The 141,644-nt window shown below is 42.1% G+C and overlaps 1 protein-coding gene across 1 annotated transcript; it reads left to right on the plus strand.

Annotated features, from left to right (window-relative positions):
• Positions 1-19,759: 19,759 nt before the first annotated feature.
• LOC311099464 (pro-neuregulin-1, membrane-bound isoform-like) lies at positions 19,760-108,114 on the plus strand (the record flags this gene model as incomplete). The annotated part of the gene is made up of 9 exons (XM_084140148.1): positions 19,760-20,486; positions 69,372-69,510; positions 75,620-75,678; positions 96,166-96,189; positions 97,825-97,927; positions 98,162-98,288; positions 99,622-99,752; positions 104,602-104,802; positions 107,442-108,114. The coding sequence occupies 9 exons, from the start codon at positions 19,760-19,762 to the stop codon at positions 108,112-108,114; spliced, it is 2,184 nt and encodes a 727-aa protein (XP_083996274.1).
• Positions 108,115-141,644: the final 33,530 nt, after the last annotated feature.

Consider the following 141,644-nt stretch of genomic DNA (forward strand, 5'->3'; position numbering starts at 1 on the left):
CAGCCTTGCGAGGGTTAACGCGCTTAATTGTCTTACTCACGTCGGTCACGGAGAACAAGAGCCCACAGTCCATGGGAGCGGGCTGCATCGGTGACACTGTGTTATCCTCAAAGCGGGCGAAGAAGGTGTTTAGCTGTCGGTGTCCGCGACGTGGCTGGTTTTCCCTTTGTAATCCGTGATTGTCTGTAGACCCTGCCACATACGTCTCATGTCTGAGCCGTTGAATTGCGACTCCACTTTGTCTCTGTACTGACGTTTTGCCTGTTTGATTGCCTTACAAAGGAATAACTACACTGTTTGTATTCTACCATATTCCCAGTCACTTTGCCATGGTTAAATGTGATGGATCGCGCTTTCAGTTTTGCGAAAATGCTGCCATCTATCCACAGTTTCTGATTTGGGTAGGTTTTAAAAGTCACCATGGGAACAACATCCCCTATACACTTCCTGATGAACTCAGTCACCATATCCGTGTAAGTGTCAATGTTATTCTCAGAGGCTACCCAGAACATATCCCAGTCCGCGTGATCAAAACAATCTTGAAGCATGGATTCCAATTGGTCAGACCAGAGTTGAAAAGACCTTAGCACGGGTACTTCCTTTTTGAGTTTCTGCCTATGTGAAGGGAGGAGCAAAATGGAGTCGTGATCTGATTTGCCAAAGGGAGGGCGGGGGAGGGCCTTCTAGGCATCTCGAAAAGGCGAGTAGCAGTGATCTAGTGTTTTTCTTAAGCGAGTACTACAGTCAATTTGTTGATAGAACTTCGGTAGCGTTTTCCTCAAATTTGCTTTGTTAAAATCCCCAGCTATAATAAATGCGGCCTCAGGGTATGTGGTTTCCAGTTTGCATAATGTCCAGTGTAGTTCCGTGAGGGCCATCGTGGTATCGACTTGAGGGGGAATATACACGACTGTGACAATAACCGAAGATAATTATCTTGAGAGGTAATACGGTCTGCGTTTGATTGTGAAGTATTCTAGGTTGGGTGAACAAAAATACTTACATGTCTGTATGTTATCACAATCACACCATGAGTAGTTAAACATGAAGGATACACCCCTGCCTTTCTTCTTCCCGGAGAGTTCTTTATTCCTGTCTGCGCGATGAACTGAGAACCCAGCTGGCTGCATGGACAGGGACAGTATATCCCGAGAGAGCCATGATTCCGTGAAACAGAGTATGTTACAGTCCCTGATGTCTCTCTGGAAGGAAATCCTTGCCCTGAGCTTGTCTACTTTATTGTCCAGAGACATTTAGTGAGTAATATACTCAGAAGCGGTGGATGGTGTGCCCGCCTCCTGAGTCGGATTAGATGTCCACTCCAAATACCTCTTCTCCGCCGGCGGCGAGTTGGAGCAGCCTTAGTGAGAAGTTCAATTGACCCGGGGGGTACAAACAAAGGATCCAATTCGGGAAAATCGTATTCCTGGTCGTAATGCTGGTGAGTTACCGCCGCTCTGATATCCAAAAGTTATTTCCGGCTGTATGTAATATCACAAAAAACGTTCTGGGCTATTTTATTTTTATTTTTAGATTTGAGTCATTTAGCAGACGCTCTTATCCAGAGCGACTTACAATTAGTGAGTGCATACATTTTCCATACTGGCCCCCTGTGGGAATCGAACCCACAACCCTGGCGTTGCAAAAAAATAAAAATAAAAATAAACTTCAAAGTTGTTTAGGAGCTAGAAGCAGAGCTGCAACGTCTGTCGGCACCATCTTGCCAATCATTGGATTATGAAGATTTCAGATAAACGTGGGGGGACAAAAACTTAAATTGTCCCACCCCTAATCTTATAGTGGTACATGCTCAGGCTGATTTGATTTGATTTTTAGTATTATTTCTACACTTCATTGTGAGTGATTTCTGGTCCGATGCTGTATGTGTTATTTGACACATTATTTAGATTTAAATGGGTCCAAGAAAATATGGCCCTTAATAATATACTGCCCTTAAATAATCTGTTTTAAACATTCACAAAATGTATGGCTATTGATTTAAGTTAACCTTTTAATCTGGTCAGAAGGTTGGAAGGGGTGGAGAAGGAAAATGGGCTCACTGTTATATAGTCGTGAGCGAGCTGACATTGCAGTTGGTGTGAAATGGATGGCTCCCGGCTTCATATGCTTGGATTTCGCTAGCAGAACTAAACCATTACACAGATCATAAGCCCTCTACATTTGCATATTTAGGACTCATTGGAGATTTGAACAGTCTCAGCACTCATCAGATGCTACTGTACTTCTTCTCTTGAAGTATGTTCTATGAACAGGTCACACTGATTCTGCTGACTAACAGTATAACAGTGCATTCGGAAAGTATTCAGACCCATTCCCTTTTACTACATTTTGTTACGTTACAACCTTATTCTAAAATGGATTCAATACATTTTGTCCCTCATCAATCGGCACACAATACCCCATAATGACAAAGTGAAAACAGGTTTTTATATATTTTAGCAAATGTACCTTATTTACATACACTACCGTTCAAAAGTTTGGGGTCACTTAGAAATGTCCTTGTTTTTGAAAGAAAAGCAATTTTTTGTCCATTAAAATAACATCAAATTGATCAGAAATACAGTGTAGACATTGTTAATGTTGTGAATGGCTATTTTTAATGGAATATCTATGTAGGCGTACAGAGGCCCATTATCAGCAACCATCAGTCCTGTGTTCCAATGGCACGTTGTGTTTGCTAATCCAAGTTTATCATTTTAAAAGGCTAATTGATCATTAGAAAAAACATTTTGCAATTATGTTAGTACAGCTGAAAACTGTTGTGCTGATTAAAGAAGCAATAAAACTGGCCTTCTTGAGTAGTTGAGTTTCTGGAGCATCAGCAATTGTGATTTCGATTACAGGTCCTCAACTGGCAGCTTCATTAAATAGTACCCGCAAAACACCAGTCTCAACCTCAACAGTGAAGAGGCGACTCCGGGATGCTGACCTTCTAGGCAGTCTGAGATATGGCTTTTTCTTTGCAACTCCGCCTAGAAGGTCAGCATCCCGGAGTCGCCTCTTCACTGTTGACGTTGACACTGGTGTTTTGCAGGTACTATTTAATGAAGCTGCCAGTTGAGGACCTGTGAGGCGTCTGTTTCTCAAACTAAACACTCTAATGTATTTGTCCTCTTGCTCAGTTGTGCACCGGGGCCTCCAACTCCTCTTTCTATTCTGGTTAGAGCCAGTTTGCGCTGTTCTGTGAAGGGAGTAGTACACAGCATTGTACGAGATCTTCAGTTTCTTGGCAATTTCTCGCATGGAATAGCCTTCATTTCTCAGAACAAGTATAGACTGACGAGTTTCAGAAGAAAGTTATTTGTTTCTGGCCATTTTGAGCCTGTAATTGAACCAACAATTGCTGATGCTCCAGATACTCAACTATTGCTTCTTTAATCAGCACAACAGTTTTCAGCTGTGCTAACATAATTGCAAAAGGGTTTTCTAATGATCAATTAGCCTTTTAAAATGATAAACTTGGATTAGCAAACACAACGTGCCATTGGAACACAGGACTGATGGTTGCTGATAATGGGCCTCTGTACGCCTATGTAGATATTCCAATAAAAATCAGCCGTTTCCAGCTACAATAGCCATTTACAACATGAACAATGTCTACACTGTATTTCTGATCAATTTGATGTTATTTTAATGGACAAAAAAAGTGCTTTTCTTTCGAAAACAAGGACATTTCTAAGTGACCCCAAACCTTTGAACGGTTGTGTATATAAATATGTTATGGGATATATAGACATTATGGACAGTATGTGGATAGAATATGTAGTATATCTGAAGAATATTTAGGATAGAGTAGTATATGTACAGCAATAGTTGAATAGGATGACCTTGACTAGAATTCAGTGTATATATATACAATGCGGACAACAAGTATTTGATACACTGCCGATTTTGCAGGTTTTCCTACTTACAAAGCATGTAGAGGTCTGTAATTTTTATCATAGGTACACTTCAACTGTGAGAGACCGAATTTAAAACAAAAATCCAGAAAATCACATTGTATGATTTTTAAGTAATTAATTTGCATTTTATTGCATGACATAAGTATTTGATACATCAGAAAAGCAGAACTTAATATTTGGTACAGAAACCTTTGTTTGCAATTACAGAGATCATACGTTTCCTGTAGGTCTTGACCAGGTTAGCACACACTGCAGCAGGGATTTTGGCCCACTCCTCCATACAGACCTTCTCCAGATCCTTCAGGTTTAATCCATGACGGCGTAGTGTGTTACTAATGGTTTTCTTATAGACTGTGGTCCCAGCTCTCTTCAGGTCATTGACCAGGTCCTGCCGTGTAGTTCTGGGCTGATCCCTCACCTTCCTCATGATCATTGATGCCCCACGAGGTGAGATCTTGCATGGAGCCCCAGACCGAGGGTGATTGACCGTCGTCTTGAACTTCTTCCATTTTCTAATAATTGCGCCAACAGTTGTTGCCTTCACACCAAGCTGCTTGCCTATTGTCCTGTAGCCCATCCCAGCCTTGTGCAGGTCTAGAATTTTATCCCTGATGTCCTTACACAGCTCTCTGGTCTTGGCCATTGTGGAGAGGTTGGAGTCTGTTTGATTGAGTGTGTGGACAGGTGTCTTTAATACAGGTAACGAGTTCAAACAGGTGCAGTTAATACAGGTAATGAGTGAAGAACAGGAGGGCTTCTTAAAGAAAAACTAACAGGTCTGTGAGAGCCGGAATTCTTACTGGTTGGTAGGTGATCAAATACTTACAGTGGGGAAAAAAAGTATTTAGTCAGCCACCAATTGTGCAAGTTCTCCCACTTAAAAAGATGAGAGAGGCCTGTAATTTTCATCATAGGTACACGTCAACTATGACAGACAAAATGAGAAAAAAAAATCCAGAAAATCACATTGTAGGATTTTTAATGAATTTATTGGCATATGATGGTGGAAAATAAGTATTTGGTCAATAACAAAAGTTTCTCAATACTTTGTTATATACCCTTTGTTGGCAATGACACAGGTCAAACGTTTTCTGTAAGTCTTCACAAGGTTTTCACACACTGTTGCTGGTATTTTGGCCCATTCCTCCATGCAGATCTCCTCTAGAGCAGTGATGTTTTGGGGCTGTCGCTGGGCAACACAGACTTTCAACTCCCTCCAAAGATTTTCTATGGGGTTGAGATCTGGAGACTGGCTAGGCCACTCCAGGACCATGAAATGCTTCTTACGAAGCCACTCCTTCGTTGCCCGGGCAGTGTGTTTGGGATCATTGTCATGCTGAAAGACCCAGCCACGTTTCATCTTCAATGCCCTTGCTGATGGAAGGAGGGTTTCACTCAAAATCTCACGATACATGGCCCCATTCATTCTTTCCTTTACACGGATCAGTCGTCCTGGTCCCTTTGCAGAAAAACAGCCCCAAAGCATGATGTTTCCAACCCCATGCTTCACAGTAGGTATGGTGTTCTTTGGATGCAACTCAGCATTCTTTGTCCTCCAAACATGACGAGTTGAGTTTTTACCAAAAAGTTATATTTTGGTTTCATCTGACCATATGACATTCTCCCAATCCTCTTCTGGATCATCCAAATGCACTTCAGACGGGCCTGGACATGTACTGGCTTAAGCAGGGGGACACGTCTCGCACTGCAGGATTTGAGTCCCTGGCGGCGTAGTGTGTTACTGATGGTTGGCTTTGTTACTTTGGTCCCAGCTCTCTGCAGGTCATTCACTAGGTCCCCCCGTGTGGTTCTGGGATTTTTGCTCACCGTTCTTGTGATCATTTTGACCCCACGGGGTGAGATCTTGCGTGGAGCCCCAGATCAAGGGAGATTATCAGTGGTCTTGTATGTCTTCCATTTCCTAATAATTGCTCCCACAGTTGATTTCTTCAAACCAAGCTGCTTACCTATTGCAGATTCAGTCTTCCCAGCCTGGTGCAGGTCTACAATTTTGTTTTTGGTGTCCTTTGACAGCTCTTTGGTCTTGGCCATTGTGAAGTTTGGAGTGTGACTGTTTGAGGTTGTGGACAGGTGTCTTTTATACTGATAATAAGTTCAAACAGGTGCCATTAATACAGGTAACGAGTGGAGGACAGAGGAGCCTCTTAAAGAAGAAGTTACAGGTCTGTGAGAGCCAGAAATCTTGCTTGTTTGTAGGTGACCAAATACTTATTTTCCACCATAATTTGCAAATAAATTCATTAAAAATCCTACAATGGGATTTTCTGGATTTTTTTTTCTCAATTTGATTGTCATAGTTGACGTGTACCTATGATGAAAATTACAGGCCTCTCTCATCTTTTTAAGTGGTAGAACTTGCACAATTGGTGGCTGACTAAATACTTTTTTTCCCCACTGTATGTCATGCAATAAAATGCAAATGAATTACTTAAAAATCATACAATGTGATTTTCTGGATTTTTGTTTTAGATTCCGTCTCTCACAGTTGAAGTGTACCAATGATAAAACTTACAGACCTTTACATGCTTTGTAAGTAGGAAAACCTGCAAAATCGGCAGTGTATCAAATACTTGTTCTCCCCACTGTATATGAAATTGGTAAAACAGTATGTAAACATGATTAAAGTCACCAGTGTTCCATTATTAAATCAAATCAAATCAAATTTTATTGGTCACATGCGCCGAATACAACAGGTGCAGACATTACAGTGAAATGCTTACTTACAGCCCTTAACCAACAGTGCATTTATTTTTAACAAAAAATGTAAAAATAAAACAACAAAAAAAGTGTTGAGAAAAAAAGAGCAGAAGTAAAATAAAATAAATGACCAGTGTTCCACTATGTACATACGGCAGCAGCCTCTAAGGTGCAGGGTTGAGTAACCGGGTGGTAGCATGCTAGTGATAGTGCCTAATTTGAGGGTAGGGTACTTGGTGGTGGCCAGCTTTTGATGGCTATTTAACAGTCTGATTGCCTTGAGATATATAAGCTGTCTTTCAGTCTCTCAGTCCCAGCTTTGATGCACCTGCACTGACTTCGCCTTCTGGATGAGGGCGGGGTGATTAGGCCGTGGCTCGATTGGGTTAGGTCCTTGATGATCTTCTTGGCCTTCCTGTGACACTGGAAGGCAGGCAGTGTGCCCCCGGTGATGCGTTGGGCAGACTGCACCACCCTCTGGAGAGCCCTGCGGTTGCGGGCGGTGCAATTGTACAGCCTGACAGGATGCTCTCAATGGTGCATCTGTAAAAGTTTGTGATGGTGGTAGGGGCCAAGACACATTTCTTCAGCTTTCTGAGGTTTAAGAGGCGCTGTTGCGCCTTCTTCACCACATTGCCTGTGTGGGTGAAGCATTTCAGACTGTCAGTGATGTGTATGCCGAGGAACTTGAAGCTTTTCACCTTCTCCACTGCGGCCCTGTCTATGTGGATGGGGGGCGTGCTCCCTCTGCTGTCTGCTGTCTGCTGTCTCCTGAAGTCCACGTTCAGCTCATTCCTTTTGTTGAGGTGGAGGCTATTTTCCTGGCACCACTCCGCCAGGGCCCTCACCTCCTCCCAGTAGGCTGTCTCGTCATTGTTGGTAATCGGCCTACCACAATTGTGTTTTCTGCAAACTTGATGATTGAGTTGGAGGCGTGCATGGCCACGCAGTCATGGGTGAACAGGGAGTACAGGAGGGGGCTGAGCACGCACACTTGTGGGGCCCCTTTGTTGAGGATCCGTGTAGTGGAGGTGTTGTTGCCTACCTTCACCACCTGGGGGCAGCCCGTGAGGAAGTCCAGGACCCAGTTGCACAGGGCAGGGTTCAGGCCCAGGGCCCCGAGCTTAATGGTGAGCTTGGAGGGTACTATGGTGTTGAAGGCTGAGCTGTAGCAGCATTCTTACATAGGTATTCCTCTTGTCCAGATGGGATAGGGAAGTGTGCAGTACGATGGTGATTGCATCATCCGTGGATCTATTGGGGCGTTATGCAAATTGGAGTGGGTCTAGGGTGTCGGGTAAGGTGGAGGTCATATGATCCTTAAGTAGCCTCTCAAAGCACTTAATGATAACAGAAGTGTGTGCTATTGGTCGATAGTCATTTAGTTAAATTACCTTCACTTTCTTGGGTACAGGAACAATGGTGGACACCTTGAAGCAATTGGGGACTGCAGACTGTGTCACTGTGTCATGTCAGACAACATGTTGGTATTTTGACATTACTGCATTTTGCTAGATATACGCCCATTGTTCATAAAGAATGTTTCCGAAGCCTTTGTCACACACATCTCCATTCAAGCATGGTTGCTGCTCTTTTAAACTCATCTCAATATGGTGAGGGATTCTTGTTTCTGAGATCAGGAACATGACCATCTGTGTTGGTCAGGGCATCAGAATCTAAGGTTAGCGCGTTAATGCTACAAGACATGTCTGGAGCACATGGACCTCCACTAAGCAGATGTTGGGACATGCGGAGAGATAGTATGTCAAATAAACCCATGTCAGTCGCCCCAGGATAAGGCCTTTCTGCGAAGCAAACGTACAATGTCATATCAATGGCATTTAGACATTACTCCATTAACAAAAATACCATAGACATGTCATGTTGTTTTCATAAGCTGCTAAAAACATCTAGACATCCATGACTGTTGGCTGGTGGATATTGAGTTCATCCCATTGGAGTGACTGGCCGGTTGTGGTCAGGGGAACTTCCCGGTGACATAATTATTTTCCTGTAATTCTGCCTTGCTAGGACCAATGTAAATGTTTCTGGGTGCGTTACGTTTGACAGGAGTTATGAGGTTAATCTCTTAAATTTGTAATCCATTCGATTACACTTAACAGGAAAAAATTTATATGATTCAGAGTAGAAGAGGCTTCCATTCAACATATGGTTTGAATAGGCCCAAATGAGTGGAGGTTAACTTGGTCAGGGAAAGGAGGCTCTAGTGGGATCTCTACGTAGGCACACTATTAGTCTTGTGCTCTTTGCCAAGTTCCTGTTCAGTGTTGTCAGAGGGGTTTGTCTGCTCTTGGGAATGTTATGTCTCTCTGCTGGTGCTCGGTTGTGCAGCATGGGAGCTGAAGAGGGAGACTGCTCCTTTAAGCCCATAGATCTAGATGGAACAAAGGCGCTGAGTAGAGTGTGTTTGGCTTTCTTGTTTTGATCTATTTTCCCCATCAGTGCCTGCATATTCACCATGGGGAGGAAGGCTTTGAAGTTTAACAATCCCACTAGCACTCCTCTGCATCTCATCCTCTGTTCATTTGTTCTGATGAGTTATGTATAGCAGCTGTTCTTCCGACTTATCTTTCGGGCCCTTTTCCACCCATTAACGCACAATTGCGTAGTCAAAGTGGGTGAATTTCTATTTTTCTGCATTTCTCACTGAATTAGTAGGCTTTTGCAGATACCCAATGCAGTGTCAAAATGTATATAAAGACCGAAAGTAAATTGTGATGGGGTTTGTTTCGTCTCTGATGGGAGAGTTTTTCCTTGACGCACTGAACCGCCTTCATGACAGATTGTACAATCCTATCTTTCATCAAGGATTCCATAATCTGTGTTGAGCCACTAATTTCTCATCTGTTGAGGGGATTGTTGCTTTGCTTCCTTTGGAAGATATATACATATAGACACACAGAGAAAAGACGTGACGAAAGCAAAGGCAGCTACTTTTATAAGGAATGCCTGCTCCATGACATTTCAGTATGGTGAACTAACTGTGACCGACCGGCTCGATTCGGGCTTATGTAGCAAAATTGGAATTTTTGTTTTTTACATTTGATAAAAGTTGAGATTCAGAGCTAGAAAAATGTATATCATACACAACAGTTGAGGAACAATGGTAGAGGAATTCTGCTTTGAAAGTTGATAACTTTTGAGAAAATGGCCCTTGAATGTTTCGGTACACGTACTGGAAAGCTCTTCTTTGTCTACACCCATCTGTTCACACACTCTTAAGCCTTAGCCCCACCCATTTCTTTAAGGATTATCATGCATGTCATCAGCAGCCTGGTGGTCCAAAATAGCATAACTGATACATTTTAACACCAATAAACCCCTCCATTTAAAAAATGAATGTAGTATTTGTCAATCTAGCAAACCAGGCAACTAAAAGCAACTTTCTAAACAATGTTTTTGTTCATTCCTAGCTTGTTAGCTAGCTAGCTAACATTAAGTAGCCAGTTCAAATAATGACCACATCTTATAGCTGACAACATCTTAACTTTAGCTAATTTGTTTTCATTATTACAGGGAAATAAACTCACAACAAGATCATTATTTACAAGTTAATGGCAAGCTAATTACAGAAAATAGCTGAGTGGGACCAAATATTAGCAGGGTATTCTACCGGAGAATTTTAGAACTTGGACACTGTCTCGTTGGCCTAACGTTATATCCTAATTTGACTTTGGTGCAGGTCATGTTGTTCTTCACATTACCGTCTCTGGTAAACACACACTATATCAAATCAAACCAAAGTGTATTTGTCACATACACAGGATACAGAAGGTGTAAACGGTACAGTGAAATGATACCTTGCATAGTGGAGTCTTTTATTTAGACATGTAGCTAGCTAGTTAGCTAAACAATGAACCATAATCCCAACTCATAACATTACTACCATGCATGAATCTGCAGTTGGCTAGGTAGCTAACATTAGTCTATAACTAGCAATGCAAATGGCTCTGAGATACAAATAATATTACTACACAGATCATACACGTAATGTTAGCTAGCTAGTTAATAGTACGCTTTAACTTGATGAAAACTACTTTCTGACAATATTAGAAACGCATAATATCTGAAAATGTAGCTAGCTAGACTCTCTTACCCTTATACAAGGATGAATGCATCTCCCTCTCTGTCACGGATGCCATGGTTGCCCTTAGTTTGAAGATGTAATCCGGAAACAGGTATTTTATACAACAGCCTTCTGTTTGTTCTCTTTTCGACTCCCTCCGCATATTTGTAATCAAACGCCAGAATTTTTTACATCACCTTAGCTATCATACTCTGCTTCCACCGGGCATTCCACTGATTTCAAAACTCTGTCCTCCAGAAAGTGTAGAGCAACACTTTTGCAGTTATTCATGATCTATGTATATTTCAAAAAAGCCGCGTTAGAAAGGATTACCTACACATACTGAGCAGCCCTTTGTTATAGACAGAAGCATGCTACATGGCAGACCAATCCGAACTCATCTCTCGGCATGTCCAGCCCATCCATTATCTCAGACAATCATGGCTAGCGGGAAGGTTCCTGTCTTTTTCCGTGGCTAAACCAACTAGGCTCGTAATTTAACAGTTTTATTCGTATTTACAGATGGCATACAAGTTTGTTATTAAGGCACATTGAAGTTCACATGTTCCAGAAGGCATTTCTGTCGAAAACGTATTTTGATTAATAAATGTCTCTCCTGTGAAGTAGTGATGCACGACATACGCCTAGTTTCCTGAAACGAGTCACAACTATCATTGTGAACAGAGTAGGCCTACTCAGCCCTGCTATAGTGTTTGTTTTCCTCTCTTTGGCTGTTGACACACTCCAGTTTGACAGACCAAGATGACCGAACACAGCCCCATTTTGAGAATGTGACAAAATGACAAAGCCACAGAGATTAACAGTATCAGCACTGTCACCAACCGTGGCTTAAGAGCAGGTGTAATCACCAAGCATCTGCAGTCTCAGTCACGTCAACTCGCCAAGTGCCTCCCATTCAATTTGGGAAAGGGGCTCTGAACGAGAATTACTTTACTGTACCTCCCAACATTGCATAATGAATTAAATACTGCTGCTGCAGCCCTGCAGTTCTCGCCTGCACACTTCTCTCTCCTGATCTCACTTCGCAGAAAGCTGACATTTGTGAGAATGGCAAACATTTTAAACAAAATTGAATTTCCTCACAGCGTTTGCTCAAAGTTTGTCTTTCATGATATGAGCATGATTGATGGCACAAGTATCTTTTGCTTTTAACTTCCACAAAACGGCAGCTCACTCCCAAATTCTCTGTAGTCAGTTATTCATTCGAGAAGTTTATTTCCTCTCGAACTGTATAATGCAAAGTGATTCCTCCCTTGTTTTTCTGGGAGTAGAGATGGTTATTTGCATTTTTATTCAAATTTAATTTGACGCGTTGCCTCTCTGGGTTGTCGTTTGTATTTTGTATCATTTAGATGACGGTGTCTCTTCTGTCACCACTGTAGTTCATTTGAATTCTGATGTTTGAGAATCAGAAAGAAAAACAGCACATTTTGCTATTTTCTCACAGATCAGTCAAGAAACCGTGTAAGCAATAGAAAAAACCTTTGTGGCTTTTGAGTTTCTATCTCTTTGTTTGCTTCAGTTGTTGCTCTCAATGTCTCCTTAAGGACCACCGTAAATAATGATACACCGTGCATGTAGCACTAATGATAATGGAGCTCCCTCCCTCTCCCTCTCCTCCATTGAATGACTGACTTCCTGCCCGTAGCTCCATTACAGGCACTAGTGGGATGGGGCGGAGTGTGTGCATGTGTCAGGCGGTCGCACGACGAATGAGCCTTTACCTCTGGCACCAGGCTGGTGGACAGGGGGAGGCGAGGACAGAGAGCCAGGGCACTAACGCACACCCAGCTTCTCCTTAATTCTATCCCCTGTAAATGACTCAATTGCCCCTTTTATGTCACATCAAAGCCAGGGCACGGAGCCGGGGCTGGGACTATCCAGTGGCCATTCTTTAAATTTTTAAGCCCCCTCCATATATTCCACCCTTAATGACTAGACATACATTGGGAGCTTAGCTACAGCATGCCCTCCATGTTGTCTTGGCCCTGCCAATGATACAGCGCTCTGGCGGGATGAAAATGGGCCTCTGTTTCTTTAAACCTCACTAGTTTCCATTAACTTGCCCAGTGATTTTTTTGTCGACATTTAGAAGGTTCAAGTAGAAACTAAATGCGACAATTACCTGCTAGACGAGTTTCCATTTAACCATTTTGTGTCGATAAAAACAACTGGACGTAATCATGTCACACCCCCCAAAACAAAATACAGTGTCAAATAAAAATGTAGTGGTTGAAGTGTTTCCATTACCCATTTATTGCGCATTAATAAATTGGTGACAACCTGTATGCCCTCCCACATATGTTTAATGGACTGTATCGGGTAGCACACAAAAGACAGCATGGATAGAATGCAATAATTGACTAATATTTGTCATATTCTAATCATTCTCATGTGCCAATGTATCGCCAAGGTCCGTGCCAAATAAACCTAGGTCAATTGAAACCTGCCTACTGTTGGAGCGTCAGCAAAGATGTGCGCATTATTGACTTCTAGTCTGACTCCTCCTAGACCTTATTTGTTAATAAAAGTTATGCTTGGCTGTTTTTGCCAAGAAAGAGCCTTATCTCCTAATGCACTGGTAACCTTCTTCCTGCCAATAGGCAGATAATCTGTCTTGCTTTCAAATCTACGCTGGGATGTTTGTAGGTCAGGTCCATCTGTCTCCTATCCTCTACCATAAATAATGGATTGAACTTCCTGTAAATGACTGCATGTAAAAGGAAATAAATGTATTCCCATTTAGCTGGAGGAATAATTACCACAGGCGAGGGTGTCCTTTTTCATCTTATAGCACATTGCCGATTTTCTGCTTTTATTGGAAGAAAGAACATCTCTTGATAGTTGTAGCAGAAATGATTACTTCTTGGATGAGAATTTTGGATCCAAGCGTTATATAAACCAATATTCATTAGGATACTTCAAAGTTTGGTGATGAAACACTCCACAGGATGTTACAAATATACACTGAACAAAAATATAAATGCAACATGCAACAATTCCAAAGATGTTACTGAGTTACAGTTCACATAAGGAAATCAGTCAATTAAAATAAATAAATTAGGCCCTAATCTATGGATTTTACATGGCTGGGAATACAGATATATATATGTTGGTCACATATACTGTACCTTAAAAAAAGGTAGAGTGGATCAGAAAGCAGTCAGTATCTGGTGTGACCACCATTTGCCTTCGCCAGTGGTGTAAAGTACTTAAGTAAAAATACTTTCAAGTACTACTTAAGTAGTTTTTGGGGGTATCTGTACTTTACTTTACTATTTCTATTTTTAACTACTTTTACTTTTACTTCACTACATTCCTAAAGAAAAGTATGTACTTTTTACTCCATACATTTTCCCTGACACCCAAAGTTACTCATTACATTTTGAATGGTCCAATTCACACACTTATCAAGAGAACATCCCTGGTCATCCCTACTGCCTCTGATCTGGCGGACTCACGAAACACAAGTGCTTTGTTTGTAAATTATTTCTGAGTGTTGGAGTGTGACCCTGGCTATCCGTAAATAAATAAAAAACAAGAAAATGATGCCTCCAGCGTGCCAGTGGCCATCGAAGGTGAGCATTTGCCCATTAAAGTCGGTTACGACTCTTAACTGCAGTCAGGTAAAGACCCTGGTGAGGATGACGAGCATGCACATTCTTTGGTTATGCAAACCCACAGTTTCATCAGCTGTCCAGGTGGTTGGTCTCAGACGATCCCGCAGGTGAAGAAGCCGGATGTGGAGGTCCTGGGCTGGCGTGGTTACACGTACAGCACAAGTGCCCTGTGTAATGATCATGCTGTTTAATCAGCTTCTTGATATGCCACACCTGTTAGGTGGATGGATTATCTTGGCAAAGGATAAATGCTCACTAACAGGGATGTAAACATATTTGTGCACAAAATTTGAGAGAAATACCCTTTTTTTGCATATGGAAAAATATTTTATTTCTGCTCATGAAACATGGGACGAACACTTTACATGTTGCGTTTATATTTCTGTTCAGTGTACCTTTTGGCCTTTGATCAAGTTCAGAAACAATATATTAATATTAATTGCTTTCTGATCAACAGTGGATTATTAAAAAATGTGTTGTCCCTAACATTGTTGGATATGTCGACCATGACCAAAAATTGTTATACCCAATGATTTATATACACTACCGTTCAAAAGTTTGGGGTCACTTAGAAATGTCCTTGTTTTCCAAAGAAAAGCAAATTTTTTGTCCTTTAAAATAACATCAAATTGATTGGAAATGGCTATTGTAGTTGGAAATGGCTGATTTTTAATGGTATATCTGCATAGGCGTACAGAGGCCCATTATCAGCAACCATCAGTCCTGTGTTCCAATGGCACGTTGTGTTTGCTAATCCAAGTTTATCATTTTAAAAGGCTAATTGATCATTAGAAAACCCTTTTGCAATTATGTTAGCACAGCTGAAAACTGTTGTGCTGATTAAAGTAGCAATAAAACTGGCCTTCTTGAGACTAGTTGAGTATCTGGAGCATCAGCAATTGTGGGTTTGATTACAGGCTCAAAATGGCCAGAAACAAATAACTTTATTCTGAAACTCGTCAGTCTATTCTTGTTCTGAGAAATTAAGGCTATTCCATGCGAGAAATTGCCAAGAAACTGAAGATCTCGTACAACGCTGTGTACTACTCCCTTCACAGAACAGCGCAAACTGGCTCTAACCAGAATAGAAAGAGGAGTGGGAGGCCCCGGTGCACAACTGAGCAAGAGGACAAATACAGTAGAGTGTGTAGTTTGAGAAACAGACGCCTCACAAGTCCTCAACTGGCAGCTTCATTAAATAGTACCTGCAAAACACCAGTCTCAACGTCAACAGTGAAGAGGCGACTCCGGGATGCTGACCTTCTAGGCAGAATTGCAAAGAAAAAGCTGTATCTCAGACTGGACAATAAAAATAAAAGATTAAGATGGGCAAAATAACAGTCACTGGACGGTTGAAGATTGGAAAAAAAGTGTTATGGACAGATGAATAGAAGTTTGAGGTGTTCGGATCACAAAGAAGAACATTTGTGAGATGCAGACCAAATGAAAAGATGCTGGAGGAGTGCTTGATGCCATCTGTCAAACATGGTGGAGGCAATGTGATGGTCTGGGGGTGCTTTGGTCATGGTAAAGTGGGAGACTTGTACAGGGTAAAAGGGATCTTGACGAAGGAAGGCTATCACTCCATTTTGTTACGCCATGCCATACCCTGTGGACGGCGCTTGATTGGATCGAATTTCCTCCTACAACAGGACAATGACCCAAAGCACAGCTCCAAACTATGCAAGAACTATTTAGGGAAGAAGCAGTCAGCTGGTATTCTGTCTGAAATGGAGTGGCCAGCACTGTCATCGGATCTAAACCCTATTGAGCTGTTGTGGGAGCAGCTTGGCCCATCAAGCCAATCCAACTTGTGGGAGGTGCTTCAGGAAGTATGGGGTGAAATCTCTTCAGATTACCTCAACAAATAGACAACTAGAATGCCAAAGGTCTGCAAGGCTGTAACTGCTCCAAATGGAGGATTATTTGACGAAAGCAAAGTTTGAAGGACACAATTATTATTTCAATTAAAAATCATTATTTTTTAACATTGTCAATGACTACATTTCCTATTCATTCTGCTATATTTCCTATTTAAACTCATTTCATGTATGTTTTCATGGAAAACAAGGACATTTCTAAGTGACCCCAAACTTTTGAACGGTAGTGTATACCCTAGATGACTGACAGGGGGTGCTGTTTTGAAGCAACCATGCCTCCATCTTGGCACATTTACATTTTAGTCATTTAGCAGACGCTCTTATCCAGAGCGACTTACAGTTAGTGAATACATTTTTTTTTTTTTTCTACTGGCCCCCCGTGGGAATCAAACCCACAACCCTGGCGTTGCAAACGCCATGTTCTATCAACTGAGCTACATCCCTGCCGGCCATTCCCTCCCCTACCCTGGATGACGCTGGGCCAATTGTGCGCCACCCATGAGTCTCCCGGTCGCTGCCGGCTGCGACAGAGCCTGGATTCGAACCAGGATCTCTAGTGGCACAGTTAGCACTGCGATGCAGTGCCTTAGACCACTGCGCCACTCAGGAGGCACTATTCCACCATTGTAAAAAATATATTTTGGAAGCTATAGAAATGCATTTATAAATGTCTACATTTGTTTTTGTCATGCTTCTTCTACCTTAATGCATACTTTGAAATTATATTATGTAAACTAAACATACAAATAGTAAATAAATAAAAACATTTTCCTTAAAGTATAATTTTTTGAAAGTACTAATATTAATGCCCCCACTACAACAACAAAATACTTAAATACATGTACATTTGTCCTTGAAACATTTAAATGAAATATTGTAGAATTCCATTCATTCCTATGGAGGACTGCTTTTCTGAGGAGTACCAATATGGCTGTTTGGTTCTAGGCATGAGGTGCTATCAAATAAAAGATACCTCTTTTGATCAAACCTCTCTTTTAAATGGCGTAAATGTACTGTATAGTATATCAATATACAGACACCCTGATCCAGAGGATGAGAATAGCCACTTGACAGGTATTAATTCCTCTTGATGAATGAAGAGGGTCATTTGTGTGTCAATGGGAAGTATGGTGTGGACATGACCTTCTGACCGTGGTCAGCCTCCTGGTTAAATTCCCCCCTCGCTCGCGCTCTCAGACAGCAGTCTTTGGATTGTCCTCCCAGCCTATTAGCACCGGGGTGAAGAGCTTAACAGCTCACCAGGGGGATTTCTCCCCGTCTATGTAGTGCTGCTCAGGATCGTTAGGAGATTGTGCTTAAAGCCATTCATGAAAAGTGTGGATTTTGTGACCAGTAATAATCCCGGCTCCTCTTGCATTGTGGCAGACGCGATTCGAAAAGCAAATACGCCTGGGCCGTGTGACAAACAAGACAGGGATTTTCTGCAGAGGTGTAGTAAATAGCAGTGGAGGCTGCTGAGGGGAGGATGGCTCATAATAATGGCTGGAACGGAGCAAATGGAATGGCATCAAACACATGGAATCCATTTGATACCATTTCACTGATTCCGCTCTAGCCATTACCACGAGCCCGTCTTCCCCAATTAAAGTGGCACTAACCTCCTGTGGTAAATAGAGCATTTATTGTGCATTTCTGAGCTGTGCTTCTGAATGGTGAGAAGTTGAGCTGGTTCTGTGTCCCATGGATTAGCGAGATACTGTGCTCGCTATTACTATTCAGCCTGTCCCATACTGTTTCTTAACTTAAAGTAAGGTATATATAACTTAAAGTAAAGTATATGAAGATATGGCCTTTGAATAACTTGGTGTAGTAACACATGTATGAAGTAAAGTAGTTCCCTAAAGAATAGTCTTATGGAAATTAGTGGTCTGATCTCGTAGCTAGCTGTCACGTCTAATGAGTTTTATCCATCTGAAGGTAAGGAGTCCCTGTGGGAAGAGACTCTTTTAGTGCTAATACATTTCAATTTAATCCCACTCCCTTTTTTGTTTTGACTGAATTGTCCAAATGTCAGAAGTCTAACCTTTTATTTCCACACAGACATGCTCGAAAGCTCAAAACATGCATATGTGTTATCTTGAATTTAGAGTAAAAAAGAACATCATGCCAGCTCTGAAATTGGCTTCTGTAATATGAACAATTAAGCATGTTAAACTATGACAAAATTGTATTGTGTATTGATAATGAGTGATAGTGATGGCACCGCGACTCCCTATTGGGTTATTTTAATGGAAAGTTCCTTATTGGGTTATTTTAATGGAAATATTACTTCACTGATTTGTCCTTTTATTGTCATTGACTCCAAATGAAGGAAGATATCTGAGAGGAGCCAATCCCCTTGGGACGGATCATATGTCTATTTCTATGGCTCCCACCCCTTGACAAAAAAACACACCCTTTTGTATTAGCATAATAAATGGTCTGGTGAGAGACAGAGACAGAGACAGAGACAGAGACAGAGAGAGAGACAGAGAGAGAGAGAGAGAGAGAGAGAGAGAGAGAGAGAGAGAGAGAGAGAGAGAGAGAGAGAGAGAGAGAGAGAGAGAGAGAGACCAGAGCCGTCTGTTTGCCTGTGATTCCTTGCCATTCCCCATAATTTAATCAAGTACGAACTTGCTTATCTGTATGCTTTGTGTTCAGACTGGGAGCAGCCTGGGAAGAGTGCGTGGAAATACCAAACAGAGAGAAATCGAGTGAGTGGGAGAGAGAGAAAGAAAAAGAGAGAGAGAGAGAGAGAGGCTAAAAGGGAGAGGAGGGGTGTGGGAGGAAGAAAAGGGGAGTATCCTGACTTGGCCATCCTTCCGCATTGTGCGAGCGCTTCTCTCTCTCTCTCCACTAATGATCTCTTTCTCTGGCGCTGCATAGAGGGCACCTGCTGCTCCCCGATGATTCAGCCCCTCTCGGCTGCTGCTTGAGCACCACAGACAGACAGCATGTCACTCCTGCCACTGCAGTGCCTGCTCACTCTGTCGCAGCCGCTAGAGTCGCATCCTGCCCATAGCATTTACACAGCAGCTGGCTCCACTCTTCAAGTCCTCAGTTGAGTGAGCGCACTACTGATTCCACCCAGCGAACTGCACTGAACTCAACTGGATCATGCACGAGATCTAAGGGGGAAAAAAACGATTCTGTCTTCTGGACTACCTTTGTTGTGTGTCTGAGCTGAGCTGAATCTGATGGTTTTATTTCGGGACTTGTTTTGTGAACGCATTTCCCGTGAGAATGCCACGAGAGTGAACCTGCGAAGAACTCTTTCTCTCCGTCACGCAAGTGTTGTTGGTTTATTTACCAGACGTTAACAAGGTTACCCTACACGGCCGTGAAAAGCATCCTCCTTCTTCATCTTCCACCCAACTCCCACCATGGCGATCTGATAATGGACAACACACTTTACAGCACCTGCCGCAGCCTGCTGCTGTGTGCTTTGAGTTGAGTCCAGGTGTCCAGAGATCCTCCTGTCTGAGAGAGAGAGAGAGAGATAGAGGGAGGATGACGGAGGGAGTGGAGGCGGAGGACTCTTCCGCTGGCCTGGTTGTCCCTCCCGGATCAGCGTCCCCCACCCACTCCTGCACCGATCCCGGACGAGCCCCCGAGGAGGCGCCGGAGGAGTCTGCGGCAGGTGGAGAGGGAGGGGAGGAGGGTGCCGAGGGAGGCAGTGACGATGGCGATGGAGGGCGAGCCGGGCCCCTGGGATTCTTGGGCTTGGCAGGGACTTGCTGTGTGTGCATAGAGATGGAACAGGTGCGCAGTTGCCTGCGCTCTGAGAAGATCTGCATCCTCCCCATCCTGGCCTGCCTGCTCAGCCTGGCCTTCTGCACTGCCGGCCTCAAGTGGGTCTTTGTGGACAAAATCTTTGAGTATGAGCCGCCCACCCACCGGGACCCTGATCGCATGGAACAAAACCCCTTCATCGTCATTGCTGACCCCACATGGGATCTGCCAGTGTCATTTCCCCACCCCTCCCCTGTCCCAATGCCGACGACCACCAGCACAGGACAACCTGAGGTCATAGTAGAGGGGAAACCCACCGGAGGACCCTTTGTACCCCAGTCCCCCAGAGTGACTCAGTACACCCCTACCTCTGCATTGACGTACCGCACAGACCCGCCCATGCAACCTGGACCCCCTATCACCCCAAAACCAGTGAACAAGGGAACACCAACCCCCTACCCACAAACTACTGTGGAATCGAATGACATTTTTGTCCCTACATTCTGTAAGTACGCCACACTTTGTATTTCCAATGAAACCATGTGTTATTTTAATTTGCTCTCAGTTTTAGTTTACTCTCATGTTGAGTAAATACGTTCAGTTATATTAGCCTTGGAAGTTTAGACAAGAAAGGATTCTGAGGTTTTATGTCAGATTAAGACAAAAACTCACAAATATTCACTACAGTAAGAATGTTTATTTTAAGGGAGCCAGATAATGTAGTCAGATGGAGGAAATCAACTGTCAGTTGATGTTGAAATCAAACATCAGCATACTGGGTACAGACATGCAGAAAGGAGATCTCCATGTGATACTATTCAGTGAAATAGTTTGTATACAATCCTCCAGTGTACAAACTTTCCCTACTGCAATAGGCAGCCTAAAAGGCCATTACTTGTACATGTAAAAAAAAAAAAAAAAAGCTTTTACAACTAGATTTTTTCCTATTATGCAACTCTATACTGAGAATAATAGTGCTGAGCACTCTGTCTGAAAGCAGAAATGCTGTGACTTGCATTGTAGCGCAAGTGGCCATGACTGTAAGTCGCTCTGGATAAGAGCATCTGCTAAATGACTAAAATGTAAATGTAAGCCTCGGAAGAATTAGCACCACAGGTTGTTACTGCTAAACAACTAACTATAAAGTAAACAACTAGCTACTACTGCATAAACATGCCCTTACTGTCCCACACACCACATCCGATGCAGTTAATCACAAGCCTGTTAATACCATGCTGTTATGTTAATTTCACTCAGCATGTCACCAAAACATGTTCTCATCTGCATATTTGAAATAAGCACAAGGGCCCCCAATGCTAGCCGCGCATTATTTCCATTCATATGAAAATATGAAAAATCAATAGCTGATGATGCACGACTTCCTAAAACTAAATGCTGTGGTGCCGGAGAGACTTCCTCCTGCCAGGCCGAAGCTCTATTTCAAGGTCAGAGCCTGCTGGAGGCTAATTGATTCCCCCTCCATCTCTGAGCCACAGAGAAAGACAATCCCAGTAATGCTATCTACCATGACTTTGAGAGCCGCCAGAGTTATAACTGTTGGAAATCTGCCAAACTCTACCGGCACTTTTGTCCTTTTGCAGCTTTATTCCCCGTTCCCTGCGAGATTTCATATATGTTTTTCTCATCTGTCCTCATTTTAGTGAGGTGGATGATGGCCATACAGATGTGAGATCTTAATTTGACCTGTATTGTCTCAGCAAAATAAACTTGCAGCAACAGGATATTAACTTTTAGTCCATAATGTTCTCAGCAACAAAAGTGATCAAATTAAATTCCTACATCTGTATTTGACCCTTGTGGTGTAGCTGTGGGTTTTTGTGGCTGCCTGCCCTTGATGCATTTCCTCATGCAAATGAGTCTTTCAGATTAATTAATTCACACTTGACAATTGCATGTTGGAGATGTGATGAGTAGATTATAGATCTACATCTGTTCGAAAGGCAGGATATTTGGTTCATAAGCCTGCACTCTGATAGCTGATGTGTGTGCTTGGTTTAGTGAGCTGAGAGATGGGAAGGTTTCCTTGTGTTTTTGACACACCCCCTGACGAAACAAAAGCATTGGCATTGAAATCTGCCAATCATCAGCACTGATGAAAGTTTAGTACTGTATGTGCAGCTCCGCTCAGAAACGATGAATGCCTCACATCGATCAAGTCGATCACTGTTGTGCTTGAGATCTAGGCTCAATGTGCAGTGTTACTTCCTAAGACAGCAAAGGTCACCATACACGGTTGGCCAAATCCCTAACATGAGAAATATACACCTAACTTGACGTTTTTCGTAACTCATGCATTGATGACATTATATAAGTTATTGGCTTGTTCCACCACAGCAGAGGCACATTTGAAAAATTGAAAGACAAAGGTGGTGTGTCAGCTTCATATGCACTCATTAGTCAAATCAAGGGCTGCTGTGAGGCAAGATACTCACCCCTTTTAAGCTGCATGATCAATGTTCGGTTTTTAAATTGGAAATGTGATCGGCTGCTTTGGTAATCTCAGACCAAATCAATACACAGAGAGCAGGTCAGCTGTCCAACCAGGAAGCACAGTGAAAGTGATAGTGATTTGTCGCATCCTCTGACACATTGAGCAAATTAGAAAATGGGAAGGAAGCTAACGAATACGCCAATACGGATGCCATGTCAATATGGGTAGAGGTGTATCAAAGTTGTCTGTCAGACATTCCTATGACGGCATGTGTGTATGAGACAGTTGGTGTTGTAGGCCACCTACAACACACCTGCAATTGTTCTGCAAAACATTTCACTGAAAAAACTAAGATATTTTCCATCAACAATAACTCAATGTTGCAAGTACATGGCATGCTCGGCTGGTTGACTGTAACATTACAATAATACAATTGGTGCACCCTCTTTATCACATGTTCAGATTGGGTTGAACTGAACATTTTTAATTCCATTTTGGTTTACCCACATGAAAAAATATTACAATTTACTATAGAATATTACAGTAATTACTATAGAATTCTGTAATAGACTGTGGTATACTGTAGAATACTATACTACACACTGTAGTATCCCTTGAACATGTGTTTTACTTACTATAGAATGTTGTAATATACTGTAGAATACTATAGTAAATACTACAGTATTATCCTCAAAACAACACTGTAGTAAATACCACAGTAATGTCCGCAAAAACACTACGGTCCGCAAAAATACTACACTTTTCTAACTATAGTAAATACTACAGTATCGAATTTGTTCTGAACTATCTGGTCAGACCCCTGTCCTACCTACAGGTTATGGAAAAGGTGCTCTTTTAGTATTTCTCCAGTAGGTTTCTTCAAGGAGAAAGCCTCCACTTCTATGTCAAAGATACCATAGTATCACCATAGTATACTGTAGAATTATTTCATGTGCGTAGCCGCATTAAGTTTAATTCACTTCTTCACTCGAGGGAACTTCCGGTAGAGGGCAGGTATACAAGATGGCGTATTGAATACACAGCGGTACAAATCACCTTAACATAAAAACATAATATTCAATATCAGTAAGTTAGACTAAATATTAACATTTCATATATTCGAGGGTAATAACATTCAATCTGGATAATAACACAAAACAAATTATAAGGCTAGAGAAATGTATCGACAAATATTACAACACGCAACACCCAAACATGACGGAAGATAAACGAGGAGAATCATTCTCCAAGAGAAAACGCGACTCCTCGACTGATACAGATGATTTATGCTTTTCACCACTGGGACTGGTAAGTGTGGAAAGCGACCTGTTGAAGTTGATAAATGACAAACTGGGCATACTAGAGTTGGTCAGTAATGATGTAAAAGAGTTGATGGCGAGTCTTGAAATGAGTGACGAAAAAGCTGCGATAATGGAGAGCGATACAAAAAAACTAAAAGGGGCAGTCACTAGGATGGAAACGGACGTTAAGGAACTTAAAAAGGAGACATACAAACTAGATCGATGAGAGAAAATCTAGTACTTACGGGTATCCAGGAATAAGAGGGAGAGATTACAGAAAAAATTGTGAAGGACTTCTTTCTGACAGCGCTTTAAATTCCACTCGAGGCTGTCGACAAAATCCAACTTGAACGTGTACACTGTTTATGACAAAGAGGACAGAGATATGAGCGTCCAATCATTGCCAAATTTGGCAGGGTTTGTCCTACAAAGCCAGAGCCCCCTGATGGGAGAGCATAATATACAAGGAAATTCTCAAAGCTGCTAATGAGAACCTTGACGACCTTGTACCTAGCCGGTGGGGATTTCGGTAGGGTACCCCCACCCAGGTAGTGGCAGTGCTGGCAACACTGGCTGCAGTAACCCATGGGGAGGGGGTCACACTCGGACAATCAGAGAGAGGGCTTATCATTGTGGCCCAGGTGGCACAAAATAATCAAAGGTCTGACTGCACGGAAATGCTTGGGAAAAATGGTTACAACGGGGGACCAGAGTGTTTGTGTCTCAGGTGAAGAGGGTGGATCTGATCTCCATCACCTAGGACTTGACATAGATTTATCAAATCTCACATTGTTTTGCTCAATCTTGCATGCTTTCTCAAACAGCTGTAACTGTATATGCATTCGTATATGCATTCATAAATCAGGTCCTTTCTTGAGTTGGGCTCTGGGATGTAACAACCGTTGAGCATCTGATTTTATGGTTGATTGTGGAGGAAAGGGGTTGAGTGTGTTAGAGTATGTGCGTGTGTGTTTATCCCACATCTGTTGCAAGGGGGTAAGGATGTTAGGGAGAATATAGGATGAACCACAATAATTGTTTGCTAAAATAAGAATTGCTTATCAAAAATGTAATACAATGGCAATCTGGGTTATAGGTTAAAATCCTACACATGAACTGCCAACAGTATTACCGTATTAATTGATAATGATGGAAAATATGATATGAAAGATATTTGAATAGATAGATATTTTTAAATAGCTACAGTATATATATACAGTGGGGGAAAAAAGTATTTAGTCAGCCACCAATTGTGCAAGTTCTCCCACTTAAAAAGATGAGAGAGGCCTGTAATTTTCATCATAGGTACACGTCAACTATGACAGACAAAATGAGAAAAAAAAATCCAGAAAATCACATTGTAGGATTTTTAATGAATTTATTTGCAAATTATGGTGGAAAATAAGTATTTGGTCAATAACAAAAGTTTCTCAATACTTTGTTATATACCCTTTGTTGGCAATGACACAGGTCAAACGTTTTCTGTAAGTCTTCACAAGGTTTTCACACACTGTTGCTGGTATTTTGGCCCATTCCTCCATGCAGATCTCCTCTTGAGCAGTGATGTTTTGGGGCTGTCGCTGGGCAACACGGACTTTCAACTCCCTCCAAAGATGTTCTATGGGGTTGAGATCTGGAGACTGGCTAGGCCACTCCAGGACCTTGAAATCCTTCTTACGAAGCCACTCCTTCGTTGCCCGGCGGTGTGTTTGGGATCATTGTCATGCTGAGAGACCCAGCCACGTTTCATCTTCAATGCCCTTGCTGATGGAAGGAGGTTTTCACTCAAATTCTAAAGATACATGGCCCCATTCATTCTTTCTTTTACACGGATCAGTCGTCCTGGTCCCTTTGCAGAAAAACAGCCCCAAAGCATGATGTTTCCACCCCCATGCTTCACAGTAGGTATGGTGTCCTTTGGATGCAACTCAGCATTCTTTGTCCTCCAAAAACGACGAGTTGAGTTTTTACCAAAAAGTTCTATTTTGGTTTCATCTGACCATATGGCATTCTCCCAATCCTCTTCTGGATCATCCAAATGCACTCTAGCAAACTTCAGACGGGCCTGGACATGTACTGGCTTAAGCAGGGGGACACTTCTGCACTGCAGGATTTGAGTCCCTGGCGGCGTAGTGTGTTACTGATGGTAGGCTTTGTTACTTTGATCCCAGCTCTCTGCAGGTCATTCACTATGTCCCCCCGTGTGGTTCTGGGATTTTTGCTCACCGTTCTTGTGATCATTCTGACCCCACGGGGTGAGATCTTGCGTGGAGCCCCAGATCGAGGGAGATTATCAGTGGTCTTGTATGTCTTCCATTTCCTAATAATTGCTCCCACAGTTGATTTCTTCAAACCAAGCTGCTTACCTATTGCAGATTCAGTCTTCCCAGCCTGGTGCAGGTCTACAATTTTGTTTCTGGTGTCCTTTGACAGCTCTTTGGTCTTGGCCATAGTGGCGTTTGGAGTGTGACTGTTTGAGGTTGTGGACAGGTGTCTTTTATACTGATAACAAGTTCAAACAGGTGCCATTAATACAGGTAACGAGTGGAGGACAGAGGAGCCTCTTAAAGAAGAAGTTACAGGTCTGTGAGAGCCAGAAATCTTGCTTGTTTGTAGGTGACCAAATACTTATTTTCCACCATAATTTGCAAATAAATTCATTAAAAATCCTACAATGTGATTTTCTGGAATTTTTTTCCTCAATTTGTCTGTCATAGTTGACGTGTACCTATGATGAAAATTACAGGCCTCTCTCATCTTTTTAAGTGGGAGAACTTGCACAATTGGTGGCTGACTAAAAACTTTTTTCCCCACTGTATATGGAGGCTTAAATATCCTGATCTAGTGAGACATACACGGCGGAGACTCAATCAAGCCAGTTGTCTTGACTTCTTTCTTATGTCATTCTCGTTGGCACCAAAAGTGTTGATAGGGGACAGAATGCAGTCGGACCATCATATAATTGGCATATACATTACTCTTACTGAATTTCCTTGTGGGCGAGGATATTGGAAATTGAATCAAAGCCTATTGGATGATAACTTGTTTTTAACTAGGACAGAGGAATTTATAACTGTTTTTTTCCGACATAACATAGGTACAGCAAATCCCCTTATTGTATGGGACACCTTTAAATGTGCCTTTAGAGGCCATGCAATTCAGTACTCATCTCGAAAACAAAAGCAATTTAGGTCAAAAGAGTCCATAGTAACAAAGGAAATAGAAGGTCTGACAGAACAGATATATAGCAATAAAAACTGTAACATAGAGGCTCAGAATAAATTAGAGGAAAAACAAAAAGAAATGGAGAAACTTATTCAAGAAAGATCAAGTGTAATATATTATAAAAATAAAGCAAACTGGATGGAATATGGTGAAAAAATGCACCAAAATCTTTTTTCATCTTCAACATAGGAATGCTACCAAAAATAATTTACTGAAACTGGTTACAAATGATGGAGTCACCCATGATTCACCAAATTATATTTTGAAGGAGGAAACAAAAACACTTCTTCACTCGAGTTCTGTATAATTTAGAGTTTGATATTCCTATTAAATATTACCTTGTCTCAGCAACACTACTTTGGAGTGTATTCACAGAACAGAGGGGCCTCTGCCTCGGTTTGACAGATAACACACATAAACACTCAATGGTCTTTCGCTGTTCTGTTTAGAAAGTCTTTACTTGGGTAAATAACCCCTTCAACTATCTTCTCAACACATTCTCTTCAGGAAACAGCACATTTACAGCAGCAGCACAGCAGAAAATTAATTTCAAGGTAATCCAATTAGTTATTCCCAATAGAGGCCGGAACTGAATAAAGGCAGTAGGTATAGGAAGCCATCTTGTTGTGAGATATCCAAATATGGACATTCGGGGTAAGCATTTTCTGTTCCCATTTACAAATATTAATCCCTGTGGCTCATAGAAAATACCTGATATAGCATGATGCACCCCTACATGATCACACTGCTTAGAGATTAACAGGTTTCTATAGTGTTCACCCAGCAAACATGCCCTCATTGGCACGATGTGGACCCAATGGGGGCTAAAATATTGGCCCCATGCAGGCTGCCCACATTGGGCCAATGCACCTTTCTGCAGAGTTGTATAATTTTTTCATTACAATGCATAAATTGTATCACTTTAAGCTTGAAAGATATTCAGTTAATGTGTTATATTGTATCAGAAAGACAACCAAGTTGTTGCTATCAAACATACAGTATATTTTTACAAAATAAACTGTTCAGTTTCTCATATGTCACATGCACTTGTTTAAGTCTTTTTAAATACTTCATCATTGGCAGTGTACAAGATTGAAAATAATTGGCATCACACAACAGAACACTTAGGGCTCGATTCAATCAGATCTGCTTTAGCCAACATCCGTGTAGCTGTTGTTTTGGCGGTGTCGAAGGTGGAACTGTGTTAGAGCTGTCAAATCCACTCCCGGCATAAAGCAGACATTGCCATTGGCTGCACAAAGTCACATTAACAGAAATTCCATGCAGCCTTGTTTACAAGTTTGAACACTGGAATGTGAGATGTAATCTACACCTCAATTAGGATTATAGAAATCTTCATTATTTAGTTGAATAACTTTTCAATTTGAGCGTAATTATTTCTATATAGCCTACACTTTCTCGTTTTGAACTTCTAACGAGAGTGGGGCTTCATGACAATGCTGCTCACCGCAATTCAACCTCCGACACGCCAAAGCAGTTCCACCTCCGACACCACCAAAACATTAATGTGGGCTAGCCTGAGATGGGTTAGCCCGTGTTGTGCTGGTGTGGGCTTGGTGTGGGCTAGCCCGTGCCCACCTTGCCCACAGAATACTCACATTGGGCCAATGGGGTCATGATAGCTGGGCAGTTTTAGATACACACTGCCCTTTGGGTTGTTGTATCTCACTGATGCTAAATAGGCATGGTTACATTAACATTAATTATATTACGTATTGCTATGACAAGAAGCAGTCGTTGCTGAAGTGAAAGAAATGGAAGAGGGAGAGCGGAGAAGAAGTGGGTCTAATAAAATTACCACTGTGGGATTTATTTTCATAATTCAATGGCCTCCTTCAGTGAACTATCCTTGACAATGCACCTGGGCATTAGTTTGTTTTCACTGAGCTAGCTCATACATTGGCCTAAGCCCAGCTCTATAACAAGAAAGAAGCTTCATAACTTTATATTCTTCTTTCCAAAGCTTCAAAATACAAATTAGTTTTACTGCATGAAAATTTAACCTAGATCAAGTTTCTCTCGATGTAAAATAATTGTGGGTGCTGGCCTCCTGCCAACATTGATCTTCAGTATTTCTGTCTTTGTGTTCTCTATGACCCTGAGATATGATTGATTGTCTTGAATTGGTAGTATTCTTCTTCCTTAACCTAGGCAGTGATTTAATGGTACCTTCCACTTGACTTAAAATTGGATATCAATAACAACACTTAGTTTAATATTTTCTCTCACATTGTCTTGTAAAGATCGATAATAAACCAGTCGAGGTGATGTAGCTACCACCTGACAGCACCTTAAATCAGTACACACATATTTGCCTTTGTGGTTTCATTTTGCGTAAGAATACAGCTTCACCAAATAATGCAGCGTTTCCCGAACTCGGTCCTCGGGACCCCACATTTTGGTTTTTGCCCTAACACTACACAGCTGATTCAAATGAGCAAAGCTTGATGATTAGTTGATTATTTGAATCAGCTGTGTAGTGCTAGGGCAAAAACCAAAATGTGCACCCCTTGGGGTCCCGAGGACGAGTTTGGGAAACCCTGAAATAATGTATATACAAATTCACATAGCTTCATGCTCATCGTTGCATTGATTTAGGCAATGCTTCAGCCTCACAATAGAATTTGAGTTTGCTATCATGAATTGATTCATGCACAAAGTTTTCCATTCCCATTGCCAATGTTACTCCACATATCACTTTTAGAAAAACATAATCCTTATTTTGACACTCCCATTTCTTGTAGATTTCAACACTGCTCTCTGACTGACAAAGACTTGTACTTGAACACAAATGTGCCTATAGCACTTGCTACAATATTATATTTTATGTTGGTCAGTCCTTCTTTCAGTCATGGTATAATCCAAATGCTCTGTAGTGGTATTAGAGATTACCAGTGCGACTGGCAGCTTGCAAGGACAACAGATTGCTATCATTATATCCTAACATGGCAATTAGAATGAGTTGTAACAGCTTTCATTCAGTAGGAAATCGAGATGTCCCATTTTAGATCTTAATGGGCTCTTCCCACCACTTTAGAATCCATACACTACAGTCCCCATTGTGTCTGACTGACACGTAAGGTGTTTATTTCTCTTTTTTATCCTCCTTTTTGATGAATAAATGATCTTAGAGAGGTTCCATGTGCTCCCATCAATGTTTCATTCAGCCATCAGCCTTCCCTCTTCACATTGCTCTCTCCACTGTCTGCTTTGCTATTCTCTGATAATTACAGTAGGAGGTCATGTCAATCTTTAGCAAAGTCCCTCTTTCATCTCAATTTGGATACTCATCATTATCTAAAGTTGAGGTACTGTGCATAAATACTCAGTTTCGTCAGCTGTCCGGGTGGCTGGTCTCAGATGATCCTGCAGGTGAAGAAGCCGGATGTGGAGGTCCTGGGTTGGCGTGGTTATACGTGGTCTGCGGTTGTAAGGCTGGTTGGACGTACAGCCAAATTTTCTAAAATGACGTTGTATGCCGCTTATGGTAGAGAAATGAACATACAATTATCTGGCAACAGCTCTGGTGGACATTCCTGCAGTCAGCATGCCAATTGCACGCTTCATCAAAACTTGAGACATCTGCAGCATTGTGTTGTGAGACAAAACTGCACATTTTAAATTTGCCTTTTATTGTCCCCAGCACAAGGTGCACCTGTGTAATAATCATGCTGTTTAATCAGCTTCTTGATATGCCACACCTGTCAGGTGGATTGAATATCTTGGCAAAGGATAAATGCTCACTAACAGGGATGTAAACAAATTTGTGCACAACATTTGACAGAAATACTATTTTTGTGCATATGGAAAATTTCTGGGATCTTTTATTTCAGCTCATGAAACATGGGACCAACACTTAATATATTGCTTTTATATTTTTGTTCAGTATAATTATATGTCATGGCCAGGATGTATAATGTATTGTGGGATGAAATGGAATGCATTAGAAAGAAATGCATGTAGCCACGGACACAATCCCTCTGTCCCTTCGGCCGGATGCCGCCATGACATCACAGGCTGAAGGTGTGATAAATCCTCCCATGTTTTTGACAGCTGGCAGTTTTGCCATCGATTAAGGTACCGCCGCCATTTTATTTTTCCATTCAAAATGGATTACTGTAATGGCTTTTTGTGCGTTCCTTTGTTCCCATTTAGCGACTCAGCAAATTTGAAAACAGTATGTCTTCCAAGTCCTTCTTATTGAAATGCCTCACCTCTTCTGTGTCTGGCCATTTATGAACCTTCAGGTTTGGCTGACGTCGGTACATTTTATCTCCTATTTCTGAATTACAGAATTCTACTTCAGAAAATTTGTAGATTCTGTATTTTTTCCCCAACCTATTTACGATCATTCATATGTCAACAGAAGCCAGAATACAGTGCAGAATTTGAGAATTATCCACTTAAAACATTGGTTCCTTTTGGTGATTAATACACTTCGTTGCTGACGAAAGTGCATCCATTGTGTTGTTTATCAAACAAGGTCCATTACCTAATGATGAGCCATCAGGTTGGCCCCTGCGCTGAACCTGAGGTATCCCCATAAATACCTATCCTCAAACCTGAGTGCCTTTTTAGCTACCAGATAGAAAAGTTTTTCTCGATCTCGCTCTGAGGTGTTGTTAGAATCTCCGGTTTGAAAAAAATGCGGTGTCTGCCCTAAATAAATAATACAGAGAACAGCTAGAAGAGGGTTTAAAACCAACTGTGTCTGGCTGGGAGAAATTGTATTTAGGACAGATCTGTTCAAAGTGCTCCCCAAATGGATATTTTTAGGGTTCACCTGTCATGTAACTGTTCACCAAACCCTTTTTCTCTCTGAGGTAGGTGAAGTTCATGATAAAGAAGCTGTTAAAGCTAATTAAATGGGTAAGAATTTGAGGTCCTTAGCCAATCCTTACTACTTATCTAACCTATCAATCATTAGATGAACCCATGGTAAAACAAGGGCTTGGATGGGCATCCACAATCAATGGTCTTCCAATGTACTCAATGTCATAGCTTCTGAAGGAATTTCGATTGGCACAGAGTGGAACATGGTCCTGGTATGTTTGTTATCACCAAAGCCTTGACCAGAAGATATAGGCTCTATCAGCTATTCAACAAAAAGACAATGGAAAACCTACATCACTGTACCTTTGTCATAACCTTTCATAACCTTTGTTTCAGACTATAGTACTTGTATTTCCACCTTCAGTGTAGCCAGTATGAGACAATGGCTCAGTTGTGGAGTGCCACCGTAAGGGATGGATCGACATTTATAGAAAGGTACCTGGAGGGAAATGGGGGAGGGTCATGCTTTTTCAATTTTAGTCAAGGGGAGGGTTTAGTATTTTTTTATGTAGTCCAGGGGAGTGTCATGTAATTGATGAAATGTCAATATTGTTTTAGAATTATTTGCTTATTAGGCTATATAATGATGTGTGCCCGATGCCGCCCCTCATCTATGATTCTCTGCTGGGCGCACAATATCAAGTGTGCCTATAGGCTATTTAGTGTGGTCTCAATAAAATTATCCATAGCCTATAGGCTGCAAAGTGTATGCTCGGAGAAGCACAGAGGAAAGTTATATTTCTACGAAAATGTACTTCCTAGTCTTTTGCGCTGATAGGATGGTGTAAATAAAACTAGGCTGCATTACACACTGCAATGGATATTCAAACCCTGAGCCCCAGCCTGCTCTGCTCTTGCTGATTAAAACCTTTTTTTGTGCTGCCTAACCAATAATGTGCTGTGTAGGCCTACAGAGGCAGTTCAGGATGAGAGTCCAATAATTATCAGATTTTGGGGGGGATTAGGCCTATTCCAAAAATGCAATATCTTGCGCGCAGACTAGCCTATAGCCTATGTTCTGTTCAGTTTGAAGAGGAGAGCGCGAAGATGAGAAGGAGGAACTGAGGTCAACTTTGCTACTACTATAATTGATTTCTTGCCCACAATGTATTTCTCAGAGTTATTGACCTCACAATAAGACAGATTTACAGTGAGGGAAGAAAGTATTTGATCCCCTGCTGATTTTGTACGTTTGCCCACTGACAAAGAAATGATCAGTCTATAATTTTTATGGTAGGTTTACTTGAACAGTGAGAGACAGAATAACAACAACAACATCCAGAAAAACGCATGTCAAAAATGTTATAAATTGATTTGCATTTTAATGAGGGAAATAAGTATTTGACCCCTCTGCAAAACATGACTTATTACTTGGTGGCAAAACCCTTGTTGGCAATCACAGAGGTCAGACGTTTCTTGTAGTTGGCCACCAGGTTTGCACACATCTCAGGAGGGATTTTGTCACACTCCTCTTTGCAGATCTTCTCCAAGTCATTAAGGTTTCGAGGCTGATGTTCGGCAACTCGAACCTTCAGCTCCCTCCACAGATTTTCTATGGGATTAAGGTCTGGAGACTGGCTAGGCCACTCCAGGACCTTAATGTGCTTCTTCTTGAGCCACTCCTTTGTTGCCTTGGCCATGTGTGTTTTGGGTCATTGTCATGCTGGAATACCCATCCACCCATCCATTTTCAATGCCCTGGCTGAGGGAAGGAGGTTCTCACCCAAGATTTGATGGTACATGGCCCCGTTCATCGTCCCTTTGATGCGGTGAAGTTGTCCTGTCCCCTTAGCAGAAAAACACCCCCAAAGCATAATGTTTCCACCTCCATGTTTTTGATGGTGGGAATGGTGTTCTTGGGGTCATAGGCAGAATTCCTCCGAGTTGATTTGAATCATTCAGATGTTCATTGGCAAACTTCAGCCGGGCCTGTATATGTGCTTTCTTGAGCAGGGGGACCTTGCGGGCGCTGCAGGATTTCAGTCCTTCACAGCGTAGTGTATTACCAATTGTTTTCTTGGTGACTATGATCCCAGCTGCCTTGAGATCATTGACAAGATCCTCCCGTGTAGTTCTGGGCTGATTCCTCACCGTTCTCATGATCATTGCAACTCCACGAGGTGAGATCTTGCATACAGCCCCAGGCCAAGGGAGATTGACAGTTATTTTGTGTTTCTTCCATTTACGAATAATCGCAACAACTGTTGTCACCTTCTCACCAAGCTGCTTGGCGATGGTCTTGTAGCCCATTCCAGCCTTGTGTAGGTCTACAATCTTGTCCCTGACATCCTTGGAGAGCTCTTCGGTCTTGGCCATGGTGGAGAGATTGGAATCTGATTGATTGATTGCTTCTGGGGACAGGTGTCTTTTATACAGGTAACAAGTTGAGATTAGGAGCACTCCCTTTAAGAGTGTGCTCCTAATCTCAGCTCGTTACCTGTACAAATGACACCTGGGAGCCAGAAATCTTTCTGATTGAGAGGGGGTCAAATACTTATTTCCCTCATTAAAATGCAAATCAATTTATAACATTTTTGACATGCGTTTTTCTGGATTTTTTTGTTGTTATTCTGTCTCTCACTGTTCAAATAAACCTACCATTAAAATTATTGACTGATCATTTCTTTGTCCGTGGGCAAACGTACAAAATCAGCAGGGGATCAAATACTTTTTTCCCTCACTGTAAGTAACTTAAAGAAAATATTGTTTTTTGTGAAACAAACAAGAAATAAGACCAAAACACAAATAAATTGAGCGTGCGTAACTATTAACACCCCCCCAAAGTCAATACTTTGTAGAGCCACCTTTTGCAGCAATTACAGCTGCAAGTCTCTTGGGGTATGTCTCTACAAGCTTGGCACATCTAGCCACTGGGATTTTTGCCCATTCTTCAAGGCAAAACTGCTCCAGCTCCTTCAAGTTGGATGGGTTCCGCTGGTGTACAGTAATCTTTAAGTTATACCACAGATTCTAAATTTGATTGAGGTCTCGGCTTTGACTAGGCCATTCCAAGACATTTCCCCTTAAACCACTCAAGTGTTGATTTAGCAGTATGCCTAGAGTCATTGTCCTCCCTGTATTTAGCGCCATCTATCATTCCTTCAATTCTGACCAGTTCCCCAGTCCCTGCCGATGAAAAACATCCCCACAGCATGATGCTGCCACCATCATGCTTCACTGTGGGGATGGTGTTCTCGGGGTGATGAGAGGTGTTGGATTTGCGCAAGACATAGCATTTTCCTTGATGGCCAAAAAGCTCAATTTTAGTCTCATCTGACCAGAGTACCTTCTTCCATATGTTTGGGGAGTCTCCCACATGGCTTTTGGCAAACACCAAACGTGTTTGCTTATTTCTTTCTTTAAGCAATGGCTTTTTTCTGGCCACTCTTCCGTAAAGCCCAGCTCTGTGGAGTGTACGGCTTAAAGTGGTCCTATGGACAGATACTCCAATCTCCGCTGTGGAGCTTTGCAGCTCCTTCAGGGTTATCTTTGGTCTCTTTGTTGCCTCTCTGATTAATGCCCTCCTTGCCCGGTCCGTGAGTTTTGGTGGGCGGCCCTCTCTTGGCAGGTTTGTTGTGGTGCCATATTCTTTCAATTTTTTAAAATAATGGATTCAATGGTGCTCCGTGGGATGTTCAAAGTTTAGGATATTTTTTTATAACCCAACCCTGATCTGTACTTCTCCACAGCTTTGTCCCTGACCTGTTTGGAGAGCTCCTTGGTCTTCATGGTGCCGCTTACTTGGCGGTGCCCCTTGCTTAGTGGTGTTGCAGACTCTGGGGCCTTTCAGAACAGGTGTATATATACGGAGATCATGTGACATTTAGATTGATCACAGGTGGACTTTATTTAATTAATTATGTGACTTCTGAAAGTAATTGGTTGTACCATATCTTATTTAGGGTCTTCATAGCAAAGGGGGTGAATACATATGCACGCACCACTTTTCCGTTATTTATTTTGTAGATTTTTTGAAAAATGTGATTTTTTTCATTTCACTTCACCAAATTGGACTATTTTGTTTATGTCCATTACATGAAATCCAAATAAAAATCTATTTAAATTACAGGTTGTAACGCAAACAAAATAGGAAAAACCCGAAGGGGGATGAATACTTTTGCAAGGCCCTGCAATTCATTTTCATTAGACTTTACTAACAACAAGAGGACTTTGTGTTGGAGCCTATTTCTTCCTATTTAAGAAATAAGAGGTAGGCCTACCTGATTAACAGATGAAATTAGGCTATAGAGTGCTATATCCATAGATTTGTTGGCCAATTCTTACACCCACCACTCTTTAAATAGCCTACCTCTGTGTCAGTGAAGGGCTGTTAAGTTAAAACCAGGACTCTAATTTAACGGGTATGAGAGGGTATGCCATAGGACTACCTTTTAAAAAAGAAAACGGCAAAAAGCACTGACCTACCCATTGTTAGCTTAAGATTTTGAAGAAATTAAAACATCAGATCAGACAAATTCAGAAAAAAAAATCAGAAAATCACATTGTAGGATTTTTTATGAATTTATTTGCAAATTATGGTGGAAAATAAAGTATTTGGTCACCTACAAACAAGCAAGATTTCTGGCTCTCACAGACCTGTAACTTCTTCTTTAAGAGGCTCCTCTGTCCTCCACTCGTTACCTGTATTAATGGCACCTGTTTGAACTTGTTATCAGTATAAAAGACACCTGTCCACAACCTCAAACAGTCACACTCCAAACTCCACTATGGCCAAGACCAAAGAGCTGTCAAAGGACACCAGAAACAAAATTGTAGGTCTGCACCAGGCTGGGAAGACTGAATCTGCAATAGGTAAGCAGCTTGGTTTGAAGAAATCAACTGTGGGAGCAATTATTAGGAAATGGAAGACATACAAGACCACTGATAATCTCCCTCGATCTGGGGCTCCACGCAAGATCTCACCCCGTGGGGTCAAAATGATCACAAGAACGGTGAGCAAAAATCCCAGAACCACACGGGGGGACCTAGTGAATGACCTGCAGAGAGCTGGGACCAAAGTAACAAAGCCTACCATCAGTAACACACTACGCCGCCAGGGACTCAAATACTGCAGTGCCAGACGTGTCCCCCTGCTTAAGCCAGTACATGTCCAGGCCCGTCTGAAGTTTGCTAGAGTGCATTTGGATGATCCAGAAGAGGATTGGGAGAATGTCATATGGTCAGATGAAACCAAAATATAACTTTTTGGTAAAAACTCAACTCGTCGTGTTTGGAGGACAAAGAATGATGAGTTGCATCCAAAGAACACCATACCTACTGTGAAGCATGGGGGTGGAAACATCATGCTTTGGGGCTGTTTTTCTGCAAAGGGACCAGGACGACTGATCCGTGTAAAGGAAAGAATGAATGGGGCCATGTATCTTTAGATTTTGAGTGAAAACCTCCTTCCATCAGCAAGGGCATTGAAGATGAAACGTGGCTGGGTCTTTCAGCATGACAATGATCCCAAACACACCGCCCGGGCAACGAAGGAGTGGCTTCGTAAGAAGCATTTCAAGGTCCTGGAGTGGCCTAGCCAGTCTCCAGATCTCAACCCCATAGAACATCTTTGGAGGGAGTTGAAAGTCCGTGTTGCCCAGCGACAGCCCCAAAACATCACTGCTCTAGAGGAGATCTGCATGGAGGAATGGGCCAAAATACCAGCAACAGTGTGTGAAAACCTTGTGAAGACTTACAGAAAACGTTTGACCTGTGTCATTGCCAACAAAGGGTATATAACAAAGTATTGAGAAACTTTTGTTATTGACCAAATACTTATTTTCCACCATAATTTGCAAATAAATTCATTAAAAATCCTACAATGTGATTTTCTGGATTTTTTCTTCTCATTTTGTCTGTCATAGTTGACGTGTACCTATGATGAAAATTACAGGCCTCTCTCATCTTTTTAAGTGGGAGAACTTGCACAATTGGTGGCTGACTAAATACTTTTTTTCCCCACTGTATAACAGCCCTTGGGTCCACAATGCTTTATGCTAGAACCAAGCTGTAAAATACCCGGGAAAGATGTGACTCCGGAGCTTAGGGGGATATCATTGTTTTGTTTCTTTGACATTCATTTGCTGAGCTACAACCTTCTATGGCCGAGGACACAAAGAATGGACTTTGCTTGGGAAGTAGTCTAATTCTGTTTTTCACTTTCTGTATAATAGAAGATGTTTAAACCCAGACAGCTTTTAGGAAAATACTTGTGACCTTCTCACGTTGGGTTAAGCCATGGAAGCAGAGTAACCAGGAGTTAAAGCTCACATTTTTCTGGTTCAGTAGGCCTACTCTGTGTCTGGGGTGGAAAGGTAGGTCTAACTTTTGAAAGTACCATGCTCAGATTCCTAATGTGTAAGATTTAATTATTTGCTAACAGGGACAGTTTCATTGCAAACAACAAAACACTGATTTGGCATTGGAGAAATATGATAAGATGAACACAGGCCTATCTCTCTGTCCAATCTTAGCCTGTAATTTCGGTAATTTGTGTGGTATAAAAAAATATTCTGCTAATATGTAGAATTGCATGACATTTTTATAAAAGGCAATTTTTTCTCGGACCAGCAAATACGATGATAGATTCATGCAATGCTTTTACTATAAAGGAGTTGTTTCCACCCCTACTCTTGTCCACGGTGGACTGTGAACCCACAACCTTCTAGCTCGCAGCCCTGTGCACTATCAAAATTCCTGCGTTGCCATGTAATTCTTACAGGACAAAGAACAGTTTCTAAAACGACATATCTAAGGCTCTGTTCTGTCCAAGAAGTGAGGGGAAACGGTAGGCATGTTCTCTGCTATGCACTTCATGTTTTCATTATTATTTTGGGTATAGGGGATGGTCGCTTGTTTTTTTCAAGTGTTCAGGGAGGGTTTAGGTAAAACATTATTTTGCTGAAGGGAGGGCCATCCATTTTAATTTCAGAAAGGTCCGATTTTCTCCATGTAACCCTTATTATAAATAACGTTCACTCCCTAATCAATCTGTTTTGGATCCCACCCTGTGCCGGACTGTCCTCTGGGTTCGGGCTGTATTGGCTCCACTAGGTGTGGTCCTGTCACTAAGACCGATGGCCACAAGTTGTTTTTCCCTGTTTCATTCTCAGGCCATTTGCTGTATTGGACACTGGCCAACAGTCAGTTTCATTACTGCCTCATATGCCAATTTGAACATGTCCCTTCCTACAAAGTCTCCCTGCCCATCCCGTACCTTGATACAGTTCTTACATGACTGCTGTGCTACTCCACACAATATTGAAGTGTTTTGGCAATCATAATACAGCCAGCTAGGGAATAGACGTATCTATTCTACTGTACCATAAAGTCTCACCGGGGGCCTGTATGAAATGCACTCTCTGACAAAAAGATGGCAAAATATCGATGTGTTTGCATCCGCTGCAGCACCACCATAAAGAATAAGACATTAAAATGCCAATAAATGTGGTCGGCCATGAGAAGTAACATTATCAGTGATTATGGTGAGACAGTAAAAAACACTAGGGTAGGCAATGTTTTACCAATTTTCCAGTGTCCAGTTCCTTAGCCCACTGCAACTGCAGTTTTTTGCTGAAATAAGTGGATCTCTGTAAAGCAACGCATGGATTGCTGTAATACCTTGTCCATAGACTGCTTACAGGGTAAGGAAACTAAAATGGCATTTGGTAATTTGGGTGAACTATCCCTTTAACCAAGTCATTAAACTGGGGTGCTGCTTGGAAAATGATTCTCATTATTCTACATGAGGAAATAACAAGAGCACTTATTAAAAGCACCCATAATGGACGTTGCTGTATTCAATACATTTGTGTGGTTGTGCTTTTGCTATTTATCCATATGCTTAATTCAGTTGCTATTACGAATGGGTAAGGGAACTGTTCAAAGCCAACAAGAGTAACCTTTGACTTGATCACCAGAAATGAATGTATGGATATCGCTTTTACTTTTCAAGGAGAATTATGATAAGATGTACCCTTTCAGGTTTGTGATAATAAAATATGAACCCTTTGGAAGGTTTTTGAACAGATACCCTGCATGCGTAGTTTTATTGCTACATGGTCAAGCAGTCCTGAAATGGTATACTGCTATTGTCTGAATCGCTTTCATCAAACATTGCCTCTTAAATTAAGTCCCCTGTCACTCCGTTTCCGCAATCCCCTCATGGTTCTGCCTCGATTTACCCTTGTGTTTTTCAAGTGAGAGTAAGTACTTGAAAAGTGCATCATTAAAATCAAAGCTCCTTGAAACAATAGTGTTACATATGTATATATATTTTTTTACACTTTGATTAACTTATTAGTGCATCCATCCTAGGCTTCCGATCGGCTCATTCAGCCCCTCAACCGCCCCCCAATGCAAATCTTCCCCAGGTCATTGCTGTAAATGAGAATGTGTTCTCAATCAGCTTACTTGGTTAAATAAGAGTAGATCATGATTTTAATGATGAAGAGCTAGGTCAATGACCATAGACCATTAATTTCCGTGAAATCCGATTACTCCAGTTTCTTTGTAAATTACAAATAACGTGAAATGAAAATCCTCTTCACTATTTAACAGTGACCCTATATATTGAGAATGTAATGAGAGTGCCCCTGTTGCCACATGACCATATGCTAGTGCCTCCTCAGCCTTGAAGGGATGGAAGAGAGTGACAGTGGGTGTCAGTCAGACTGTGGATGAGAGTCTCCTGGAAGAGAACAAATCCAGTTTAGCCAGGCCCGTAGATCAGGCGGGATTTAAACCTAATCCAGGGACGGTGAAGAATGATGGGGCTGCCAAGGTTCCCATATCCACAGCATGTGTTCTCAAAATCCCCCATTGTTGTAGATGTGCATGTCAATGCAAAGCTTGGAGTGGGAGAGGCTAGAGTCCTGATGCTTCAGCGTTATGCAACAAGGGGTAACTGGACAACCTCTTTAGCCAGTGCATGATTCACAGGGATTCATTCAAACAATACCACAGAAAATCCAAAACCAAGCTTAACATGGTCTTCGAACCCAATATATTATTTTGAGTTTGTAACTGAATCCTCTCATTTTCTCATTTTCTGCCTACAAGCAGAGAGATGAAAGATGTAAGTGGGCAGTGGAGATGCCCCAGCCATATTGTAAGATTTCTCTTCAGCCCTGAGACATGTTTGCGCAGTGAGAACATGTCTCCCGAGTGGCGCAGTGGTCTAAGGCACTGCATCGCAGTGCTAGCTGTGCCACTAGAGATCCTGGTTCGTATCCAGGCTCTGTCGTAGCCGGCTGCGACCGGGAGTCCCATGGGGCGGTGCACAATTGGCCCAGGGAATGGGAGGGAATGGCCGGCAGGGATGTAGCTCAGTTGGTAGAGCATGGCGTTTGCAATGCCAGGGTTGTGGGTTCAATTCTCACGGGGGGCCAGTATGAAAGTAAGTCGCTCTGGATAAGAGTGTCTGCTAAATTACTAAAATGTAAATTGCCATTAAAGATCTTCCTGTAATAGGCATTTTTTACTTTGGAGCCAGGGTTGATTTATACCTACTGCAAAGTTGGCCAGTGACATTAATATTTAAAGGCAAATTGATACCCCTCCAATGCTTTGCCTCTTCAAGGCTCAGCTAGTCTCTAATTACCATAAACATATCTTCAACGTGTCTCTTTCTCTCTCAGGGCTTTGGAAGTGACAACATGCATTGTTTTAAGGATACACGGTAGAGCAAATCTCACCGCTATCCACTGTTCATCTTTGACAGTTTCGGGTTGGATCTGAGAATGGTCACTCCCATCCCATCTAGGGTTGCACAATTCTGGAACCTTTCAAGTTGAATGATGCTCTTCCTGCTTATTCCTTAATGATTCTGTGAATCGTCCAACCGGGATTTCAGAAAAACCTGGGAATTTGGGAAAATGTTGCAACCCGACAAATCTAGTTGTAAAATGGTGATGGTCAGTTATGTTTATTTTCATCCTTCACAGCCTTTCGTCCATTTCCAGCCATTGCTGAGTCTACACGCTACAGTGGATACAAAAGCCCCAAGTAGAGTACCCAGCGAAACCTGCTCCTCTTCCCAATGCCTTCCTCTGGGCTTGCCCCCAGCTGACTCTCCATAGACTCCCGTTGGTTTTTCAGAGCCATCCTCTTGTTCAAATCTGTCAAGTCAGGGAGGCCTCAGTATGTCTGAGCAGGAACGAGCACTGCTGAAAGCCCCGGCGCTAGAATAAAGAGAGCAATCAGGTTGGCTGGTCTCACTAATGACTCAACACCTTGCTGGGAGAAGAGCAGCCCCAGAGGCCTCCACACACTGGGAGTACTGCTGCGGTTTTGCCAAGGCATCCATTCATCTCTCACTCAACCAGCACATCCACAGCACATGCAGGGTTTATAGACCTGAGATGAGGTTGTTATCTTCATTAGCCAGACTAGAGAGGACCATGTGGAAAGTCTGTTGCATTCCAAGAGATGTCTATCGAGTGGCTGTTGGTGTTCATTCTCGTACTTATTTATGATAAATTGGGAGATTTGTATCAGTGTTCCCGTACTTGTTTTACGATTAATTTAAAGATTTTACACCAATAAATATATTTATCAGAATGTTCACATTGGTAAGTCGATCATAACTGAGACAAATAAATGAGTTACAATGGGCATACCTATCTGCAATAGATAGCAATGTCATATTCTGTATGGTCTTAATATTAGCAATTGGAACACAAAATCGTAGTTGCCAGTATTTCTTATTTTATCAGGAAATTTTTTGATCATCAGGTGAGGCAAAAGTACAACATTTCTAAGGTGTGGGAGAACACAAACCAATTCCTTGTCAACAGCTGTGATATGATGAGGCGCCTCATCCCTGTGCACAAAACCCTGACCGAAAATAAACAGAAGACAGCATGAGAGTAATTAGCCAATCATATGACACTGCTGATTAAAACAGATGATCCCCATGTCTGGTAGCCCTGAACTGTTAACCTATAGCCTGGAGTAGCCTCGCACTCACAGGAAGTGGTCGGAGACAATGTGCTTCCTCCCTACTCTTTAACAGAGCAGATAAGCAGATAATTTGGTGCTGAGATCCCCAAGGGATGTGGGTTGTGGATAGGATACTCTATCTGCGAGCATTTCAGTGTTTTCTGGATGTTGAAGCGATGGCGAGTTGGCTAGAGATTAAATAGTTATTCCATAACCTCCTAGCTGCTGCTAGCGACACTGGTTTATTAATTCAAACCAGCGTTTCTGAGTCTCAGGTCCCAGAAAAATGAACAGGCTATTAACTCCTGAGCCTGCTAATGTTTTCCAATTTAATCTATAAGAAGGCTACATGGTGTTTGTCTCTATAATGCCCAGTTATTAATCACTTACATAATTGTACTCTAGTTTATCAGATGACAATAACATCCACTTATCTTCACATGCACTCGTCTAGTTAATTATACCTGCCACTACCACTAGTGTGAAATGTGGCACAGAAGTGTTTCATTACTCGCAACCAATGTACTGTACCCTCACTGACCTTGGCATGTGGTGTCACACACAGTTAATATAGTTATCATACACTTACTATTTCTGAATTAAATCAATACAAATATATAGAGGAAATAATATGGGTGGCTACTATGCCCAAAAGGATACCTCATTTAGCTTGTGAAAGTTGGAGCAAAGTCTATAAACTCATAAATTATTCACTAATTAATTCTACTCTAACTGTAATCTCGCCTCGTTAGTTGGGCCCTCTGAAGAGGAGCCCTTTAAAGTCTTTACCGAATAAGAGGAGACATCTGCTCAAAAATAGTCCTCCGCCCAGACACAGCATCTCCATGGTGTGTCTATTAGATTATCCATCAGCTCAAGTTGTAGCCCCAGAAGCAGACAGCAAAGCCAACCCAAGGGGATGAGGGGGGTGGTTATGATTATAACCCACTCCATTGGTCGGAGAAATCCAATTGGGCTCTTGACTAAACAGACACCAGGGGGTCGAAAGCAGTCTGTCAACAGCCATTGGAATGTGGGAAGAAAACACTTTTCTTTTTCTATCCAATCCCTTTTTTCTTTCACTATCATTAGTTACGGTGCGAAATGGAAAGAATAGGTGTAGATTAACTCAGAAAACGATATTTTTTTACTTAATCAGAATGCTGCCCCTGGGTGTGTTTTTTCTGACTGCACAGTCACTTGAATTCACAGCTACATTAACAATGCAAGCCAGCCCAGCATTTTAAACACAAAACTTGAACTCATTGAACTGGAAGACGTTCACCTCAAGGCTTCATCCCTGAATCTAACCTCAAGGATTTGAATCTAACCTCCCCATCCGCAAGCCAATGTGGTGCCCTCAGCTCAGTGAACTCATATTCCTGCAGTCACTGCACATGTGTATGCCATTTAGCAGATGCTTTTATCCAAAGTGACTTACAGTAGTAAGTGCATCCGGGTGTCCCCAGCGGGAATAGAACCCATGATCCGGGACATTTCCAGCACCATGCTCTACCAGCTGAGCCACACAAGACCACATCAACATATTGGTCCCGGTGATGTTTAGGTTGTAGAGTGGCATCCATCATCGTCAGCGACGTAGTTGTAAAAAAATAAGTGGGTAAACTATAAACACCAATGGGTGATTGAGATAAAACGAACAATCAACGATATAAACCAAAACATATGACATTTTTGGAACTGTATTGTTTGATTGCATTTTCATGTAGTTAAAAATGACACAAAATGCACATCAGGATGTGGAGATGTTTATATTGAAATGTGTTATGTTTTTAATCACGTTCATGTTCTTAGTATCTCATGTGAGCTGCACTGCAATTCAGTTTTCTGTATTGTAAACTGCTAAAGTGCACCAGTGTAAAATGTGCTTAGTTGACTCTAAAATTTTGATAAGATTACATATTCTCTCTCGGGACCCCATTTAAATGTCATGGGACCCCAAATGGGTCCCTGACCCCAAGTTTGGGAACCACTGTACTACTAACCTCTCTCTCTGCTTGCTGCATTGCAACCTGCCTCATCTTCAACACTGTCTGCCTCAGCACTCTCTGTCTCACTACTCTCTGTAAAGCAGTTAAAAAATATATATTTTGATATACATGAGAATAACATTAAATTGTCTTTATATTTCACTCCATTTTAAGTCCCAAATCAAATCAAAGTTTATTGGTCGCGTACACAATGTAGCAGATGTTATAGTGGGTGCAGCGAAATGCTTATGTCACTAGCACCTAACAATGCAGTTGTGTCGCTGCCACAAGTGTGAGGTGATAGGCACATAGACATATAATTATGTCTGGTTTAAAGTTTTAAAAACCTTGCAAGGTTAAACCTCTATGTGTATTTTAATGCTGCTACAGTATATTATGTATTTGCCAGTTCTGACTGCGTTATTTACACTGGCAAAGCTAAGATGACCACCATGTTTGCACTCACTAACTGTAAGTCGCTCTGGATAAAAGCGTCTGCTAAATGACTAAAATGTAAATGTAAATGTAATTGTCATTTTTTTGGGACTATCCCTTTAAGGGGGGTGTTTGGTGTGTACCTGGCTGAGGTTCTATTTGTTTGGAAAACCTTTTAAGATTTAACCATTCAAGATGATAATTGTTGCTCATTCTTGTGGATTGTTAACCTCAACGATATGTTGTTCATTTTGGAGCATAAACATTGAGCTGATGTAAGGAAATCTCCACCAGGCTGGATTTCCCTCTTCCTCAACAATTCGGTGAAATTGATCCTGTTGACTGTATTTTTTTGTGTCTATTGGATTACTTGTATTTTTGGATTTTGAAGGGGGATTGCTCATTTTTGGTTTTTGATTAACTTGGGGACAATTTTATTGTTGGGATTCTATTTGGACATTCTGAACATTATTCTGGGTCTATTTGAATTGGTTTTGTGGATATGACAATATATCCCTCTTTTGCTCACTTGCTCACATTTCACTCTCATAGGAACACAGTATTTCTTTGAACTTTTAATTGTAGCATGGTTTGAGATTCAAGCTGATTGCTACACAGTAAAATATCAAACATGTACACGAATAATAAACATTAAAATAAATAATGTATCATGAAATGTCAGAACCAAATAGCACTGTAACAGTAATCAAAATGCAATCTATATATACAGTACACTATGTATATACACTGTACCAGTAAAAAGTTTGGACACACCTAATCATTGGAATCATGTAGTAACCCAAAAAGTGTTAAATATATATATTTTAGATTCTTCAAAGTAGCCACCCTTTGCCTTCATGACAGCTTTGCACACTCTTGGCATTCTCTCAACCAGATTCATGAGGAATGTTTTTCCAACAGTCTTGAAGTAGTTACGACATATGCTGAGCACTTGTTGACTGCTTTTCCTTCACTCTGCAGTCCAACTCATCCCAAACCAATTGGGTTGATGTTGGGTGATTGTGGAGGCAGTGTCACAAGCAAAACACCCCCACACCATCACAACTCCTCCTCCATGCTTCATTGTGGGAACCACACATGCAGAGATAATCCGTTCACCTTCTCTGCATCTCACAAAGACACGGCGGTTGGAACCAAAAATCTTAAATTTGGACTCATCAGACCAAAAGGACAGATGTCAACCGGTCTAATGTCCATTGTTCGTGTTTCTTGGCCCAAGCAAGTCTCTTCTTCTTATTGGTGTCCTTTAGTAGTGGTTTTATTTCAGCAATTCAACCATGAAGGCCCTGTGTAGCTCAGTTGGTAGAGCATGGCGCTTGCAACGCCAGGGTTGTGGGTTTGTTTCCCACGGGGGGCCAGTATGAAAAAAATGTATGCACTCACTAACTGTAAGTTGCTCTGGATAAGAGTGTCTGCTAAAATGACTAAAATGTAAAAAATGAAGGCCTGATTCACGCAGTCTCCTTTGAACAGTTGATGTTGAGATGTGTCTGTTACTTGAACTCTGTGAAGCATTTATTTAGGCTGCAATCTGAGGTGCAGTTAACTCTAATGAACATATCCTCTGCAGCAGAGATGTCTCTGGGTCTTCCTTTCCTGTGGCGGTCCTCATGAGAGCCAGTTTCATCATTGCGCTTTATGGTTTTTGCGACTGCACTTTAAGAAACTTTCAAAGTTCTTGAAATTTTCCGGATTGACTGACCTTCATGTCTTAAAGTAATGATGGACTGGCATTTCTCTTTGGAAATTTGAGCTGTTCTTTCCATAGTATGGACTTGGTCTTTTACCAAACAGGGATATCTTCTGTATACCCCCTCTACACAAACACAACTGATTGGCTCAAACGCATTAAGAAGGAAATAAATTCCACAAATTATGTTTTAAGACGGCACACCTGTTAATTGAAATGCATTCCAGGTGACTACCTCATGAAGCTGGTTGAGAGAATGCCAAGAGTGTGCAAAGCTGTCATCAAGTCAAAGGGTGGCTATTTGAAGAATCTCAAATATATTTTGATTTGTTAAACACTTTTATGGTTACTACATGATTCCATATGTGTTATTTCATAGTTTTGATGTCTTCACTATTATTCTACAATGTAAAAATTTTAAAAAATAAAGAAAAACCCTTGAATGAGTAGGTTTGTCCAATCTTTTGACTGGTAGTGTATATATATATATATATATATATATATATATATATATATATATATATATATAAATACATTTATTTTTAAATCAGTATAAAGTAGGAAATGTTGCTTACAGTGCCTTGCAAAAGTATTCATCCCCCTTGGGTTTTTTCCTATTTTGTTGCATTACAACCAGGAATTTAAATGGATTTTTATTTGGATTTCATGTAATGGACATAAACAAAATAGTCCAAATTGGTGAAGTGAAATGAAAAAAATCACATTTTTCAAAAAATCTACAAAATAAATAATTGAAAAGGGGTGCGTGCATATGTATTCACCCCCTTTGCTATGAAGACCCTAAATAAGATCTGGTGCAACCAATTACCTTTGGCAGTCACATAATTAGTTAAATAAAGTCCACCTGTGAGCAATCTAAATGTCACATGATCTGTCACATGATCTCAGTACGGAAGAGTGGCCAGAAAAAAGCCATTGCTTAAAGAAAAAAATAAGCAAACACGTTTGACCAAAAGCCATGTGGGAGACTCCCCAAACATATGGAAGAAGGTACTCTGGTCAGATGAGACAAAAATTGAGCTTTTTGGCCATCAAGGAAAATACTATGTCTGGCGCAAATCCAACACCTCTCATCACCCCAAGAACACCATCCCCAAAGTGAAGCATGGTGGTGGCAGCATCATGCTGTGGGGATGTTTTTCATCGGCAGGGACTGGGGAACTGGTCAGAATTGAAGGAATGATGGATGGCGCTAAATACAGGGAAATTCTTTAGGGAAACTTGTTTCAGTCTTCCAGAGATTTGAGACTGGGACGGAGGTTCACCTTCCAGCAGGACTTTGACCCTAAGCATATTGCTAAAGCAAAACTTGAGTGGTTTAAGGGGAAACATTTAAATGTCTTGGAATGACCTAGTCAAAGCCCAGACCTCAATCCAATTGAGAATCTGTGGTATGACTTAAAGATTGCTGTACACCAGCGGAACCCATCCAACTTGAAGGAGCTGGAGCAGTTTTGCCTAGAAGATGGACAAAAATCCCAGTGGCTAGATGTGCCAAGCTTATAGAGACATACCTCAAGAGACTTGCAGCTGTAATTGCTGCAAAAGGTGGCTCTACAAAGTATTGACTTTGGGGGGGGTGAATAGTTATGCACGCTCAAGTTTTCTGTTTTTTGGTCTTATTTCTTGTTTGTTTCACAATAAAAAATATTTTGCATCTTCAAAGTGGTAGGCATGTTGTGTAAATCAAATGATACAAACCCCCCAAAAATCTGTTTTAATTCCAGGTTGTAAGGCAACAAAATAGGAAAAATGCCAAGGGGGGGTGAATACTTTCGCAAGCCACTGTACTTTGTTTGCTGGTTCAGTAGGGGCCCCCAGAGACAACTGCAGGTCTTGACAGGTGGTCTTGCATTCAGCAATGATCTTCTGGTAGACAGACTGCTCACTCTGAACAAGCAGGAGATGCTCCTCTTGCTTCTTCAGCTTGGCTGATTTAACAGCTTCTGGCAGATTGGCAGATCTGAAGACCTGATAGTTGTAATCACCCTCAGACACACCTGGCTAACTTGATGGGTCGTCAGCTAGCTAGCTAGCTAACAGTAAGCTTTAACTTGGGGTATTTTGTTTAGACATGTAGCTAGCTAAACAATGAACCATTATCCCAATCCATAGAGTACTAGCAATACAAACTGATTGTCATAGCTAGCTAAAGTTAACCAAATAGGTTCAATGTTAGCTAGTTACAGTGAGAGAAAAAAAGTATTTGATCCCCTGCTGATTTTGTACGTTTGCCCACTGACAAAGAAAAGATCAGTCTATAATTTTAATGGTAGGTTTATTTGAACAGTGAGAGACAGAATAACAACAAAAAAATTCTGAAAAACGCATGTCACAAATGTTATAAATTGATTTGCATTTTAATGAGGGAAATAAGTATTTGACCCCCTCTCAATCAGAAAGATTTCTGGCTCCCTGGTGTCTTTTGTACAGGTAACGAGCTGAGATTAGGAGCACACTCTTAAAGGGAGTGCTCCTAATCTCAGCTTGTTACCTGTATAAAAAAACACCTGTCCACAGAACCAATCAATCAATCAGATTCCAAACTCTCCACCATGGCCAAGACCAAAGAGCGCTCCAAGGATGTCAGGGACAAGATTGTAGACCTACACAAGGCTGGAATGGGCTACAAGACCATCGCCAAGCAGCTTGGTGAGAAGGTTACAACAGTTGGTGCGTTTATTCGCAAATGGAAGGAACACAAATGAACTGTCAGTCTCCCTCGGCCTGGGGCTCCATGCAAGATCTCACCTCGTGGAGTTGCAATGATCATGAGAACGGTGAGGAATCAGCCCAGAACTCCACGGTAGGATCTTGTCAATGATCTCAAGGCAGCTGGGACCATAGTCACCAAGAAAACAATTGGTAACACACTACGCCGTAAATGACTGAAATCCTGCAGCGCCCGCAAGGTCCCCCTGCTGACGAAAGCACATATAAAGGGCCGTCTGAAGTTTGCCGATGAACATCTGAATGATTCAGAGGAGAACTGGGTGAAAGTGTTGTGGTCCAAAATCGAGCTATTTGGCATCAACTCAACTCGCTGTGTTTGGATGAGGAATGCTGCCTATGACCCCAAGAACACCATCCCCACCGTCAAACATGGAGGTGGAAACATTATGCTTTGGGGGTGTTTTTCTGCTAAGGGGACAGGACAACTTCCCCGCATCAAAGGGACGATGGACGGGGCCATGTACCGTCAAATCTTGGGTGAGAACCTCCTTCCTTCAGCCAGGGCATTGAAAATGGGTCGTGGATGTGTATTCCAGCATGACAATGACCCAAAACACACGGCCAAGGCAACAAAGGAATGGCTCAAGAAGAAGCACATTAAGGTCCTGGAGTGGCCTAGCCAGTCTCCAGACCTTAATCCCATAGAAAATCTGTGGAGGGAGCTGAAGGTTCGAGTTGTCAAACGTCAGCCTCGAAACCTTAATGACTTGGAGAAGATCTGCAAAGAGGAGTGGAACAAAATCCCTCCTGAGTTGTGTGCAAACCTGGTGGCCAACTACAAGAAACATCTGACCTCTGTGATTGCCAACAAGGGTTTTGCCACCAAGTACTAAGTCATGTTTTGCAGAGGGGTCAAATACTTATTTCCCTCAGTGGTCCTCTGTAGCTCAGCTGGTAGAGCACGGCGCTTGTAACGCCAAGGTAGTGGGTTCGATCCCCGGGACCACCCATACACAAAAATGTATGCATGCATGACTGTAAGTCGCTTTGGATAAAAGCGTCTGCTAAATGGCATATTATTATTATTATTAAAATGCAAATCAATTTATAAAATTTTTGACATGCGTTTTTCTGGATTTTTTTGTTGTTATTCTGTCTCTCACTGTTCAAATAAACCTACCATTAAAATCATAGACTGACCATGTCTTTGTCAGTGGGCAAATGTACAAAATCAACAGGGGATCAAATACTTTTTTCCCTCACTGTAGTTAGCTAACATTAGGCTATAACTAGCAATGTGAAATGGCATTCTGAGATAACATCACTACACACAGATCACACATGTAATGTTAGCTAGCAAGCCAGCCATCTAATGTCAGCTAGCTATAACTAGCAATGTAAAATGGCATAATATCTGAAACTGTAGCTAGACTCTTACCCGTATACATGGATGAACGCTTCACGGCAGACTGCACCCCCTTTCATTAAATAAGACATCCTGAGTCGTTTCCATTTCATTTGTACAGCTTGCTTAGCCCGTTGTGTCAAGTCACTTTCCAGACATTCCACTGATTTCAAAACTCGGTCAAATTCTTCCGTGACAACAACACTGTGAATCGCCGTTTCTTCCCCATCACTGTCATCAGAAGACTCTATAATATCTTCTTCAATGAAAATGTTTTTACCTAAATCAGGGATTTCCTCATCGTCTGATTCATTTTCAGAGTCAGAGAGAGTCAGCATGGCACGATCGTCCTCCAGATAGTAGTCCATCACAACTTTTTCCCACTGACCTTTGTCGATAGCGGCTGATAAATTCAGGGCAGCAATGTTATTGAGCGCGGTAGCAACATATTTGCAGTTCTCCATGGCTAACGTTATGGCTAACGTTATATCTTTCGAAAAAATTTGCAGTAGAAAGGAGTATCTACGCATAACGAGCAGCTCATTTTATAGACACAAGATGCTACACCGGAGACCAATCTGAAACTAATCTCTCGGCATGTCCAGCCCACTCATTATCTCAGCCAATCATGGCTAGCGGGAAGGTTCCTGTCTATTTCTGTGGCTAAACCGACTAGGCTCGTAATTAAACAACTTTATTCGTTTTTACAGATGGCATACGTAAAAGTGATCATTTGAAACAGGTCCTATACTGTAGATTTTGAGTTATTTAGAAAATGTTGTTGTGAATGATTCAAACCTTAGAATGTCTTAGAAATCAAAACATATATGGGCTGCATGATCCAACTATCAGTTATTGACTATTTTTTGTAAAACTTGCGCTCTGTTCCTTGCCTCAGGCTGCACACCCTGTTCTCTCAAGTGATCATATTTTCACCCATCAGACTTCTCAATTCAATCTTGTCTTTACTAATATATAACATTTGTTTCGTTTTGGTGGGAACAGGGGCAGGAGAAAAAAGACATGTCATCCGCATGCAAATAGCAAATAGAGGCGGCTTTCCCGCAGTTTAAATCATGCCGAAACCGGAGCAGCTGAGAAATAGGCCTAAATATACACTTGAGTGTACAAAACATTAGGAACACCTTCCTAATATTGAGTTGCACCCCCTTTTGCCCTCAGAACAGCCTCAATTCATCTGGGAATGGACTCTACAAGGTGTAGAAAGCGTTTCCACAGGGATGCTGGCCCATGTTGACTCCAAAGCTTCCCACAGTTGTGTCAAGTTGGCTGGATGTCCTTTGGGTGGTGGACCATTCTTGATACACATGGAAAACTGTTGAGTGTGAAAAACCCAGCAGTGTTGTAGGCAATTATGTACCAAAGACATCTTAAATCTTAATTTTTTAAAAATGTTTTTCTGCCATGTGTAATATGTGGTAGGCTATTAGGCTTTGTATTGTATGACTGCACAATCATTATTTTAATTCATGTTTTTTGCGGGGGGCTTGGGCTCATATATTGACATAAGCAATGCATAAGCTCTAATATGTGTATGGGTGTTTACATGCAACGTCTTAAATGCTTTGAATTAATCATCACCTTAGAAAGCGTTGTCCATTTTGTGATGTTTGGCTTTGAAATAACATCCACAACAACCATGTTTTCCACTCAGTTTCAACCTGTTGTTGAACTTCTTTCTTTAAATTGATCATCACTGTGAGGTGAGTTTTAAAAGCATGACACGGTTTTGATTATGTTTAAGTGATTTTTGATTGCATTTGCATTGATGTCAGTGGTTAGAGGGACAATAGCACATTGAGTACCAGGCCATTAGCGAGTTGGGTAATACCAACGCATATCCAGAGTGCATAAGAGGAAATTACCGTGAGTCAACGGTCACGTGGAATTTGACTGCGGTCATGACTCATGACTGCCAGTGTGGCGGTAATATGGTCACTGCAACAGCCCTATCCATACCCATTCGAAGAGAAACAAGTTATTCATGTGTTTGATAAGATTAAAGATGTTCCGATCAGACAGTCACTGGAGGAAAAAGGAATCAAGTCTCAAATCTGATTCCTGGCAAAACTGTGGGTATGGAAGGGAACACAGAGAATGGAGTTCACGAGCACCGATTAAACCCTGAACAGGCTGCAGGAAACCTTTCCAGTTGAAAGAGAGCCCAGTGCCCTGAGCAGAGGCAGAAGCGGAAAAAAATTAAATGCACACTAGGCTACATACAGTGATGCCAAAGACCAGCTTATCGTTAATTGAGACAATATTCCTTCCCCCTCCCCTTAATACAATGTCGACTTAATTGTCCCCAAGTAACTGTTCTTCTCTAGGAAGTAACGATAGAATTAGCTGATACCAATGAGATACATGGACACTGAAAGGAAAATATAAGAGGAAATATAGCATGTAAGTCAGTAATTGTTCTATGGAGATGTGTGTGTGTGGGCGAGAGGGTGTGAGTGGGTATATGTGTGGGTATGTGTCTGTGCATATGAATGGGAGAGTGAGGGAGGGTGAATGTGGATTTGTGCGTGAGGACGGGAGAGAGTGGGTGTGCCGTATGTTGTGTGTGTGAATGGATGAGTGGGTGGATGTATAAGAGGGGTGTAGATGTATATGAGAAGTGGGGAGATGGGAAAAGATGGAGGTTGGGATAAACTGGGGGGCAAGGAGGGGAGGTGGTGATAAACCTGGCTTGGGGGGCAAGGGTGGGTAAGGATGTGAGGTTGGGACAAGCTTGGCTTGGTGGGGCAAGGGTGGGTAAGGTTGGGACAAGCTTGGCTTGGGGGGGCAAGGGTGGGTAAGGTTGGGATAAGCTTGTCTTGGGGGGGAAAGGGTGGGTAAGGTTGGGATAAGTGTGGCTTGGGTGGGCAATGGTGGGTAAGGTTGGGATTAGTGTGGCTTGGGGGGGGCAAGGGTGGGTAAGGTTGGGATAAGTGTGGCTTGGGTGGGATAAAGGGGGGAGAATAGGGAGGGGTGGTGGAGAGAGATGGATTTGGTTTAGGAGAGATAGAAGGAATAACTTTTTTTTTTTTAGGAGAGATAGAAGGAATAACTAATTTTTTTTAACCTTTATTTAACCAGGTAACCCAGTTGAGAACAAGTTCTCATTTACAACTGCGACCTGGCCAAGATAAAGCAAAGCAGTGCGATAAAAACAACAACACAGAGTTACATATGGGGTAAAACAAAACATAAAGTCAAAAATACAACAGAAAATATATATACAGTGTGTGCAAATGTAGCAAGTTATGGAGGTAAGGCAATAAATAGGCTATAGTGCAAAATAATTACAATTAATATTAACACTGGAATGATAGATGTGCAAGATATGATGTGCAAATAGAGTCAAGGAGTCAATCGCCGAAGTCAAGGATCAGTAGGATAGTCAGTTTTACGGTAGGATACTACAATTTAATTGTATTTCTATTAATTGATTACGTTTTATGACTTGTAAACCTGTGGTAAAATGAATAAGGGTTCTGCACAGATTAGGAAAGGATGTTGAACCATTATTATTCCTGTCACGCCCTGACTCAGGGGACTCTTATATGTTGAGTCAGGGTATGAATATTCTATGTTGTGTATTTCTATGTTGCTTTCTAGGATTGTATGTCTATGTTTGGCCGGGTGTGATTCCCAATCAGCGACAGCTGTCGCTCGTTGTCTCTGATTGGGGATCATACTTAGGCAGCCTATTAGCACTCGTTAGTTGTGGGATCTTGTTCCGTGAGTAGGCTTGTTTTATGTGTAGCCTTAGGACTTCACGTTTCGTTGTTTTGTCGTGTGTTTATTATTTAAATAAACATGTACACATTTCACGCTGCACCTTGGTCTGACCCGTCCTTAAACGAACGTGACAATTCCTTGTTTGTCATAACAATTCAGATTTAATGGTGGTTATTGTTGAGAATGGAGATGGGCTATATCCGGGGGATTGGGATGGGGTGCTGGGAGGGCATCAGACACTTTTCTGAGGTGTGCGTGGGGCCTCCACTTATCCCATCGCAGTCTCTCTGAGGACCCACTCACCCCAAGTAGACCTCCACCAGCCACTATACTTTAATTTAATTTATAAGGTAAAATAAACAAACCACAGTATTTAAGGGGCAGTCTTTCGTCAAAAGTATGTATGTACAATGTACCAGTCTTTTTTGGGGGACATTAACAGAGGAGTCCGATCTAAAAAGGCATATTGCCTCCAATACAGACGTACTTTGCTTTATGTTTTTTTGTAAAATGTCTGTTTGCCAACATGCCAACACGCTCTATATACAGTGGGGAGAACAAGTATTTGATACACTGCCGATTTTGCAGGTTTTCCTACTTACAAAGCATGTAGAGGTCTGTAATTTTTATCAAAAATCCAGAAAATCACATTGTATGATTTTTAAGTAATTAATTTGCATTTTATTGCATGACATAAGTATTTGATCACCTACCAACCAGTAAGAATTCCGTCTCTCACAGACCTGTTAGTTTTTCTTTAAGAAGCCCTCCTGTTCTCCACTCATTACCTGTATTAACTGCACCTGTTTGAACTCGTTACCTGTATAAAAGACACCTGTCCACACACTCAATCAAACAGACTCCAACCTCTCCACAATGGCCGAGACCAGAGGGATGTGTAAGGACATCAGGGTTAAAATTGTAGACCTGCACAAGGCTGGGATGGGCTACAGGACAATAGGCAAGCAGCTTGGTGAGAATGCAACAACTGTTGGCGCAATTATTAGAAAATTGAAGAAGTTCAAGATGACGGTCAATCACCCTCGGTCTGGGGCTCCATGCAAGATCTCACCTCGTGGGGCATCAATGATCATACGTCTGCTAAATGGCATATTATTATTATTATATTATCATGAAGAAGGTGAGGGATCAGCCCAGAACTACACGGCCGGACCTGGTCAATGACCTGAAGAGAGCTGGGACCACAGTCTCAAAGAAAACCATTGGTAACACACTACGCCGTCATGGATTAAAATCCTGCAGCGCACGCAAGGTCCCCCTGCTCAAGTCAGCGCATGTCCAGGCCCGTCTGAAGTTTGCCAATGACCATCTGGATGATCCAGAGGAGGAATGGGAGAAGGTCATGTGGTCTGATGAGATTCCGTCTCTCACAGTTGAAGTGTACATATGATACAAATTACAGACCTCTACATGCTTTGTAAGTAGGAAAACCTGCAAAATCGGCAGTGTATCAAATACTTGTTCTCCCCACTGTATGTAATGTATAAAATAACTATGTATTTATACTATGATCCTCCCATTCTATGGAATGCCGACTGCCCTCATATGCCATGTCTGTTCAAATGTTTTACTTGGTTCTTCAATGATAAGATGGAACAGAAAAGGTTAACATTCAACTTATCACTTGGAATGTCCACAGGCTCCATGATGGGGGGAAAAAAAGCATGTGGTTTTCGAACACCTAAAGATATTGTCACTAGATGTATTTTTTTTGTTGCAAGAGTTACATATAAAAAAATTAGAAATTTAACATTTAAAGAGGAGCTGGGTTGGAATTCAAGCTATATTCGATAAAATCCAGACAGGAACTATTATTTTAGCAGGTGACCTAGATCATACATTTGATAAGATTGACAGATGTAGTAATAAAAAAGGCAAATTTAGGGAGTCTCCAAAGAGGCTGAACAATTTAATCTCTACAAATGATTTACAGTACACCTGGAGATTACTATTCCCAACTACAAAAGAATACTCATTTTTTTCTCAAAGTAAGATAAGCTATTCAAGAATTGACTACATTTTTATTTCCAAAAATGCACTCAACAATTTACTGGATTCAAAAAGTCATGATATAATGATATCGGATCATTCACCGGTATCATCCGTAACTACACCAATAGAAAATGCATTTAGTGACAGGATTTGTAGAAAGAACAGAGCGCATCTTCTGGACTCAAATTGTATTAAATATGTTAACAAAAATAAAATAAACTTTACCATTACAAATGTAGACATTGAGGACAGAGAAAAGCCGACCCCCGATATAATTTGGGATGTCTTTAAGGTGTACGTTAGGGGAATGATAATCTCATACTAAAGTTGAATCTGATTTACAAATTAAAATGAAAGAAAAATACATCGCTATTTTAAGAAAAAGCCCATAAAAAATCTTTACAGGGTAAAGAAGAAAATACAATTTCTGAACTTATGCAGGAATACGGTCTTTTACTTCTGAAGAGAACACACAACTACAGGTTAAACTCAAATAAAGCATACTACTAAATGGCAAATATACCTGGTAAATACCTTACAGCTCTCACAAAACATATACATGCTAAACCAGTTATAATGTTTTAAGATAAAGATACAAAAGCTGTAATTAGGAACAACAATGTGATTAATGACCATTTTAAAAGTTATATGGAAATGTTTATAAATCAGAATTAAACAACAGTGCGATGGCTCCTATAGCCTTCTTAGACTCAACAACTCTGAAGCAATTGTCAGCAGACATTTTCTTTTTTTTAAACAGAGATCACCCAAGAATAAATATTAGATACTGTTAAACATTTGCACGGAGAAAAGAACCAGAAATGGATGGCTTTCCAATAGAATTCTATTCAACATTTTGGGAAAAGTAGCCCCCCTATTTACAGAAATAACAACACACATCACCTAATTCAGTACTTCCTAGTTCCATGTATCAAACAGTTTTTTCAGTTAATTTAAAACAAGGAAAATCTGGAGAGTCCCTTGGTGACTATAGACCCATAAATGTAATACATTGTGACAATAACATAATAACAAAGCTTATAAGCAATAGAATGGCAAAAGTCTTACTAGACTTGATACATATCAATCAATCAGGGTTTATTAAAAATAGACACTTACAAAGAAATACAAGAACATGTTTCAGTTTAATACAATACGCCAAAAAACAAGATATAGATTTATCAATAATTGCTGTTGATGCCGAAAAGGCTTTTGATCGTCTTGAATGGCCTTTTCTATTCAACTTTGGAAGCTTTCAACTTTCCAGCTGAAATCATAAATGGAATACAAATATTGTATAAATGTCCTAAAGCAAAAATATACACGAATAATTCATTATCTGATTAAATTGCTTTATTATAAATTGCTTTAGAAAGAGGCACAAGACAGGGATGTCCCCTTTTCCCCTCCTGTTTGCACTGGCAATTAAACCGCATGCAGAAAGGATTAACCAGGGCCCAAACGTAACATGTATCAGTATTGGTAAACATGAATATAAACTAAACTTATTTGCAGATGATCTCCTGATATACCTGACCAATATTGAATACTCAATGCCCCCTTTGATAAAAACATTTTCAGAATACTCAAAAATCTCAGGTTATAAAATGAACGTGGAAAAAAACGAAATAATGGCAAGAAGAAATTGAATAACTCACGATCTACAGCAATCCTTTAACCCTTTGACGCGTACAATCACATATTTGTGATCATTATTGAGTGGTCCCTGTAGCGTACCATCGCAAATATGTGATTGGAACAGTAGCAAAAAAATGTACGATGCAACAAAACGTGTCTAAACAGCATTGTGATCCGAAAAGCATCTAAACAATGTTTTGTACTGATGGAAATTAAAGGTCTTCACAACTTTATTTCTCAATTTCACCTTTTATTGTAAAAGATAAATGCAAACTTCATCATCCAAGCATCACAAGGAACACATCCACAGCCAAACTCATTCCATAAACCAATCTAAATAACAGGTTGCGCTGACAAAAAAAACTACATAAATTAGCGACCTAACAGCTAGACTTGTTTACAATGTACCACATCTCTGATGAGCACAAGAAATAAATGTAATATTGTTTAGAATAGAGATGCGTATCAGCTGAGCTAACAGCAGCTAAATTCCTTATGATGGCAGCAATGTTTATTTGTTTGTTTGTTTGACAAGCGAAAACTCCCTAATCCCAGAATGCCATTCACTATAAGATGCAAATAAACAAAGTCAAAGTCAAAAATGGCTGCTCCCATTGCTTGAAAAATATGAACTTAGTTTGGCCACTTTTCAGCATATTACAAACCTTCGATGTACTTGTTACAGTGTATACAAGAACTGGAGCACATGACTTGACAAGTCGTTTACTGTTTTTGACAAATTACAAAGCAAATCAAATGTTATCACCTCACAGATCATCACCCCAAATACAAGCTCACTGCCTAGCCTAACAGTAGCGCGAAAGCTAAACAGGGTTTCCAGATTTGGAGGACACCATTTTACGGGGTTTGTGGGGGGTTCATTTAATTTGTGGGGGGTTTTCAAGTAGAGGAGGGGGGTAGGAATGGGGGACGGTATCATGGGGGGATATGATGCAGGAAATATTACTACAATGGGGGATTTATCCGTAAATGGGGGGCAAACACAGGAGAAGTTTATAAGCTAAATAAAAATAAAAGCCCTGGAATGGGGGTCTGAGCTGGCAACCCTGAGGTACCATAGTTACAATCTGATGCAGCTTTGAAAACAACTGGAAATTGGAACTGGGAACTCAGAAATCTCCGACTTCTGACTTCAGTGTGTTGAAGACAACGGGAAACGAGCTCCGACTGGGTAAAATAATTTTGAATGGTCATCCAAGTCGGAATTCCAACTCAGGAACTCGGGCCTCTTTCTAGAGCTCAGACTTTCCGACCTGAAGATCACTGAAGTCATGATTTGACCTTGTATTTTTACGAGTTCCCAGTTGTCTTGAAAGTCAGTCGAGTGAACCATCCCTTCACCTCGTTTTGTTATAACATCTTTGGTCTGACAGACGCTTACGTGACAACCAGCATGCATTGTATAATGTCAACAAACATGGCGCCACACAAAGCTGGCAAATAGCTTAGTATTAGCTCATCATAATCCGTACAATCTTCAAAAGTATTTTACACACATCATATTACATTACAATCTATGCAAGAATCACACATACATACAGTCCACACATACATACAGTATGCTACAGTAGAAACAACAACACGATATACAGTAAATAAGGCTTAGATAGTTACATTTGCAATAATTTATAAAAACCGGCTTTTGCTTTGTCATTATGGGATATTGTGTGTAGATTGATTAGGGGAAAAAAGCATTTAATCCATTTTAGAATAAGGCTGTAATGTAACAAAATGTGGAAAAAGTCAAGGGGTCTGAATACTTTCCGAAGGCACTGTACTACCATACCACGTTGAAAGGCACTTCAATCTTTTGTCTTGCCCATTCACCCTCTAAATGGCACACATACACAATCCATGTCTCAAGGCTTAAAAATCCTTCTGTAACCGGTCTTCATCTACTGATTGAAGTGGATTTAACAAGTGACATCAATGACAGATATTAGCTTTCACCTGGTCAGTCTGTCATTGAAAGAGCACATGTCCTTAATGTTTTGTACACTCCATAAATTTTTTTAACTGGTACTGGGCTACCTTCAGACGAGGCTTGTGGGCGTCGTAGGGCAAAACAACTGACATGGCTGTGTTCGTGAGAGTCTCACTTTCCGATGGTGGGCTCATATTAGTATGTAGCCCAAACTGTTCGGACGCTACAGACAGAAGTTGGTAGATTGGCAGTACCGACTTACATTTACATTTGAGTCATTTAGCAGACGCTCTTATCCAGAGCGACTTACAGTTTAGTGAGTGCATAAATTTTTCATACTGGCCCCCCATGTGAATCGAACCCACAACCCTGGCGTTGCAAGCGCCATACTCTACCAACTGAGCTACAGGAGGCACAGGACTTCAGATGAGTCCCGTGACGCTTGTGTGGGTCGTAGAGCAAAACAGAGAACAACATCGTGTTCGCAAGAGGGGTCGTATTAGTTTGTAGACCAAACCGTTCGGACCCTACAGACGTTTTTGTGAGAAGACCAATTTTCGGGATGACTTCTGGTCTGACAAACAGATGCGGAAGGACTACATCGGCGGATGCGGTGGATTGAGGGGACACATACAAAGGGATTTCTGTAGCAGGTTAGGAGAGCATTTTCCCTAATCCTAACCCTTTTCCTAACCTTAACCTCAGTCTCCTAACCTGCTATGTTAATGATGCTAACTTGCTGAGTAAGTTCTCCTAACCTGCTACAAAACAGTCACTTCGGTATCGAAGAGGCGTGAAAAGAGTGTTTCCCATGGATTGAGACGCAGCCCTGCAAAATACATATCCCTAGCTTAAACAGGCGGATTTTGATGGGAATTTATTTATTATGCTAATTAGATTTCCACAGGGGAGCGGACATCAACTCTAGGGGGTTTAATGTCGGCTGCAATGTTGAACGCGCCCTGTGTCTACTTTGCCTCCTGCATTGCAGCCTGCATCACCACTGTCTCACTACTCTGTTTAAAGCAAAGTTATTTTGTTATGAGAACTTATATTAGCCTATCTTTTGCTAAGATTATAGCGAGCTTAATGTCAGTCAACTGCTCCTGCTGAGGTCATGTTCCGTTTAATGTTAGCTTTTAACTTCATCCTTCTAGCCAGCTAGTTATAGCTAGCTATCTGGCCAGAGCCCTTGAGTGGGCTAGGTAGCTATATGACTGAAATATCAGCGACTATTTACCAGTTGTACACTCATTCTCAGAGCATCTGTTTTTTGGGGGGGTTTGGGGGATGTCTGTTGACACAGCAGGAGTCGAGGTACGTTAAAAAAATTGCCTTATGTCAGGCATTTCGCAAGGCCACTGTCAGCGGCGTCTCTCTCTACTTGCCACTTTTCACCTTTGATCTGGACTGAGGTTGTTTGTTTCACGTCTCGGCCTGGGCCGTGGGCGGAGTTTGCCGTTAGACAGAGTGGTGAATGAATGTGCTGCTAACAAGGCAAATCCGGGGGGAGCAGGCGAACCTAACGAGCATACCTGAATCATGATTCCACTTGTGTGCAGAGAGGCAGGCGCGATTAGAACAATATTTTTTGCGTTCTGAGCATTGATCAACCTTGGGAACGCATTAATAAGTGGGTAAATGATAATTAACTAAATAAAATGGGGAGTAAACGGTATCGTCATGTAGTCCCATGTAGAACTTGGTCTAGCCGTGGTGATATTAATCATCTGACAGCCCAGGCTACACACACACGCACACACACACACACATGCATATGCACACACAGAGGCACACTTGGCCTGCTGGCCATCCGTCCTCATCAGATGCCACACACTGCCAAACACACACCCCTACGGTAGCACAGGGGACTGGCCCACCAGGGGAGAGGAGAGAGTGACCTTGCTGCCCAAACAGAGACAGTGTTGTGTGTATTTGTGCTGTGTTTGTGTGTGTGCGCATGTGTTCCACCCAAAGGACTCCCTTGAAACAAACCGGAATTGATCAGTGATGATCACGACATGAACATTGTTGTGAGCGCCGATGATTCAGGCAGTGTCTTTCGTAGCCATTTTAGACAGGACACTCAACAAAGCGTTGTCAAAACATCACTGATGGTGCCTCATAAAAAGTTTGATGCAGTAGTTCTGTGCACTCTGTTTCCCATAATGGCCTGTCACACTATTATTTATGTCACATAATAATTCCCGAATGGCACCCTATTCCCTAATATAGTGCACTACCTTTGACCAGAGCTGTGGCAACAAAAGTTGCAGAGAAGATATTACTAATTCATTCAGGTCATTAAAGTAACTGCCCAGTGTTTCATTTACATTTACGTCATTTAGCAGACGCTCTTATCCAGAGTGACTTACAGTTAGTGAATAAATATATATATATTTTTTTATACTGGTCCCCCGTGGGAATTGAACCCACAACCCTGGCGTTGCAAACGCCATGCTCTATCAACTGAGCTACATCCCTGCCGGCCATTCCCTCCCCTACCCTGGGCCAATTGTGCACCGCCCCATGGGTCTCCCGGTCGCGGCCGGCTGCGACAGAGCCTGGATTCGAACCAGGATCTCTAGTGGCACAGTTAGCACTGCGATGCAGTGCCTTAGACCACTGCGCCACTCAGGAGTACCACTCAGGAGTTTCCAGATTTCTATGAAGTAAGACCTATAATTACTTACGATATGAGTGAAGTTTCCCTTCCAAAAATGTTTAATTAATTATGTTGATAAGCAGCTTTTCTGTGTGTGTGTTGGAATGGTGTGGCCGTACCCCAACAACAGAATGATGTGGGCGTATAACGATGATAAAAATTATTCACGTAAGTAGACCGCTGATTGGCCAGCTCGTCCTCCTCTAGACCGCTGATTGGCCATCTCATCCTCCTCAGGGAGGTGACATCATGTTCTATGAGAAAATAGCAATCATTTTTTAAACGGTCTGTTTGAGATATAAGTTTGAGTTGGGGTTTTTTATGATTTTCTTCTCTCCAAATTATGCTTTGGCCACAAATAGGAGTATAGGACGAGTCAACAACATTATTTGGATATGAGTTAACAGAATACGATTTTTTAAAAGTGAGATTTTAACTGGGCAGTTACTTTAATAGTCTTGATAACTCAACATTTATTAGATTATGTGATAACAAATATGATTTAGATATCAGTGGGGGTGGTTGTGTAAAATAGCAGTCGATATACAGGTAACTGCCAAAATAAAGGAAACACCAACATAGTGTCTTAATAGGGCTGGGTCTCCCAAACTCGGTCCTCGGGACCCCAAGGGGTGCACGTTTTGTTTTTTGCCATAGCACTACACAGCTGATTCAAATAATCAACTAATCATCAAGCTTGGGTTGAGATCTGGTGAATGAGACACATACACACACCCTTTAAACCCCCTATACTCCTTTGAGACCACTCTGTCAAAGTCACTGAGATCTCTTCTTCTAGCCATGGTAGCCTAAATAATGGGCAACTGGGTATTTTTATACATGACCCTAAGCTTGATGGGAAGGTAATTGTTTAATTAACTCAGGAACCACACCTGTGTGAATACACCGGCTTTCAATATACTTTGTGTCCATCATTTACTCAAGTGTTTCCTTTATTTTGGCAGTGTTTCCTTAATTTTGGCGCCTGTGTCATTTGATGGTAATAATTTTGCAGTCAGACTCAAAGCACACGAATAATGATCGATCTATGCAGGAGGAAGCATCCTTGATATGAGAAAAAGGAATAGATAAAAAATAAATGAATGCCATTAATTTGGAAACAAGATTGTGTTGCTTTAACATTTAGCTTTTTCAGCCTTCTAGGTAAAAAATAAATGTCCATGCAAAAATAACTTATTTTCATCAAGTATTTGTCTTAAGGTTTTGGGGTTTCTTAATGTCCAAAACCCAGCCTTGATTTGAACAATCTACTACATGTTCCTGCATCATTGTAAACAGCAATTTCCAGTGGTACTCTGCACTGCCACCATACTTCTATTTACTAAAAACACTCTTGTCAAACTAAGATCCATGATGCCGTTGGGATGCTCTCATATACATGACAAAACATAGCCTACATGATCATCTTTTATTCTGGTCCAGTTTGTGTATGTGTAAAGATATGACGTCTATTACATATGTTACAGCTCATGTTAAGTATTGCGTAATGTTATAGCCCATGTTCAGTGTTTCCCAATAAACAGAGATGAGATCTTACATACTGTATAGTAGGCAAGAGTAATGTCCAATAAGTTGCCCATGGACCATGTTGTATTATGTTCTATGCACGTATCTCGGCGACTGAGTTGACCAGGTTTTAACCTCTGGTCGCAGCTCTGTGGTGATGAGTCGTGATGAGACAGAGGTCCACTGGCACATTGCATTACGGTCTGCCCTTGACCACACTTAAGGCTCCCGCAGACTAGGTTCTTACTGCTCCTAGCAGGATTTGGCTAAGCTAAAGCGAACGTCTGCGCTTGCATAGTCCCTTTTAGCTATAAAAAAAAAAAGAGAAAAAAGCTGCAATATTACTGTTTGTCCCTCTTGAGACACCGTAGCAACAACATAGCCAATAACACTTTCTCAAAATAGTCCAAATGAATCTAAGATAAATCAAGAAATCTGTAATTAATTTTGACGTTTTTGCCAAGGAGGTCTTAGTTGTGCAACTAAGATGTTTGGTGCAGCATTTCTTAAGTGAAAACATTTGCATGAAAACTAGTCGTCGCACTTCAATGAAGGATCCTGTCCATAGTTCCCACTCCAACTAGGGGTAATACTGTTGACCAATCACCGACGAAGGGACGTAGACTTCGACTACTGAACTTAGACTTGCCTCAAGAAAACATTTTGTGTGAACGAACTGCTGAAAGAAGACCAAAACAAACAAAAAGTCAAAATGTTTTGTCATAATACACTACATGACACCTGCTTGTCGAACATCTCATTCCAAAATCATGGGCTTTAATATGGAGTTAGTCCCCCCTTTGCTGATATAACAGCTTCCACTCTTCTGGGAAGGGTTTCCACTAGATATTGGAACATTGCTGCGGGGACTTGCTTCCATTCAGCCACAAGAGCATTAGTGAGGTCGGGCACTGATGTTGGGCGATTAGGCCTGGCTCACAGTCGGCGTTCCAATTCATCCCAAAGGTGTTCAATGGGGTTGAGGTCAGGGCTCTGTGCAGGCCAGTCAAGTTCTTCCACACCGATCTCGACAAACCACCTCTGTATGGATCTCGCTTTGTACACAGGGGCATTGTCATGCTGAAACAAGAAAGGGCCTTCCCCAAACTGTTGCCACAAAGTTGGAAGCACAGAATCGTCTAGAATGTCATTGTATGCTGTAGCATTAAAATTTCCCTTCACTGGAACTAAGGAGCCTAGCCCGAACCAAGAAAAACAGCCCCAGACCATTATTCCTCCTCCACCAAACGTTACAGTTGGCACTATGCATTCGGGCAGGTAGCGTTCTCCTGGCATCCGCCAAACCCAGATTCTTCCGTCGGACTGCCAGATGGTGAAGCGTGATTCGTCACTCCAGAGAACGCGTTTCCACTGCTCCAGAGTCCAATGGCGGCGAGCTTTACACCACTCCAGCCGACGCTTGGCATTGCGCATGGTGATCTTAAGCTTGTGTGCAAGTGCTCAGCCATGGAAACCCATTTCATGAAGCTCCCAACGAACAGTTCTTGTGCTGACGTTGCTTCCAGACGCAGTTTGGAACTCGGTAGTGAGTGTTGCAACCGAGGACAGAGGATTTTTACGCGCTTCAGCACTCGGCGGTCCCATTCTGTGAGCTTGAATGGCCTAGCACTTCGCAGCTGTGCCGTTGTTGCTCCTAGATGTTTCCTCTTCACAATAACAGCACTTACAGTTGACCAGGGCAGAAATTTGACGAACTGACTTGTTGGAAAGGTGGCATATTAAAACAGTGCCATGTTGAAAGTCACTGAGCTCTTCATTAAGGCCATTCTACCGCCAATGTTTGTCTATGGAGATAGCATGGCTGTGTGCTCGACTTTATACACCTGTCAGCTACTGGTGTGGCTGAAATAGCCGAATCCACTAATTTGAAAGGGTATCCACATACTTTATACAGTATATATATAGTGTATATGCGTGAACTGTTTCGACTGGGAAGCATACGGTAAGCTGCATTGGACTGCAGGGTCTGCAAAAATCCACCACCAGCCCGCCATTGGCCCAAAGGGCCAGTGCAGGAGAAGGACGAGACATTCCCTCATGCAGTGTCTCCGCTCCCCGGTTTTGGGTTTCTGAAATACCACCCACATTTTTTTTTTATAGAGCTGAATCTATCTCTTCCACTGCATGCTTCCATCAGACAAAATGGGGAAAAAACATGCAGCTTAAGCTCTGCAGCATTCTTAAATATAGCCCTCATGACCCTCGCTCTCTTCTCTCATTAAGCTTCTGCTGCAAGACTAACAATATTTCAAACCATATTTCTCGCTGTTTTGATACTGGATTAACAACAAGACTGTACAAGGAAGTATGGTGTGTAGTGACTGATTTTGTACTGATCGTTTACCTTTGCCAGTTCTAATGCATACAGTACAATGCTGACTTTTGCTGATTGAATCAATGTCAGTAATGGGGTTTGTATCAGTAGCTGGTTGACATTTTGAAAGGTCCCAAATAAAAGCTGAAAAGGTCAGTAATGGCAATCAGATTTTTTTTTTTTCATTGGGCAATTACCCTTATCTAACAGAGATATCTTAGGTAGGTCCAGTTGCCAGTCTTGTAGTTGCAGTGCTGAAAAGGCTCAAACCTTCTGATAGATAAACCACCCTACAATTTAGCCCCTGAAAGTTGGTGGATTTGAAAAAGTGAATGGTTGGTATTCATGATTAGTTGAGTGTGTCATACCTTAAACTTGTCGCTTATTTAATCCCTAATGTAATTGTATTGGTGTCTGTGAGGAGAGATTATTTATCATATTAGCTAGTCTATCTGTATGCAGAGGTGAGCATACATTTGTTTTTTAGAATGAAGAGTAGGATGCAGACTTTTGATTGATTTTCTGCTCCCATTGCTGCATGCAGTAGATTTAATGGTGGCATAGCAAGTAATTAGATTTGAGGAAAATAAGCAATCTGTTGCGTGGTCAATTATTCAACCAGTGTTGGTTGTTTACTGGGAAACAAGGATATGGCCCCTAGAGATTGAATTGCATTTAGTCGAAAGGTAATGTCTCTATGTACAAAATGTAACCTGATGGGGTCTGTGACCTATGATATCATTGCGTCATCTCAATAATAATCTATGAGTTAACTCAATTGTCTGTCAGGAAGGAGACACTGGCACGGCACTACGCCGGAATCGAACGGAATCACCAATGGGGCCTAAACCAGTCACATTGGCATCCGGGTCACGATCCTCTTACCATTGCAAATGGGGAATGAGGTAGTAAAAGACATCAGGGTGGGGAGGGTTTTTAAAAAGGAGGAAAAGATGCAGCAATGCTCACCTCGTCCGGCTGGAATTAGCCAGGACCAAAAAGTGGTCATTAAGCCAATAATTTGTATGTGAAGGTATATTCCTCCTGCCCTTGTGGTGCTCTGAGCCGGAGATGGTCCGGCGGGTGATTCACGGCACGAGACGGGACGTTTTTTTGCCCTAATCACTGTCAGACCGATTAGAGCGTTCATCTATGCCAGTAAGTATGTCTGTTTGTCAAAACACGATCTCGCTCTGGCAGGTGTCTTGATTACTCTTTGCATATTTGTTTTGCAAGAGAACTCATTCAACCCCCTAGTCATCGAGCTCTGACGTCTTTTCGGCCGGCAATTGCATCCGTTGCATTTCCGATGCTTAAAGACTTCTGATGCCAGAAGTGACGTCCGGACGAAATAGAGGGTTAAGGGAGGAAAAGTGCTTATTTAAAATGTTTATGGGCTTTCACACAGTGCAGACTGGGGAGGACAGGTAGTGGGGAGAGGCATTAGAGACCTCCAGCAGACAGAGTGCTTAGAGCTACAGCCTATTGATCCACTGGGACGGCACTGGCCTGAGCTGCTCCGATGGGCAGAAAAGGGGAAATGCGTCTCCACGTCTCGAGACTTTTCAGAAACATCACAGGTGAGCTCAGGGACTCTAATTCCAATGCTGGTTCATTGAAGATAAGATAACCATTCTTAAATGCATTTAGAACTATTGGAAATTATAGGTGAATGGCGTTTGAGATGGAGATTTTAGGTTTGAAGTAATTAGATAGAGAGCAAGTAGTGCAATCTTGTGGTAGGCTTTTTCTCTTGATAGCATTTAGTCATAAATGTTTTATTCATATTTGTGTTATATCACTGCTCTTAATGTCTCTCAGTGCTGTTTTATTGTAGCATTTTTCAATTTTAAAGCAAGTGTATGCTAGGATGTAATGTCTTTCATCATTGTTTCAGGACTTCTCTCACACAATTGGGCTCTGGAATAGCACATTCATATTTGAGTTGTTGAAATGATCGCTCTACCGCAAGAGGTGTCTTTTATTTCTTGTCAAGATATATGTACAACTTTATGTTGTAAAGGCATATGTGCGGTGAAGCATTTTACCGATATATTTACTGTCAAGGATAGCTGTAATCAATAATCAAATCATTGAACCGTGTGCTTTGTCGGTTTGTTTACTATATCTCTTGCCATTTTCTTCCCATTCATTTTGTGTTCCGCCATTTTGTGGTCCTCTGTAGCTCAGCTGGTAGAGCACGGCGCTTGTAACGCCAAGGTAGTGGGTTCGATCCCTGGGACCACCCATACACAAAAATGTATGCACGTATGACTGTAAGTCGCTTTGGATAAAAGCGTCTGCTAAATGGCATATTATTATTATTATTATTATTATTATTATTATAACAAAGGGCACGGGTATAAATCATGGATGTACACTGAGCACACAGAGAGGCCAATGTAGCTTTGTGCTAAGCGCTAGTGTTCAGCTGAACACTCCCCAGGGGTCTACTGGGATGACTGGATCCATTTCCTCTCCAGCTAATTGCCCCCTGGTATCTTCCTGCAGCTGCCACCAGCACCACTGCTGTGGTGAAGACCTCCAGCCACATGACGCGCTGCAGTGACAGCCAGAAGAACTACTGCGTAAACGGAGGGGAGTGCTTCACCCTGGACATCACCCCTGGCAGGTCCAAGTTCCTCTGCAGGTAGGAAATGATGAAACACAACACCATCCACACCACACACTGCATACTATGCTGACTATGTTTGACTTGATGACTAATACAATTCCTGATGGCTTATAGCTGCTATTTCTTCTTATTTTACTGTGCTCCCACATGATGTATCATTATAGAAGTTTGCCGATGCCGACTTCAGAACACTACTTTGCTATTTTATACATGTCAAAAAGTAACACACGTTGTTACAGTAGATGCTGTCATAACATCTATCATGTTTGAAGTGATGATCTGTTAGAATGCTGTGTTGTCAAGCCCCATTTATGCCTGCTATATTAGGCACCATAGCTTTTAAGGCCCATACTGTGCCAATATTAATTTTAGAGCTCTCCCACCAGTTCTGTGGGGAAAACGGAGCACTGCCTCACTTCACTGGGAAATCAGAGGAAAGCGCAGTCTTTTTACAGTAAAGCATAGGTGTCAGCTGAATGTTTTGGAGTAAATCATTAAACAATCCAACGACCTGAGCAGAGATTATAGAAGGAGTGCACAAGACATCACAGAGGTGTACAAATGTACTGCTTCTGCACTTTGATAGGGCTTTTTGGGCAGCTGGATGGATGTTCTAACGGATGCTTAGCGTGACACTAACTGGGCTGAGAGTTTGGAGAGCGGAGCAGGTGGAGGTCCCTATCCACAGGCTTCTCTGCATCCCTACATTATTAATGCCGGCTCCTCTCATCGCCACAGCCCAACCGCTGCGCTCCATTTCAGAAAAACAAACCCCAAATCTGGGGCTATGTTGAATTGATGAGATTTTCTTTCTGTCTTCTTCCCCATTTCCTTGTCCTCATTGGAACCCTAGAGCTGGGTCATGTTCATTAGGCACCAAATGTAACTAAACGGACTCTAACAGGGAGGGACTACCTGGACTTGTCCATTAAGAAACACTAAATTCATACTTTTGTTGCGAATTTTTTAAAAATGTTTTCCATCACGTAGCCTCCTGAACATGACCCTGTGCTGACATGGTGCTGGTGTCAGGATCAGCCGTGTTCATTGATTTATTCTCCAGCATAGCGCTCTTGTTGTCAAGGGTGTACAGTGCCTTGCAAAAGTATTCAACCCCCTTGGCGTTTTTCCTATTTTGTTTCATTACAACCTGTAATTTAAATTGATATTTATTTGGATTTCATGTAATGGACATACACAAAATAGTCCAAATTGGTGAAGTAAAATGAAAAAAATCACTTGTTTCAAAAACGTCTAAAAAATTAATAACGGAAAAGTGGTGCGTGCATATGTATTCACCCCTTTGCTATGAAGCCCCTAAATAAGATCTGGTGCAACCAATTACCTTCAGAAGTCACAAAATGTGTTAAATAAAGTCCACCTGTGTGCAATCTAAGTGTCACATGATCTCACTATATATACACACTTGTTCTGAAAGGCCCCAGAGTCTGCAACACCACCAAGCAAGGGGCACCACCAAGCAAGCGGCACCATGAAGACCAAGGATCTCTCCAAACAGGTCAGGGACAAAGTTGTGGAGAAGTACAGATCAGGGTTGGGTTATGAAAAAATATCAGAAAACTTTGAACATCCCAGGGAGCACCATTAAATCCATTATTAAAAAATGGAAAGAATATGGCACCACAACAAACCTGCCAAGAGAGGGACGCCCACCAAAACTCACGGACTAGGCAAGGAGGGCATTAATCAGAGGCAACAAAGAGACCATAGATAACCCTGAAGGAGCTGCAAAGCTCCACAGCGGAGATTGGAGTATCTGCCCATAGGACCACTTTAAGCCGTACACTCCACAGAGCTGGGCTTTACGGAAGAGTGGCCAGAAAAAAGCCATTGCTTAAAGAAAAAAATAAGCAAACACGTTTGGTGTTCGCCAAAAGGCATGTGGAAGAAGGTAATCTGGTCAGATGAGACTAAAAGTGAGCTTTTTGGCCATCAAGGAAAACACTATGTCTGGCGCAAAACCAACACCTCTCATCACCCCGAGAACACCCTCCCCACAGTGAAGCATGGTGGTGGCAGCATCATGCTGTGGGGATGTTTTTAATCGGCAGGGACTGGGAAACTGGTCAGAATTGAAGGAATGATGGATGGCGCTAAATACAGGGAAATTCTTTAGGGAAACCTGTTTCAGTCTTCCAGAGATTTGAGACTGGGACAGAGGTTCACCTTCCAGCAGGACAATGTCCCTAGGCATACTGCTAAAGCAAGGGGAAACATTGAAATGTCTTGGAATGGCCTAGTCAAAGCCCAGACCTCAATCCAATTGAGAATCTGTGGTATGACTTAAAGATTGCTGTACACCAGCGGAACCCATCCAACTTGAAGGAGCTGGATCAGTTTTGCCTTGAAGAATGGGCAAAAATCTCAGTGGCTAGATGTGCCAAGCTTATAGAGACATACCCCAAGAGACTTGCAGCTGTAATTGCTGCAAAAGGTGGCTCTACAAAGTATTGACTTTGGGAGGGTGAATAGTTATGCACGCTCAAGTTCTGTTTTTTTGTCTTGTTTCTTGTTTGTTTCACAATAAAAAATATTTTATATCTTCAAAGTGGTAGGCATTGTGTGTTAATCATATGATACAAACCCCCAAAAAATCCATTATAATTCCAGGTTTAAACAATCAAAATAGGAAAAATGCCAAGGTGAGTGAATACTTTCGCAAGCCACTGTATTTCAGCCCTGATCCAAGCGATAGAGCCGATGAGCGCCTGAGGCAGGACGGGGCTTGATGTGCTTTCCCAGTGCTAGAAGACAAACCCCCATGTCGCTTGAGCCTCTATGACTCTCAGTCTCTGAGAGCTTCAGTGCTCAGCTCAAGGCAAATGAGTAGGCGAATCATCCCGAGCAGCAAACAAGCTGGCATGCACTTTACATGCTCCGTATGAGAGTCAACATCATATATCGCTGACATCTGTATTTGACAAGAGAACCACCTCTCTGTGGTCCTGTCCACATTCTACATCACCGTCATTCACATAAAATCTTTCTGAGGTAAAATGTTATATTATCCAGACCAATTGACCAAAGGCATTGAAGTACACTGTGGTCTGAAGTCAGTTACTGTATAGCAAAGTGGATTGACCCTTTAGAAACACTACAGCATCTCCAATTTGTATATTACATCTTTACATCTGTGGTTAGAACATCCAGTAGTTTTCAAAAGACATGGTGAGGTGGTGATACCTCATGGTTTTATTGCGTCCCTTGCAGCAGCAAATGCGTGACAAGAAAGATCACTGCAGTTCACTGCAGCTCCTCCCTCTTTGTGCCTGACACAAGGCTTGACATAGCCAAGGATACACTTTGGGTCTGGGCCATCCAATACATACATAAGACAGACTCTTACCGTCCACCGACAGATTGAGGTTCGAATTAAATACTTCAGTGACTAAGCACAAAAATGCTGCTGTCTCTGGGGGCTGTTATTTCCTTTCAGTAAATGATGCAGCATGCCATCACTGGAGGGGAGGGAGGGGAAAAAAATAACCTGTCGGTCTTCCTCAGAAATAACTATCTACGAAAATAATCTGTCTGCCAGGGGTCCCCATGTGGAGCCCGATTCGCTGAAGCCTGAACAGTCGGAGCAGGGATTCTCTAACAGGTACACAACATGGAATGGACAGAACATCATGGAAGCGATGCTTTACATCCTGACCCATGGGGTTATTTGAAACGGCAGTACATTCGAATAACTTCCTCATGTTGCCGTCGTCATGGGCCGGCCTTGTCAAAATCTCTCAACATTATTGAAGTAGATTTCCGCCGGGGAGACAATGATTACAGTGAGGGAAAAAAGTATTTGATCCCCTGCTGATTTTGTACATTTGCCCACTGACAAAGAAATGATCATTCTATAATTTTAATGGTAGGTTTATTTGAACAGTGAGAGACAGAATAACAACAAAAAAATCCAGAAAAACGCATGTCACAAATGTTATAAATTGATTTGCATTTTAATGAGGGAAATAAGTATTTGACCCCCTCTCAATCAGAAAGATTTCTGGCTCCCAGGTGTCTTTTATACAGGTAACGAGCTGAGATTAGGAGCACACTCTTAAAGGGAGTGCTCCTAATCTCAGTTTGTTACCTGTATAAAAGACACCTGTCCACAGAAGCAATCAATCAATCAGATTCCAAACTCTCCACCATGGCCAAGACCAAAGAGCTCTCCAAGGATGTCAGGGACAAGATTGTAGACCTACATAAGGCTGGAATGGGCTACAAGACCATCGCCAAGCAGCTTGGTGAGAAGGTGACAACAGTTGGTGCGATTATTCGCAAATGGAAGAAACACAAAAGAACTGTCAATCTCCCTCTGCCTGGGGCTCCATGCAAGATCTCACCTCGTGGAGTTGCAATGATCATGAGAACGGTGAGGAATCAGCCCAGAACTACACGGGAGGATCTTGTCAATGATCTCAAGGCAGCTGGGACCATAGTCACCAATAAAACAATTGGTAAAATACTACGCCGTGAAGGACTGAAATCCTGCAGCGCCCGCAAGGTCCCCCTGCTCAAGAAAGCACATATACAGGCCCGTCTGAAGTTTGCCAACATCTGAATGATTCAGAGGAGAACTGGGTGATTGAGTGTTGTGGTCAGATAAGACCAAAATCGAGCTCTTTGGCATCAACTCAACTCGCTGTATTTGGAGGAGGAGGAATGCTGCCTATGACCCCAAGAACACCATCCCCACCGTCAAACATGGAGGTGGAAACATTATGCTTTGGGGGTGTTTTTCTGCTAAGGGGACAGGACAACTTCACCGCATCAATGGGACGATGGCCGGGGCCATGTACCATCAAATCTTGGGTGAGAACCTCCTTCCCTCAGCCAGGGCATTGAAAATGGGTAGTGGATGGGTATTCCAGCATGACAATGACCCAAAACACACGGCCAAGGCAACAAAGGAGTGGCTCAAGAAGAAGCACATTAAGGTCTTGGAGTGGCCTAGCCAGTCTCCAGACCTTAATCCCATAGAAAATCTGTAGAGGGAGCTGAAGGTTTGAGTTGCCAAACGTCAGCCTCGAAACCTTAATGACTTGGAGAAGATCTGCAAAGAGGAGTGGGACAAAATCCCTCCTGGAAGTGATGCAGACAATTACATTGATGGAAGTTACAATCTATCTGCAATATTAAAGCTGATCTACCCCCTAAAAAAAACAAAAAAAGAAAACACCATTGAGGTAATTACAAAGGGTAAATCTGAACCACTGAATAACTATGGCTACTATGTTTTGCAACAAATGCACTCTACAGGCAAAAGTTGACAAAATATGAAGAGGTACAGTAAGTCAATGGAAGTGCTGGACAATAACTTTTAATCACCTGGATTCCATACATTTGTGTTACCATGTTTTTGTGCGTGCGTGTGTGTTCGTGGGTGCGTGCGTACGTGCTTGTTATCTGTTACATCTGTGTACTGTGTCAGTGCTGTGTTGTGCGTCTCACTCCCTCTCTGCCCCCCCCCAGGTGCTTAACGGGATACACAGGGAAGCGATGTCAAACCACTGTGCCTGTGAGAGTCATAAACCCAAAACGTATGTGCATTCAAGTGAACCCAGCCATACGTGTCCTCTCTGGTGTTTCATACCTTTTCCAAAGTTTCAATCACTGTCTCTCCCAGAGCCAAACGGCCAATCCGTCCACACAATTTGTTGTGAGTGTGAGTGTGAGTGTGTTTTTGTGTGTGTGTGTGTGTGTGTATGGAGTGGAGTAGAACGGCCTCCAAATGACTAATAGACACACACACACACACTCATTCTGACTCAATTTCCTTTCCTTTCCTTGATCAATAGAGGTTGATAATCAGACAATTATTCGGGCATGGTGTCCACTGCTTATTCTAATCAATTAAATCTCCCTGGAATCAGAATGCATGAGCCAAATATTTGCTGAAATTCAAGGCCTGTTGAATAAGACATTGATTGAGACTTTTCTCTGGAATACGTATGTTTTCGCAAACATGACCGGCGATGTTTGCAAGACATATCGGTCTTCTTGACAACACCAGCGATGCACGTGGGTCTTCAGTAGATCTGGTGTAAACTCATCTTCTCTACTTTCTTCTCTTCTGTCTGTGTCTCTTTTGTTTCCCTCTCAGGTGTCCAAATGAATTTACTGGTGATCGCTGCCAAAACTACGTAATGGCCAGCTTCTACAGTACGTCTATTTCCTCTTTCTGTCTGTGCTTGTGATTGGAGCATGCTCAATCAGCGCTACTTCCTGTTGCTTCGTTTTTTAAATGTTGTATGTATCCCATACCTGATTCTCGCATGTTACGTTTTTTGCTTGTTTTGTTGAGTTGGATGAAATTTAAAGCAGTTCATTATAGTTAACTGATGTTGTGTTATTTATATCGCGATTGAATGGAACAATAACAGAAGAAAGATGGTGAAATGAACGCTCAAACTTACACTACCGTTCAAAAGTTTGGGGTCACTTAGAAATGTCCTTGTTTTCGAAAGAAAACAACATTATTATCAGAAATACAGTGTAGACATTGTTAATTTTGTAAATGGATATTGTAGTTGGAAACTGATGATTTTTTATGGAATATCTACAGTTGAAGTCGTAAGTTTATATACACTTGGGTTGGAGTCATTAAAACTTGTTTTTCAACCACTCCACAAATGTCTTGTTAACAAACTATCGTTTTGGCAAGTCGGTTAGGACGTCTACTTTGTGCATGACACAAGTAATTTTTCCAACAATTGTTTACAGACAGATTATTTCACTTATAATTCACTATATCACAATTCCAGTGGGTCAGAAGTTGACATTCACTAAGTTGACTGTGCCTTTAAACAGCTTGGAAAATTCCAGAAAATGATGTCATGGCTTTAGAAGCTTCTGATAGGCTAATTGACATCATTTCAGTCAATTGGAGGTGTACCTGTGGATGTATTTCAAGGCCTACCTTCAAACTCAGTGCCTCTTTGCTTGACATCATGGGGAAATCAAAAGAAATCAGCCAAGACCTCAGAAATGGTAGACGTCCACATGTCTGGTTCATCCTTGAGAGCAATTTCCAAACGCCTGAAGGTACCACGTTCATCTGTACAAACAATAGTACGCAAGTATAAACACCATGGGACCACGCAGCCGTCATACCGCTCAGGAAGGAGACGCGTTCTGTCTCCTAGAGATGAACGTACTTTGGTGCGAAAAGTGCAAATCAATCCCAGAACAACAGCAAAGGACCTTGTGAAGATGCTGGAGGAAACAGGTACAAAAGTATCTATATCCACAGTAAAAACAAGTCCTGAAAGGCCGCTCAGCAAGGAAGAAGCCACTGCTCCAAAACCGCTATAAAAAAGCCAGACTATGGTTTGCAACTGCACATGGGGACAAAGATCATACTTTTTAGAGAAATGTCCTCTGGTCTGATGAAACTAAAATAGAACTGTTTGGCCATAATGGAAAAAGGGGGCCGCTTACAAGCCGAAAAACACCATCCCAACTGTGAAGCACAGGGGTGGCAGCATTATGTTGTGGGGGTGCTTTGCTGCAGGAGGGACTGGTGCACTTCACAAAATAGATTGCATCATGAGAAAGGAAGATTATGTGGATATATTGAAGCAACATCTCAAGACATCAGTCAGGAAGTTAAAGCTTGGTCGCAAATGGGTCTTCCAAATTGACAATGACCCCAAGCATACTTCCAAAGTTGTGACAAAATGGCTTAAGGACAACAATGTCAAGGTATTGGAGTGGCCATCACAAAGCCCTGACCTCAATCCTATAGAAAATGTGTGGGCTGTTACGATCGTTAACGGAAGATACGGACCAAGGCGCAGCGTGATAAGCGTACATTTTTATTAAGTACTTAACACGACACAAAACAACAAACAAACGATACGGGAAGTCCTAGGTTACACAAAACAAACCTTTACGGAACAAGATCCCACACCGACTAGTGCCAAACAGGCTGCCTAAGTATGGGCCCCAATCAGAGACAACGAGATACAGCTGCCTCTGATTGGGAACCACCCTGGCCAACAAAGATCTAAACGATCTAGCACATCAACATAGAAAATATAACACAGAAACTACACACCCTGGCTCAACATTTCAGAGTCCCCAGAGCCAGGGCGTGACATGGGCAGAACTGAAAAAGTGTGTGTGACCATGGAGGCCTACAAACCTGACTCAGTTACACCAGCTCTGTCAGGAGGAATGGGCCAAAATTACCCCAACGTATTGTGGGAAGCTTGCGGAAGGCTACCCGAAACGTGTGACCCAAGTTAAACAATTTAAAGGAAATGCTACCAAATACTAATTGAGTGTATGTAAACTTCTGACCCACTGGGAATGTGATGAAAGAAATAAAAGCTGAAATAAATAATTCTCTCTACTATTATTCTGACATTTCACATTCTTAAAATAAAGTGGTGATCCTAACTGACCTAAGACAGGTAATCTTTACTAGGATTAAATGTCAGGAATTGTGAAAAACGGAGTTTAAATGTATTTTGCTAAGGTGTATGTAAACTTCCCATTTCAACTCTACATGGGCATACAGAGGCCCATTATCAGCAACCATCAGTCCTGTGTTCCAATGGCACGTTGTGTTTGCGAATCCAAGTTTATCATTTTAAAAGGCTAATTAATCATTAGAAAACCCTTTTGCAATTATGTTAGCACAGCTGAAAACTGTTGTGCTGATTAAAGAAGCAATAAAACTGGCCTTCTTGAGACTAGTTGAGTATCTGGAGCATCAGCAATTGTGGGTTCGATTACAGGCTCAAAATGGCCAGAAACAAATAACTTTCTTCTGAAACTCGTCAGACTATTCTTGTTCTGAGAAATGAAGGCTATTCCATACGAGAAATTGCCAAGAAACTGAAGATCTCGTACAACGCTGTGTACTACTCTGTCAGGATATCAGTGTGATGCGGTAGGACGAAGTCAGGCGCAGGACACAGAGCTAATTGAAAACGTACTTTACTCGTAGGTAACGTAAATAACATAACCTCCACGCAGGGAGGAAACAAACCCGCTCACCAGACGACAACCAAACATGAACAAACAAGCACAACATACAGTGGGAACCAGAGGGTTAAATAGGGAAGTAATCAATACCTAATGGGAACAAATGTGAACAATAAAGATAAGACAAGTAGAACACAGAAACATAGATCGGCAGCAGCTAGTACTCCAGTGACGAACGCCGAAGCCTGCCTGAGCAAGGAGAAGGAGCAGCCTTGGCTGAATCCGTGACAGTACCCCCCCTTGACGTGCGGCTCCAGCCTTGCGCCGACACCGGCCTCGGGGACGGCCAGGAGGACACGACGCAGGGCGAGTCGGATGACGACGGTGGAAATCCCTCAACATGGAGGGATCGAGGATGTCCCTCCTAGGGACCCAGCACCGTTCCTCCGGACCGTACCCCTCCCACTCCACGAGATACTGCAGGCCCCCCACCCGACGCCTCGAATCCAGGATGGAACGGACCGAGTACGCCGGTGCCCCCTCGATGTCCAGTGGGGGCGGAGGAACCTCCCATACCTCAGACTCCTGGAGTGGACCAGCTACCACCGGCCTGAGGAGAGACACATGGAACGAGGGGTTAATACGGTAATTCAGAGGAAGCTGTAACCTATAACAAACCTTGTTCAATCTCCTCAGGACTTTAAATGGCCCCACAAACCGCTGACCCAGTTTCCGGCAGGGCAGGCGAAGGGGCAGATTTCGGGTCGAGAGCCAGACCCGGTCCCCCGGTGCATACACCGGGGCCTCACTGCGGTGACGGTCGGCGCTCGCCTTTTGTTGCCTGATGGCCCGCTGCAGGCGTACATGGGCAGCGTTCCAGGTCTCTTCTGAGCACCGAAACCACTCATCCACCGCAGGAGCCTCGATCTGGCTCTGATGCCAAGGTGCCAGGACCGGCTGATAACCTAACACACACTGAAAGGGAGAAAGGTTAGTGGATGAGTGGCGGAGTGAGTTTTGGGCCATCTCTGGGGATTGTATCGGATCGGGGTCCCCAGGGGATAAAACCCGATCACTCCTCCGGCCGGTCCTGGCAATAGGACCGCAGAAACCTACCCACATTCTGGCTAACTCTCTCCACCTGTCCATTACTCTCGGGGTGAAAACCTGAGGTCAGGCTGATCGAGACCCCCAGACGTTCCATGAATGCCCTCCAGACCTTTGAGGTGAACTGGGGACCCTGATCCGATACAATATCCTCAGGCACCCCGTAGTGCCGGAAGACGTGTGTAAATAGGGCCTCAGCAGTTTGTAGGGCCGTAGGGAGACCTGGCATAGGAATGAGACGGCAGGACGTAGAAAACCGATCCACAACGACCAGGATCGTGGGATTCCCTTGTGAGGGGGGAAGGTCCGTAACAAAATCCACTGATAGATGGGACCACAGCCGTTGTGGAACGTGTAGGGGTTGTAATTTCCCTCTTGGCAGGTGTCTAGGTGCCTTACACTGGGCGCACACCGAGCAGGAGGAAACATAAACCCTCACGTCCTTGGCTAAAGTGGGCCTCCAGTACTTCCCACTAAGACAGTGCACTGTCCGACCGATGCCAGGATGACCAGAGGAGGGTGATGTGTGAGCCCAATAGATCAATCGATCGCGAACCTCAAGCGGCACGTACATACGACCCTCTGGACACTGGGGGGGAGTGGGCTCGGTACGTAACGTCCGCTCGATGTCCGCGTCAACCTCCCACACCACCGGTGCCACCAGATACGACGCCGGAAGTATGGGAGTGGGCTCAATGGACCTCTCCTCTGTGTCATACAGTCGGGACAGGGCGTTTGCCTTAGCGTTCTGGGAACCTGGTCTGTAAGTAAGAGTAAACACAAAACGAGTGAAGACCATGGCCCACCTTGCCTGGCGAGGGTTCAATCCCCTCGCCGCCCGGATGTACTCCAGATTGCGATGGTCAGTCAAAATGAGGAAAGGGTGTTTAGCCCCCTCAAGCCAATGCCTCCACACTTTCAGAGCCTTAACCACAGCTAACAGCTCCCGGTCCCCCACATCATAGTTGCGCTCCGCCGGACTGAGCTTCTTAGAAAAGAAAGCACAGGGGCGGAGCTTTGGTGGCATACCCTAGCGCTGAGACAGTACAGCTCCTATCCCAGCCTCGGACGTGCCCACCTCAACCTGGAATGCTAAGGAGGGATCCGGATGAGCCAGCACTGGAGCCGAGGTAAACAGGTCCTTCAGATGACCAAAAGCCCTGTCCGCCTCAGCTGACCACTGCAGTCGCACCGGTCCCCCCTTCAGCAAGGAGGTAATGGGAGCCGCTACCTGACCAAAGCCCCGGATAAACCTCCGGTAGTAGTTGGCAAAACCCAAGAATCGCTGCACCTCCTTCACCGTGGTTGGAGTCGGCCAATTACGCACGGCCGAAATGAGGTCAATGTCCATCTCCACCCCTGACGCGGACAGGCGGTGCCCTAGGAAGGAGATGGACTCTTGGAAGAACAGACATTTCTCCGCCTTCACATACAGGTCATGCTCTAACAGTCGACCAAGCACTTGACGCACCAGGGACACATGCTCGACCCGTGTAGCGGAGTATATGAGAATGTCATCAATATACACCACTACACCCTGTCCGTGCAGGTCCCTGAAAATCTCATCAACAAAGGATTGGAAGACTGATGGAGCATTCATCAACCCGTATGGCATGATGAGGTACTCATAGTGCCCAGAGGTTGTACTGACTGCTGTCTTCCACTCATGTCCCTCCCGGATACGCACCAGGTTGTACGAGCTCCTGAGATCCAATTTTGTGAAGAAGCGCGCCCCGTGCAATGACTCCGTCATACTAGCAATGAGCGGTAGTGGATAACTGTACTTGAGAGTGATCTGATTGAGACCCCGGTAGTCAATGCACGGGAGTAAACCTCCATCCTTCTTCTTCACAAAAAAGAAACTCGAGGAAACAGGTGAAGTGGATGGCCGAATGTATCCCTGCCCCAGAGATTCGGAGACATATGTCTCCATAGCCGCCGTCTCTTCCTGTGACAGGGGATACACATGACTCCGGGGAAGTGCAGCGCCTACCTGGAGATTTATCGCACAATCCCCGTGTCGATGGGGTAGTAATTGAGTCGCCTTCTTTTTACAGAAGGCGAGAGACAAATCGGCATATTCGGGGGGAATGTGCATGGTGGAGACCTGGTTTGGACTTTCCACCATAGTTGCCCCTATGGAAACACCTACACACCTCCCCTAGCACTGACTTGAAGATCCCTTGAGAGTCCTCTGTTGCCATGAAATCGTGGGGTCAAAAAAAGTTAACCAGGGAAGCCCCAACACCACTGGAAACGCAGGAGAATCAATCAGATAAAGACACATTTTCTCCTCATGACCCTCCTGCGTTTTCATCCAGAGTAGAGCTGTGACCTCCCTAATCAGGCCTGACCCTAAAGGGCGACTATCTAAGGCGTGTAGAGGGAAGGGCACATCAACAGGAACAATAGGAATCCCTAAACTACGGGAAAACTGACGATCAATAAAGTTCCCAGCTGCGCCTGAATCTACGAACACCTTATGCTGGGAATGAGGGGAAACTCTGGAAATACAATATCAATACACATACTGTATGCGCAACAGAGAGCTCTGGGTGAGTCGGGTGCCTACTCACCTGAGACGGTCCACCAGTGCTCTGCCTACCGCCTCGACTCCTGAAAGACCCTCCCCAGCACCGACCAGCAGTGTGTCCTCCTCGGCCACAGTTGGTGCAGGAGATGGCCCTCCTTCCGGTCTCCCTAAGTGCAGCACCTCCGAGCTCCATAGGAGTAGAGTCGAAGGTGCTGGGGGATGGAATGGACGGCCCATGATCTGGACGTCCTAGGGTTGCCAACAGGTTATCCAGCCTTATCGACATGTCCACCAGTTGGTCCAGGTTAATGGTGGTGTCCCTGCACCGACAAACATCCTCCCAGAGGCTGCATCGGTAGTGGTCGATCAGGGCCCTCTCATTCCACCCTGCGCTGGCAGCCAGAGTCCTGAAATCCAGTGCAAAGTCCTGTGCGCTCCTCCTCCCTTGTCTGAGGTGGAATAGACGTTCCCCCGCCGCTCTCCCCTCCGGTGGATGATCGAATACCGCCCGAAAGCGGCGGGTGAAATCCTCATAGCGTACTGACGCTGCGTATATTCTTCCCCACTCGCCGTTGGCCCACTCGAGCGCTCTTCCAGACAGACAGGAGATGAGGGCGGACACGCTCTCGTATCCTAAGGGAGCCGGGTGGATGGTAGACAGGTAGAGCTAATCGAAAACGTACTTTACTCGTAGGTAACGTAAATAACATAACCTCCACGCAGGGAGGAAACAAACCCGCTCACCAGACGACAACCAAACATGAACAAACACGCACAACATACAGTGGGAGCCAGAGGATTAAATAGGGAAGTAATCAATACCTAATGGGAACCAGGTGTGAACAATAAAGACAAGACAAGTAGAACACAGAAACATAGATCGGCAGCAGCTAGTATTCCGGTGACGACGAACGCCGAAGCCTGCCCGAGCAAGGAGGAGGAGCAGCCTCGGCTGAATCCGTGACATAATCCCTTCACAGAACAGTGCAAACTGGCTCTAACCAGTTTGCAAGAGGACAAATACATTAGAGTGTCTAGTTTGAGAAACAGACGCCTCGCAGGTCCTCAACTGGCAGCTTCATTAAATAGTACCCGCAAAACACCAGTCTCAACGTCAACAGTGAAGAGGCGACTTCGGGATGCTGACCTTCTAGGCAGAGTTGAAAGAAAAAGCCATATCTCAGACTGGCCAATAAAAAGAAAATATTAAGATGGGCAAAAGAACCCAGACACTGCACAGATGAAGATTGGAAAAAAGTGTTATGGACAGACGAATCGAAGTTTGAGGTGTTCGGATCACAAAGAACAACATTTGTGAGACGAAGACCAAATGAAAAGATGCTGGAGGAGTGCTTGATGCCATCTGTCAAGCATGGTGGGGGCAATGTGATGGTCTGGGGGTGCTTTGGTGGTGGTAAAGTGGAAGATTTGTACAGGGTAAAAGGGATCTTGAAGAACGAAGGCTATCACTCCATTTTGCAACGCCATGCCATACCCTGTGGATGGCGCTTGATTGGAGCCAATTTCCTCCTACAACAGGACAATGACCCAAAGCACAGATCCAAACTATGCAAGAACTATTTAGGGAAGAAGAAGTCAGCTGGTATTCTGTCTATAATGGAGTGGCCAGCACAGTTACCGGATCTCAACGCTATTGAGCTGTTGTGGGAGCAGCTTGACCGTATGGTACGCAAGAAGTGCCCATCAAGCAAATCCAACTTGTGGGAGGTGCTTCAGGAAGCATGGGGTGAAATCTCTTCAGATTACCTCAACAAATTGACAACTAGAATGCCAAAGGTCTGCAAGGCTGTAATTGCTGCACATGGAGGATTCTTTAACAAAAGCAAAGTTTGAAGGACACAATTATTATTTATATAAAAAATCATTATTTCTAACCTTGTCAATGACTACATTTCCTATGCATTTTGCTATATTTCCTATTCAAACTCATTTCATGTATGTTTTCATGGAAAACAAGGACATTTCTAAGTGACCCCAAACTTTTGAACGGTAGTGTATGTATATTCAACTTTCCAAACTTGAACCTTCAAATAGGAGGCAGGGGAAAGTGTGGTTATATCGATGCTTACCGCCTTTGACAGGGACCAACCTAAACCGGCAATATCTTTTATTATCTGAAGAGCAATTACACTTATTGGAGGTGGGTGGGGGACTTTGTTGATCATGGAGGCACTGTAAAAAACCTGAACAGACCCTGTTAAAGAGACGTCTTTGATGTCATGAAGAGGCAAGAGAGGGAGATGAATGGCAGCCGCCCAGGCACCGGGCCCCAGTGCACTTTATCACTATGACACACCTTACAGTCCAATTACCTCAATTACCATAGGTTACCTGGCAACAGTTGCTGTGCGTGTGTAAAATCACTGAGGAAGCCAAGCCAAGCCAGTAAAAAAGCCATATTACAACCTATGTTGTGATAATTGCGTTGTTTGCTCTATAAAGGATGGTTTATACTTCGTCTATTGACATGTCTGTAGACAGTTGTCGCAGTGACATCATGAACATTCTATTGTCGTCCGACATCCAACTTGTTGACTTTATGAAAAAGTATAAACACAAAAACAGCAGCCTGGTGATCCAAAATAGCATAACTGGGGTATTTTAACACCAATAAACCCATCAGTTTAAAAATGAATGTAGTATAAGTCAATCTAGCAAACCAGGCAACTAAAAACAACTTTCTTAACAATGTTTTGGTTTGCTTCTAGCTTGTTAGCTAGCTAACTAACGTTAGCTGGCTAGCTAGTTCAAATAATGACCATATCATATCTGACAACATCTTAACTTTAGCTAATTTTTATTCATTATTACAGTAAAATAGACTCATTCTTTATAAGTTAATGGTGAGCTAATTAAAGAAAATAGCTTACAGTTGTGTGACGAAATAAAAGCAGGGCATTCTACCGGAGAATTGTAGAAATTGAGCATTGTCTCATTGCTGGCTCAGTCAGGTAACTATGACAACGAACGCAGCGACAGGGTCAAAGTTTAACTTTTTTCATCTGTCTGCAACAAGGAAACCGACAGTCGCAGCGACGGTCTACATACATTCTACCAGAGTATAAATTAAATGTCATTTTGACCAGTGACACTTTTCACATTATAATTGTCTACAGACATGTCGATAGACAAAGTATAAACCAGCTTTAACCCATTCGTTCATACACCACCGTGATATACAATAAGGCCGTGACAACAAAAATACAACATTCACACACATGGCTGTAACGGTGACCGTATTACTGCTACACCGGCGGTCACGAGTCATGAAGGCAGTCAAATTCCATGTGACCGTTTAGTCACGGTAATTAGGCTTCTCCAAGCTCTGATGCTGCCGATGGTCATTAGTAGCCTACCAAACTTGCAAACTGCCTGGTACTCAGCACTCTATTGTCCCTCTAACCACTCTGACATCAATGCAAATATGATCGAATATCTAATCAAACACTTCATGAGAGCCCATGAGCTCATGTTGCGCAGCATTACCATAGGCTATGCAATTGCGTGAGAAAACAGCGTGATGGCTTCTATGAAAAAGAGGAGGATCCCATCAGTTTTCTATAGGCTAGGCCTACTATATTTATTTCTCAACTTTCCTAAGGTTAAGCACATTGCTTCTCTTTACAACAAGAGTATAGCCTAGCTGGCTGGCATGAAAATGAACCACAGGAAAAGCGTCCTCCATTCGCTGATGACATGTATATTTTCCTCTGCCCCTGTTTCAAGACAGGTGCATGATAATGGTCCATTCTAAATCAAAACAAATTTCACACATATCATATTTAGTATATGTAAAGACAAGATGAAATCAAGAATAGTCAGATCAAATCAAATTGTATTTGTCACATGCGCCGAATACAACAGGTGTGTAGACCTTACCGTGAAATGATTACTTACAAGCCCTTAACCAACAATGCAGTTCAAGAAATAAAATAACAATAAAAAAGTAACAATAAAATAACAATAACGAGGCTATACAGGGGGTACCAGTACCGAGCCAATGTGCGGGGGTACAGGTTAGTGGAGGTAATGGGTGACAATATTAGCCTACCACTTGTGAATTATATATTATCACTTGTTAATGATACCCAGTGTAAGGCAAGAAACAATGCCTTTTCTTTGCAACTTTTTCTAATCATAGTCGCACACCTCATGTAGCCTAGCCCATGGGCCTATATGTTTTGACAAGGTTTGTATCACAACTAAAGTGGCCAAATAACTTTTAAAAATTATGCACATTAATCCGCTTTACATGGGGTATAGAGCCTAACTGGCATACATAAGCAGCGAGTGAGTTTCAAGTTTGGGGAAGATCGTTATCAACATAAAAATGCACCTTCATAATACAAGCATTACATGCATAATCGCATTTATGGTCACTTTTGATAATGGTGTTTTCCCGCTAATGGAACATTTGCGCTTATAGCCTACTGCCGTATGCGCATTGCTGCGCTTATAATGTGAAGAAATAGCCTAATAGTTTATCAACATTGCGTAAAAAAGGGTTTTTGATGCTAGTGGTTGTATTAATTTGGGGTCTATCGCATCCCACAACTGTCCCAGACTATGTTTGGAACTTTTCTTTCTCACACAAAATAGGTCAACTTTTGTACTATGGGGGATAGTAGATTGACATAGGCTTGTGCTTTTGCTGTTCGTTAGGTCTACTCATCTTATTAGCTGACGAAAAGTAAATGTGGGCAGTTCTTCAATATACACCTTGGAATTGTGCGCAGTTGCGTCCCAGATGTGTCTGTCTTTACTTGTATCCTGTGAGAATGACTTGATCACGTGATGGAGAGCCATGTAAGTGAGAGGTGCTTCGGAGCACACAGCACTCAGGGAAAAGGGAATTATAATTATTATATTTAGTCCAAGGGCACAACGGCCACGGGCCGCAAAAGGCATGGATTGCTTTAGGGGGCATTACGGCCACACAAAGGGGATGCCGCAGGGAAATTCGAGGCATTATCAAGTGTTTGTCAAATTGTGAATGAGAGACTGATTAAGTGTGTGCAGAGCTCATTCCTTTCATGAGACTTTTTTCAAGTCATCATTAGAGTCGCATCAAGCAGCCTTACAATGTATTAAAAATCAAAACAACATTTGTAGAACAACTAAATAGTTACATTAATAACTCTAAATTAAGCATATAGGAGTATCTATTTCTTTGTTAACCATTCAACACAGAATAGCCGCATGTGCACACTCCCTCATATCGTTTGGAGAAAATATCCTTTCTATTTTATTCAGATTTGTTCAATTGTATTCTTCATACTATAAAATAATATAAAATAATGCCACAGAATTCTAAGAAAATCTTGTCTGCTAAATGAACTAGTGTAGCCCACAGCCATATGGCATAGCCAGATCAGGACCTAACATAAGGACAACTCAGAGTATGCTATCTGATCTTCTGAAATAGACTACATTTTCTTCATATAATTTTTCTTTAGACCTGTCTAAAATAAATTATGGATTTATTGTGAAGGTGTAGGCTATATTACATGGATTTATTATACTTTTTTAAATGTAGATGTTCCAAAGCTCTGCATCAGTGGCTTGCAGGCTATGTGTGGAAGCCAGGAGATGCTAAATGCGTTTATGTAAATTGCAGTCAATTACTGTGAGACCGGCAGTTATTTGCTTGACAATCACCGGCTGACGAAATTTAGTGACCGCCACAGCCCTAGTCACACAGTGGCGGAATAAATTCAACTACACATACAGTATGTTTGTTTCATCACAAAACCGAATAGCAACATCTGTCCGGTGAAGGCCACAAAGCAAATATTGCGTGTAACAAACAGTTATATCACCTGCAGCATGGTCAAGCAAGTTCATGTTTTCAACAGTTTACTAAACAACTACTGATTTAGAACCACGGAGTAACCGCAAGTGAGCAAAAAGACAACAGGAGCACTGCCTCCGCTATTCCAGCACCATTTCAACTTAAACATCATCAAATCAACAAGGCTATATATTTTTAGTTTAATAGACTGAAAACAAACTTAAAGATACCAAAAACAATTTAGTCCAATCAATGTTGCTAAATATCATGATACTGATTTCTGTGTGTGTGTGTGCATGTAAAATCCTTTTTCTTTGACTCACCGTTGTAGAGCAGTTGAACGCCAATGCCATCCTTCTCTCTTTCGTGTTGGCTAAATGGTCTATGGCTCTGTCATACAGTACACTTTTTGTTTTTGTTGTCATAGGCTACCTACTGTAGCTAAAACGCTTGCTAGCCTAACTTCCTCGCAAGGGCAACAATGAACCAGCTAAGTTAGCTAGCTAGTTAACGTGAGCCTAATAGGCTACGTCTAGGCTACATGTTGAACTTCAATCGTCTCAGCACAGTGGCACAACATATTAATTTATGGTAAGATCAGAATCGCAATCATAATCATTGGCCTATACAGAGAATTAAGTAAAAACCACAAGTCCAAATCCCCATCTCCATCCATGGCTTAGGAAAGGGCCGATTTAGCAGGCTAGCTACTGCAGGACATTTACATTTACATTTTAGTCATTTAGCAGACGCTCTTATCCAGAGCGACTTACAGTTAGCACATATATTATTTTTTATCGAACCCACAACCCTGGCGTTGCAAACGCCATGCTCTACCAACTGAGCTACATCCCTGCCGGCCATTCCCTCCCCTACCCTGGACGACGCTGGGCCAATTGTGCGCCGCCCCATGGGTCTCCCGGTCACGGCCGGCTACGACAGAGCCTGGATTCGAACCAGGATCTCTAGTGGCACAGCTAGCACTGCGATGCAGTGCCTTAGACCACTGCGCCACTCGGGAGACAAGGACATCAACACAAGCAGACCAGAAACAGACATGTTTTTCTGAAAATTACGTTTTGCTTAGGAAGTGGTTTGATTGGTGTGAAGCCAAATCCAAACTGGCCTCCCTTGGGGGGCATTTTGCTACACCAGGACAACACAGAGTTGAGCTCAGCTCAACGCTGATTGGCAAAACATTTTATCAAGGGAGGCCAAACGCTTGCTGGCATCAATCAATCAAATGCTACGGCGGCAACATGTTATACTCTTTTGTTAAAGACAGCATCAGATACATGGGCTACAAATCAAATCGAATTTTATTGGTCACATACACATATTTAGCAGATGTTATTGCTGGTCTAGCGAAATGCTTGTGTTCCTAGCTCCAACAGTGCAGTAGTATCTAACAATTCACAACATTACACACAAATCTAAAAGTAAAATAATGGAATATAGGAATATATAAATATTAGGATGAACAATGTTGGAGTGTCATTAACTAAAATACAGTAGAATACAGTATATACATATGAAATGAGTAAAGCAGTATGTAAACATTATTAAAGTTACTAGTGTTCCATTATTAAAGTGACCAGTGATTCCATGTCTATGTACATAGGGCAGCAGCCTCTAAGGTGCCGGGTTGAGTAACCGGGTGGTAGCCGGCTAGTGATGGCTTTTTAACATTCTGATGGCCTTGAGATAGAAGCTGTTTTTCAGTCTCTTGGTCTCAGCTTTGATGCGCCTGTACTGACCTTGCCTTCTGGATGATAGTGGGGTGAACAGGCCGTGGCTCGGGTGGATGATGTCTTTCATGATCTTTTTGGCCTTCCTGTGACATCGAGTGCTGCAGGTGTCCTGGAGGGCAGGCAGTGTGTCCCCGGTGATGCATTGGGCAGACCGCACCACCCTCTGGAGAGCCCTGCGGTTGCGGGTGGTGCAGTTGCCATACCAGGCGGTGATACAGCCTGACAGGAGAGTGGAGAGTGGGGAGAGGTTTACGGATATGGATGTTAACTTCTTGAAATCCATCAATGAAAGGCTTGGCCAAACTTGATATCTTGGATATACTATGAGAGGACATCAATGCATTATGTGCTAGTCAAGAATTCAGCCTACAGTGAGGGAAAAAAGTATTTGATCCCCTGCTGATTTTGTACGTTTGCCCACTGACAAAGAAATGATCAGTCTATAATTTTAATGGTAGGTTTATTTGAACAGTGAGAGACAGAATAACAACAAAAAAATCTAGAAAACGCATGTCAAAAATGTTATAAATTGATTTGCATTTTAATGAGGGAAATAAGTATTTGACCCCCTCTCAATCAGAAAGATTTCTGGCTCCCAGGTGTCTTTTATACAGGTAACGAGCTGAGATTAGGAGCACACTCTTAAAGGGAGTGCTCCTAATCTTAGCTTGTTACCTGTATAAAAGACACCTGTCCACAGAAGCAATCAATCAATCAGATTCCAAACTCTCCAACATTGCCAAGACCAAAGAGCTCTCCGAGGATGTCAGGGACAAGATTGTAGACCTACACAAGGAATGGAATGGGCTACAAGACCATCGCCAAGCAGCTTGGTGAGAAGGTGACAACAGTTGGTGCGATTATTCGCAAATGGAAGAAACACAAAATAACTGTCAATCTCCCTCGGCCTGGGCCTCCAGCATCTTCACAAGGTCCTTTGCTGTTGTTCTGGGATTTATTTGCACTTTTCGCACCAAAATACGTTCATCTCTAGGAGACAGAACGCGTCTCCTTCCTGAGTGGTATGACGGCTGCGTGGTCCCATGGTGTTTAGACTTGCATACTATTGTATGTACAGATGAACGTGGTACCTTCAGGCATTTGGAAATTGCTCCCAAGGATGAACCATACTTGTGGAGGTCTACCATTTTTTTTCTGAGGTCTTGGCTGATTTCTTTTGAGTTTCCCATGATGTCAAGCAATGAGGCACTGAGTTTGAAGGTAGGCCTTGAAATACATCCACAGGTACACCTCCAATTGACTCAAATGATGTCAATTAGCCTATCAGAAGCTTCTAAAGCCATGACATCATTTTCTGGAATTTTCCAAGCTGTTTAAAGGCACAATCAACTTAGTGTATGTAAACTTCTGACCCACTGGAATTGCGACACAGTGAATAATAAGTGAAATAATCTGCCTGTAAACAATTGTTGGAAAAATTACTTGTGTCATGCACAAAGTAGATGTCCTAACCGACTTGCCAAAACTATAGTTTGTTAACAAGAAATCTGTGGAGTGGTTGAAAAACGAGTTATAATGACTTCAACCTAAGTGTATGTAAACGTCCGACTTCAACTGTAGTCTACTTAGAAGGGATAGGAATGGTGGGGGTGTAGCACTGTACATTCAGAATCATATACCTTTTAAGAGGAGGGATGACGTTAATGTATGTCAAATTCAGGCATTATGGGCTCAAGTACATCTGCCTCACCAGGCACCCATATTGGTAGGATGTGTGTATAGACCTCCTAGCTCTAAGGTGTCCTATCTGGATGACTTATGCACTGGGTTTGACCAGGCCACAGATAGTAACAGAGATGTATTTATCTTGGGTGATTTTAATATAAATTGGAAGGATCATAATAATTCAAATATAACTAAATTAATGAGATATGCAGAGAGCTGTGGTTTGAAACAAATCGTTAATTATACTACTAGATCATCAACTAAGTTAGGTCACCGTTCAGACACGTGCATTGATCTGATCTTCTGTAATATATCATTGCAATGCTTAAAAGCCAGATCAACGCTAGTGGGCTGGACAGACCATAATATTGTGACCATAACCATGAACACCAAGGTTCCAAAGAAACCCCCAACCTCTTGTGGTCAAGAGAAATTTAAAAATATTTAATCATGTGATTTCAAATCAAAATGATTTGGCTGCTGTACCCTTGGAGCTGATTTATCTAGAGGATGATTTAAATCACATTACAGAATGTTTTATTGATTTGCTCACTGAGGTAATGGACCATCATGCCCCAGTAAGAAAGAGTACAGTTGGGGCTCGTCCATCTCCATGGATTGATGAACTGGGTGAGGCATTTTCTCAAAGAAATATGGCAAAAGTCTTAGCAGCCAAATCTAAACTAGAAATTGATTAACAGAATTATAGAACACTACGCAATTATGCAGTTAAATTATATCATAAGAAAAATATATATATACAGTGGGGGAAAAAAGTATTTAGTCAGCCACCAATTGTGCAAGTTCTCCCACTTAAAAAGATGAGAGAGTCCTGTAATTTTCATCATTGGTACACGTCAACTATGACAGACAAAATGAGGAAAAAAAATCCAGAAAATCACATTGTAGGATTTTTTATCAATTTATTTGCAAATTATGGTGGAAAATAAGTATTTGGTCAATAACAAAAGTTTCTCAATACTTTGTTATATACCCCTTGTTGGCAATGACACAGGTCAAACGTTTTCTGTAAGTCTTCACAAGGTTTTCACACACTGTTGCTGGTATTTTGGCCCATTCCTCCATGCAGATCTCCTCTAGAGCAGTGATGTTTTGGGGCTGTCGCTGGGCAACACGGACTTTCAACTCCCTCCAAAGATGTTCTATGGGGTTGAGATCTGGAGACTGGCTAGGCCACTCCAGGACCTTGAAATGCTTCTTACGAAGCCACTCCTTCGTTGCCCGGGAGGTGTGTTTGGGATCATTGTCATGCTAAAAGCCCCAGCCACGTTTCATCTTCAATGCCCTTGCTGATGGAAGGAGGTTTTCACTCAAAATCTCACGATACATGGCCCCATTCATTCTTTCCTTTACATGGATCAGTCGTCCTGGTCCCTTTGCAGAAAAACAGCCCCAAAGCATGAAGTTTCCATCCCCATGCTTCACAGTAGGTATGGTGTTCTTTGGATGCAACTCAGCATTCTTTGACCTCCAAACACGATGAGTTGAGTTTTTACCAAAAAGTTATATTTTGGTTTCATCTGACCATATGAAATTCTCCCAATCCTCTTCTGGATCATCCAAATGCACTCTAGCAAACTTCAGACGGGCCTGGACATGTACTGGCTTAAGCAGGGGGACACGTCTAGCAATGCAGGATTTGAGTCCCTGGCGGAGTAGTGTGTTACTGATGGTAGGCTTTGTTACTTTCGTCCCAGCTCTCTGCAGGTAATTCACTAGGTCCCCCCGTGTGGTTCTGGGATTTTTGCTCACCGTTCTTGTGATCATTTTGACCCCACGGGGTGAGATCTTGCGTGGAGCCCCAGATCGAGGGAGATTATCAGTGGTCTTGTATGTCTTCCATTTCCTAATAATTGCTCCCACAGTTGATTTCTTCAAACCAAGCTGCTTACCTATTGCAGATTCAGTCTTCCCAGACTGGTGCAGGTCTACAATTTTGTTTCTGGTGTCCTTTGACAGCTCTTTGGTCTTGACCATAGTGGAGTTTGGAGTGTGACTGTTTGAGGTTGTGGACAGGTGTCTTTTATACTGATAACAAGTTCAAACAGGTGCCATTAATACAGGTAACGAGTGGAGGACAGAGGAGCCTCTTAAAGAAGAAGTTACAGGTCTGTGAGAGCCAGAAATCTTGCTTGTTTGTAGGTGACCAAATACTTATTTTCCACCATAATTTGCAAATAAATTCATAAAAAATCCTACAATGTGATTTTCTGGATTTTTTTTCCTCAATTTGTCTGTCATAGTTGACGTGTACCTATGATGAAAATGACAGGCCTCTCTCATCTTTTTAAGTGGGAGAACTTGCACAATTGGTGGCTGACTAAATACTTTTTTCCCCCACTGTATATATTTTATAAAAATGCTTTTATTGATTACAAAAATTATTCAGAAAAGGAATGGAATACAGTTAAGGGCTTACTTGGTACATCTATCTCATCATGCCCATCTAGTGTGGAGGTTGATGAGAACAATAACAAAACCAGCTGATATTGCCAATCATTTTGCAGATTTTTTTTACAAAGACAATTAATTTACTGAGCGATAATGTAAACACCCATTCTTCCAAACAAGCTATTGTCCAATGGATTGATGATCATATTATGAGCAAAAAAACTGTTATTTTAGTCTACAAATGGTGTCAGTAGTGGAGGTGTTAAACCTATTGAAGTCATTACTCAATGGTACATCTACAGGTTATGATCTTATGGACAATATTGTACTTCGCTATGATGCTCCCCAGACTCCACTGAAATACATATTGAATTGGTCACTGGAAAAGGGGACATTTCCAAATGTATGGAAGCATGCTGAACTGTGTCCAATCCCAAAAGACAGCAAAAAACCCATTCCTCCTGCCAATAGTCGACCAATCAGTCTACTCCCTTCACTCAGTAAGATATTAGAGGGTATTGTAAGGAGGCAAAATGGGAGTACATGGAAAATAATGATCTGATCACAGCCAATCAGCATGCTTATCGCAAAAACCATTCCACTACCACTGCATTGGTTGACATGACTGACCAGTGGCTCAATGCTATGGATAATGGCAGGTTTGTGGGTGTACTATTTTTAGATTTCAGTGCAGTATTTGATTTAGTGTATCATGAAATAATTTTGACAAAATTATTATTATGGGTTTACGGAGGCAGCATTGAATTGGGTACAGTCATATCTAACTGACAGGAAACAGTCCACCTATATCAATGCTTTAAACTGTGGAATACCGCAGGGCAGTTGCCTTGGGCCACTTCTTTGTTTAATATATACCAACAACCTTACTTATGCCTTATCTGAAACTCAAGCTACTATATTTGCAGATGATACAATTTATACAGCAAGACAATCGGTCCAACAGGTACAGCAAGCTCTACAGGTAGATCTGGGAAATATCGGGGAGTGGGTTTGCCGGAACAAACTTGTATTGAACACCAAGAAAACCAGATGATTTCTCTGGTGAGATTCAGCCACTTGTGAATTAACAGAAAATTGTGAAAACACAGAGAGACGAAAGATACATTATTTTGTCATTTAAAATGTTTTATTGATCAAATATTTGGATAAGCCTAGCTTCCCTTGGCATCCATGAATACACACCACTGCCTGGCAAAACAGCAGCAAACAACCATGCTTTATCTACGAGGTGGAACAAAAAAAGATGCCTATTGAGATGTAATGAGTGTGGAGGAAGCAAAGGAACAGAGGGAGTTGTATTTTGTGTCTCCCTGAGATGTCAGCTAGTGTATTGGAGGAGCTAATCAAAAGGAATGCTGCTGTTGCTATCTGTTCCATGCAGACCAGCCATGTGTTTATGTTTTGCATAATTTTTAAGGACAAACAAGATATTTGAATATTAGTCAGATTTACTCAAGGAAAGATATGCCTTCTGTTCCTATACTACCTCATTGCGTCAGTTTATACAACTTTATAATGACATTAGAGCTCCTTCAATGACACAGCTATTAACCAAAATAACAGTATGATAATTGTAGCCTATTGTCAAAGAAAGAATAGGAAGTACATCACAGTACGTAACAGTGTCATTGGAATTTAATCCATTTTAGAATAAGGCAATGGGAATGTTGGGAATGGAAATAGTGCATGATCCTCACACAGCATGAGAGGTGTAGGACATGCCGTAGTGTTTAAAATTGAACTGCTAATGGCCTAACTAGTGCCCCTAAACCTGCCTGAATGACCGTATAGTGACATTACCATTGGTAAAGCAAGCAAAGTGATGTTTGCATGCGCATGCCACTGTACTGAGAAAGTTCCTCTCATGGTAGCGATTATCGGATGGATACATTTTAATGCATTTTTGATTAACTCATGTATTCGATGGGTTTAGGTCTTTTATTACTTTCCCTTGTTGTGGTAAAATCATCTTAGCACTTAGTTAGCTGTTAGACTATAATAGAGTGGATATTCACAAATAAGCTATTTGAAATACACAGTATGTACTGTACACTTAAGCCTTTTCTCCTTATTATTATCATTCTGTGTTTCATCTATTACAGGGTTTCCCAAACTTGGTCCTGGGGCCTCCGAGTGGTGCATGTTTTGTTCAGCTGTGTAGTGCTAGGGCAAACAACAAAACATGCACCTATGGTAGGCCCCAGGACCAAGTTTGGGAAACCCTCTTCTAGAATGATTATAGAATTATTCTATAAGGTGAAAGAGTCAGTTATAATGCATCATTCCATTCTCTGTAGAAACACTGAGTAGACATTTTGTGAGCAATATAGTTCTAAATAACACCTCATCTGAAAAATACCTATTTTCTTTTTGTCACCTTTCTGCATTGGCAGAACATCTTGGGATTGAATTTATGGGTATGGATAGTTCCTTTCTCTTTAGTTTGCAGATGTAGGATTAGAAGCTTGAGCCTGCCCCTTCAACTCCAGCCAGTTTCCTTGTGCCAATGAAGGGATCATACAGCCATAACATACCATATTTGTAATAGAATAATAAACATACATTTAGTTCAAATATGCTGCCAATCTACCAAGCCTTTATGCTGTTATTCTGGCAGCATGGCCAAAAATGGCAATGTGATTAAAGTCATATTGTTTCACTCAAGTTCGAAGCCGCATGGTGCAGCCAGCATCTACAATGCTTGGTAATGACACCTTCAATTATACATTTTTGGAAAACCTCAATGTGTTAGCGTATAGTCAAATTAACCTGCACACATACAAACAAACAAAGAGTAGGTCCTCAAATCACCACCATAAACTCACATTAGACTCATTCAAACTTTTGAGCTACAGTAGACTGTATCTCTTGTTGTTCTGTCAGACACACATTAGACAGAGTAGGTGCCCATAGAGACTGCAGTGTGGTTATGCTGTATGTTCAGATCCCTTCAGCTCATGCTTTTGCCTTTCCCTTGCATCTCCCCTGATCCCTCCTCTGGTCCAACCAGTATTTAGTATGTCATGCCAAATACGTTGACAGCGTCCTCCCTTGCTGCCCATTCATTTCAGCTCCTTCTTTCCTGTCTTCCTATTTCCTACTGTACCGTGTGGATGTGTGTGTGTATATGTGTCCATCCCCCAACAGTATCCCCTTTGTTCTCCTGTCATCTCATGGTTCCTCCCCTTGTCTCATCGGAGTGATGTCTGTTTTTGCTGTGGGTCTTTTAAGTGATGTTGATGTTAACTGAACAATTTACCAAAGAATTGTTCTTCATTTCAAAAAGTGATTGTTTGTAGCATCATTTGTTCACAGGACACGTAATACTGAGGTGAACCGACCAATTTTTTTAAAGGGAGTAGAGTACGAACTAGGTGCGATAACTGAACAGTTCATATAATTATACATTTCACTTGATCCCCTAATCTGGTGACTTGTAATCTGTGAAAATATTCCATAATTCCAAGCGCTGGGTCCTGTGAACAAACAATGTTGCACTGTTTGCAGTATTAGAATATTAACATTACACAAAGGAGTGATTTTAATTGTCTTGATGAATAACAATATTTTATATAAAGTATGCATCTGTTGTATTAGTAACACCTGGGCTGGTTAGAATGCATTGTGGAGAATGCATTTTCTGTGGTTTGCCTAGTCATGATTACGGAGCCCGACCTTGAACTAACACTTCCTCGCATTCCAACTGGATTTAGCAGAACTGCCTCCTCAGATCAATCTATTCGATTTCCTCCGTCTCGGTTAACAGCCAACACCCACTAATACGATGTTACATCTGGGCCATGTTCAGTAGCCAAACATTGTTGAACATTGCAGATAGAAATGACATGAATAAAGCCAACGTGATTCCTCTAAAACGTTGCGTCCTGCTGAATGTGCCCCGGTTTGATTGTTTCTGTGAATGTATAACCATAATACATAAAACTAAAACACGTTTGTTCGTTTCCCTTGGGATTTCTGAGTAGAGTTTGGTTTGTGTGACAGTTAGGCCTGCATGTTGTGGAGTTTTAAGAATGCATTGTCCTCTTTTCCAGAAGCTGAGGAGCTGTATCAGAAACGTGTATTAACAATAACAGGAATCTGCATTGCACTCCTAGTGGTTGGAATCATGTGTGTGGTTGCCTACTGCAAAACAAAGTAATTCACGTCACATTTTTACGCAAAACTCAAAATCAGTATTTACTAGTATCCTTATTACATATTTTGTAGTTTTCTCTGAGGTAATAGCCTACAGATTTGAACATTTTAAATGTTTTATTGACGATCACAACATCTGATGTCAACCTTTGACAAAATCTGTCATCCCTCTGATTTTTGCAAAGGCTAAATGGCTGGTCAGTCTCACAATGCAGTTTGTCTTTACATGCACAGAAAGCAGAGGAAAAAGCTCCATGATCGTCTGAGGCAGAGCCTACGAAATGAGAGAAACAGCATGGCTAGTATGGCTAATGGACGTACGACTTATAACCCTTCCCTTGAAAACGTCCAGCTTGTCAATGTAAGTCACTCACGTAGCTAATTTATGTCTAATTTATGTCTTTATGTCTAGTGACTAGGCCAACTCTTATGCTAACGTTCAAATATACATTGCCTTAAGAAAGTATTCACACCCCTTGACTTTTTCCACACTTTGTTGTGTTACAAGTTGGGATTAAAATGAGTTTGTCTTTTCTTTTTTTTATGAACTACACAAAATACCCTGTCAAAGTGTAAGAAAAATTCTAACATTTAAATTAAAAAAATACACTAATATATCTTGATTACATAGGTATTCAACCCCTTGAGTCAATACATGTTAGAATAAACTTTGGAAGCGATTACAGCTGTGAAATTTTCTGGGTAAGTCTCTAAGAGCTTTGCACACTTGGATTGTACAATATTTGCACATTATTTTTTTATTTATTATTCAAGCTCTGTCAAGTTGGTTGTTGATTATTGCTAGATATCCATTTTCAAGTATTGCCATAGATTTAAGTCAAAATTGTAATTAGGCCACTCAGGAACATTCAATGTCATCTTGGTAAGCAACTCCAGTGTATATTTGGCCTTGTGTTTTAGGTTATTGTCCTACTGAAAGATGAATTTGTCTCCCAGTATCTGTTGGACAGCAGACTGAACCAGGTTTTCCTCTATAATTTTGCATGTGCTTAGTTCTATTCCGTTTCTTTTTATCCTAAAAATGTCACTAGTCCTTGCTGATGACAAGCATACCCATAACATGATGCAGCCACCACCATGATTGAAAATATGAAGAGTGGTACTCAGTGATGTGTTGTGTTGGAGTTGCCCTAAACATAATGCTTTGTATTCAAGACATAAAGTTAATTTCTATTCCACAACTTTTGCAGTTTTACTTTAGTGCCTTATTGCAAACAGGTTTTAGAACATATGCTGTACAGGTTTCCTTTTCATCCTGCCATTTAGGTTAATATTGTGGAGTAACTACAATGTTGTTGATCCATCCTCAGTTCTCTCCTATCACGGCCATTAAACTCTAACTGTTTTAAAGTCACCATTGGCCTCATGGTGAAATCCCTGAGCGGTTTCCTTCCTTTCGAAAAACATAATTCCACGTTGACATTATGGGCTATTGTGTGTGTAGGCCAGTGACACAAAATCTCAATTTAATCCATTTGAAATTCAGGCTGTAAAACAACAACATGTGGAAAAGGTCAAGGGGTGTGAATACTTTAAGGCACTGAATATATTTTTGTTGATTTGTTTCAGAGTAAATAGAGCTACAGTATCTGCACATTTCATAATCACATGACGTGATTTCACGGCCATATTATTGATGCTTCATTTGATTGTTTACGTTTCCCTTCTTATAGCAATTTATGTCTAAAAATGCATTGCCCACACAGCATCTACTCGTGAAGGAAACGGAAACGTCCTTCTCCACGAGCCAGTACACATCATCAGCGCATCAATCCACAACGGTCACCCACACCTCCAGTCAAAGGTAACCCTATACACGACAGCTTTCCTTCTTCCTTTCCTCCCATTTGTAAAAGTTGTCTGCTTTTAGAAAGAGGTGAACTATAGCGCTGGCTTTAAGAAGATACTGTAATAATGTGTCTAAGATAAAGTCCTATTATAGAATGTGTTCTTTTTATCTCCTTCAGTGTGTCATAACTGTCAGAATGCGTTACCGCGTTACCGCCCTACGCAAGTCCTTCTCATTTCCCCCCACCCACCCCCGCTTTTCCTCCTTTCCTATTTTCCTCTTTTCCCTCCGTTAATGTCAGGGGTTTGAAAAGCAATTAATTCACGTTGGGGGGGAATTCCGACCCGAGTTAAGGCACGTAAATTGAACGTAATTCCCTTTTTATGCACTTTTTTCTCTATGTGTATTCTGACCTTGAATTTAAGCATGAGAATAGCGTGTTATTCACCTGCTATCCGTTTGGGGTGGAGATCGAATAAAGGAAGTGTGTCTACAGATACGCCGTATTCTGACCTTGATTTACTGCCCTTATAATTCCACCACCTTTACAGGCGAGGAAACCATGAATAAGGTCTAGCGAACCTACCGGTTCCAAGTGGAAATAGCATCTACTTTATTATTTCCGATATAAATAACACCATTCTCCATGCACTGTAATTTACAACTTGATAAGAGCTATTGATAAGAGCTAGGTAAATGAGTAATCCGTTTGGATAAGGGAATTGTAAATATAAATGACACTTGTTTGAGATCTATTTTACGTTATAATTGCTGGAGAATGTGAAACCAGTCATATGGTAGCAAACTGAAGCATATCAACTTTCCCACAGTAAAGTTTATGAAATGCTGTGCCATTATGCAGAATTTAAACTGTACAGCCTTTTAACTTGCAGGGATGGGCACTCTCGAATATCTTAATCATAGGCTACCCCACCTTTCTGTTTCCTATTTCTATCATGTTAAATATTAACCTCTATCAGCAGACCCGGTGCCAAGGGGCAGTTTATATCGGTGAGGGGGCTACGTTTTTTGGGGTTCATGGTTGGAATTATATTGAATTCTGCACATATTGTGCTATATACCACAATAAACATAGTGTTCAAATGCAGAGACTCCGAGATCATTGAGTGCTTTTGAAGTGACAGGTTGGCGCGAAATCTGTAGCCTTTCTCCCCTGCACTGTATCAACGCAGAATAGGGGCCTTCTAGCAGTGTTTGCCACACACCCCTCCCCTTATTCTGGTCTCAACATTTTAAAATTATGCTCGAGACACATTCCTCACACATAAGTAGTAACCTCAAACATTGCCAGGACGTATCAGTGGTCATTTTCCCTTCAACCGAAATCATTACGGTTCAGTATTTTCCAACCACCCTCCGTAAACGCACACACTACCCAAACTAATGGACATGTGAACACTTTGCCCAGGCCTTGAACACTGTCCTCTAACTTTTTGGCGATGCGAGGGCACAAACTTCCTCGCATGGGCCTTTGTTGAAGCAGGTAAGGGAGTGTTCTCTCCCGAACGATACACAGTGGACCCTGGAGTTGTCTCCAGACCCCCCAGCAGTGACATATCTTCCATTCCAAACCAATAAACATTTTGCAGCGCAGTCATTTCATCTCCAAGCTTGGGGAAAGGGTCAGAGCACACCCTCTCCTCTCCAGGCTCTGGAGAGAGCTCGTTCATAATCAATTCAGTGTCAGTCAATGTCGGGATGAAAACCTCACACCCTATCATATGGCCCCCTATAAGAACAGCAGAGGAGCAGGAAAGAGACAGTTCGGCCTCCAACACGGTGTCCTCACCAGGGCCTGACTGGTAAACTTGACCCCGCCCTTATAAATCTAAATCAAATATTACAGGCAGAGAAGACACATATCACATTATTCACTTAGCCTACCACAGAGAAGAGAAGTGTTTTTTCCCGCTTTTTATGAAAACGCAATGGAGTCATACCTAACCGCCCCAGTGGCTTTCCATAGCCTCCCTACACACACCACTGCGCGCTCTGTCCATTGTGCTGACAGCGCAGCAGAGTATACAGATTTATTTGGCGCCAACCTGTCACTCAATTTTTTATTTTTTTTATTTCACCTTTATTTAACCAGGTAAGCCAGTTGAGAACAGGTTCTCATTTACAACTGCGACCTGGCCAAGATAAAGCAAAGTAGTGCAATAAAAACAACAGAGTTACATATGGGGTAAAAAACATAAAGTCAGAAATACAACAGAAAATATATATACAGTGTGTGCAAATGTAGCAAGTTATGGAGGTAAGGCAATAAATAGGCTATAGTGCAGAATAATTACAATAGTATGAACACTGGAATGCTAGATGTGCAAGAGATTATGTGAAAATAGAGATACTGGGGTGCAAAATAGCAAAATAAATAACAATATAGGGATGAGGTAGTTGGGTGGGCTAATTTCAGATGGGCTGTGTACAGGTGCAGTGATCGGTAAGGTGCTCTGACAACTGATGCTTAAAGTTATTGAGGGAGATAAGAGTCTCCAGCTTCAGAGATTTTTGCAATTCGTTCCAGTCATTGGCAGCAGAGAACTGGAAGGAATGGCGGCCAAAGGAGGTGTTGGCTTTGGGAATGACCAGTGAGATATACCTGCTGGAGCGCAGACTACGGGTGGGTGCTGCTATGGTGACCAATGAGCTAAGATAAGGCGGGGATTTGCCTAGCAGTGATTTATAGATGGCCTGGAGCCAGTGGGTTTGACGACGAACATGTAGTGAGGACCAGCCAACAAGAGCGTACAGGTCACAGTGGTGGGTAGTGTATGGGGCTTTGGAGACAAAACGGATGGCACTGTGATAGACTACATCCAATTTGCTGAGTAGAGTGTTGGAGGCTATTTTGTAAATGACATCGCCGAAGTCAAGGATCGGTAGGATAGTCAGTTTTACGAGGGCATGTTTGGCAGCATGAGTGAAGGAGGCTTTGTTGCGAAATAGGAAGCCGATTCTAGATTTAACTTTGGATTGTAGATTCTTTATGTGAGTCTGGAAGTTGAGTTTACAGTCTAACCAGACACCTAGGTATTTGTAGTTGTCCACATACTCTAGGTCAGACCCGTCGAGAGTGGTGATTCTAGTCGGGTGGGCGGGTGCCAGCAGCGTTCGATTGAAAAGCATGCATTTAGTTTTACTAGTGTTTAAGAGCAGTTGGAGGCTACTGAAGGATTGTTGTATGGCATTGAAGCTCGTTTGGAGGTTTGTTAACACAGTGTCCAATGAAGGGCCAGATGTATACAAAATGGTGTCGTCTGCGTAGAGGTGGATCTGAGAGTACCAGCAGCAAGAGCGACATCATTGATATACACGGAGAAAAGTGTCGGCCCAAGAATTGAACCCTGTGGCACCCCCATAGAGACTGCCATAGGTCCAGACAACAGGCCCTCCGATTTGACACACTGAACTCTATCTGAGAAGTAGTTGGTGAACCAGGCGAGGCAGTCATTTGAGAAACCAAGGCTATTTAGTCTGCCAATAAGAATGCGGTGGTTGACAGAGTCGAAAGCCTTGGCCAGGTCGATGAAGACGGCAGCACAGTACTGTCTATTATCAATCGCGGTTATAATATCGTTTAGGACCTTGAGCGTGGCTGAAGTGCACCCGTGACCAGCTCGGAAACCGGATTGCATAGCGGAGAAGGTACGGTGGTATTCGAAATGGTCGATGATCTGTTTGTTAACTTGGCTTTCGAATACTTTCGAAAGGCAGGGCAGGATGGATATAGGTCTGTAGCAGTTTGGATCTAGAGTGTCACCCCCTTTGAAGAGGGGGATGACCGCGGCAGCTTTCCAATCTCTGGGGATCTCAGACGTTATGAAAGAGAGGTTGAACAGACTAGTAATAGGGGTTGCGACAATTTCGGCGGCTAGTTTTAGAAAGAAAGGGTCCAGATTGTCTAGCCCAGCTGATTTGTAGGGGTCCAGATTTTGCAGCGCTTTCAAAACATCAGCTGTCTGAATTTGTGTGAAGGAGAAGCGGGGGGGGGGGTATGGGCAAGTTGCAGCAGAGGGTGCAGAGTTGGTGGCCGGGTTAATCATTTGAACTTTTTTGCTATTTTTATATAGGGACATAAAACTACAACTGAGGAGGCACAAGTTGGAACTGAGGGGGTAAAGCCCTCTTTAGCCCCCTCGTGGAGCCCGGTACGACTACCAGTATCTACGATCAGTAGGCCTAAGAACCACACATATTTAACTGCCAATTTATTGTTAGTTCCCTTCAGTTGGTACTGTATAGCCTACATTATCATTCGATTTAATTACATTGTTTCGTTTACCTTCATTTGCTTCTTCTGTAAACGCCGTCACAGCCTTGTGGTTGTTGCTGAGGATCATTAGTTACAGTCGATAATATTTATGGCTAATTAAATTGTTATGGAGCAGTTATGGAACAGTTTGAACCCGACGCATGGCGCAATACTTGGCCGTGTCATCACACAGTTCCATGGTTAGTGCAGACAATAGACGAGGGTATAGCCTACTATGGTACACTATTCTCCCTATTATAAATATATGTACACTAATCTTCCAACATTACAATGGGTTGAAGAACTGAATGTGGCAATTTTCAGATGAATCAAAACACCGTTTGTGTAAAGGCTCTCCAAACCAGTTTTTTATGATTCACAAATACTTTCCTGAATCTAAATAATCTACCAATTGGTGCTGAAACAGAGACAAATATGCATATATTTAGATTTTAAACCCAGGTTTGCCATAGACATGATTTACTGTGTTTACAGCTTACGCCAGTGTCTGAAGCAGCCAGTGTTTTGCCTTCATTTAAGAGAAGCAATTAATTCCCCTCTTCATTCTCCTCTGTCTCCCCACCTCAGCTGGAGCAACGACCACAGCGAGAGTGCCTTCTCTCACAGCCGCTCTGTCTTGGTGATGTCATCGGCGGAGAACAGCCGGCACGCCACGCCCAGCCACCGGGGTCGTCTGAACGCCACGGCCGGCGCCAGAGACCTGAGTGCCTACCTAAAGGACACTCGAGACACGCCAGACTCCTACAGGGACTCGCTGTACAGCGAGAGGTAGGAGAAAGACGCCCTAATGTAGCTAATGGTGCTACGTGCCGCTTTACACACAACCTCCCTTCAGCCCATACACCTAATGGAGGGTTTGCGATTAGTGATAGTGTCTGCCACGTCTTAATGATCAGAGTTAAATAGAGATATCCATTTAAGAATAATGTATGTTTTAGAGATTATACTTGGTAATAATTTTTTGGGAACAACATACATTTTATATATTATGGATTTGTTTTATAAATATACAGTTAACCAAGATTTAACCCAAGATTTGTGGTATTTACATTGCCATGTTATCCTTTCTTTCTCCTGAATAAAATAGTTTTTTATATACAGTGGGGAGAACAAGTATTTGATACACTGCCGATTTTGCAGGTTTTCCTACTTACAAAGCATGTAGAGGTCTGTAATTTTTATCATACGTACACTTCAACTGTGAGAGACGGAATCTAAAACAAAAATCCAGAAAATCACATTGTATGATTTTTAAGTAATTAATTTGCATTTTATTGCATGACATAAGTATTTGATCACCTACCAACCAGTAAGAATTCCGGCTCTCACAGACCTGTTTGTTTTTCTTTAAGAAGCCCTCCTGTTCTCCACTCATTACCTGTATTAACTGCACCTGTTTGAACTCATTACCTGTATAAAAGACACCTGTCCACACACTCAATCAAACAGACTCCAACCTCTCCACAATGGCCAAGACAGGAGAGCTGTGTAAGGACATCAGGGATAAAATTGTAGACCTGCACAAGGCTGGGATGGGCTACAGGACAATAGACAAGCAGCTTGGTGAGAAGGCAACAACTGTTGGCGCGATTATTTGAAAATGGAAGAAGTTCAAGTTGACAGTCAATCACCCTCGGTCTGGGGCTCCATGCAAGATCTCACCTAGTGGGGCGTCAATGATTTTGAGGAAGGTGAGGGATCAGCCCAGAACTACATGGCAGGACCTGGTCAATGACCTGAAGAGAGCTGGGACCACAGTCTCAAAGAAAACCATTAGTAACACACTACGCTGTCATGGATTAAAATCCTGCAGCGCACGCAAGGTCCCCCTGCTCAAGCCAGCGCATGTCCAGGCCCGTCTGAAGTTTGCCAATGACCATCTGGATGATCCAGAGGAGGAATGGGAGTAGGTCATGTGGTCTGATGAGACAAAAATAGAGCTTTTTGGTCTAAACTCCACTCGCCGTGTTTGGAGGAAGAAGAAGGATGAGTACAACCCCAAGAACACCATCCCAACCGTGAAGCATGGAGGTGGAAACGTCATTCTTTGGGGATGCTTTTCTGCAAAAGGGACAGGACGACTGCACCGTATTGACGGGAGGATGGATGGGGCCATGTATCGTGAGATCTTGGCCAACAACCTCCTTCCCTCAGTAAGAGCATTGAAGATGGGTCGTGGCTGGGTCTTCCAGCATGACAACGACCCGAAACACACAGCCAGGGCAACTAAGGAGTGGCTCCGTAAGAAGCATCTCAAGGTCCTGGAGTGGCCTAGCCAGTCTCCAGACCTGAACCCAATAGAAAATCTTTGGAGGGAGCTGAAAGTCCGTATTGCCCAGCGACAGCCCCGAAACCTGAAGGATCTGGAGAAGGTCTGTATGGAGGAGTGGGCCAAAATCCCTGCTGCAGTGTGTGCAAACCTGGTCAAGACCTACAGGAAATGTATGATCTCTGTAATTGCAAACAAAGGTTTCTGTACCAAATATTAAGATCTGCTTTTCTGATGTATCAAATACTTATGTCATGCAATAAAATGCAAATTAATTACTTAAAAATCATACAATGTGATTTTCTGGATATTTGTTTTAAATTCCGTCTCTCACAGTTGAAGTGTACATATGATAAAAATGACAGACCTCTACATGCTTTGTAAGTAGGAAAACCTGCAAAATCGGCAGTGCATCAAATACTTGTTCTCCCCACTGTATATTATTAGAGGTTTCCTATGAGCTGTCCTATATTTAGACTTCACAAACAGTCCTTCTGAGATCAAACCTAATGGACAATGACGACTTCATCAATCCCCATTAGTAAATCAATGTGGTGCTGATGAGCGCAGGTGTAACCATGTTGTCAGAGTCCAGCTGCAGACAGCGCAGCAGGTAGCACACCTGTCCCTGAGCAGCAAAGGTCACAGGTCACACTGAGTCAGAGAGGACCCATCTGTGCACATAACTCTAATGACTGGCCGGGGCAGACGGAGATAAATGCTCTTCACATCAGTGTCTCTGTCCTCCCAACACATACTAAGAGAAAGGCCTATACAGTCATACATCTGATTGATGAAATGGATCTGGAATGAATGTGCATCCTGAACTAGAGCAGAGTAAAGTAAAAAAAAAAAAAAAGTATTTGAGTGGAGACTGGTGAATTGCACTGCACTCTAAAGGAGCCTATGCTCATTGGATGTGCACTTGAGGATTTGACTGTACCTATAGGGAATTAAATGCAATGCTTTGGATTTATTTCATTTAGCTAAAAAGCATGTGTTAAAGAAGTGCTAGAGCTCTTGTTTTAACAGAATATGTCCAAAACAATGATTCTAGTGGTGTCAATACATACAGTTGTGTATTCTCACTTGTATGTTCCTAATCGATAGTGGCTTCTCTTTTGGATCTGTCTGTCAGGTATGTATCAGCAATGACCACCCCAACCTGCCTGTCTCCTGTGGAGTTGCTCTCTCCCGTGACCCCGGGCTCCCCTCCTTCGGAGATGTCAGCCCCCATGTCCAGCATGGCAGTCAGCCCCTCTGGCGAAGAGGAGCACCCCCTGCTATTCACCACCCCGCCGTGGCCCCGTGACAAGCCGCCGCTCCCCAACCACCACCACCACAGCAAGTCCAAGAGGAACTCTGCCCACTACAACCATGGCCACAAGGTCCACAGCCCCCCGCACAGCCCGCTGAGGATTGTCGAGGACGATGACTACGAGACCACGCAGGAGTATGAGGCGGTCGCCGCCATGGTCGCGGTACCACCCGTTCCCCCGCAAAGCCTCACTAAAAAACTCACTAACAGCTACAATGGCCGCCGGGCCAAAAGAACAAAGCCCAACGGCCACGCGGTGGGCAACAAAACGGAGTCCAACGACCGAGGGAGCAGCTCGGAGAGCGAGACGGAGGAGGACTATCGCGTGGGAGAGGACACGCCCTTCCTAAGCTTACAGGACCCCATGGCTGCAGGTGTGGAGCCGCTCACAGACAGTAGCAGGACTTACCCAGCACTCCGACTCTCCCCACAGGATGACCTGCAAGGCAGGTTATCCAGCGTTATCACCAACCAAGATCCAATTGCTGTATAAGGTGAAAAATGAAAAATATTGTTTCGAAAAATACGTCAGATTCAAAAAGAAATAGTACAGAATCACTACTAAACCTTTATTTTCTATGAATTAAATATTTCCACACAAAAAAGAGAAGATAAAAAATGTTTATTTTAGTGAAGAAGTGAATAAAGTATTTTATAAATAAATAAAAATGTGTACAAACATGTGCCATACACTAGTATGTACCAATGGTTCACAGTATTTCAATGGAGAAAAATATCAATGGTGCCTTTAATTTCCGTTTGGTGTGCTTAAGGGAACTGCATCACGACTCTGGGCCATGTACAGTGCCTTGCAAAAGTATTCATCCCCCATTGGCGTTTTTTCTATTTTGTTGCATTTCAACGTGTAATTTAAATGGATTTTTATTTGGATTTCATGTAATGGACATACACAAAATAGTCCAAATTGGTGATGTGAAATGAAAAAAATAACTTATTTCAAAAAATTATACAAAATAAATAACGGAAAAGTGGTGCGGGCATATGTATTCACCCCCTTTGCTATGAAGCCCCTAAATAAGATCTGGTGCAACCAATTACCTTCAAAAGTCACATAATTAGTTAAATAAAGTCCACCTGTGTACAATCTAAGTGTCACATGATCTGTCACATGATCTCAGTATATACACACCTGTTCTGAAAGGCCCCAGAGTCTGCAACACCACTAAGCAAGGGGCACCACAAAGCAAGTGGCACCATGAAGACCAACTAGCTCTCCAAACAGGTCAGGGACAAAGTTGTGGAGAAGTACAGATCAGGGTTGGGTTATAAAAAAATATCTGAAACTTTGAACATCCCACAGACCACCATTAAATCCATTATTAAAAAATTGAAAGAATATGGCACCACAACAAACCTGCCAAGAGAGGGCCGCCCAACAAAACTCACGGACCAGGCAAGGAGGGCATTAATCAGAGAGGCAACAAAGAGACCAAAGATAACCCTGAAAGAGCTACAAAGCTCCACAGCGGTTATTGGAGTATCTGTCCATAGGACCACTTCAAGCCGTACACGCCACAGAGCTGGGCTTTACGGAAGAGTGGCCAGAAAAAAGCCATTGCTTAAAGAAAAAAATAAGCAAACACGTTTGGTATTCACCAAAAGCCATGTGGGAGACTCCCCAAACATATGGAAGAAGGTACTCTGGTCAGATGAGCCTAAAATTTAGCTTTTTGGCCATCAAGGAAAACGCTATGTCTGGCGCAAACTCAACACCTCTCATCACCCCAAGAACACCATCCCCACAGTGAAGCATGGTGGTGGCAGCATCAAGCAGGGACTGGAAACTGGTCAGAATTGAAGGAATGATGGATGGCGCTAAATACAGGGAAATTCTTGAGGGAAACCTGTTTCAGTCTTCCAGATATTTGAGACTGGGACGGAGGTTCACCTTCCAGCAGGACAATGACCCTGAGCATACTGCTAAAGCAACACTCAAGTGGTTTAAGGGGAAACATTTAAATGTCTTGGAATGGCCTAGTCAAAGGCCACACCTCAATCCTATTGAGAATCTGTGGTATGACTTAAAGATTGCTGTACACCAGGAGCTGGAGCAGTTATTACTTGAAGAATGGGCAAAAATCCCAGTGGCTAGATGTGCCAAGCTTATAGAGACATACCCCAAGAGACTTGCAGCTGAAATTGCTGCAAAAGGTGGCTCTACAAAGTATTGACTTTGGGGGTGAATAGTTATGCACGCTCAAGTTTTCTGTTTTTTTTTGTCTTATTTCTTGTTTGTTTCACAATAAAACATTTTTTGCATCTTCAAAGTGGTAGGCATGTTGTGTAAATCAAATGATACAAACCCCCCAAAAAATCCATTTAATTCCAGGCTGTAAGGCAAAAAAATTGGAAAAATGCCAAGGGGGTGAACACTTTCATCTCGCTGTTGGCATTTCTACTTGACTCTTAAAACAAAAAAATCCACCAGCACTATGCATGTACTATAATGACGTGTATGAACTACTCACTGTAAGCTCCATACAATGGTATACTACTGAATCTGTGGTATTGCTTATGTGTTCAAGTGCATGTCATTTTCTCCTCATTTACAGTAATGCTGTCATAGCCTACTAACAGAGGTGCATACAACAAAGTATTTAGTGTTTACCTAATACAGCACCAAAATATTATACAGGATTTCACGATTTTCCTACTCACTTTTGGTTGACAAATGGTAAAAGAACATTTGATTAGACTTTATGCTTTTCTTGGCACGTTAGCTAATAATACATCAATTACCAAGTCAATCACCTAGCAAGAATGTTGAATGTGTAATCTGATTAACATGTATCAATCCGTTGATACTAGAAGAATGAATTAAATCAAAAAAGTTAAATTGGGTAAAGGTTTGATTTAGTATCTTGGGACATTTAATGAATGCACTATATCTATCCTTACCATTATACTCTATATTGCGTTCTATATAATAGATCAAATTATTATGAGATGATAAGTAATGAATGTATTTACTCATCTCTGGTTAAGTAATACTCTGTAAGATTCTCTCACTATATTCACATCTCATGACTTTTGTAAATTGTAGAGACATGTACTGAATGAATGATTTAATATATGACTCACTTGGTCAGTCTTTCTTTTTTTCCCCTCTTTTTTTTAACCCCTCCCCCTTTCTCCCCAATTTCGTCATTACAATCTTGTCTCATCGCTGCAACTCCCCAACGGGCTCGGGAGAGGCAAAGGTCGAGTCATGCATCCTCCGAAACATGACCCTCCAAACCGCTCTTCTTAACACCCACCCGCCAGATGCACCAATGTGTCGGAGGAAACACTGTTGAACTGACGACTGCCACAAGGAGTCGCTAGAGCGCAATGAGCCAAGTGAAGCACCCCCGGCCAAACCCTCCCCTAACCCAGACAACGCTGGACCAATTGTGCGCTGCCCTATGGGACTCCCGGTCACGGCCGGTAATGACACAGCCTGGGATCGAACCCCAGGCTGTAGTGATGCTGCAACACTGCGATGCAGTGCCTTAGTCAGTCTTTGTCAGTCTTTCAACAACACATCCGTGGGTAGTGCATTCTGGGGATCAAAGATACAGCACCAATTTGAAATAAGGTAGATAGCAAAAGCTTTTTCGTTTGTTTCAACTGTGTTTTAGTATGTTAGTCAAGTTCTGCATTTTTGTCCTTCTAAACATTCACGGAAAATGTTACATTATCCAAAATGTTATTTTGTGTTCATACAGTACATATTTGTTTTCAACTGTCCGACTTTGTGTTATCTCTGTATAATATCATCGACATTAACCTATTTTATTATATAATATTTATGTTATATCCCAAGGATACGTTTAGGAGTCATGCTAGACAGGAACCACATGAGATATGGATTGAATGGGAAGTCATGGCCTGCAGAAGACTGTCACCAATAATTGATCACTATAATGAATAGGTAACTAGACAAGTTCTCTTTACTACATGATCACTTTTGGGGCTTCATAACCAAACCTTAAAGATTCAGGGTTTCCAAATGGTAATTTCCTCTTCACAATCGACAGTCTCCAATCTGCTTGTCGCTAGCATTAGCATGACACTATGGTATGAAGGCTTCCCACCCCCCCTAAGTTATACGGTTGTAATGATGATGGCCCAATCTGAAATGTATCAACAGATGTATGTATTTATATTATTTATTTATTTATTTTGTGGGCCTTATGTTATCTTTTAATTACAGATTGCATATATTAATCAGTGTTTTATATTTTGGGTTGGTATGTATTTGAAAAGTAGGAACTTTTATATTTTGTATCCATTGTGTTTTTCTGTCCCCTTATGCCTTTATATACAGTGGGGGGAAAAAAGTATTTAGTCAGCCACCAATTGTGATTGTTCTCCCACTTAAAAAGATGAGAGAGGCCTGTAATTTTCATCATAGGTACACGTCAACTATGACAGACAAATTGAGAAGACAAAAATCCAGAAAATCACATTGTAGGATTTTTAATGAATTTATTTGCAAATTATGGTGGAAAATAAGTATTTGGTCACCTACAAACAAGCAAGATTTCTGGCTCTCACAGACCTGTAACTTATTCTTTAAGAGGCTCCTCTGTGCTCCACTCTTTACCTGTATTAATGGCACCTGTTTGAACTTGTTATCAGTATAAAAGACACCTGTCCACAACCTCAAACAGTCACACTCCAAACTCCACTATGGCCAAGACCAAAGAGCTGTCAAAGGACACCAGAAACAAAATTGTAGACCTGCACCAGGCTGGGAAGACTGAATCTGCAATAGGTAAGCAGCTTGGTTTGAAGAAATCAACTGTGGGAGCAATTATTAGGAAATGGAAGACATACAAGACCACTGATAATCTCCCTCGATCTGGGGCTCCACGCAAGATCTCACCCACCCAAAGTAACAAAGCCTACCATCAGTAACACACTATGCCGCCAGGGACTCAAATCCTGCAGTGCCAGACGTGTCCCCCTGCTTAAGCCAGTACATGTCCAGGCCCGTCTGAAGTTTGCTAGAGTGCATTTGGATGATCCAGAAGAGGATTGGGAGAATGTCATATGGTCAGATGAAACCAAAATATAACTTTTTAGTAAAAACTCAACTCGTCGTGTTTGGAGGACAAAGAATGCTGAGTTGCATCCAAAGAACACCATACCTACTGTGAAGCATGGGGGTGGAAACATCATGCTTTGGGGCTGTTTTTCTGCAAAGGGACCAGGACGACTGATCCGTGTAAAGGAAAGAATGAATGGGGCCATGTATTGTGAGATTTTGAGTGAAAACCTCTTTCCATCAGCAAGGGCATTGAAGATGAAACGTGGCTGGGTCTTTCAGCATGACAATCATCTCAAACACACCGCCCGGGCAACGAAGGAGTGGCTTCGTAAGAAGCATTTCAAGGTCCTGGAGTGGCCTAGCCAGTCTCCAGATCTCAACCCCATAGAAAATCTTTGGAGGGAGTTGAAAGTCCGTGTTGCCCAGCAACAGCCCCAAAACATCACTGCTCTAGAGGAGATCTGCATGGAGGAATGGGCCAAAATACCAGCAACAGTGTGTGAAAATCTTGTGAAAACTTACAGAAAACATTTGACCTGTGTCATTGCCAACAAAGGGTATATAACAAAGTATTGAGAAACTTTTGTTATTGACCAAATACTTATTTTCCACCATAATTTGCAAATAAATTCATAAAAAATCCTACAATGTGATTTTCTGGAAATTTTTTCCTCATTTTGTCTGTCATCGTTGATGTGTACCTATGAAGAAAATTACAGGCCTCTCTCATCGTTTTAAGTGGGAGAACTTGCACAATTGGTGGCTGACTAAATACTTTTTTCCCCACTGTATGTTGTCTTCTATATAGGGTCAAATGTCTGTTTGCCTCTAAGCATTGATACTGCTATGTTATTCAACATAAATAAATTCAAATAAAAAAATGCACAAGTACTTTGAGTGTACTTACACACTGATGATTAGCTGTGTGTCTAGAAATCAGAACAAAATATTCGGTCAAGTTCAGCTTGGCATACCCCTTGATGCATTGCTTTCAATTCATGTAAACACCATGAAAACCTTGAGGACTTTGTTTTTTAAATAAAAATATTAAACCAATGTTTTGTGTTTGAGGGCCACCAGCTCAAAGCCTTTGTCTCTGTCCTAAATATTGTCCAAAACCAGTGGTTTAAAGTACTTAAGTTTTCCATTAAAGTATTTTTACTTAACTATTTTGAGGAGGTATCTGTACTTTACTTTAGTACTTATATTTTTTTACAACTTTTACTTCACTACATTCCTAATGAAAATAATGTACTTTTTACTCCACACATTTTCCCTGACACCCAAAAGTACTCGTTACATTTTGAATGCTTAGCAGGACAGGAAAATTATCAAATTCATGCATTTATTGAGAAAACATTCCTGGTCATCCCTACTGCCTCTGATCTGGCTGACTCACTAAACACACATGCTTCGTTTGTAAATTATGTCTGAGTGTGCCCGTGGCTATCCGCAAATAAAAAAAAATTGCCATATTGTTGGCTTAATATAAGAAATTTGAAATGATTTATGCTTTTACTTTTGATACTTAAGTATATTTTAACAATTACATTTACTTTTGATACTTAAGTATATTTAAAACCAAATACTTTTAGACTTTTACTACAGAAGTATTTTACTAGGTGACTTTCACTTTTACTGGAGTCATTTTCTATTTAGGTATCTTTACTTTTACTCAAATGTGACAATTGTGTACTTTTTCCACCACTGTCCAAAACCATCCATATTATGGATAATTTTTTTTGTAGTGATTGTCTCAATAACATCTCATATGATAGAACAGCACACCTTCATTTTGTTGTTAAAATAAAGGCCAATACTGATATTCTGTCATGTCAAGCCATAATCATCACAAAGAGGGAATGAAAGCAGCTGAGCACAGATGTGAAGTAAGGGCTGGATTCAATCCGTATCACGGAAGATCCTCATTAAAATGTAAAGGTAATTTCTGATTGAGACTACATACTGTATGCAGCGTTTACTGTGAATGAAGTCTCCGCGAACGAGGGAACATTGCCTTTAAATTTAAATTGAGCTGTAACACGAATCTTCCGTGACACTGCTGCGATACGTATTGAATCCAGCTCTAAATTACTGCTACTGCTGTGGAATATGCATGACAACAAAATGCCAAACGCAGGAATGCATTTCAATAGAACAGATAGGGATTGGATCATATTGACCAGATCACGACAACCACATGTTAATGCAAGGTGTAATCAGGGCTATACCTTTTTTGAGAAAGGGCACCAGCGAGATTAGAACCTGTGACCTTCTGCAGTAGAGGTGTGTGGGTAAAATCACTGGGGAAGCCAAGACAGAAAGAAAGCCAAATTACAACAGTACCAGTCAAAAGTTTGGACACACCTACTCATTCAACGGTTTTTCTTTATTTTCACAATTGTCTACATTGGAGAATAATAGTGAAGACATAAAAACTATGAAATAACACATATGGAATCATGTAGTAACCAAAAAAGTGTTAAACAAATCAAAATATGTAATATTTTAGATTCTTCAAAGTAGCCACCCTTTGCCCTGATGACTGCTTTGCACACTCTTGGCATTCTCTCAACCGACAACAATGTCATACTCTTTATGATCAGACCGCATCAGACAGATGGCCTACACATACAGAGACAGAGGGGCACTCTTTTGCGCACTTGGATGCTTTCTCCGTTGAGATACATTCAGCCTCTTGTGAAAATTATGAATAAAACATATTCCAAAACATGCATCCTGTTTACAACAAGGCACTAAAGTAATACTGCAAAAAATGTGGCAAAGCAATTAACTTGTGTCCTGAATACAAAGTGTTATGTTTGGGGCAAATCCAATACAACACATTACTGAGTACCATTCTCCATATTTTCAAGCATAGTGGTGGCTGTACCATGTTATGGGTATGCTTGTAATCGTTAGGGACTGAGGAGTTTTTCAGGATAAAGAATAAACGGAATGGCGTTTAGCACAGGCAAAATCCTAGACGAAAACCTGGTTCAGTCTGCTTTCCACCAGACACTGGGAGATTAATTCACCTTTCAGCACGACAATTAATTGAGGATATACAAATCGCTATTAAAACACACAGTGGCTCTCTTCCTGCAAGTGGCCATAATGCACCACAGTTCAGAAGTACATGATATTGTTTCACATGGATGGTGGTTCAGCCATGGGGGTTTTGAAAAATATTCTATATCCTCAGCGTTTCGTCAGTTTCATCTACCTGCCCAGGCATGTCCCCTGGATTCAAACACAGTGTCCTTTGTCAGACCACATTCCTGTCATATAGTCCTCTTGATGTAATCAGCAAATACCTTGCTTACCCATCTTGTTATCATTCTCTTTGATGTAGCTAACACTGACTCACATAAGAGGATTGCACTTTAGGGACAAGGCTGAATCCCCACTTGACAGATAATGAGGTCAAAACCAGTGAAGTCAATCCTTCTGAATACCTGAGGATCTTTGCCCCTCTTGACTGAGAGGTGACATCCGCAGCTGAATGCATGAATGCAATCTCTGCTAACATCGAGGAAATTGGCTTTTAAAGGAGCAATGTTTGACAGTGTGCCTTTGATTGAATCCTGGTGCAAGTCCTTTAAGAGTTGTTGTTAATGTCAATAAATGGTCATCGTTTTTTTTAGCAAAATGGTTGAATTTTGTTGTTGTCTGTTCGCTGGATGGCTTTCGGAATATCAACGGCTGTTGATGGAATGGAATGGAACTGTTTTTAAGTTTGTTAGCTGGAACTCCTGACTACCATTTTTGGATTAGCCTATGTAGCAAAGCTGGAAACAGATTGAACCATCTAGCGGTGCTACATACAGTGGGGAAAGAAAGTATTTAGTCAGCCACCAATTGTGCAAGTTCTCCCACTTAAAAAGATGAGAGAGGCCTGTAATTTTCATCATAGGTACACGTCAACTATGACAGACAAATTGAGGAAAAAAAATCCAGAAAATCACATTGTAGGATTTTTAATGAATGTATTTCCAAATTATGGTGGAAAATAAGTATTTGGTCACCTACAAACAAGCAAGATTTCTGGCTCTCACAGACCTGTAACTTCTTCTTTAAGAGGCTCCTCTGTCCTCCACTCGTTACCTGTATTAATGGCACCTGTTTGAACTTGTTATCAGTATAAAAGACACCTGTCCACAACCTCAAACAGTCACACTCCAAACTCCACTATGGCCAAGACCAAAGAGCTGTCAAAGGACACCAGAAACAAAATTGTAGACCTGCACCAGGCTGGGAAGACTGAATCTACAATAGGTAAGCAGCTTGGTTTGAAGAAATCAACTGTGGGAGCAATTATTAGGAAATGGAAGACATACAAGACCACTGATAATCTCCCTCGATCTGGGGCTCCACGCAAGATCTCACCCCGTGGGGTCAAAATGATCACAAGAACGGTGAGCAAAAATCCCAGAACCACACATTCACCTAGTGAATGACCTGCAGAGAGCTGGGACCAAAGTAACAAAGCCTACCATCAGTAACACACTATGCCGCCAGGGACTCAAATCCTGCAGTGCCAGATGTGTCCCCCTGCTTAAGCCAATACATGTCCAGGCCTGTCTGAAGTTTGCTAGAGTGCATTTGGATGATCCAGACGAGGATTGGGAGAATGTCATATGGTCAGATGAAACCAAAATATAACTTTTTGGTAAAAACTCAACTCGTCGTGTTTGGAGGACAAAGAATGCTGAGTTGCATCCAAAGAACACCATACCTACTGTGAAGCATGGGGGTGGAAACATCATGCTTTGGGGCTGTTTTTCTGCAAAGGGACCAGGACGACTGATCCATGTAAAGGAAAGAATGAATGGGGCCATGTATCGTGAGATTTTGAGTGAAAATCTCCTTCCATCAGCAAGGGCATTGAAGATGAAACGTGGCTGGGTCTTTCAGCATGACAATGATCCCAAACACACCGCCCGGGCAACGAAGGAGTGGCTTCGTAAGAAGCATTTCAAGGTCCTGGAGTGGCCTAGCCAGTCTCCAGATCTCAACCCCATAGAAAATCTTTGGAGGGAGTTGAAAGTCCGTGTTGCCCAGTGACAGCCCCAAAACATCACTGCTCTAGAGGAGATCTGCATAGAGGAATGGGCCAAAATACCAGCAACAGTGTGTGAAAACCTTGTGAAGACTTACAGAAAACGTTTGACCTGTGTCATTGCCAACAAAGGGTATATAACAAAGTATTGAGAAACTTTTGTTATTGACCAAATACTTATTTTCCACCATAATTTACAAATAAATTCATTAAAAATCCTACAATGTGATTTTCTGGATTTCTTTTTCTGATTTTGTCTGTCATAGTTGACATGTACCTATGATGAAAATTACAGGCCTCTCTCATCTTTTTAAGTGGGAGAACTTGCACAATTGGTGGCTGACTAAATACTTTTTTTCCCCACTGTAACCAGCTAATGAACTTATAAACCATTTGGATGAAATGACACCCCTGACACCATATAGGGAAATCGAAAATAAGCAAAACAATAAAAAGGTGAACTATCCCTTTAAGCAACTCATAGATACCTGTGGCTCATACCTTAATGTCTGAGAGGAAATGAAGACCAGAGAAATTAGAATCTAAGTATCAAGGCTAAAATGGAACATTTAGAGCAGGGCTCTCTAACCCTGTTCATGGAGAGCTACCATCCCGTAAGATTTCATTCCAACCCTAATCTAGCACACCTGATTTTAATAATTAGCTGGTTGATCAAATTAATCAGGTTGGATACAACTGGGGTTGGAGCAAAAACCTACAGGAGGGTAGCTCTCAAGGAACAGGGTTGGAGAGCCCTGATTTAGAGGATAAAGAGATATCTAATATGATCATTTAGCCTGTAAAACACAGCCTCCCCCTCTGGCACTTCCTCTCCTTCAAAGACGAGGTCACACTTTATTTGGATGGTCTGGATTTTCCATCTGTAGATGCTCTACATATGGTCATACTATCAACAAACTATCTGTTGATAAGCAACTGCTTGCTAAGGTTACGGTTAGGTTTAGAGTAAGGGTTAGGGTAAGGTTTAAGGTTAGGGTTAGAACTAGTACATATCGAAGGGGCATTTTTTCGGTTATTTATACATTTTATTTATATCTTTTTGGAAGTACATACCGGCCGTAACGAGAGTAAATGAAGATAGTTGCTCAGCAAAATTCCGTATTTGATGAGTGATGAACGAATTTTGACATTATAACGCTTGTAGAGCTGTCTAATGGGAGTTTGAATCTGAGCTTCCTGGTCGTTAGAGAGGAGACACATCGTTGACATCTCTAACGCAGAGATACTGGGGCAGTTAGCAGCCAATATCAGCAAGAGAAACTGTATATCATGTCACTTCTCTGGAGTCCAGAGCAAGCAAAATCATAAGGCCTACTTGTACGGGAGGTTGCAGGATCGGATGTAAAGCATGTCTGCACCGCGCCATCACTTTGGAGGACAGCCTGCCTGCAGAGTGCTCGTTGCCAGCCAGGTAGCCCTGTTCGTCCTCACAAATATCGTAATAAATTCCCAGAATATGTTACATCTTCATCCCAAAATATTGAAGGCAGTGCAATTTTTTGTTAGAGCTCATCTTTAGGCATATCGTCAGTAGGCACCCAAACTAGGCCTATCTGAAATATGAAAAGTATCAATCAAATCGCCAGGTAGCCTATTGATCTGGAAAACATGAGTCAGTAGTAGATTGCTAAACTGTATTTTATATGGATAATAAACGTAGGCCCTTGGATAGCTTTTCAGAATTCACAAATAGATTGGTCCATATGGAAAACTAAAGGCATAGAAACCGTAAATGACCTAGTAATAGGAAATAAAGGCTTTCCACTAGATGTTGGAACATTGCTGTGGGGACTTGCTTCCATTCAGCCACGAGCATTAGTGAGGTCGGGCACTAATGTTGGGTAATTAGGCCTGGCTCGCAGTCTGCATTCCAATTCATACCAAAGGTGTTCGATGGGGTTGAGGTCAGGGCTCTGTGCAGGCCAGTCAAGTTCTTCCACACAGACTTCGACAAACCATTTCTGTATGGACCTCGCTTTGTGCACGGGGGCATTGTCATGCTGCCGCAAAGTTGGAAGCACAGAATCATCTAGAATGTCATTGCATATGCTGTAGCGTTAAGATTTCCCTTCACTGGAACTAAGAGGCCTAGCCCGAACCAAGAAAAACAGCCCCAGACCATTATTCCTCCTCCACCAAACTTTACAGTTGGCACTATGCATTGGGGCAGGTATCGTTCTCTGCCAAACCCAGATTTGTCCGTCGGACTGCCAGATGGTGAAGGCTGATTCATCACTCCAGAGAACGCGTTTCCACTGCTCCAGAGTCCAATGGCGGCGAGCTTTACACCACTCCAGCCGACGCTTGGCATTGTGAATGGTGATCTTAGGCTTGTGTGCAACTGCTCGGCCATGAAGCTCCCAACGAACAGTTATTGTGCTGACATGTGGAACTCGGTAGTAACTGTTGCAACCGAGGACAGGCGATTTTTACACCCTACGTGCTTCAGCACTCGGCGGTCCCGTTCTGTGAGCTTGTGTGGCCTACCACTTCGCGGCTCAGCCGTTGTTGTTCCTAGATGTTTCCACTTCACAATAACAGCACTTACAGTTGACTGGGGCAGCTCTAGCAGGGCATAAATTTGCCACATACTTTTGTATATATAATGTACAGTATTTCCAAATAAATGCAACTGAAAAGTTTTATATCACAAAATGTAGATTTTAAATATTTTGGACAAATCCTACTGTATTTGAGTCAGAAAATGATATGCATACGATAGGTAACGTATACAAAACACAATCTCTTAGAAAAAAACAACAACTATTGGAACCAATACTAAAAAGAACTGATATTGGCACAATATTGGAACATAACTAATGAGATTACAGTTAAGGAAAATGTACACTTAATCCAGTATAAATGAATGTTTAGAACATATTATACGAGACAAAATTCACAAATTCTACAGCACAACGGCAGAGTCAGGTTTGAAGTGTACAACTAATAACGACTCAATAATCCATGCCTTCTGGAAATGTTATGAAGTCCAGAAGTTATGGGCGGAGTTAGAAAGTTGGCTGTCAGAAGTATTACAATGTAAATGTACTTTATATCCATCTGTCTTCATATTTCAAGACATGTCATACAGTGAGGGAAAAAAGTATTTGATCCCTTGCTAATTTTGTATATTTGCCCACTGACAAAGAAATTATCAGTCTATAATTTTAGTGTTAGGTTTATTTGAACAGTGAGAGACAGAATAACAACAACAAAAAAAACAGCATGTCAAAAACGTTATAAATTGATTTGCATTTTAATGAGGGAAATTAGTATTTGACCCCTCTGCAAAACATGACTTAGTACTTGGTGGCAAAACCCTTTTTGGCAATCACAGAGGTCACAAGTGACATCAATAAGGGATCATAGCTTTCACCTGGATTCACCTGGTCAGTCTGTCATGGAAAGAGCATGTTTTGTACACTCAGTATATGTTATATGTGCATATAGGCTACAAGAAAATATTAATTGATTGATTAATTGATTGATTCTGTTGAACTAAGTGACTAATGAAGAGACGGTCAGAGATCAGTACACCCATTCAGCATCGTTCACACCAACTTAAGCCTTAGCCCCACCCATCTCTTTAAGGATTCACATGTGAGGCCATGCGCTAAACAAAGTGAATAAGGTAGTGTGGTAAACAACCAAAGATTTCAAGACTAAAAGAGGTGAAAGTAGTAAAAAAAATACTATCCTTTTGTGCAGGTCACGTTGTTCTTCACATTACCGTCTCTGGTAAACACACACTTTATCAAATCAAAGTTTATTTGTCACATGCACAGGATACTGAAGGTGTAAACTGTACAGTGAAATGGTTACTTGCATATTTGCATAGTAGCAATATAAAAAATAGAAAGTGTCCCAATGAATATTGTATACATATTTTATAATTATTAGATGATGCTTACCCAGACACACTTATCTAAATTGATGGGTCATGTGAATTAAATGCTTTAACCACCCCCCAGCCACATCTAGCTAAGTGGATGGGTCACTATTGTCTAGACATGAACACATGTTCATGAACTAAAATAGATGACCGTAATCACCCCCAGACACACCTGTCTAACATGACGGGTCATGTAATCATCTGGCGAAGTGGAGCCTTTCCTTTAGACATGTAGCTAGCTAGCTTAACAATTAACCTAATGGTGCTTTCAAGACAACTGGGAACTTGGAAAAATTCGAGGTCAAATCACGACGTCGGTGATCTTCAGGTCAGAATGTTCCCGAATTGGATGACCGTTCAAAACGTTTTTTCCCAGTCGGAGTTCGCTTTTTTTTGGAGTTCCCAGTTGTCTTGAACGCACTGAAGTTGGAAGTCTGAGATTTCCGGAGTTCCCAGTTCCGAGTTTCCAGTTGTTTTCAACATGGCAATAATACCAACCCATACTACTAGCAATACAAAATGATTGTCAGAGCTAGCCACCATGCATGAATCTACAGGTAGCTAAAGCTAGCTAACATTAGGCTATAACTAGCAATGCAAATAATATTACTACATAGATCAGACATGTAACGTTAGCTAGTGAGCCAGCCAGCCAGCTAACGTTAGCTTTAACTTGCAATGAAAATGACTTTGACAAAATTAGAAATGTATAATATCTGAAAATGTAGCTAGCTAGACTCTCTTACACATGGATGAACACTTCTCCCTCTGTCATGGATGCTATGGTTGCCCTTAGTTTGAAGATGTAATCCGGAGACAGGTGTTTTATACAACAGCCTTCTGTGTTCTCTATTTGACTCCCTCTGCATATCTGCAATCAAACGCCAGAATTTCCTCCATCTCCTTAGCTATCATACTCTGCTTCCACTGATTTCAAAACTCGGTCAACTTCTTCCGTGACAACACTTGATCGCCGTTTCTTCCCCATCACAGTCATTAGAAGACTCTACAATGTCTGGTTCAATGAAAATGTTTTTACCTAAATAAGGGATTTCCTCATCATCGGATTCATTTTCAGAGTCAGAGAGAGTCAGCATGGCATAATTGTCCTAGAGCAGTAGCAACACTTTTTTTGCAATTCGGAGAGGGAGGTTGAGTGGACAGCCAGACACGATCACCAGGCTGAAATACGGGAGCCTCACTGTGGTGGCGGTCAGCTTGGTCCTTCTGCCGACGAATGGCCCTCTGGAGACGGACATGGGTGGCGTCCCAAACCTGTCCGGTCCTGCGGAACCACTCGTCAACAGCAGGCGCATTGGTCTGGCTGGGTGTCCAAGGGGCTAGGGCCGGCTGGTACCCCAGGATGCATTGGAAGGGAGTGAGCCCCATGGAGGAGTGAACAACGGAGTTCTGGGCATATTCTGCCCAGGGAAGAAACCTCTTCCACTTACCCTTCCGGTCCTGACAGTGGCAACGAAGAAACCTCCCCAGCTCCTGGTTCATGCACTCCACCTGCCCATTTGACTGAGGCCTATACCCGGAAGTGAGGCTGGCCGTGGCCCCGATCTTCCACAGGAAAGCTTTCCACACTCGGGAGGTGAATTCGGGGCCACGGTCCGAGACGATGTCCTTCGGAAGTCCATAGTGCTGGAAGACCTGTTGGAACAGGACCTCAGCAACCTGGAGAGCAGAAGGAAGACCAGTTAGTGGCAAAAAACGGGATGATTTTGAGAACCAATCTACAACCACCATGACTGTGGTGAAGCCGTCAGAACGTGGGAGGTCGGTGACAAAGGCTATGGACAGGTGTGACCAAGGTTGCTGAGGCACTGGTAGAGGAACTAGTTTGCCTGCCTGGGTGTTCCGAGGTGTCTTCGTTTGGGCACATACGGAACAGGAGTTGACATAGCAAGAGACATCAGTAGCCAAGGTGGCTGTCACGAGAATTTTGTTTTCTCAATGGTTGAAGTCAACTACTTCTTAAATGTTTGAATAATTCCCATAGGTTGTAAATCTCTAGTTTAAATAATGAATTAAACAAAGACCCCTTTCTGCAATGGTCAGCCTTTATTCATAAGAGCGCTCTGTCCCAAAATGGACGCACAATCTTTTTATACACACACGTCAGAGGAAAAATCCCACCCCGCTTTAGGCGGGCTGTATTTTTCCACTGTACACATCTTGTAAACTCACACCTGGGTTTAGCTCATGTGGTTATCCTCTGCTCTCCTGACCATCAGGTCACACATACACACACACACACATACACATGCATGTTCTTATCATAGCCTACTCCTTGCTCGGGCAGGCTGCATTTTTTCTCTATTCCCATACATAGTTTTCAATGTTCTCACAATATTCTGCAAGCCTCTCACTCCCCTTCCCTGTGTGGGGACATCTGTTTTTGAAACTGGTCTCCTGTTATTGGTTTCAACGTTTTGCACTTCTGCTTGCCTAATTACAAGACACAAATACTCTCTAAGCTCTAGTCTACTAATAGTCATACATTATTAGTTTAACTGAGGGTGTGACATTTTAGTCATATCTTACTCACACATTTCTTTATCAGTGGCCCACCAGTATTTTTGTGATAGAGAATGCAGGGTGCGCGTAATACTGGAGTGCTCTGCCGTAAGGGTGGTGTGCACCCAGATAAGCAGGCGGTCACGGACACTGGTGGGTACATACACGCGCCCCAGAGGGGCGTTTGCAGGCGCTGGGTCCTCCTGAGTCGCCAGGCGGATGTCTTCGTCCACATCCCAAATGACAGGTGCAACGATGAGAGACGGGGGCAGGATAGGACCCCCCAGATCCTTCCTTTCTCCGGTATGGAGTGCGTCGGCTTTCACATTATGGGATCCTGGGCGGTAGGACAGAATGAACTGAAAGCGAGTAAGAAATTGGGCCCACCTGGCTTGATGAGAGTTCATCCGTTTCGCTGCCAGTATGTGCTCCAAATTCCGGTGGTCAGTAAGAATCCGGAATGGATGGACTGCGCCCTCCAGCCAGTGTCTCCATTCCTCCAGAGCGAGGACCACCGCCAACTGCTCCCTCTCTCCAACTCCATAGTTCCTCTCTGCGGGGGTAAGCCTTTTAGAGAAAAAGGCACAGGGATATTTCTCTGGCTTACCTTGCCGCTGGGAGAGGACCGCACCCACACCTTCCTCAGATGCGTCCACCTCCAGGATGAAAGGACAAGATGGATCTGGGTGTTTTAGGATGGGCGCTGTGGTGAACCTCTCCTTCAGCCTCTTGAAGGCAGCGTCAGTCTCAGGGTTCCAGGCCAGCTTCTGAGGCCCACCCTTAAGGAGAGAGGTGAGCGGGGAGGCTATGGAGCTGAAGGACCTGATGAAACGCCGGTAGAAATTGGCGAAGCCCAGGAAGCTCTGTAGGCCCTTGATGGTGGTGGGGACTGGCCATGACCTGACGGCGTCCGTCTTCGCTCTTTCCATGAACACCCCCTGAGGACTGATCCTGTATCCCAGGAAGGAGATGGCCTTTTGGTGGAATTCACATTTCTCCCCCTTCACCAACAGGCTGTGTTCCCAGAGGCGGAGTAGGACAGCTCTGACGTCCCTGGCGTGCTCATCGAACGTAACCGAGTAGATCAGGATATCGTCGATGTACACCACCACCTGTCTACTCAGCATGTCTCGGAAGATGTCATTGACGAAGGACTGGAACACAGAAGGTGCGTTGGCGAGGCCGTAGGGCATGACGCAGTATTCATAGTGGCCTGAGGTAGTGCTGAATGCAGTCTTCCACTCCTCTCCTTCCCGGATTCGGATCAGGTTGTAGGCACTCCTCAGGTTCAACTTGGTAAAGTACCGGGCCCTTCGTAGCTGCTCTGTGGCCGATGGAACCAGAGGGAGGGGGTACCGGTACTTGGTGGTGACTGCGTTCAGCCCCCTGTAGTCAATGCACAATCTCAGTCCTGTCTTTTTTGGCCATGAAGAAGAAGCTGGCGGAGGCAGGAGAGGTAGAGCATCTGATGAACCCCTGTTTCAGGGTCTCTGCCACATACTTCTCCGTGGCCTAAGTCTCCACCATGGAAAGGGAGTAAATGCGACTCTTCGGGGGGTGTTTACCCTCCAGCAGGTCAATGGCGCAGTCCCAGGGCCTGTGAGGAGGGAGATACATAGCCTTTGATGAAGAGAAGACATCGGAGAGATCTGCATACTCACGTGGAATGTTGGGCTGGAGGGCGGAATCCGGACTCTCCAGTGATGTGGAACAACCAACCACCGGCAGGCAGGTCTTCCAGCATGAGATGGACCAAGCTGTGATACTTTTGGTAATCCAATTGATGGTGAGGTTGTGTAGTCTGAGCCAGGGCAATCCCAAGACGATCCGGTGAAGTGGTGACGTGACGATGTGGAATGACAGCTCCTCGTGGTGCTCCGGTAGTGTGGGAATGGTGATGGTGATGGGGAGAGTGATGTGCGTAATGGTGCCTAATCCAAGTGGTTTATTGTGTTGGTTAAGGGCTTGTAAGTAAGCATTTCCCGGTAAGGTCTACACCTGTTGTATTCGGTGAATGTGACAAATAACATTTGATTTGATTTTGAATTGATAATGAGGCTATATACAGGGTGTACCGGTACCGAGTCAGTGTGCGTGGTTACAGGTTAGTCGAGGTAATTTGTACATGTAAATTATCAGACTCAAGTTACAAATGCTGGTAAACACTCAAATACATTTAGATTTTAAAAAATCACAAAAGTAGTGCACTGGGCCTTTACTAGTCCTGTATTAGAGGACCGATATAGAACTCTTCAGCGCGGGCAAAAACTTTTTTCTGCAGCACTCTCAACCCCAAACTAATCCCCGCAGCTATGAATAGGTCCCTCTCCTCACAAGGAAAAAAATTGCCTCAAGGACCCATAAGGTCCGCCACGATGGATTTTGTGAAAAACACTACTTCTCTGGCCGATGACCGATCTTCACAAAACTTGATATGTGGCATTTATGGACCAAGGTCTCTCAAAGCAATATTTTTTAGACTAGTACCGCAAACAACATGGCCACTATTGACCAATAAACTTTCACATGGGCGTGGTCTGGCACATAAATGCATATAAATCAGATACTGATATTCGTATTGTAACTAAACTTGGTACACATGTTGCAAACACTGTCAAGACTCAACATACGCAAGTAAATTCACATCGACCACACAGTGGCGCCATAACGGGCATATTTTTCTCTTGATCTGTATGACTCAGAGTGATACAATTTGGCACACATGCCCGGGGATATGAGTCTAGGTAACCTGTAAAGTATGGTTCAGTTTGGCCATTAATGCGGCCATATTGTTTGAGCTAGAGTCCTGTGTTTAAAGATATGGGTACATAGAAGCTATATACCAGATTTGGTACCAATCAGTTGAGCGGTTCTGGAGAAGAAGATGTTTAAAGTAGTCAACACCGTTGACAATGGTACAAAATACACTGCTCAAAAAAATAAAGGGAACACTAAAATAACACATCCTAGATCTTATTAAATACTGTTTTCTTTACATAGTTGAATGTGCTGACAACAAAATCACACAAAAATTATCAATGGAAATCAAATGTATCAACCCATGGAGGTCTGGATTTGGAGTCACCCTCAAAATTAAAGTGGAAAACCACACTACAGGCTGATCCAACTTTGATGTAATGTCCTTAAAACAAGTAAAATGAGGCTCAGTAGTGTGTGTGGCCTCCATGTGCCTGTTTGACCTCCCTACAATGCCTGGGCATGCTCCTGATGAGGTGGCGGATGGTGTCCTGAGGGATCTCCTCCCAGACCTGGACTAAAGCATCCGCCAACTCCTGGACAGTCTGTGGTGCAGCGTGGATTTGGTGGATGGAGCGAGACATGATGTCCCAGATGTGCACAATTGGATTCAGGTCTGGGGAACGGGCAGGCCAGTCCATAGCATCAATGCCTTCCTCTGGCAGGAACTGCTGACACACTCCAGCCATATGAGGTCTAGCATTGTCTTGCATTAGGAGGAACCCAGGGCCAACCGCACCAGCATATGGTCTCACAAGGGGTCTGAGGATCTCATCTCGGTACCTAATGGCAGTCAGACTACCTCTGGCGAGCACATGGAGGGCTGTGCGGCCCCCCAAATAAATGCCACCCCACACCATGACTGACCCACCGCCAAACCGGTCATGCTGGAGGATGTTGCAGGCAGCAGAACGTTCTCCACGGCGTCTCCAGACTCTGTCACGTCTGTCACATGTGCTCAGTGTGAACCTGCTTTCATCTGTGAAGAGCACAGGGCGCCAGTGGAGAATTTGCCAATCTTGGTGTTCTCTGGCAAATGCCAAACGTCCTGCACGGTGTTGGGATGTAAGCACAACCCCCACCTGTGGACATCGGTCCCTCATACCACACTCATGGAGTCTGTTTCTGACCGTTTGAGCAGACACATGCACATTTGTGGCCTGCTGTGGGTCATTTTGCAGGGCTCTAGCAGTGCTCATCCTGCTCCTCCTTGCACAAAGGCGGAGGTAGCAGTCCTGCTGCTGGGTTTTTGCTCTCCTACGGCCTCCTCCACGTCTCCTGATGTACTGGCCTGTCTCCTGGTAGCGCCTCCATGCTCTGGACACTACGCTGACAGACACAGCAAACCTTCATGCCACAGCTCGCATTGATGTGCCATCCTGGATGAGCTGCACTACCTGAGCCACTTGTGTGGTTGTAGACTCCGTCGCATGCTACCACTAGAGTGAAAGCACCGCCAGCATTCAAAAGTGACCAAAACATCAGCCAGGAAGCATAGGAACTGAGAAGTTTGATTTCACAGAAGTGTGATTGACTTGGAGTTACATTGTGTTGTTTAAGTGTTCCCTTTATTTTTTTGAGCAGTGTACATAAAATCATATATCATGATCTGTTTGATGTTGAGTTCTGATAATTGGCAAGCGTGATAAGGAGTACAGAAGTAGCTCATCCTAGGGCAATGTGTCCAATTTGTACTGATGGTGGTGCTATTATGGATTTTCCGCCATTTTGAATTTTGTGAAAAACACTTAAAACGCTACTCCTCTAGCACCGAATTACCGATCTGCACAAAACTTGATATCTAGCATCTATGGACCAAGGTCTCAACGCAATATTTTTGACTACACAGTGGTGGTATAACGGGCACTTGTTTATATCTCTTGATCGGTTTGACTCAGATTGATGAAATTTGGCTAACCTGTAAAGTAATGTTCAGTTTGGCCACATGGTGGCGCTGTTTGACAGGAAAAAAACAGTCATGCAAGTTCATTGGCTCATAGAGGCCATATTGTTTGAGATAGAGTCCTAGAAAATGCATTTAAAGACATGGATACATAGATCCTATATACTAAAGTTGGTGCCAATCGGTCCATCGGTTCTGGAGAAGATGTTTAAAGTAGTCAACATTAATAAAGATTGTCCAAAATCCATTGAAAGCATACTGCATGATCTGTTCGATGTTGAGTTCTGATATTTGGCAAGCGTAGGCAAGCGTAGTAAGGAGTACAGAGGTAGCTCCATCCTAGGGCGATGTGTCCAATTTGTCCTGATGGTGGCACAGTAGGCCCACAGCTTTAACCCCAGCATTGCTGCTTGCAGATATATTTTCTAAAGCTGTTGCATAGTTGTTGGGGAAACTCACTAGAAAAAGAAAGCAGTTGAAAATCAAAAATGTAAAATAACAAATCTCTACCCTAGCATTGGGATGCAGTGATTTGAAATACATAACATTCAGAGATCAAGATGCAATATATATTTGCACACCATTATAAAGACTTTGGATCACTGTTAGAAAAGTTTTGCTAGTTTGAGTTCCCTCTAGCAATCAAATGTCTTTCACATAGATTTTTTGTTCTCTTCGGCTAATCTTCTTGTTGGAATTTAAACTAATTTGTCTGAAATGCTTGACTATGAAAGAACATGAAGCATTTCAGCCCATCAAAGCAATCCCTTGACTCTTTAAGTGACAAACAATGCAAATGCAGCCCTGACCACAGGTGTTGGAAAGTTCCAAAATGTCTATTGGCTGTCCCTTTGAGATTGGGCTGATGGAGTTTGAAACCACAGATTGCTTCACTACTGTTTATATGACCTCTGGTCTCCAATCCAAACTATTCTGCTCTGTTTTTGATATAAATAAATATTAAGTGTTTTGAGCGGTCAGTTCAGCGTGTGTGCATGTGTGTGTGTGCGTGTGTGTTTATGCTGCAAATATAAATTAAATAAATCTTGCACTGCTAATGGTCAAGTTAATATGACAGTTATAAGCAGGGTAAACCCTTTTAAATGAATGACTCTTGTACAGCTTATGAAGTGTTTAGATTTTAGCTGCTCTGTTACATTTGAAGAGAGCCTAGTTTAGCTCATCAGTATGAGATGTATCAGGAGCTTGAACTGAAAGCTGCTCTCTGAACTCCTCTCCCTGATCCCCCTAGAGACACAATCAGTTTTATTCTGCTTAAGAGAGTGAAAAGGAAAGTTACTAATTAGCCCATAATTACAACTTTGAAGTGGTTGTGGGAGCTGGTAATAATGATGGTTTCGCAGGGAGGCAAAGATTAAGCATGGCATCCCAAATCCCCTACAAAGTGCACGACTACTATGGGCACTGTTTAAAAGTAGGGCACTATATAGGGAATAGGGTGCCATTTAGGACCCATAGAGCGTATGTTTTCAGAACATGTCCTCAAACTGGCAGCCCTCCCTGAAGATGAACCCAGTACAGCTAATAAGGACATCATAGGGAAAGTTGTGTAATGATGGTCCAATTTACTGTGTCTCTGCTGGTTATACTGACTAGCTGGTGTTGGGTTGCATACACTAGAGCAGGGGTGCCCAGACTTTAGTTACATAGGATCTACTTTTTCCACCCTGTTCCTAACGCGGTCTACCCCCCCCCCGCCAATACTAAATAACATTTCACCTTATTGATTGGATGATTGGCACTGCATGCTGTAAGCAAGCTTTGCATAGTCTGGGTTGTAGCTACTGATTGCTAGCCTCAAGCAGGTGTCCAGGTGATCATCTGTTTTAGTGGACCGGTATTTTGACTTGATGATCTTCATGTCTGAAAATGTTGACTCGCAAAGGTAGGTAGATTCAAAAAATGCTGTCAAGTACATGGCAACTTTTCTCATGTTTGGATATTTTTCCTTCACGATAAGGTTCCAAAAGTGTTCCCCCGATGCCCAAAATTTCATTCTCGACGGCTGATGTCTCCATGTGAAACAATTATGTAATGTTTTTTGCAATTTCGTCAAAATCAACTTCCACACCAAACAGAAAGCACATAAATGTTGCCACAGATTCCAGGGTCGCAAAGTCTTGAAAGCGTTGGTCAAAATAATCTTCCTCCCACTCAGTGTGAAAGTGGTATATTTTCGGTTTCTTGCTGCTTGGTCCAGCACTCATATTAAAAATGTAACCGCAACTTCATAGAAAAAAAGTAGTAAAAAAAATACTACCACTGGAACAACAGAGAATATTCTGTTACAGGTCTGTTACAGGTCTCGCAAGCATGGAAATGTACATGTACAAACTGCAGACGGTTCCTATAGTAGCGACAGTCTGGAAAACAAATGTAGCAGCTATAGTGCCGCGGGTTGGTCCAATTTAATGTAAATCAAGCAGTTTTTTAAATATTTTGGCTGTGCAGTAATATTCGACAAAGAAGCTAACCTGTATGAAAAGCATATGGGGCTTCAGAACTGTGGACCTCATTATTTTTAAGCAGACTTGATGGTAACGCTGTGAATTGCCAAAATATATATTTTTTGTGCATACATTTTGAAAACGTTTATGTGGTCTACTAGAAAGAAGTTCGATGTCCTGGTCACCAATGCACTAGAGTAAGGAAACAAGGCTGCAAAGGCCTCATTATAAAATATTAGGATAAAGCTATGGATATACTTTTAATATGGTCATTATACCATTGGTCAATTCAACCATTGATCCACAAACTCTGGATCTTACTTTTGAACTTACCGGTAATCAAAATCATCCCCAAAAACAGCCGTATCAATAGGTGACAGCAACACAAAACTAGAAAAGGCTAAAGTAATCTTTATCTGTGTTGTGTTTAGGGTTACAAAATTATGGTAACTTTCCCAAGGTTTCACAGGTTTTCCAGAAATCCCGGTTCGACGATTCCTGGATTTCCTGCTTATTCCCTCCTGATCCAGGGATATTCCAACCAGGACTTGTGAAAAACCTGGTAATTTTGCAACCCTAGTTGTTACATCACACAAGTTCCAATAAGAACACCAGTTAAAATTCCCATGCATTGGTTCACCAAAACCAGTTTGTATATAAAGAAGGGGGCTGAGCTCAGTAGAATACATTAGTTCTGGAGATAAATTATTTTCAGAATGAGAGGTGCTATAGTTCTGTTGGTGTTGCTGTTCTGTCTGGGGCATGGGCTCAGTGAGAGAGCGGAGGGATCAGAAAGAATGACATCACCCAACAGGTTCACAGTGAATGGGGACAGAGCAGGGAGAGTAATGTTGAACAGATGACCACCCAGCCTGACATCTGGACTGAGCTAAAGGAGCAAAGAGACATGCTGGTCCAACAGAGATTGGAGGTGAGGAACATGGGGTCCAGAGTGACAGCCAGTGAGAGCCAGGGGGAGGAGCTGAAGAGACAGGTGAAGGCGCTGAAGAGTGAAAACACATGTAATGAAAGAATGACATACCGTGAGCGCCAAAAGTATTGGGACTGTGGAAATGTTTTTGTTGTTTGTACTCCAGCACTTTGGATTTGAAATGATACAATGACTACAAACTATTAAAAGCTATCTATAAAAAGCTGAGACTCTCACGAACACGCACGTTTTGCTCTATGACACTTACAAGCTACACAAGAGTCGTTAGAAGGTAAGGGGTTCTTCTACATAGAAGATCATAGGAAAACCCAGGACATAGTGTCTATAATACTGAGTCATTAGAAGGTAAGGGGTTCTTCTACATAGAAGATCATAGGAAAACCCAGGACATAGTGTCTATAATACTGAGTCATTAGAAGGTAAGGGGTTATTCTACATAGAAGATCATAGGAAAACCCAGGACATAGTGTCTATAATACTGAGTCATTAGAAGGTAAGAGGTTCTTCTCTGTAGAAGATCATAGGAAAACCCAGGACATAGTGTCTATAATACTGAGTCATCATATTCATTTCCCAGTGAGCAAACCATTTCTGTACTTCATATAACTTCATTTTTATCAGGTTTTTGCTTTGGCGGACATAATTTCTTTATTTACATTTGTCAATAAAACTCATGAATACAACTGTTTGTCATATTGTGTTGTGTCACTTGTAGCCCTGGTTGTCCTGAAAAGAACATGGTAAAACACTTAATTGGGAGTCTAAATACACTGAGTGTACAAAACGTTACATAGACTGACCAGGTGAATCCAGGTAAAAGCTATGACCCCTTATTGATGTCACATGTTAAATCCACTTCAATCAGTGTAGACGAAGGGGAGAAAACAGGTTAAAGAAGGATTTTTAAGCCTTGAGACAATTGATATATGGATTGTGTACTGTATGTGTGCCATTCAGAGGGTTAATGGGCATGACAAAAGATAAGTGCCTTTGAACGGGGTATGATAGTAGGTGCCACGCTCACCGGTTTGAGTGTGTCAAGAACTGCAACGCTGCTGTGTTTTTAACACTCAACAGTTTCCCATGTGTATCAAGAATGGTCCACCACCCTAAGGACATCCAGCCAACTTGACACAACTGTGGGAAGCATTGGAGTCAACATTGGCCAGCATCCCTGTGGAACGCTTTCGACACCTTGTAGAGTCCATGCCCGACGAATTGAGGCTGTTCTGAGGACAAAAGTGGGTGCAACACAATATTAGGAAGGTGTTCCTAATGTTTTGTACACTCAGTGTTTAAGGGCTGGACATGCAGATAAATGAAAGTCAGATAAATGAGAAGCCGATTTTTGCTGGAATCTAGGGACTTATAGGGTTAAATGTAATAGTTTATAAAGTTTAGAAAATTATACAATTGTTTTAGTGTTTCTAGGTTATGGTAAATAGTCATGGACTCCAATGAGTTCAAAACCTGAGCTTGACAGACAGTCTGGGACTAGAGGTGGTTAGTTGCTATGAAATGGAGCGATCTGATTTGTTGGTCAGCCAGTCAATCAAGAAACCTAAATTATTTAGCAAATGTCCATTTGCAGGGGGCTACCTTGAATGACAATGGTTATGGTCCAGGGTTGTTGACAATTCCAGTCAATAGCCACCCTAGAAGATGAATTGAAAAAGTTAATTATTTTCAAAGAGGAATTATCAGTTCGAATTGAATTTCAATTCGTCTCCTGAATTGATTGCAACTGAAATGGAATTGATCTAAACACAGCAGAGACACCCCCATCCCACCACCCACCACTCTGCACACCATGAAGCGACTAACATATTTTTCTTAGATCTATTTCTTGAGTATTAACCGAGATGAAGAGGCTAAGCAAGATAATTTACGCCGCCCAAAATCTGTCCGCACGAGATAAGCAGACCAAGTGGGTATTTTTTGTATGGAGGTCTGTGAGAGAGTGTCGAATTACGTTAGGCTTATTTGATCTAATGGAAGCTTCGTAATGTTTAGGTTGTTACAAATGTACTGATATAAGTGGACGCATGTGGCATTCCAGCAACTTTGATAAAAACACGTTAGTTGTGCCTGTTATTCACACGCGTATCTGCCCTCTCATGGACTAGAATTATCCACCTGATCTCGCCTCCTACCGCCTGCCTTCCATCTTTGAGGACATATATTTCCATTGTTAGAGCGGTCACTCGACTATCTTTTCAATATAATCATCTTTGGTATTACCAACCCTCTCGTAGGGTATCATTGCAGTAAAATCAAAAGGCCGCATTTGACTACTATTAAAATATATAGGATGTGATGGTCTATTACTTTCATAGGGGAAAAACTAACCAAAGATAATTCCTCTCCATCATTTCGAGATTTAGATTTCTCCAGTCTGGACTCTGGAGTGAAATGTGTCTATTGATGGTGCAATATTTTCACAAGTCATCCAAAAGGCAGATAATGCTTATAGCGGAGCATGTAATATAGTACGTTCCAGACCCTTACCCAGCAAAGAGGTATTTGATGCATAGAGCAAATATGCCATTAAAAAAGCCCTTTTAGATGTTTCATTTTAGGTGTATTTGGGTTGTTGCTAGATAAATGGGAGGCATGTGACTTATCAGTCAGGTGAAAAGTGAGGGTCAGAAGAATAGAGTTAACATGAGGTGCAGAGAGTAAAAGACTCTATCAATTATCTTCTTGTGTAGCATCCCACAAAGGTAAATGTTCAATAAAAAAATAAAATAATAAACTCCTCTTGCATGATTTTGTCCAAGCAGACATTACAAAACACTTTGAAAACACTGGATTTACATTTGTCAGACTCATAACTGACATTGCTGCTTGAATGTGTTTTGCGGTAAAGATTATCATGGAAAAGTTCAGTTATCCCTAAATCTTCTTATCTTGCAGGTATCCTTCCAGCACTGCGAAACTACTTCTAACTACTTTATGAACAATGTCAATTGATAACACATTATATTGTGATGTACGGCACTGCAATATTACTTGACTTTCTTCAAAGAACAAAAAAACGGACCCAATATAGACAGAAATAGGTCATCTATTGCATAATTTCGGTAATATTACATATTTTTATAAAACAATATTTTTGTTCCAACTCTGGAGACGGACTAGTCCAGTGAAACAATAACAAAGACATCCGCCCGCCCCGTTTCAGTAAAAAGCTGAGGGATGGGGTGGAGAAATGTAACCACTCTCAAATTCATAGACAAAGCTATGTATGCAAGGACTGACCATCCATGATATAAAAATATAATTTTAACCATGTTTTGAGGCTATGTTTGTTTAAATTAACTTTGTTTACATTGGAGTAAAGCATATATTTTGGGTTCTGGTGGGGTATGACAGTTTAAGTAAGCTCATGAGGCATTTATAAGTTATATTCTTTAAGAATCAATGGGTATATATAACACATTTATAAGTATAGAAATGGATGTAGCAACTGCATATATATCGATATCCGGGAAACCGACATTTAAGGTATAATGGCTGCTATTTCCCCAGGTACGGGGAGCCAGAACTTTAGGATTTCACTTGAGAGCTGAACAAAATAAACCACAGCAAGCGAGTGGCAAACTGACCTAGTTTGAGGATAAATCTATCAGACAGTGCAAAGTATAAGACCGCTCTGTACTGTACATAGTCTTCCCCTCTGCAGAGCTGTGGCCATTCAGGGCCCTAGCCTCCATTTGCACAGGCACCATGTTTCCATAATTTATAACCTCAAAGAGTGAATGAGCATTAAGGGCCTCTATTTCTCAAATCAAATCAAATCAAATGTTATTTGTCACATACACGTGTTTAGCAGATGTTATTGCGGGTGTAGCAAAATGCTTGTGCTTCTAGCTCTGACAGTGCAGTAATATCTAACGAGTAATATCTAACAATTTCACAACATATACCCAATACACACAAATCTAGTAACAAATGGAATTTAAGAATATATACATATATGGACAAGCAATGACAGAGCGGCATGGACTAAGATACAGTAGAATATTATAGAATAGAATACAGTATATACATATGAGATGAGTAGTGCAAGATATGTAAACATTATTGAAGTGACTAGTGTTCCATTTCTTAAAGTGACCAGCGATTTCAATAGGCAGCAGCAGCCTCTAATGTGCTAGTGATGGCTATTTAACAGTCTGATGGCCTTGAGATAGAAGCTGTTTTTCATTCTCTCGATCCCAGCTTTGATGCACCTGTACTGACCTCGCCTTCTGGATGATAGTGGGGTGAACAGGCAGTGGCTCGGGTGGTTGATGTCCTTGATGATCTTTTTGGCCTTCCTGTGACGTCGGGTGCTGTAGGTGTCTTGGAGGGCGGGTAGTTTGCCCCCAGTAATGCGTTGTCTGTCATGTATTAAAGGTTCTGTGTTCCAATGGCTTACTGCTAAGAAATGGTTAAACAACATGCGTTGGGATTTCTAAGGTTTTGGGAGACCCCACCCTGATATTACAATATGTCCTCACAACTTTGTATACAAAGAAATATAACTCTGCTTATAAGAGCACATTGGATTGGAAGCAAGGGTTTAATTGAACAATACTCTCCCTCTAGCCTGTGTGTCATATGTGGAAATTGGGGCAGAGCTTTGATGTTCTTAAACAAGGTGCTTCTTCTCAATCGTCCTGGGAGTGAGGCTTATGTCTAACTCTGGAGCCTGTATTTGCTAACCTGTCCATCAGGTATGAAAATACATGACAGCCTTTTGTTCTTGGTCGCTCCCCTGGTCTCAACTAATTAAAATCTTTAAAACAGTCCTTTTGTCCATATTTGCAAAATTAAATATATTGTTATGGATCACAGTATATGGTCAGTAACAATAACGTTACCGATTTTGACTAACCAGTATATCGGTATCAATGTACTGGAGTTGTAATAACCATATAATCAATGTGTTTAATTATTAAAATAATAGGTACTACATATTGTAGTGAAACAATACAGTCTAGCTATGTTTCACACCTGCATATCTAAGGGTATTTGTTGCTGTTGTAAATTAACCCATTCTTAAATTCCAATGTGGAATCTGAAGAGTAAAAATTGATCATTCTCTTGTGGGATAAATAATGCTTGTTTGTCTGTCATCCAAAGCCCCATAGCTCCCTCTAAAGGACACAGTGGTACAAAACAAAATTAAGAAAAATACATCTAAAAGGGCCTTGTGAGCTTAGTAGAACTGTTTTACCCTATCATGACAAGATGAAGACACCCCAGAGTTGCTGCAGTGTGTCTGGGGCTGCTATGTGTTCTCCTACTGGTTGGGATCATTGGTGTGTGTCTTCCAGAGAAACCAATTGACCAGTTACAACAACCTGACTAAAGAGAGAGACCAGCTACAGAAGGAGACCGAAATGCTGAACAAGAAGATCACAGGGAGACACTGTCCCCAAGGGTGGAGGGAGTTTGAAATCAGCTGTTATTACATCACCAATAAGACTAAAGTCTGGAATGAGAGCAGACAAAACTACAGAGATCATAAATAGCGGGCAAAAACGTCTGGATTTGTCTCACTAACTCAGTTACTGAAGGGATCCGGAAATGGGTGGACCGCACACCACTGAACACAGCAACTAAGGAACAGACCAGGAATGTGGAGAGTTTGCATATGCTTCATCAGGTCAAGGACATTGGAATGATGAGAAATGTTCCATTAAACAAAAAGGGATCTGTGAGAAATTGGATTATCATGGGTACACGCTCTACACTGCTGTTTAATTAACAACAATTTACTGCAGTGGGCTAAATCAGGGTCACACAGAGTGTTTCTTGGTTGTCTTAAACAAATGTATTTTGAAACAAAAGTATACAGTGGGGAAAAAAAGTATTTAGTCAGCCACCAATTGTGCAAGTTCTCCCACTTAAAAAGATGAGAGAGGCCTGTAATTTCCATCATAGGTATACGTCAACTATGACAGACAAAATGAGATTTTTTTTCTCCAGAAAATCACATTGTAGGATTTTTAATGAATTTATTAGCAAATTATGGTGGAAAATAAGTATTTGGTCAATAACAAAAGTTTCTCAATACTTTGTTATATACCCTTTGTTGGCAATGACACAGGTCAAACGTTTTCTGTAAGTCTTCACAAGGTTTTCACACACTGTTGCTGGTATTTTGGCCCATTCCTCCATGCAGATCTCCTCTAGAGCAGTGATGTTTTGGGGCTGTCGCTGGGCAACACGGACTTTCAACTCCCTCCAAAGATTTTCTATGGGGTTGAGATCTGGAGACTGGCTAGGCCACTCCAGGACCTTAAAATGCTTCTTACGAAGCCACTCCTTCGTTGCCCGAACGGTGTGTTTGGGATCATTGTCATGCTGAAAGACCCAGCCACGTTTCATCTTCAATGCCCTTGCTGATGGAAGGAGGTTTTCACTCAAAATCTCACGATACATGGCCCCATTCATTCTTTCCTTTACACGGATCAGTCGTCCTGGTCCCTTTGCAGAAAAACAGCCCCAAAGCATGATGTTTCCACCCCCATGCTTCACAGTAGGTATGGTGTTCTTTGGATGCAACTCAGCATTCTTTGTCCTCCAAACACGACGAATTGAGTTTTTACCAAAAAGTTATATTTTGGTTTCATCTGACCATATGACATTCTCCCAATCCTCTTCTGGATCATCCAAATGCACTCTAGCAAACTTCAGACGGGCCTGGACATGTACTGGCTTAAGCAGGGGGACACATCTAGCACTGCAGGATTTGAGTCCCTGGCAGCGTAGTGTATTACTGATGGTAGGCTTTGTTACTTTGGTCCCAGCTCTCTGCAGGTCATTCACTAGGTCCCCCCGTGTGGTTCTGGGATCTTTGCTCACCGTTCTTGTGATCATTTTGACCCCACGGGGTGAGATCTTACGTGGAGCCCCAGATCGAGGGAGATTATCAGTGGTCTTGTATGTCTTCCATTTCCTAATAATTGCTCCCACAGTTGATTTCTTCAAACCAAGCTGCTTACCTATTGCAGATTCAGTCTTCCCAGCCTGGTGCAGGTCTACAATTTTGTTTCTGGTGTCCTTTGACAGCTCTTTGGTCTTGGCCATAGTGGAGTTTGGAGTGTGACTGTTTGAGGTTGTGGACAGGTATCTTTTATACTGATAACAAGTTCAAACAGGTGCCATTAATACAGGTAACGAGTGGAGGACAGAGGAGCCTCTTAAAGAAGTTGTTACAGGTCTGTGAGAGCCAGAAATCTTGCTTGTTTGTGGGTGACCAAATACTTATTTTCCACCATAATTTGCAAATAAATTCATAAAAAATCCTACAATGTGATTTTCTGGGAAAAAAAATCTCAATTTGTCTGTCATAGTTGACGTGTACCTATGATGAAAATTACAGGCCTCTCTCATCTTTTTAAGTGGGAGAACTTGCACAATTGGTGGCTGACTAAATACTTTTTTTCCCCACTGTACACCTCACACACATGGTTATGGGCTTTAAAAAAAGAAGATACCTGTAGCATGTCATTTGAAATGTATTCAATTTTGAGTTTGCATCCCAATATTACATACATCACAAAATATTGAAATATTTTTTTGGCAGGTTTATTATAAAATTATGAAAAATATTAATAACGTTACACCCATGAGGCCACTAGAGGGCGATTTGGGCATTTTTATTGCAGGAAAGGGTTTTAAGGAGTACAGTGAATGTCTGAAGACAGATGTTTTTTGGTAAAATAGTATGCTGCATAGACAGGTTAGCTGGCAATGTCACGAAAACGATGCACACGCTTCAATAGTGCAGAAGTCTTGCTGTGATTCTGGATGGTCAGATAGCTAGCAACAATGACACGAAGTTGACATGTGGGGAATTGTACGTGGCTCGTTTCATCTAATTTTATCTTGTTCTTGATACCATGTCTTGTTTTGACTGATGTCACGTACAGTACATTATGGCAAAAATTCGCTGGCTAACTGACCAACAACTGTAACGATGTATTTGAGAAACAATAAGTGCTCATTGTGCACATTTATTTATATTTTCAATAAACATTGGAAACAAAATATATAATGAACAAAAGTATAAACGCAACATGCAACAATTTCTAAGATTTTACTGAGTTACAGTTCATAGGAAATCAGTTAATTGAAAAACATTCATTAGGCCCTAATCTATGGATATTTATTTTTTTTGGGTCATTTAGCAGACGCTCTTATCCAGAGCGACTTACAGGAGCAATTAGGGTTAAGTGCCTTGTTCAAGGGCACATCGACAGATTTTTCACCTAGTCGGCTCGGGGATTAGAACCAGCAACCTTTCGATTACTGGCACAACGCTCTTAACCACTAAGCTACCTGCCGGGAATATCGATATAGATATAAATCTGTTGGTCACAGAAACCTTAAAAGAAAAGTAGGGGCGTGGATCAGAAAAAACTGTCAGAATCTGGTGTGACCACCATTTGCCGATTCAGAGCATCCCAAACATGCTCAATGGGTGACATGTCTGGTGAGTATGTAGGACATTTTCAGCTTCCAGGATCCTTGCAACATGGGGCTGTGCATTATCATGCTGAAACATGAGGTGATGGTGGTGGATGAACAGCACGACAATGGGCCTCAGGATCCAGTCACGGTATCTCTGTGCATTGAAATTGCCATCGATAAAATGCAATTGTGTTTGTTGCCCGTAGCTTATGCCTGTCCATATCATAACCCCACCGCCACCATGGGGCACTCTGTTCACAACGTTGACATCAGCAAACCGCTCGCCCACACGACGCCATACACGTGGTCTGCGGTTGTGAGGCCGGTTGGACGTACTGCCAAACTCTCTAAAACGACGCTGGAGGCGGCTTATGGTAGAGAAATGAACATTCAATTATCTGGCAACAGCTCTGGTGGACATTCCTGCAGAAATCAGTGGCATTGTATTGTGTGACAAAACTGTACAAGGTGCACCTGTGTAATGATCATACTGTTTAATCAGCTTCTTGATATGCCACACCTGTCAGGTGGATGGATTGTCTTGGCAAAGAAATGTCACTAACAGGGATGTAAAAACATTTTTGCACATGGAACATTTCTGGGATCTTTCATTTCAGCTCATTAAACATGAGACCAACACTACATTTTGCGTTTATATTTTTGTTCAGTATAGTTTACATGTTGTCAACAATCTAAGCCAACCCAGTCTGTTTTCCCCCATAGTTGTGCATGCGTCGTTTTGTTCCTAAACAACCAACCCGTCCATTAGACATAGGAGAAAGGTGCACACACACACACAGTTCATATTTCACACAATGAGGTCTATATCATTCAATAAATGACTTTAAGTTTGAGTTATACAGTCATTTTAAATGACTGTATGGGCTCTATTTTAACAAACCTAACGCAAATAAAGGTAA

Source organism: Coregonus lavaretus (genome assembly GCF_964263955.1).
Source record: "Coregonus lavaretus genome assembly, chromosome: 24".
NCBI lineage: Eukaryota > Metazoa > Chordata > Actinopteri > Salmoniformes > Salmonidae > Coregonus > Coregonus lavaretus.